At 38.8% G+C, this 138696-nt stretch overlaps 11 protein-coding genes, 1 long non-coding RNA gene and 1 pseudogene across 40 annotated transcripts; 6 read left to right on the top strand and 7 right to left on the bottom strand.

Moving 5' to 3' along the window:
- The first annotated feature begins 2659 nt into the window (after window positions 1–2659).
- On the top strand, window positions 2660–28645 carry LOC103697498 (protein ANTI-SILENCING 1-like). Its single transcript, XM_039132498.1, has 13 exons — window positions 2660–2869; window positions 2979–3082; window positions 8263–8667; window positions 19562–19730; window positions 19820–20436; window positions 23105–23131; window positions 24497–24589; window positions 26009–26087; window positions 26284–26374; window positions 27543–27651; window positions 27754–27870; window positions 27975–28062; window positions 28151–28645. The coding sequence occupies exons 3-12, from the start codon at window positions 8320–8322 to the stop codon at window positions 28023–28025; spliced, it is 1701 nt and encodes a 566-aa protein (XP_038988426.1). The 5' UTR covers window positions 2660–2869; window positions 2979–3082; window positions 8263–8319; the 3' UTR covers window positions 28026–28062; window positions 28151–28645.
- Window positions 15105–18580, bottom strand: LOC120112736. The gene is made up of 2 exons (XM_039132497.1): window positions 16693–18580; window positions 15105–16616 (listed from the first exon to the last, which is right to left on the bottom strand). The coding sequence occupies exons 1-2, from the start codon at window positions 18422–18424 to the stop codon at window positions 16471–16473; spliced, it is 1878 nt and encodes a 625-aa protein (XP_038988425.1). The 5' UTR covers window positions 18425–18580; the 3' UTR covers window positions 15105–16470.
- Window positions 28646–34629: 5984 nt separating the features above from the next.
- Window positions 34630–44700, bottom strand: LOC103697474 (probable pectin methylesterase CGR2). 7 transcript variants are annotated; one of them, XR_003383664.2, is made up of 10 exons: window positions 44543–44695; window positions 43885–44051; window positions 43731–43770; window positions 43524–43565; window positions 40333–40704; window positions 38011–38066; window positions 36334–36561; window positions 35386–35577; window positions 35101–35295; window positions 34630–34974 (listed from the first exon to the last, which is right to left on the bottom strand). XR_003383664.2 is itself a non-coding variant. In XM_008779340.3 (7 exons), exons 2-7 carry the CDS (start codon window positions 44008–44010, stop codon window positions 36415–36417), a joined length of 783 nt encoding a protein of 260 aa, XP_008777562.2. In that variant the 5' UTR covers window positions 44011–44051; window positions 44543–44695; the 3' UTR covers window positions 36106–36414. The 7 variants fall into 7 exon arrangements, 2 of the variants coding, with proteins under 2 accessions (XP_008777562.2, XP_038988424.1); XR_602581.3 differs by having other exon boundaries at window positions 34630–35295; XR_602582.4 differs by lacking the exon at window positions 35386–35577.
- A 1740-nt stretch (window positions 44701–46440) lies between these two features.
- Window positions 46441–59003, top strand: LOC103697462 (transcription initiation factor TFIID subunit 12b-like). Of its 3 annotated transcripts, XM_026801427.2 has the most exons (9): window positions 46441–47265; window positions 47738–47962; window positions 51264–51863; window positions 52655–52729; window positions 55127–55205; window positions 55599–55663; window positions 55865–55876; window positions 58287–58322; window positions 58442–58542. In XM_026801427.2, the coding sequence occupies exons 1-7, from the start codon at window positions 46654–46656 to the stop codon at window positions 55871–55873; spliced, it is 1665 nt and encodes a 554-aa protein (XP_026657228.2). In that variant the 5' UTR covers window positions 46441–46653; the 3' UTR covers window positions 55874–55876; window positions 58287–58322; window positions 58442–58542. The 3 variants fall into 3 exon arrangements, with proteins under 3 accessions (XP_026657228.2, XP_008777554.2, XP_008777545.2); XM_008779323.4 differs by lacking the exon at window positions 55865–55876 and having other exon boundaries at window positions 46442–47265; window positions 58442–59003; XM_008779332.3 differs by lacking the exons at window positions 55865–55876; window positions 58287–58322 and having other exon boundaries at window positions 58442–59003.
- A 3417-nt stretch (window positions 59004–62420) lies between these two features.
- LOC103697434 lies at window positions 62421–69676 on the top strand. Of its 6 annotated transcripts, none has more exons than XR_001878927.3 (7): window positions 62421–62742; window positions 62867–63022; window positions 63330–63623; window positions 64436–64641; window positions 67368–68356; window positions 68465–68611; window positions 69407–69676. It is a non-coding gene; the product is annotated as an uncharacterized LOC103697434 (long non-coding RNA). The 6 variants fall into 6 exon arrangements; XR_005514402.1 differs by having other exon boundaries at window positions 62422–62742; window positions 62867–62988; window positions 67391–68356; XR_602569.4 differs by having other exon boundaries at window positions 62422–62742; window positions 67391–68356.
- Window positions 69576–76365, bottom strand: LOC103697450 (ultraviolet-B receptor UVR8). 3 transcript variants are annotated; one of them, XM_008779305.4, is made up of 11 exons: window positions 75974–76364; window positions 74984–75057; window positions 74799–74883; window positions 74459–74584; window positions 74120–74353; window positions 73743–73988; window positions 72644–72687; window positions 71280–71462; window positions 70866–70956; window positions 70022–70065; window positions 69576–69919 (listed from the first exon to the last, which is right to left on the bottom strand). In XM_008779305.4, exons 1-11 carry the CDS (start codon window positions 76203–76205, stop codon window positions 69797–69799), a joined length of 1482 nt encoding a protein of 493 aa, XP_008777527.2. In that variant the 5' UTR covers window positions 76206–76364; the 3' UTR covers window positions 69576–69796. The 3 variants fall into 3 exon arrangements, with proteins under 3 accessions (XP_008777527.2, XP_008777533.2, XP_026657206.2); XM_008779311.4 differs by having other exon boundaries at window positions 73743–73982; XM_026801405.2 differs by having other exon boundaries at window positions 69583–69919; window positions 74120–74380; window positions 75974–76365.
- Window positions 76366–80959: 4594 nt separating this feature from the next.
- Window positions 80960–91283, top strand: LOC103697429 (probable methyltransferase PMT11). Its single transcript, XM_008779279.4, is given in 10 exon segments — window positions 80960–81785; window positions 82047–82196; window positions 82293–82347; window positions 82350–82562; window positions 84751–84861; window positions 85958–86117; window positions 87197–87454; window positions 89483–89605; window positions 90217–90294; window positions 90755–91283. Coding segments are annotated over 10 exon segments (2043 nt in total). The 5' UTR covers window positions 80960–81098; the 3' UTR covers window positions 90963–91283.
- Window positions 91284–93676: 2393 nt separating this feature from the next.
- LOC120112735 lies at window positions 93677–100926 on the top strand. 2 transcript variants are annotated; one of them, XM_039132494.1, is made up of 3 exons: window positions 93677–93869; window positions 100398–100554; window positions 100636–100926. In XM_039132494.1, exons 2-3 carry the CDS (start codon window positions 100399–100401, stop codon window positions 100681–100683), a joined length of 204 nt encoding a protein of 67 aa, XP_038988422.1. In that variant the 5' UTR covers window positions 93677–93869; window position 100398; the 3' UTR covers window positions 100684–100926. The 2 variants fall into 2 exon arrangements, with proteins under 2 accessions (XP_038988422.1, XP_038988423.1); XM_039132495.1 differs by having other exon boundaries at window positions 93706–93893.
- A 252-nt stretch (window positions 100927–101178) lies between these two features.
- LOC103697384 (protein HESO1) lies at window positions 101179–107430 on the bottom strand. 8 transcript variants are annotated; one of them, XM_039132492.1, is made up of 9 exons: window positions 107154–107291; window positions 105398–105576; window positions 104590–104754; window positions 103435–103613; window positions 103255–103350; window positions 103050–103119; window positions 102712–102842; window positions 102052–102162; window positions 101179–101778 (listed from the first exon to the last, which is right to left on the bottom strand). In XM_039132492.1, the coding sequence occupies exons 2-9, from the start codon at window positions 105558–105560 to the stop codon at window positions 101377–101379; spliced, it is 1317 nt and encodes a 438-aa protein (XP_038988420.1). In that variant the 5' UTR covers window positions 105561–105576; window positions 107154–107291; the 3' UTR covers window positions 101179–101376. The 8 variants fall into 8 exon arrangements, with proteins under 8 accessions (XP_038988420.1, XP_038988421.1, XP_026657195.1 ...); XM_039132493.1 differs by having other exon boundaries at window positions 104590–104751; XM_026801394.2 differs by lacking the exon at window positions 107154–107291 and adding an exon at window positions 107301–107430 and having other exon boundaries at window positions 103255–103613.
- A 4879-nt stretch (window positions 107431–112309) lies between these two features.
- LOC103697377 (very-long-chain aldehyde decarbonylase GL1-11-like) lies at window positions 112310–120832 on the top strand. 6 transcript variants are annotated; one of them, XM_026801376.2, is made up of 9 exons: window positions 112310–112507; window positions 112662–112813; window positions 113855–113992; window positions 116771–116916; window positions 117195–117314; window positions 117385–117597; window positions 117683–117763; window positions 119868–119992; window positions 120231–120832. In XM_026801376.2, exons 2-8 carry the CDS (start codon window positions 112811–112813, stop codon window positions 119977–119979), a joined length of 813 nt encoding a protein of 270 aa, XP_026657177.2. In that variant the 5' UTR covers window positions 112310–112507; window positions 112662–112810; the 3' UTR covers window positions 119980–119992; window positions 120231–120832. The 6 variants fall into 6 exon arrangements, 4 of the variants coding, with proteins under 4 accessions (XP_026657177.2, XP_026657172.2, XP_026657184.2 ...); XM_026801371.2 differs by lacking the exon at window positions 112662–112813; XM_026801383.2 differs by lacking the exons at window positions 112662–112813; window positions 113855–113992 and having other exon boundaries at window positions 112311–112507.
- A 1126-nt stretch (window positions 120833–121958) lies between these two features.
- On the bottom strand, window positions 121959–124017 carry LOC103697366 (probable protein phosphatase 2C 30). Its single transcript, XM_008779209.4, has 4 exons — window positions 123346–124017; window positions 122913–123245; window positions 122696–122801; window positions 121959–122606 (listed from the first exon to the last, which is right to left on the bottom strand). Exons 1-4 carry the CDS (start codon window positions 123880–123882, stop codon window positions 122278–122280), a joined length of 1305 nt encoding a protein of 434 aa, XP_008777431.2. The 5' UTR covers window positions 123883–124017; the 3' UTR covers window positions 121959–122277.
- A 3056-nt stretch (window positions 124018–127073) lies between these two features.
- Window positions 127074–137707, bottom strand: LOC120112734 (noroxomaritidine/norcraugsodine reductase-like). The gene is made up of 6 exons (XM_039132489.1): window positions 137640–137707; window positions 130052–130180; window positions 128845–129052; window positions 128259–128475; window positions 128059–128165; window positions 127074–127439 (listed from the first exon to the last, which is right to left on the bottom strand). The coding sequence occupies exons 2-6, from the start codon at window positions 130168–130170 to the stop codon at window positions 127263–127265; spliced, it is 828 nt and encodes a 275-aa protein (XP_038988417.1). The 5' UTR covers window positions 130171–130180; window positions 137640–137707; the 3' UTR covers window positions 127074–127262.
- On the bottom strand, window positions 133840–137653 carry LOC103697356 (annotated as a pseudogene).
- Window positions 137708–138696: the final 989 nt, after the last annotated feature.

Here is a 138696-nt window from a genome sequence, read left to right as displayed (position 1 = left end):
CAACCATCATCTCATATTTGCTGTCGTTTTACCTTTTGTTCCCTTATACTTACTATAATTTTATTTTTCGCTGTTTATTGAGTTAAAATATTTGTGAATGATGACATAAAATCTATTTTTATATTTAAAAAATTTTATAAAGTTATTTTTTTATCATAGTGATAAATAAATTTTATATATGCCAAACAAGCAAAGAACTTCCTGCAACAAAGAGGAAGGAAAAGACACAATGAAAAAAAAAAAAACAAAAAAAGGCGAATTAATTAGTATTGGATCGTGGATATGAATGATTTACCTTTATCATAAAATCTCCAAATCGATAATTATTAAAATCAGAATTTTAAGAACATTTTATTTCAAAATTAGGACTTGTCTTTGTTTCTCAAGTTAGTTAGTAAAATAGGTAGAAGCAACTTAGCTTGCATTTAGAGGTGGAATAGCTTGCCTAATGTAAATGGGTTAATATGATCCTATTCTTCATTATTCTAGAGTAAATTACTCTACTCTAAATGGTTGAATAATTTATTCCTAAGTTAAATAGAAAAAAAATGATTTGGAAGGTAAAAAGTTGTCTAGGTATTTTTTAAAATGCCTACTTTACCTATTTGAAAAGTGGTTTAGTCCGCATGCTCCAATGATTATTTGGCTTGAAAATGATGGAATAATGGGACTAAAGGACTTTTATTCCCCTTATTGCACTTCAAACGTAGTCTTGATGGTAGAGAAAATTGGCACACAAATTTCATTTTAAGAACTCCATATTTTTCTGAATTTTTATTTAATAAATAAGATCTCCTTTTGCTTGTTCTCTTGTCCCAGAGGATCACGGGAGGAGAACACTGGAGCTATTTATGATGCTTCAAATACATGTCAATACGTGTATTCACTATTCAGAACATAACAACAAGCTCTTGTGAATGCTACGAAGTCAAGCCGATCAAACTATGAAGTACTTTCTCATGTTCACTTCATGCACATTAAGATTTTCCGAATGATTTGAAGAAAAAATATTAGTGGTCTGGTACGGATTAGAATGGAACTCACTATATCACAACCTTTTGCATTGTAATTATCCTTATAAATATTTCCGCGTACTCCTTTTGGACAATCATTGATCCGGCTTACTTTTTGCACAGATATTTCTTAAATTTCACTAATCATGTGCATCTTGCACCCCACAGTATATTGGCTGCAGAATATTACAGGCTCTAAGCTCACTTATTCCAAACATTGATTTATATTTTGAGTCTTAGACTCAAATTAGATAATCCACCCCTTTCATTTTTTCTTCTTTTTTTTTGGGCCTGTTTGTTTGTAAATCCTAGTTATCTAGATAGGTGACCTACGATGAGAGACTAAGATCTTGATTTATTTTTAATGAGAAAGAAATTTTTGAAAGATAATAAAAAGAGCAAGAAGGAAAGATCTAGCATATTTTGATATTGGCTGCGATGGTAAATCCTAATTTGGCTATTGCTTTAAAGATTGACTTCAATATTTTTAAGAACCAAAACATTTTTTTCATTCATATGATGGTGTAATTAATCAATATTTGTTGATATTTTAATATTCTACTTGATTGCTAGAATCAAGAGTAAGCATAAGAGCAGATGATGGAAGTGGAAATAGGTGAGAGAAATCAAATATTTTAGAAACACTTTTATTGCAATTAGGAGGTAGCGCATGAGAATGTAAGGAAGCATCAATATTTTTACAATATTTTTATTGAAAAAGCATGTGTGAGTTCAAGATTGCAAAAAGATTCTAAAACATATCTGTTGCTTAGGTAAAAGATTTATGTATTGAGTGGCTAAGATATCGGTTCCATATAATGGTTGATTCTTGATACCATTGTTTCAATAATGCGCAAAAACTATTTTTAATCATTATAACGATCATAATGACTGTTATCTGCACCAGCTTGCATGTTTCATGCAATCTAAAAAAGATAATAATTATTTTAAGCTATTAGAATGAAAAATAAAAAAAATTAATAACACGATTATTCATATCACTGTATAATAATAATTCTTTTATGCGCTATAAACTCTTTTTAGGAATTTTTGAAAAAAATATTATATTATCAAGGGAATAACGTGAACATCAAATAACATAAATTTTTGTATTATAATAGACTTTTATAGTACTAAATAATCTATTATAATACTATTTTTTTTTTGTCTTTATCTATTGTAATACTTGGATTTATAAGCCTGTGTAGTTCTACATTTCAAATCTTAAAATTTTGGACTGCAAGATGATAGGAAATATCAGGGCTAGCCTAATACTGTAATACATCTAGCCCTCTGGAAGCCATGGAGGGCTACCCTCCTCTCGAGGACATCAGTGGGGCTATTTCGTCATGAGAGCGTTGTGAGATTAGGCTGGGAACAATGAATGAAATGATCCCACATCGAGACTTCGAGTAGGTAGGGGATGCCACTTCCGGTTCCGGGTGGTCCAGCGTGTGCCGCCGGGTTGCAAGTTTTTGGGCCATATATCCACAGCGGTGGGCTTCGAATTGTCCACCCCCGCGCCAAGTGTAACATAACGGAGGGCCTCGCATCTCGCCCGATACGTTTGAGCCATACCGGTACTGATACGAACCGCTGTCTCGGCCCCAGAAAGCCGATAGATGGGCCCCTTTTTGCATTCTTCTCCATAGCCATCTGCCGTCCGCCGTCCGATTCTCCACTCTCTCCCTCTCCGAACTCTCCCGAGTTCTTGAACGACGACGGCGACGAGACGAGGGTTCTGAGCTCTACCGCCCCATCCTCCACTCCCTTCCTTCATCGCCGTCTTTTTTCTAGAATCGAATCGAAGCTGCACACGGTCTCTCTTGGCCTCGCTTTCCCCATTTGTTCTTGTTGTAAGTATTCCAGCTCGAATTTCCCTTCCCCTAGTCGCCACGCTTGATTTTTCTCTCGATCTGTTTACAATGGAAAGAAAACCTGATGCTCGTTTCCTTCTAATCTCAGGGTTTCTCTCTCTCCTTCGGGGGGAAATTACATGTGCCGAATTGTGGTTTTCGTTCGTTCGGGAGTGATTTCTCTGGAGATGGTTCCGTCTATGATCCGGAAAGGTATATCTTCCAATTGATGCTTCTATGGTTCCTTTTTTGTTTCACTTTTCCTTGTATTTGTGGTATTTTGGCACATGGAAAATTTGTAATCTTGTCAGTGTTTCTGTTCTTGGTTTTTGCTTATTGGAATTAGGGTTTGTTTTTGGTTCTTTTTGTTCTTGAACCATTTCGTATATGTTGTATATTGATGCAGTGCACATATTTTAGGGCACGAAAGCAACCATTACCTCGCATTCTTTTCTTTATCATGTTCTTGATGGTTGGTGTTAGGGCTTGTTTATGAGTATCTTGTATTACTTCGCGCTTCTATATAGACTTTCTTTATTTTTTTGGTCATTTGCTTTCCTACTTGCCTTGTGATGTTTTATCGGATGGGCTTATAGTTGTAGGTCAATGCTGTGTCTTTTTTCTTCCATGTTGTTTTGCGGTAGTGATGAAGGTGTTTGAGTCTGCAAAATATAATTTTTGCAAAATATAATTTTGTATGGTTTTTAATGCTGCAGCATGGGACATGCGATTTTGCCTGAGATGGTCTAAAGTCAATAATTTGTAGGTTATCAGGTGTCCCCCACTCACAAAACCCCCTCCCCAGAAAATTAAAGAGAGAGGAAAAGAAGCGTATATCTTTGCAGTTTTGTGGGACATTTGCAGTTAAATGTAAAGAGAAATGGCATAGATAAAAGGTGTTTTGAAGTAATTAATTGGATCAGATAATTGGATCAGAACTTTATTTTTTCCACGAATCAGTCATGTGATTTTATTGCCCCTAGAATTATGAGTTTGTAATTACTGTTCGATTGCTCCATTAATTTTTTAAGGGAATAAAATGTGCTTTTTTCTAATGTTGAGGATGCTAAGTGGTGTTTGACTAGTCTTACATGGAGCACTTCTGATCTAGTTCAGGATATATGGCAAGAAGGAGAATTTTGTTTATGGCACTGGCCATACAATTGCATGATTTTGTATTGTTCAGGTACTTCTTCAATTTGTAAACAATTGTATTTAGGGTGGAGCGAAGCTGTTTATAATGTTGGGGATATGGCGAATGTATTGTAAGTTGAAGCCATCGAAACCTTAGGCTTTTAAGATTCAAAATACAAATTACAACGCATTTCATGACCCTCTAATCTGATTATGGCAAAAGTTTGGGGCCATGTTCTTTTTTCATTTTAGATTTATAATGATTGGTTTACATGTTTGGCAAGAAGATGTTTTCATTAACAAATAGATAATCTTCAACCAAAATGAGCAAAGCGAACAGAAGTAGTTCTTTTAGTTGAGTTTCAAGTAATAATTTGCACATTTCCACATAAACATTGGATCATCCAATTAAGTACTACTCAAACCTTGCCTTCTTTCATTGTCTAAGCTCCCTCTCCCTTTTTTTTTTTTGGTTGGGAGGGTGGGGGGGTAGTCAAGGTAATATGAGTTTGACTAGCCATTCATTTATTGTTTGACTCTTGATGCCCAATCTTAGTCATTGCTGTCTTAACATTTGACTATCTATTTTTTGGCCCAATTGAGTCCACATTCAGAGTCAATTGTTTGACATTTGCATGGAGCCCCTCCACATGAATCAAATGTGGAAGTGGTGTCTTACAACATAGGTATGTGTTCTTCACATGAATTCTTTCAATCCTTCCTCACCACCTTCATCAAAGTAATCTTAGTCCTACCCCTCCTTTGCTTTTCAACCTGCATATGCATGCCCATTCTAGATCTATATGGGGAATGATCTAACTGATTTTTGTGTTTTTTCTTTCAACTTCCTGTATTCCATATCCACCAAACATCATTACTGCAAACACAAATTTTTTTATGCATGCTCTTCTCATTGCCAAGCATTTCAATCAATGGTTGCCATCCCGAACCACTTGGTTTGGGGTGTACTGACCCATACTGAGTCGGAATTGGGGCGAGACAAGGTTTCAGCTCGGTACAGGCCCTGAATCAACCGGAAGCGACCTGCACGGTCCAAACCAAGCAGTACTGCCTCATACCAAGGTGTCTACCATACTGTACGTACATGTATTGCCCAATTTCAAGTGGTACCATGATAAAAAGGGACCATGAGCTATCTCAATAAGGGGGTGGGTATCGTCTTGTACCAAACAGGTAATGTATTGGTATGGTACTTGAAACCGAGATTGTGGACCTAGATTTTAATCCTTGCGACATTGCTAGTGTAAGTACTTTTTAAATCTTTCTTTTTTCAAATTCTCTTGAAGACATAATTAGCATGTTATATTAGAGTCACATCTAATGCTGCTATTGATGCAACAAAATGAAGGGCTCTCACATTCGATCGGCTGAAAGCTATATGCATGATCATGTGCCAAGGAAGCTACGGGAAAAATGATAACAAAATCATATAAGTGTTTGGTCAAGTGGATGATGTTATTGTTCTTTTTTGGCTGAAGGATCATCCAATTGTGTTTTTTGTCATACTAAAAGTTTGGATAAAGGCTAGGATTAATGCGTTAATTTTATGGTCATGCCATTCACTATTTGCCAGTTGATTGTAAGCACTGACATAGGATGATGCACAATTTGTTAGAATATTGCAATTTGCATGTTAAGATATTTTGATCAATTTCGAATTTGTTCACTCCATTGAAGTACTTTATACTAGCTATACACTTGTTGGATAAACAAACTTAGTTGTGAAGAGATACCAAAATCTACCTTCACAGATATTCTGAAGTATCTGCGGTGATTGCTTTTTAACATGTGCCTTGCATAGTTTCAAGTAACTTATCATACAAACTAATGTTATTAAATTATGTTTGATAACATAAATAAGCTTAAACTTATGGTGTAAATACAAACAGACATATAACTGTCTTGTACATCAATGATCCAATTCCTTTTGGACCAGTAGCTTCTAAGTTTGCATTTAAGTGAGTTAAGTCAATGTTCTTTGTTTCTAGTGAGACTCTCTTCCTCTCTGCACTATATGCAATTTTGGCAACTTTGAAGGTGTCTTAAGGTGCTTCTATGTGTATTTATTAGAAAGTTTTCAAAGTGCTGTTCAAGGTGTGCAAATAAAGAAAGTCTTGTTGTCCTTGTGTAAGTACAAGGTCCGCCGAACCGAAATTCGTACCGGTTGGCAGACGGGTTGGTACGGTACCGGTTCGGTACGGTACCGATACATGATACGCTTGGGCATGCCGGTACATCCTTTTTTTTTTGGAGTTTTTCAAGTTAATTTAATTGGTAATCAATCTTTTTGAACTTTTTCAATGATTTTAACTCCAATTTGATATTTTTTGATGTTTCTATGATCCTGGTTTAACCTAAATGATGCATCTTATTGTTTTAAAATGATATAAAATATAAAATAATTAGTGAGATGCTGCATGCTACAAGAAGCAACATGAAATATTCTCAAATCAAGTAATGAGATAAAAAATATAAAATAATATAATCAATTATATATATTTAAAGTACAATATACATACCGATATCTAAAATATCGTCGAGTGGCGATGTGTCTGGTAGATATCCAGATCATTAGTATAGTCTGGAGACACATCAGCTCACCTCTCTGACCAAGCGATGTTGTAGTCTTGTATATTTATCCCAAAAGAAACGCGCTTTCGGTTATAAGCACTCTCGGATCTCTCACTGAAGCTCTGGCTTTGAGAGGTGTCCTTTGACTGATAAACTGGCTTATAAAATGATTATGAAGGGGCCCATCCGAATAAGCTGATAGCAAAATTCGATCCGTAAGATGCTCTGGGCTGCGTAGGATAGTAGCTATCGGAAGATGTCTCAGACGTACCATATTCATATTCGTATCTGTATGGATCATAGGCTGCCTGTGGCCACGAATAATAGGATCTACTATACGACTCAAAATCTGATACATCTATAGATCTTACTCTACGCGCGAGATCATTTGCAGCTGCATCGTATTCTGAATGACCTCGAGAAGCCCGTCTCCTATATGCAATCGAATCTTTGCGGGCTCCACCAGATCGTGCACCATGGCCCCTATTCTTTGTAGCATGTGTGAACTAGGACTCACCGGTGAATCAAAGACCATTCTGCGGCTGTCTCATAAACGGTGGTCTCATGTCCTTTCGAGTTAAGCTTGTATTGAGCCTAGATTGCTCGTGTTCATCTTGTTTACACTTCGAAACCACCATGGTTTTTGACAATATAATGTATATAAGATGATACATTTGGAATGCCATTTGCCGTATAAGGCAGACTTTATTAGAGAGAAGGGTATCAAAAGCATAACTTGGAAGATATCATTTGCTTCTTCAAGGAGTAATGTTGTTTCATTAACATTATCCGCACCTATCTTTTTTCTAGTAGGCATGGTAAAAGGCTATTAGGTAATTATCTCGATCTCATATTGGAGACATAAATAATCTAGATTTTTTATTTATCTTGTAATTATTGCATATCATTTGGACATTATCTACGTTTCTACAAAATCTGCCCAAATTGCTCCTTTTAATTTGTCATTACATATATTGATGTATCCCATTCAAATGGAAATCTCTTCAAGTCAAATACACCTAGCGGTTGCGTGGTGGGTCAAACTAGGTGAATATGAAGTTTACTTATGATTAATTTGAGGGTGAGCGTTGGTGCAACAGTAAGGTTGCTCCATTTTGACTAGGAGGTCTCAAGTTCAAAACACGGAAACAGGCTCTCCGCACATGGCAGTAATGCTGCATGCCATGACCCCCCTTAGATCCAGCAATACTAGGAGCCTCATGCAATGGCTACTCTTTTACCTATGATTGACTCCATTCTATTTTTGGAGTTACAATCATAAATATGCATAGGATAAATGTGATGTTTCCTCCTATAACATCATGTTGCAACAGTTAAGTGGGATCATTGCCTTTATTTATATTTCATCATAGCTCATTGACTATTTCAATATCTCAAAAATTTAATTATCTTTATAGGATGACCATGTTATTGGCTTCTTTTGGTCATTGAACAAATATTCTTTTCACCTTGATAGGCCTTTTCAATGTCTTTTAGGCTTTCTTTGGAAACTTTCGATCTTTTTTCTTTATACAATGCCTTGTTGATGTCACTCGTTGTTTAAACTTCCCTCAAACTAATACAATCTACTTTGCCATTCGATATGTTACTTCATACTTTCTAATTGTTGTTTGACATTGACATGTTTATCTTTCTTTTTATTTTAGGCTCTTAAGGACCACCAGTTTGTGCCTCATTTGCTTCGGTTTGAAGCTAGTCAAGCAATGGCTCATTCAAAGGACCGAAGTAATGATGACATTCAATTTCATTGGGGTAAAAAAAGAGGAATTGGTGGTACAAAAAGGGATTGTCAATTCTATGAGTCATTCACATTTGATAATGTGAACTACTCGTTATATGATTGTGTTTACCTTTCTAAGCACGGTGAGCCCGAGCCGTATATCGGAAAGATATTGAAGATATGGGAACAATCGGGCCATAAGAGAGTTAAGATTTTATGGTTTTTTCGCCCAAATGAAATTCAAAATTATTTGGGAGATCACGCGCCATTGGAGAAGGAGATCTTTATGGCTTCTGGTGAAGGTGTTGGTCTTTCCAATGTCAACGAACTGGTAAATTTGATTCATGTCCCTTCACTTGATAATGTTGGAGTTTGTTACACTTCATAACCTTTTCATAATTGTTTTACTATCAATTCTATAAGATTAGAATTATAAATCTTGACGTTATAAACTACATTTTAAATGAGAAGTATTTGAGACAATGAGAGTACGAGCCTAAATAATTCATTTTTTATTGTAATATAGTTCTAGCATTCCTATTAGATGAAGGTGACATTCTTTTGGATAGTGATGAAATGCGAGCATGGTATAATTAACTATCAATTTTTGTTTTTAATGTATGATACTTTGTCTCCGTTTATATGTTGCGTGATATTTGTTTAGAAGCTAATTGCATGCCTATTTCCACATTCTTGATGCATTGTTTAAAAATGTATATTTGAGGTTGAGTTTGCCTCGTGTCTCAAGGTGAGGCTCTTCAAAAAAAAAGCCTTGAGGATAGTGGGTGTGTACTTATCATGTGAGTCACATCACATGAGGAGGCATGTGCGAGGTGCTCATATTTTGTCTTAGTTACACCTTAAATTGGGAGGCAAAGACATGTGGACTAATATTTCCACAACTAATGAAGAGAGGAAATAACTTTGTTTAATATATTTTGGGAGAAATTTTATGTACGCTTGAATTTCTATCCTAAGTATGGTGAGCTATTTTTATGCTAACCTTAAAGATTTGTGATGATTGCTCCATATTGTTTGATCCCTACAAATTTTTTGTAATCAAGTCCAAGCATGAAGCTAACATCCTTTATATTGCTCATAATCCAATCATACTTTTTTGTATTTTAAACTTTTAGGAAGTCCATGAGGCTTATGCTTGATGTCTTGAAACTTGTAGTTGGGCCTTGTTAAGGCCTAATCACCTCATCTTACTCTTGCGTCTTCTTCAAAACTTGAGTTGGCGAGTGGCATGGATTGCAATAAAATAAGGGCTTGTAAGGAATGGGTTGTGAGAAGAAATGATGATGCATGGTCATATAGAGAAAGAGGTTAGATGTGGACAAAGACCTAACAAAGGAGAGAGAGGTTACATGGAGGCCACTTGTGATGAAGTAAGATTCTTTGACTAGTTGTTTTTTTGTTTCATCAGATTAAGGTTGAAGCAAGGACCACTGTACCGCCCTAATTGTTCGGTTCAAGGTGTACTGGGCTGTATCGAGGGCGGACTGGGGCGGTTCCACCCTTCAATTGGAGGAATTGGCGAGGTAAGGGGAGAGGGAGAAGGAAAGAGAGGGAGAGAGAGGGGGCTCGGAAGCCCTCTCCTCCTCCTCTGCTCATCCTCAGGGGCCGCCTGGGCGGAGCCCCTATTTTAAATGAAATAGGGGCTTGTCCCTATATTTTAATTTTTTTTAATTTTAAGTGAAGTTCAAAATAGGGGCTTTACCTAGTGGCCCTTGCGGACGACTAGAGTAGGAGAGGAGGGCTTCCGAGACCCCTCTCTCCCTCTCTTGACATCTTTCTCTCCCCCTCCCTCCCTCCCTTCCTCCCTCTCTTTTGGCCGAGCCTCTGTTTTGTTCTAAACAAGGTTCCGCCCAGCAGCATTTGCAGATGACCGGAGGAAAGGAGGGCTTTCGAGCCCCCCTCTCTCTCCCTCTCCCATCATCTTTCTCTACCCCCTCCCTCTCCCTATCTCCCTCTCTCCTGCTCTCTCTCTCTTCCTCTCTCTCCTCCCCCTCCTCCCTCTTTGGTTTCCCTTTGTTGGTATGCGTCAGAACGGCATGGCACGGTATCGTCCCATACTGTATCGCTGACCTACCGGCATGGGTGTTGGTTCCGATACTACGGATCTTGGGTTGAAGATAACATACTACACTTATTGTCCCCTAGATATTTCAGCCATTATAAACTTCATAAAACATTGATGTGGCAATAACAACTTGCTAAAGTGACTAGGGGCTTGCCTTAGTTGTGACACTTTGCTTAGCAATCTGAGGTTCTGGGTTAGGGCTTAGGTGGTGCATCCCCAAGCATTTGTTCTTCGGGTAATTAGAGTTCCAGGTAGACCTCCCTCTCTCTCAAAATGACATGCTAAAAAGGACAAGTATAATACTTGACAGAAATACCCAACTTGAGATTTCTTTGGAGGATCTACTCACTTAGGGTACATAGTTTTTATGTTACAGTGGCTCAAGTTATCAACATTACGAATAATACTAGATAATTTCATAATCTTACCAATGAGAGGAATTTATCATGAACACTGGCTATTGGGTGAACAATAAATGTTACTAAAATTAAATCCTTACATATGTTTTATATTTTGCAATCTATAAGTGTTCTAATCTTTGCAATCCATAGAATTGCAAAAATACCTATTGGAAATACATCAACATTTTGAAAAGAAAAGACTAATAACAATCAAGATGATAAAATATCTAGAAAAAACATTAACTCCATTGAGTGATGGCCATGTTAACTCAAGGATTGGATTCTTTAAGGAGGATGATGTAAGTGCATGTGAAGGCCAATAAGCAACAAAGTCATGCATGCAAGCCAAACTTAGGTAGTCTAATAATAATGTTAACTTGGAAGCAATCTTAAAAGATAACTCGTGCCATGTATTTTGACTTCCCTACTATTTGGAAATCTTTTTTTCATTTTTTTTATGTACTCCTCCTCCATTTTACTTTGTTTTAAATAACTAAATTTTCATAATATGTGCTTAACTCTTATTGACATTAAATTTAAGAAACGTTTTCAATCTGCACCCAAGTTATTTGGATTAGACTTGGATTGTTAAATTTGACCTGTTACAAGTTTGGACTGGATCTAAATCACTAAGTTCCAATCGAAAAACAAACCAACCAGAATAGATCCAATTATATAATTTAAAACCCTCTGTAAGTATAATTTTTGTTCTTTCTATTGATAGAATTAACATAGAGTTATTAATTTGTGTTCATGATTGTCGTTTATATGTCATTATCAATCAAATCTTATGTAGAATATGTTTACGGTATCGTTAGGCAATCAATTTATACATCCTTATTGTGGTTTGTGCTTGGATTGTTTTTGACTCGATGTGACCCACAAAAATGTGATGGATTGATTTTTAAATATTAAACCTGAGCAATCTAACTTGGATGGATATGGAAGGCTTGGATAGATTTATTTGACCCAGTTCATATGTGATTTGCATTTAGGCGTGTTAGTCTCTGATCCAACCTGATCAGCTCGCAGCCCTACTTGTCGGTAGGCTAGGAGCAGGAATCCAGACCATGGTTTATAAGCATATGCCAATATTTGTCTATACCATCTGACATATACTATGCTCACCTTGTATCAATAATCCGACATTTGGTTGACATCGCATTTCTTAAGCTATTCTATTTAATTTTTTAGTTAGGAAGGGTTTTGATTTCTTATCACCTTTTCCTTATCATGGCACTGCACAACACAAAACATGTCATGTTAGTTGCTTTCTGGCTAGTGCCAACAACACTTGTATTCTTGAACCAAAATAATCCTTGAAAATTTTGTGCAAAAAATGTCATAATATGTTTCATTTCACAAATTCTTAGGTCATTGTTCCTTGTTTTTCTATTCTGAAAATAAAACATTTGAAGTGGCAATGCAACCAAATGGGCTCAAAATTGTTTCGGTGCCGTTGCCAGTTTGGGGAATAAACCACTTAGGGCCTGTTTGGATGCAAACGACTCCCATGGTATTTCATGGGAATTGAGATTTTCCATAGCAATTTTTAACCACAGAAATTTTAGCCCAAAGGTTGTTTGAAAAAGTTTTTAATGTTTCAAATTACTATAGAAAGTGAGAAATTCAAGGGAAAATAAAAATCTACTATTTTTTGTATATTGACCCGAATTGGATGGTTACTGATACAAAATGGCCCTTCGATTCGGTTTGAGATGGTTTATTTTTTTGGTCTGACTCATCTCCTTACCTGTTCAACTCCTCACTAGCTCACTCTATTTCTCGCCCTCTCTTGAAGCTTCTAGCTCGACTCCACACTCTTGAGCATTCGACTCATCTTCTCGCCATTCTCCTCTCTTGCCTTATCGTCCTCTTCTCCTCCAATGCTTTGATCGTCGCTGTTACCGCTACTCACTTCCACTACTACGGAACCCATGGCGCCTTTGGACCGGGCCTTGTCGATGGTGATATTCCGCCCTCCTAGTTTCTGCCCGTTCATCCCGTCCATGGTGTTGCTCACCGATTGCTCCTTCCTGAAGGTCACGGATCCAAAGCCTCTCGACCTCTCGATCTCCTTATTAATGATGATATGCAATAAAAAGCAACCAAGCCATCATATTTGAGATCAAGAAGCTTAGATTCGAGGACCTTTCTAGGTTGGATTAAGGGATCGAGACTTTGGATTCGAGGGAGGCGCTGTCCATGGCCCAAGTGAGCTGATTTCTCTCTCTCTTTCTCCACTCTTCATCCTTACCACCCCTCCCTCTCCCTCCCCTTGGTTCTGGTAAGCGTCTTTCGTCCACTGCTCGTTCCTGAAGGTTGTGAGTACAAAGCCCCATGACCTTCCTATCTCCCGATTGATGATGATCTGCAGCAAAGAGCAACCAAGCAATCAGATTTGAGATCAAGAAGCTTGGATTCGAGGCTTTCTGGGTTGGATCAAAGGATCGGGGTGTTGGATTCGAGGGAGGCATTATCCACAGCCCAGGTGAGCAGATCACTCTCCTCTCCCTTTTCTTCCTCTCCCCCTCTGTTCCAGTAAGCATTCCTCATCGACTGTACATTCTTGAAGGTCTCGGATTCGAAGCCCCTTGACCTCCCCATCTCTCGATCAATGATAATCAAGAAACCCAAAGTTTGGAATTTGTGGATCTTTGTGGGTTGGATTAAGAGGTCGGGACCTTGGATGAGGATCTTGCCACCCTCTTAAGGGAGGCATCATTCATGGCCCAGGCAACCTGATCTCTCTCTCCTTCTCTCCCCCCTCGCCCTCTCCTTCCCCTGGTTCCAGTATGCATTGGGTTGGTAAGTACGTACCTGTATGTTAATGAATTGCTCGCCAACCGATACGGTCCTAGTACCGGCATCCTCATGTTTCTTTTGCTTCAAAAAAGAATCTCTCTGGCTCCCTCCCCTATCTTTTGATCTTTCACCTTTGTTAGGTTGAAACTCGAGTGATTTGAGAGGAAAGCTGAAGAACCAAAGATTGGTAAAGAGAGAATGGAGATTCAATATATAATCTTTTCTATAAGTCAAGCTAGTTCCATCTATAATGAAATTTTCCTATATATATTTCTACGGTAACAGAAAAGCAATTATAGCCAAAGAGCCAAACAGAAACAGGATAGAAGACAACATCAAGGAACTTAACTGAGATAATTGTTTACCCATTTTCATTTTGTTTATGGAGGGCTTTGCTAGAGTAGTATTATCTTTGGCTGGAGATTTATTGATAGCTCTAGTATTTGTTGAGACATGGACTCATAACTCGTCTTTGTTTTGCCCATGACACTGTTAAGCACAGATTATATGGGATATTTCAGTGTTTTAGTCTTGATCCATTCATATATAAGCCACGTTCATCGATATATAGTTTACGATCTGTCAATCAACTGCTTAAACTCAGTCATGGATTGAAATATTTTCACCTTCATAATTTGTCATAAATTGTGATCATGATACGTCGCAACTTGTATTATCCTTTTGTATTTCCTCTATTCCGTCTTGATGACAATGTGATTTTTCCGTGCATCTTCCACTCTCCTTATGTTCAGTATTTCATTAGATCGATTTGTTTAGCCTAAAATTTGCAGCTAGCTTTATATAAAACCTTTCGAAATCAATCTGTATTAGGTATTGTGATTACCCAATGTACTTGTGCACCCGTATTGGGTTGCTCTAGGATTGATTGCGACGTGTCCATGAGGAATATGAATGGTCACTATATGTGATTCAGCGAGATATATTCCCAAGTTCTCTGTTGTATGTTGTTTGTCTTATGCTGCCATATTTCAACGTTGGCCTGTCATTGTAACTGCCATCCCTCAATGACTGAAAGGTTCTTTTGTCCGATACCATTTTTTTTTATCTGATTGGTCGCTGCCAAGGTTCGCGGTACCGATCGTACCGGTCGGCTCCGGTATCGGTACGGTACCGTTGCCGAACCAAGCCGAACCGATACCGTACCGATAGGGTACATTTAGCGACCCATCGTCGTTTTTTTTTTTTTGGAGTTTTTTGGATGTTTTTATGTTTAGGTTTAAGGTTAAAACTAGATGATGCAACTTATTACTTCCAAATGATTCAAATAATGAGATGAAGAACATAAAAAATTTTCAAATTAAGATACAATCAATTACATACGTTTAAATCACTCTCGAATATCTAAAATCGGGTCGAATGGCGATGCTTCTCGTCAATATCTGGATCATCAGCATAATATGGAGGCAGATCAACCCATCCCTCTAACCAAGCGGCATTGTAGTCTTGTATGCTCAATCCTCGAGGAATGCGCGTTGGATCATAAGAACTCTCGGATCTCTCGCTGAAGCTCTGGCTCTGAGAGGTGTCTTGATAGGGGGCCCATCCGAATATGCCGGCACTAAAATCCGATCCGTAAGATCCTCCGGGCTGCGCAGGATAGTAGCTACCGGAAGATGACTCTGATGCACCATATCCATAGGCTGGCTGAGGCCGCGGATAATAGGAAGACTCGAAACTTGATACATCAATGGATTCGACTCCATATGGAAGGTCATCTGCAGCTGCATCCTGGCCTCTTGAACGACCTCGAGGAGCTCTTCTTCGATATGCAATGGTATCTGACCGGCCTATATCAGACGGCCTACCGTGGTCCGTATCTTGTGTAGCATGTGTAAACTGAGACTCACCGGTGTATCGAAAACCTCCCTCCGGCTGTGTCTCATAACTAGTACCATACTGTCCTCCACTTCCTCCATGGCTAGTAGATCCATCACCACCAGAATCTTCATCGCTGCTGGTCCAAGTCTCCTCCTCGACACTCTCCATTGGGGCCCTTTCCTTTTCTTTTCTTATTTGTTGGGATTGACGCCCTCCTGATCGAGTCGACTGGGTAGTAGAGCGTCCTCGTCCTCGTCCTCGCATGAGAGGATCATCTCTTTGAACGGGAGCATCGGACCAGTCATGCGGTGACTGGCTCCCCACTAGCCACGTCATATCAGCTGTAGGAGTGCGTGGAATGTTACGCTCAGCCCATTGCTGTGGATCGACCATAGCCTCGGTGGCTATGATACTGGCTGGTCGTCGAGGTGATCCCGGCTCATCAAGCTCGGGCTCCTGCTGCTGGGCCGCAAGCCAGTCGAGCATAGGATTATCATCATCATCTGTAAAAGTTCTATAGATGGGATCTGCATACTTGAGCTCCACTTCCTCTTGAATGCATTTTAGCCTCAACCGTAGATTGTAGTGCACATAAACTAAGTCGTTGAGGCGCTTTTGTGTCAAACGGTTCCTTTGTTTGCTGTGGATGAGGCCGAAGGTGGACCAGTTGCGCTCACAGCCAGTCGAGGAGACCGTTTGGGAGAGAATCCGGATAGCTATCCGCTTAAGATTTTTTGCGGATCCGCCAAAATGAATCCACTATTCAGCTGCAAAAATATTGAAGATAATTACATTTTATATATATGATGGCCTCATAGTTGAAGATAATTCAGATGCAAAAATGTCTTGCAGATTTGTATTGTACCTGGATTCATAGTTGTCTTGCTCACGACAGCTGGTCGCTGTCCAAAGCTGTGGCTACCTCTCTAAATAATTTGGTCTGTGGAAAGAAGCTTGTTGTAGTATGTCAATAATATAAGATCTGATATATTTACATATGTTACTAAATCATAGTTACCTCTTCTATACATAACGCGGCGACTTCTGGATCAGGCTCCATCTTATAAATAACATTACGCAGAGCATGAAGAAGTTCATCATCCATACCAATTCCACTCTCGTACTGAAACCGGGGATTCAGATAGTATGCTGCACATAGATGACACCATCTTAGTATAACTATACAAATATATCAATCAGTATAATTATCAATATTATCGCTTACCTGCTAGATGCAATTTCCTACCCATTTGGGCTCCCCACCGCCGCTCAATGATGTCGATGTACTCCTGGGCATGGGCTACATCTGCCTCCATGATCTGAGCCTTTGCCTTCTCCATCATGTGATACAAAAAGCCCATCTGGGGATACCTCTCGCTATCCACGGCCCGCAGCACTTCATATAATGGTTTGATAGCCTTGACTATCGCATTGGCCCGCTGCCAGAATGACTGCCTGCTTACCAAGTCTTCCATCCTGCTTCCTTCAGTGCCGGCCTGGGCATATCTACTTTCCTGCCACTCGGGACTAACAAACATCTGACGTAGGGCTCCTTTCTTCTCGATAAAGCTATCAAGTGCAATGTAATTCGTAGCAAACCGTGTGACTCCTGGTCTAAGAATTTCTCCCCCTGCATACCTTCTCATTAATGAAAGACCCCAAGTATGGCTATAAATATACCTGGTGATGCGTTGGGCTATCTCCACCATATGTTGCACCCTACGGATCTTTCCAATATCCATCAGGATGAGGTCGATGCAATGTGCAGCACATGGGGTCCAGAAAATTTGTGGTCGCCGCTCCATCAAGACCTGCCCGGCCAATTTATATTGCGGTCCGTTATCAGTGACGACCTGCACGATATTCTCCTCTCCAATCTGATCAATCACCTCCTCCATAAGTCTGAGGATGTATGAGGCGTTGTGCACCTTATCCGAAGCATCAACTGACTTGTGGAAGAAGGTCTTCGTATCACAGTATGTCAGAAAGTTGATGATGGCCCGCTTTGTCGGACCGGTCCAACCATCACACATCAGAGTGAGCCCATATGTGGGCCACTTGCTTTTATATGAACCAATCCAATTCTCTAGCTCTTCCTTATTGTTGTCAAGAAGCTCACCGTAGATGTCCCTCGGACCTGGAGGATCAACACCGGGACCGGCAGTCTGTATGGCAGAAATGGCAGACTTGTAGTATGTATTGTCTGCAGCATTTGCTGGAATGTGGCTGAAGTGGAACCAGGATCCAATAGCTCGCCACATATCCTTCTTCTTCTCCTTCTTCCACATTGTGTCTACTCTTTGCTGCTTCGAATCTCTTCTAGGGAAGGCATCCGGATCTACATCATGGATTGACGCACCTAGTGGAATTCCTCCGGAAGACTTCTTTCGGCTACCAAAACCACCCAGGATAGATGCAATCCGGCTACGTCCTCTGCCCTCGCCCTCCCTGACTGATGTTGTCCTTTGAAACTCTGGATCTTGTCTGCTTCCACCAGAACCGGCGCCCGACTCAAAAAACGAGGGCCCAAATCGAGCCCGATACCTCGCCACCTCCTCCTGCTGCCATCGATCATCCAGACTCGCCCGCATGGCAGCCTGGATCTGTGCCTCCTCCTCATCTGGACCCTCGGCCTCCTGTGACTCCATCAAGTGATAGGAAGGTGCTTCTGCAGCTTGGCGTTCCACCTCCGCTTTCTGCTTGGCAGCCCTCTCCTTGGCTGCTTTGATCTCAGCGAGGTTTTTCCTCATCAGCTGACGGATGGTCGGTGGGCACTCCGAGCATGCAGATATCTCACGAGAATTACCGGCTAAGTGCTGCTTTAATCTGGTTACTCCTCCTCCTTTGAAGCACTTGTGGCAATAATTGCACTGAAACTGGTGACGTTCACCGAGCATCTTCCCATGCTCCCAGCCAATATTACGCTCTTGGGGTTGCCCTCTCCTTGATGGCTCCATTCCTACGACCACATTAATTTTTTTCAATTTTTATTTTTTTGTAATTAAAAATTAATTTTTAAATTTATTAATTAAATTATAAATTATATAAATTCTGTAAAAAAAACAGTTAATGTCATTGAATCATTGAATCATTTTCTAATTTTTGGCAATTAAATTAAATTATATATCAACAACATATAAAAATTTCAAAACGAAATGGAATCATTGAATCATTTCCTAATTTTTGGCAATTTTTGACTTAATTTTTTTAAGCAATTTAAATGAAATATTAAAAAAACAATGTAGGGGAATTTTACCTTATTTTGTTTTTGCTGGATTTTTCTTCAAGAAAAACGACGCTCTCCGACCTTTCTAATTTTTTTTCATGCCTTTGTCTTTTCCTTTCTCTTCTTTTCCTCCTCCTTTCTCTTTGCCTTTCCTTCACTTAAGCTGATGCACTTGTGGCTTCAGCCTTCAGCATTCGGTTGGCTTTTATAGCCAACCGTTGGGTCACTGTGGCACTTTGAAAAGTGCCACTGTGAGCCACAGCGCGGCACTTTCAAAGTGCCGCGCGAAGTGCCGCACAAAGCAGCACTTTCGGTCGCATTGCCGCACAAAGCGGCAATTTAAACCTCCCGCTTTCAAAGTGCCGCACAAAACGGAAGCTCAAAGTGCCGCACAAAACGGCACTTTGAAAGTGCCACTGTGGCACTTTCAAAGTGCCTCTGCCAGAGGCACTTTGAACCAGCGCTGTGGCACTATCATAGTGCCACAGCGCTGGCACCTCATTGCCAGCACCGAACCGGTGCGAACCGAGCGGTTCGCACCGGTTCGAGCATGTACCGGTGCGAACCGCCTCGGTTCGCACCGGTATGGTGCTCGAAACCATCGGTTCCGACCCATATTGGGTCGGAACCGATTTACACACTGGAACCGGACCGGTTCCAGTCGGTACCGGTCCGGTTCGGGCTGAACCGACCGGTACAGGTCGGTTCAACAGACCCTGGTCGCTGCACTTTTTCTGTTTTCATTGGATGGAAGCATGTTATTTTACTTATTTTGCTTGGATCCATGGCCGCTTTATTTCTTTTAATGTCCTTGAGAAAATAATTATTTGGCAATATTACCTCAACATTTTGTTTTCAAAAAAATCAGGAAGCTATAGCTGGCAAATGTCGGGTAATCTGCACTTCAAAGGACGAGAAGAATCAACAACCTTCCAGCGAAGAATTGGCTATGGCTGACTACATCTTCTATCGCACATTTGATGTTGGAAGCTATGAAATATCCGAAAAGATAGCAGATAGAATAGCTGGTGTTGAAGGCAAGTACTTCACTGCCATTTGCCTGTTTGTGTTTGTAATATGAACTTGGAACAAGTTTTTCTGATCTGTCTGTTTGAATGTATTTCAGTTAAGTATCTCTTAAATTGGAAAGAGAATCAGAAGCCAAAATTTGAAGCAAATGGTAATGGAGATCACAAGCCAAAGATTGAAGCAACATTTGAAGCAATTGGTGGAGATCAGAATTCAGAAGATAAATTTTCAAGGAAAATGACATTGGCTGATGGCTCAGGAAAACCCTCGGATAGGGTGTCTTCTGAGATGGTGAGGCTTAGTGAGAAGAAAACCAATTCTTTGGATGAATCCTTGAAGAAGGCATTTCCTTCTGTTCCAGCGGACGAAGATAAGAAGGCTGACCCTCAAACATTGGGAGCAACCAGAAGACCAGATCAGAAGCCAAAGACTGAAGCAATATCCGAAGCAATTGGTGATGGAGATCAGAAGCCAGAGTTTGAAGCTATTGGTGATGGAGATCAAAGTTCAGAAGAAAAACCTTCAAAGAAAATGAGATTGACTGATGACCTAGCAAAAAACTTAGATAAGGCATCTTCTGAGAAGGCGAAGCTTAGTGAGAAGAACAGTGAAGCTTTAGATAATTCCTTGAAAAAGGCATCTCCTTCTGTTCCAGCAAACAAAGATAAAAGGGCTGACCCTCAAACATTGGAAGTAACTAGGAGACCAGATGCGGTAATATTTACTACATGCATTGATGCTACATTGTTGTAGGTTGTAATTGATGAGCATGGCTGCATGAGGGGAGCTATCTATACCCCATCATTTATATGTGCCTTTTCAGCTTACTCCTTACGTCCCTCCCACTTTATCATGCCTTCAGTTTGTATATTAGTGGATGGTTTTGGATTGTTATTGTACCTGTCAGGTGAAAATTGTCCTACTATTTTTTCTTGTATCATTCACTTGTGGACTCGATCAACATTGCCTGGTGATAGAACAGGGTACTCATAATATAAGACAAACAATAACATCAAAATTATTGTATGGATCAAACTGTTGGCAGTAACTTAAACACATGGTGAGCATTTAGAGATGAGATTGTTAAGGTGGACGTGCTGTAACCATGACAAGCCTCAGATGGAGAAAACTTACATAGTGCATCTTTTCAAAGATTGGCTGTTTTCAAAATGTAAGGTTTTTGGTATGTCTTGATAGCTTTGTTGGACCTAGGAAAATCTGAAAATTTGCAGGAAGAATTTGAAAAAGCTTGGATTTACCAAAAGGTAGACCTTTTCATCCATAAAGAATTGTAGTACAAAAGCAAGAAAGGCAAAAAATTGATCAAGCTAATTTAGAATAAGAGGCTACAGCTTGCTCGTTATGGTTTACTTACTGGATGGAAAACAACAAACAAGTTATTACCTGGTGAACCATGACAGGTGTATGCACTAAAAAATGAAGTTATCACGTGAAGATTGCAAGATGTGTAATGATGATAAAATGCAACCATTTAGCTTTTGTCTTATTAAACCCTCTCAAGGTGATGTATCATACCAATCATGCTGCATGGTTGTTTGGTATTTCTTCTTTTTCAATCTGCTTTTAAGTTACATCCATGTTGATCACATGTTGGCATGAAAGTGCACTGGTACACATCTGCAAACAGATCCCATGAGCATAGGTTTCTTATCTACTTGGCTGCTTGACAATATATTTTGCCTGGTATGAAATGGCGAATGGACTTGTGACAATGTTAATAATAGACTAATTCATACACAAAGATAAGGAGAATTTTTGTGGTAGGATCTGCAAATGGATATGGTATGGAATGAGTTTCAATTCTGATTATAAAAAATATTCTAATTTAGAGCTTATATCATGCAACTTGATTTTCACTCTATAGTTGAAGATACAAGACTAACAAACATGTAGAATATATTTTAGCTGAGTTAGTTGATATTAAACTGAAATAATGTCGACTTGTGTCCAGTATGGGAGCAGAATAGGTGCTTTCTGGATTTAGAAGTAAAATAAGAGCAAAAAAATACATTATTAAGCTTATCAGCCTATTTGTGTAGCTACAAGATATGATCAAAATTCTATGATGGCATGTAGGTGAATAGCATGGATTGGCTACTTTGAGACATATTCTCAATTATATACATGAGTGAATTCTGATTTCTTGTTCTATTCTTCTAGTGTTTGGGTTTTCTAATTACCTTGCTAACTCTAACTGGCAAAAGGACATCATAATCCTGAACTTATTTAAACCTTCTTACTGGCGATCCTTTGATAACATGATGTAACCTAGCAAACCTAGTATTCTGATATGTGATGAGTATATCATCGCGTATCATGTCTTTTTGGTTTTTTAATATCATGACGTATCATGTTTAGGTTTTCTAATTACCTTGCTGACTCTAACTGCAAAGGACATCATAATCCTGAACCTATTTAAACCTTCCTAGTGGTAACCGTTTGATTGGTTTGATAACTTGACAATAACCTGGCAAATATATTCTCATGATCTGTGATTGTTTCACAAGAATTGACTTAAGCACAAAAATGACCAGAAGTTTCCTATCCGGATCTCTCATCTTTTAAGAACTTTAATGTTTTTTTGGTTTTACTTCTAGTGCTGATCCATTCCATCCTTAGTGTTTCAGGTCATATAAAAAGTCAAAAGGACTTAAAACCGAAACCTTGATATGTGGTTGTGTTGCTACGTGCTTTCTTATAATGTTATCTTGGGCTTTTCAGGTGACTGGATTAGACAGACCTAGAAAAGTCTGGTTGTTTATGTATATTCACTTCTATGCAGCATTGAACTCTGGTTTACAACTTATCAATTGTAAATTTACCCGTTACCTATAAGTTTTTATTGATATCAAATAGCCCATCTGACCTGATAAAATAAATTTAAATTCTATTAGTTATCTGCTTTACTTGCTGGAACAAATTCAATTGACAATTGATGGTTTGTCATTTGATACTGTCGTACTGTATTGGTGTAACTGTTCGACCGAGTGTCTTGTGTCGAATACAGAACTGGTGAGATTGTTGTCCTTGGACTAGTGTTTTTTAAAAAAATCCTGTACCTAGGCAGAATTAAAAGTCTCAGCCTTTTGATGTACATTAAAATATGGCTATAGTGTCCAAATGACTGCATTGGCAAAAGGAAAATCAGGGAATGAATAAAATCAAAGTGTATAACTATGTTATTGAGCACAAGAATTGATCTTATTTAAGTTTCTTCAGCATGTCAGTTGAAGCCCTTTTTTTCCGTGCATCTGGAAATGGTTGTATTTTTTGGACTTTTTATGTTGTGTTAAAAAGTTACTTTTCATGCAAAACCAAGAAAATTTCTACTCTGATCAAATTTTTGTTGTCATGTTAACAGGATAGAAGCAAGTGGTTCAAGGGACTTGTGAGTAGCCTTTGTTTTACTACCATGTTCTTTCTTTTCATTTTTTCATATGATTTCTCCTTAATAAAGTAATCATAGTCATCTGTATTAGTTGTATGCATCTTTTGCTATTAGTTGATTTTCCTTAAAGTTAATCCAGTGCAATTGAGGTAGTCTAATTATCCTTTCCTTGTGCATTGCGACAAATATTTACTATATATGGCCTTTCTTTTGCCTATTCTGTTTTATCTTATTCTGCTTGCTGCAATTATAATTACCCACTTGTCAATAATTACTGTAGCACTGGCACAATTAATGGCACTATCCTTGTTTTAAAGGGCTCACATGAAATATGCAACACAGGACAGTGAGTGTTAGTGTCATGCCAAGTTCATAGTTCATACCAAGTTAAGGGGGCAACTTTTGGACTTTTTTCTTTTTTGAACACATGCTATCTTCATTGTCTATGTTTAATGGAAATAGTAATATCAAAAATCTCAAAAATCTCCTTGGACCTTGCTCTTGAAAGAAGCCTTGCCAGAAGTCTCAACTTATCAGGGCATTGCTAAAGTATAACATAGAAAGCCCAAAAATTGAGTAAATGGGTCTCCTTCCTCTATGAATTTGAATTACATGGGGAACATGTAGGACATGACCAGTACATCATTTATTGGAAATTACAATTGCAAACATTGTGCAGTAAGATCCTCATTTATAGTTTCTGCATCGAAAGTGAACTTAGGATTATCAAGTGTGTGTTCCATAACAACACGGATGTGTGACGTGTTTTTTTAAATATCACTTGGTGGCAGGAAGCTTCTGCTCAGGGTGGCGAACCTGCTTTGAATCTCTCTGGAAACTTATTTACACACCCGCTTGGCTGCTTCTTAAACATTTCATTATTCAAACTATTTTTAAGAGACCCACTTGCTTTTGGTAACTAAGATTTGTCCGGATATTTTTTTAATTATAAAAGAACAGTATGTACAGTCATCTAAGTCAAGAGTCCAACATCGTATCTAACAAAGAGTAAGTTCATTTTATGAGTAATTTTTGTGATTTCAGTTTATTACTGATGCTAGAGGAGTTCAACTTACTTTTTAGTTTGTTAGGGTCTTCAAACAGGCTGTAATATGTTTATTAGGTTAGTAATGCTGTTCACTGTTTTTTGTTTATATCTGCACTACAAATTTAGCTTATGAGGCTAGGTATATTCATGCTCTTGGTACTTTTGGATTCCGACTAATCATCTGCTTTATTTGATAAGCTTTGAAGAAATAAAGCAAGAAATTCAGATCTTGTCTGTCAGTATTTAATGTATGCTAAAAGCATTTTTAATAGTACATAGTTGCTTGATTTATTGGTTTTTCTTATTCAATTATTCAGCCTTGGGAAGTGAGGATGCAGAATGCTGCTGAGCAAGGAACACTTGTGTTTATTGAGAATTTGGACCCGTCGTATACATCATCGGAAGTAGAAGTATGGTCCTTAATTTGGTTGATTTTTGCTTTTGTCAACTAGTTGGTGTTATTTTCCCTTTCTATTATTGCCATTGTTTTTTCTTGTCTTCCCTCCAAGCAAGCAAGATCTAAAATCTTTGTTTCAGATGGCTCCAATTGGTGTGATGGTGTCATTTATTAATTAAAATTAGGTTTTTTTGCATGTATACCCTCCTAAATATATGAAATTGTATGAATACCTCATAAAATTACTATTAGGTTTTTTTGTTCTGTATAGGACCGGTATACCGAGGTGTGTACCAACCCATACCGAGGTGTACGAACCTGTATACTGAGGTGTATAGGACCGTAATACCGAGGTGTACCAAGATAAAAAGGCGAAAAAATGGTTTGAGAACTATTTTGATATGGGATGTATTCCATATCGTACCGACCCGTGTTATATTGAACTAATAACAAACTAGTATAATACTCGGTACCGAGATTGCGGACTTTGGACAAACTAGATAATTTCTAGGAAGGAGTGGCGGTTTGCCCCTCTTTGAGCTCTTTTCCCATGTATAGGGTAATATGAAGGTTGGCCTTGATGTGGTGGTTTGTGCCCTCTAGGTTGATGAAATTTCACATCATGATGGTAGCTCACGGTGCACAAGTTATTGTAGTTCATTAGATAGATTCCCAATATCCTAGCATTTAGGAGGAAGTATGCTTATTTTGACGGTGCCTAGTTAGGGCATGTTTGCATATTCCTATAGGATTGGGCTGAAAATCATGTAGAATCCATGGATTGGGCCATCCATTTAAACATGGCCTGTCTCATCCAAATACCACCTAGCCCAAGTACTATGGAAAGAAAAAAAAACCTATGGAGGTCTTTTTTTTCTTCCTACAACTCAAGGGCTAGGATCTAGGCTGGGTTTGGATAGGCTCTTTGAAAATACAAGCTAGATTAGCCAACAGACCCGATTCCAATAGGATTTTTAACCCAATCTTATAGGAATATCCAAATAGGCCCCTAATGTCTCAAGCGTCCAATAATCATGGTACTTCCTCTCCCACCTTTGCAGGCAGCACTCGATGCTGCGAATTGTGAATGTGAGCTTTGCCTCTGCATCTTCCTTAAAATGATACTGTGAGTTCAAAAGATAATAGTTAACAAACTTAGTTGTCTAGGAATTGCAACAAACTCAAGTGCGCCAAGCCCCAAAGCTGGCCAAGCTACAAAAATTAAGTTTGAGTTGGACTAGTCTGACATGACAAAAGCAAGAACCTTTAATACGCTGTATGTAGATTGATGTTGTACTCTTGTGTTTATGCCTGGCATTTGATCTTTGGTCCGTCTCTTTTCTTTTAATGTTTTGCTTTAAATGAATCAGAATTAGATGCTGTAACTTATAAGGTGCTTAATGGTCTGTTTCTGTGATCTGTCTTGTAATAGGATATCATCTATCTCGCTTTGAAACAAAGTTGCACTGCAAGGGTTATTCAACAGGCTACATTTCAAGATCCTAATTACGGTATGTCATCGCACAAAATCCATCTGGTAGTTGTATTGTAGAAACTTTGAGAAGAAAATGAATAAAATGGGAACTGAGGGTGCGTCGGCATTTGGATTTTTTTTTTTTCCTGATTGCTTTGCTAAATGCACGACAAAGTAAACTGCTTTCCTCTTTCTCTGGTAGCGCAGTAGTGATGAATGTTCTTGTATCGTAGGTCAAGCATATGCGATTTTTAAAACAAAGGAGGCCGCAGATCTGGCTGTTTCAAAGATCAATATGGGATGCTTAATGCTGCCAAAAGGAAGGTATTGATTTTTTTATTGCAATATACATTTGCTAGTGACACAATGTTTGTTAAATATTTGATAGTGGAGATTTTTTATTTTCAGCTGTAGATGTGTGTGAAGCTTGGTGCCTACATTAGTTTAGACTTGTTTCAGCAATTTTACAGCCCCTTCCCATCCCTCTGTCAGGTTACCACCTAGTTCACGGTGGGCACATTCTGGATGCAATTATATGGATGAAAATTGTTTAATCCACTGTCAGAGATTCTACAAGTGTGCAGTTCAATTCTATATGTGGCAAAATATCTGGCAGCATCGATAAGATATAGGACATCATTCACTGTCATTGGTTAAAATCTCTAGCATCTTTGGTATACCTTAAAACATCTTTACGGCAAGTAACTTGAAACTGCAAAATTCAATTTATTGGAAGGCGATTATTCTATAAGCAACTACTTGCTGAATTACTTTCAGAAAGTACACATTGAGAGGCTATTTATCCACTAAAAAACAATACATAGGTTCTGTAGGAGTGCGTGTAATGGAAGATATTTCATATTGTAACTTAGTAGTTGTTATGCTGCTGCTTATGGAGATGCATAGATCCAGTTGGTTTATTAGTGATGCTTATTCCTTCTTGTGGTCTGGTGAACGGGGGCTTACCTCAGACAGCTTTATTAGGTTATGTGCCTGTAAATGTCAGAGTGGAGTGTATTGGTCGTGTTGAAGTTCTTTCGGGGGTCCCATGCAAAAAAATTCATTTTTTCAGCTTAACCAAATGTTGATGCAACTGACTTAGGTAGCAGCAGCATGTGTATCTCAATTCAAGACTTCCTCCTCTGTATATGTGTTCTAGGTTCCTTTTTGTTCCTAATGCATTAGCTCCCTTCGTTTGAGAAAATTGTCAATGCCTTTTCATAATTTTTGATAATTGCAACTTAAAGTTGTTGATCAAATTTTGACTTTTTAATGGATATTAGAATTTTTTAGCTGATACTATTATATGTTCAAGATAACTGAAGTCAAGAAGTCCTTTTTTTTTTTGAATTGAGGTATATTATGTTCTAGATTGCTCAACTCAACCATTCTCTCTCTCTCTCTCACACACACACACACACACATTTGAAGGTATTATAATGACTAGAATCGTTCCTCTTCCCCCTCTGATTTGGTGTATTGGTTTTTGCAGACCCCTTACTTGCAGCAAAGGCATGTTGAAGGTGCCACTGCCAAAATCATCTACATTTACTGGTCATTCGTCTGTCATGCTCAAGTCCCAATTGCAACGAGAGGATATGGTGATTATTGCTTCTTTTCCTGAATTAAACTAGATCAATTATCTCCTTGTATTGGTTTTTTGTTTTTTTCTTTTTCTATGCTTAAGCTGTTTCTGTTTTCAGAAAAAGGCTGTGTCGACGTCACACTGTTCCCAGCCTAATACAATTGAATATGAGATGGCCATGGATTGGATTCTTACACAAGAAAAATCTGTCAGATGGTTCCACCGGTTGTTTAAGGTCTTAACAGAATGATATGTTTATGTTTGATAAAATTTATACTATCATATATCAATTATGTGCTGCCTTCAGCCTCCTTGTATTTAAAGCGTCATTTTTTTCAGCGGCATGGTGATGAGCAGAAACTAGGCCAGAAGAACCTGAAGCACAAGTAAAGGAGTAATCACTGCATCCTTTGGTAGACTGTTCCAGGTCTGACAAATTTATCATTCATCCAGTTTACTTATTTTCAATTCTATAGTAAATTACTCTTCTAAAATTATCAAAAAACAACTTACAGGTGCTTATTTCTCAAGGGTCCGATGGAACATTCAACTTTTGTTCATGGCGAATGTATGTTCCAGGCTGTTTTCGATTCTGGATATGAGCCTGGAAGAGATTGTTGGGATCATCGAGTATAGTGGTAATGATTCTTCAGTTCTGGTCAAAGAATGACATGGCATAAGCAGCTGAAAATTTAATGAACTGAGTAGCCCGAGCCACCAACCTCCAAGACTTCCAAATATCGAGGTTAGCATCCACCATGTGTGGGTTGTAATGTAACATTTTGGTAGACCGGGTTACCCATGGTTGGCCACATCGGCTTTATTTAGATTGTATTATTTGTAATAGTTTGGCGTTCCCATGCCCACCCCAAATGTTATATGAGCAATGAGCTGTAAAATTTGTAGGTCATTAATTATGCTAAGATCGGCATGATGTGGATGATTTAAATTAAACAGAACATATGGTGAATGGCTGGCCAGTAATTATTTGATTAAACAATTTTATTTTTCCTCTGAGGTACAACTTACTTAATTCCCCTGGCACACTTATTTTAGCCTGGTGCTGTACGCGAATTCGTTGTCCCCAGCACGATCTTTGTCCATGAGCTCTTTGCTCCAGGACAGCAAAAGTTTTGTAAAACAAATATTTTACCACGGCGTATATTTCAAGGATCAACTCAATTCCTGCTTGCACAGGCTTTAGCAACGAACTCTTTTCTTGCTTTTTCATGAGCAATTTTTGCGAACTTTGTTGATGTCATGTGTGAACTGTTGTGGGATGGGGTTCCCAGTTTAGTCTCACATCGGGTAATCAGCGGAAAGGTCTGTGCCTTAAATGGGGGGTGCAAACACCTCTTCTCACCGAGGGCCCTTTTATAGGACAAAACCGTGAGGGTAGGGGGCAACCTCCGCGGACCCCCGCGCCGTCAGGGCTCGGGACTGTCATTGGGCTCCGGCCCTGGGCGACCTCCCGCAGACCCGAAGCGGCAATCCCAGAGCGGACAATACCTCGGGAGGGACGCAGATGCTTTCCCTGCTCGGCCGGTGTGCGGGCTGGTGTCGGGGTTCCGACCCCACATCAGATGGCGCTAGAGGAAGGGCCCCGGTCACGCACAGACCTTCCCGCTGGGGGGGCTGTGTTGTGGGATGGGGTTCCCAGTTTAGTCCCACATCGGGTAATCAGCGGAAAGGTCTGTGCCTTAAATGGGGGGTGCAAACACCTCTTCTCACCGAGGGCCCTTTTATAGGACAAAACCGTGAGGGTAGGGGGCAACCTCCGCGGACCCCCGCGCCGTCAGGGCTCGGGACTGTCATTGGGACTGTCATTGGGCTCCGGCCCTGGGCGACCTCCCGCAGACCCGAAGCGGCAATCCCAGAGCGGACAATACCTCGGGAGGGACGCAGATGCTTTCCCTGCTCGGCCGGTGTGCGGGCTGGTGTCGGGGTTCCGACCCCACATCATGAACCATGCACATCAATGCGAACTTTGTATGTGAAAATTACTGCTTGGCAGCATGAGCTATGTGGGCACAGCCTATGCTGCTGCTAAACATGAGCTTTGCATGTGATACTGAAGGTGCCATGCAATGACGTTGTCCACCAACTCCATTATCACGCAGCATAAACCTTGCGAATAAATTCGATCCCGATATTTACATGCATTTCTTGCACGAACTCTGTTGATGCTCTGCACGAATTCTGCGCAGGAACTCGAGTCCCGCCGATGATTTTTCACTAATTTCTATTCCCGGCCTTCGTGAGATTCGGGAACGAACTCTTAAATCTCCTGGAAATAGGGCTTATTTACTTCTATTTCTCTTGGAAATAGAATATCGAAATCGGAATTCCCTCCCTGGTTTCCGTAAGCCGTGCAGGACCCTCGCAAGTCTCAAACCTGCCATTCCTCTCCTCTGTAATCCACCGAGGTGGAGCCTCTCCTTTCGCCACTGCCGCCCAAGAACAACAATCATGGGGAAGAAATAGACTTGAGAGATTCTCTCAGCGGAACTTTCCAAACTAGCGAGCAGTATAGCAAGCAATTCAATCAGTAATATTATTCGTCTTTCGATAAATATGAATAAATATGAATGGTCCGGAAGCCTGCAAAAACTTCCACAAGCTCAGGTAGCTTTTGACTTGCGCTTCTCAGCAACACTCCTAGCAAGTAATGATGGCGATAACATGCTGCGCATCAAGCACAGACGACTCCATCTTTTACCATCTTTCAAGACTATATATAGCTCTGTTAGCGTTCCAATCATGCTAGCATTAGAAACAGTGGATCCCGCATTATAGTTATAGGTTAAAGTGTACGTGGGCTAGATTGAGTAGTAATTAGGACATGCAGCATCCCTCAAGGTCTGCGTCGCGCCTCTATTGTTTCGAAAAGCGGTGAGGCTTCCGACCATCTTCCTGGTGAGTTGTGTGTGGTAGTGGGTGGGTGAGGCGGTGGTGCAATTAAAAGGAAAGAAGAGATCATATACGGAGAGGAAATACCGTAAAGAGAAAAAGCACTCTCTCTGCAGCACACAAACCACAAAACCCCATTTGAGGATCCCACAATTTAAATCCTCGTACACCAAAAATAATTACACAATTTCACACCTACTCATCCACCTACTTCCAACACATTCATGGACACTAAGGGCAAGCGGCATGCCTTTATTTTAATGAGAGAAAGAACACCAATGCGTTTAACCATCCACAAGCTCTAATAGCACCTTTATTTAACGAGGGAACATGAAGACCCAATCGACACCCCACCCCTTGCACTTACGTGACAAAAGAAAGCCAGGGCGCGGGCCTCCATCACCTCGATTCGTGAGCTTCAGGCAAGCCTGCGCGAGGCGGACAGCCGTAGAGGAGAAGGTGTGGTGTTCGGAGCGGACGCGGTGGAGGCCGATGAAGAGAAGAACTGCATCTCCGAGGACTGATATCTACCAGAATCCCCAGGCAACCGCATGTAAGAAGCCGAAGGTGACTCGTCGAACCATGAAGTCCTTGGAGGAGTCTGCCCACCATTCCTGTATTGGACGATGGTCCTATACACAAATGGAATGAGACCTTCCATCCTTAGAGCAGAAGGCTGAGCTTCTTTAGAGAGATAAAAGAAACCTTTTGCCCCTCGTCCTTCTTTGAGAGGAAGGAGCGGTTAGCTGAGAAGTATTTGAGTATGAGAGAGGCTTGTGCTCGTTTGGAGAGGAAAAGGGAGAGATTTTGGTTTAAAAAGAGGAGACTTGAGGTTGGATGACATGGAATTGTGGGGTGTAATCCAAAGCTAGGTAGCTGGTCAGGAATTGTGAGGGCGACGCCAAACTCACTCGGTCTATCCAATGTGCAGTAGCTTTCTGGCTATCAACATTCTCGCCAAATCCAATGATATCGTGTTCATTAGTTTGGTAAATTTTATATATTTAAAGTGGCATCGTTCGTTGGGTTCTCATCCTGCTTCGACTCACTCCCCCCGTGACCGCTCAGGAACTCCTATCGCTGTATTACATCTAATCCAATGTACTCCAATGGTTTGGTTTGGTGAAATGCGGCTTTCAGCAACAACGCAAAAGGGACGGAAGAATCTAATTGGGTCTATACCCTTATGGACAAAACTGAGTTATAAATCTGATAAATTGACGCTTACGGTTTAATTTTATTATGGAGTAAACTGCATCCCATATCTGGTGGCCGAAAAAGACATATAAAATGACACTTTTCTTTTGATTTCCAGGATAATTTAAAAGACGGAAACCAGAATCCGAATTAAACAAATTTAAAAGTTCGATAACCTAATTGTACTAAATTAAAACTCATGAGAAAATTGAAAATCTCCAAATGGTCCGGAATATTTTGCATTATTATTCCTAAAGATAATCACCTCCTAAAAGGGACAAATTAGCTTGGCGTAGTTTAGGAATCCCATATCATATTTAGAAAAGAGTACATGTAAGCGCAAGGTTATCACAAAGTTAACAACTAGTTATTTGAGGCAGGAAATGATTAAAGTAACAATATGTACTGCCACAGATATAGATTGGAGTCTGGAAGGCTCTAATTTAGTTAGTTATTGTAATTCTATATGCTTCTCTCCCTTCTTCTTCTTTTTTTTTTTAATGAAGTTAGAATTCTATGTGCTAATTCTATTATCTAATTCTATGTGCTTCCTTTTCTGAAGGTAGCAATTCTCTGTGCTTCACAGCTTCAGTGGTCAAAAGATATGGCTATAGCCTAAGCTACCCATCTTTATTAAACTCTTTCTATGAACAGCCAAATAACATCTTGCAATGAATGGATTGTTGATACAACGGATAACTAGCAGCCATTTTATACTGTCGCCGATGTGGTCATTATAACTAATCATACCTGCTGTAAGGTCTGGGAAGTACTTGTCATGCAAGCAACACAAAATTTTAGATCAACAAAAAATCTAACGTTGGCTGGAAAAGATTGACTCCGAAGTCAGCTACTGTCCAGATGGTTCTACTGCACATTCTAAATTTCGTCTGTCTATTGTGATTTAACAGCGGATTCTGCAGTCTAAGGGGATCCCAAGTCGTATCCAGAGTTTATTGTTATTATTAATTTAATCATGTCATATCCAAAGGTTCTTTGTACTTCTGAGCTCATATGCAAAGTCTCAACGATGACATGCCACTATTCTTGTAGATTAGACTTATGGGTATTTAGTAGGCTATCTTATTTGCTTATGGGTCATCTACTGTCACTTACAAGAAATTTACAAACAGTTAGAATAACTATCCCTTCTATCATTAGGTCTTTAAATATAACTATCACTCTACTAAAAAAATTACATCCATACATATAGTTATCATAATTTTTGTTGTATGTAATGCAAACTGATTGATATAGTAGAATATTATTATAGAAATTAAAGAAAGGAGTTAATCCTGGCCGGCTCAAACTTAAAATTCAGGTTATAGAGGAAATGATCAGGTTATCCAAAATAATGTCTCACAATATCGGTCTCTGAAACCCTGATTAAGTTATAAAATTATGGCAAGAAAATGGAACTCAAAGCTGGTCGAAGGTCAAATGGGATGATGTTTGCATGTCAATTTGATGGTGCTGACCATGTATATATTATGGGAGGAAGAAAAACAAGTAATACCTGCAGAAACCACTGACAAAAGCCGTTTGCTTTGATGGTTTCGTACGCGTTTCCATAGTGAAGAAATCTGTTGTGAAGTGGTTTCTGGCTTTAATATCATGATGCCTTCTTAGCATCTCCATCTTGCACCTTTCAACTTCTTGTATTCAATGATCTGAGACAGCTCTATACTGGATGGGACCCATGTTAGATTTCACCAAATTAGAGTCTAAAACAAGCTATGCTTTTAATTTAAAACTACATGAGGAAGACAACTTGACAACCAACGATGGTCTCCCATGCATTAGTTTTCATGCTTGTAATATGGTGATATGAAGGATGTGCTATGTAGGTCCAAAAGGCCGATCAGGTGAGACCATTTGGATTGCGAACCTGGGAATGGGAGAAGAGAACGCGGGAAACGCCAATACCATGGGCTTAATACACCCCGTGTGAAGCTTGTTGTCTCCTGGTCATCGGAGTGCAGCTTTATCCCATACAATAAAGCCTAGTGCCATAAAGCTTTATCCTATGCGTTCTACTATTTATAGTTATAGCTTAGTGCTATATACTCTCTCTCTCTCTCTCTCTCTCTCTCTCTCTCACACACACACACACACACACACACAAAAAGCATAGTGCTGTATAGTTCTTGAACTCTTGCTACAGATCATATCTGGTCCTACTCAAATTTGCAAGAAAAGACAGAGATTGGCTCGGCTCGTCAACAAGAATAATCATTTAATGTATCTTTCTTGAGATATATGTTGGATATTGTATATCATCTGTATTCAGTGATCAGCGTGCATCTCAATATCTAACATGCATCTTCAGATAGTCTCAATGGCATCTACAGCTAGCGGACAGACATGCTTCCCAGTTGAGAAGAAGAGCCTCTGGTTTCAGTAGTCGCAATATCTTCCAACGCGGTTACATACTGTTTAGGACAAAATTGTGTCCATTTTTTGACTACTCAATTTTTAACTTGAAATTTTTGAACAAAATTATGGTAACTATGACAGATTAATAAAAACTATCATAGAAAATGATGGATAATGATGGTTAAACATGGAAATTTGAACTCTAAAAATATTTTTTTAATCAGTTGAGCCATCATACACAAGCTATTAGTATAATGCATACATGTATACAAGTGATGTATTATTTAAATGATTATTATTTATCTGTATAATATGACAAGAGCCCTTCACAGCAGTTATAATAGCTATTGCAATTCTACCCCAGCGATCTTTTTAAGCCATGGTCTAAAATGTACTTGCAACAAATTTGGTTCAGGATGGAAGGGTGAAATCTGAAGCATATGAGCACCCCATACTAACCTATATCTTGGCAGAATTTGACCGTCCACCAAAAATCTCAGAAGAACTGGGCTGGATCAAAAATGTAGTTGGACATAGGACTGATGGATACATTCTAAAGAAGCATGCACAATTGGGTATTGCTTCTAGTGAGGAAAGCTAGGATTTAGCAGTTCACTGAATCGAAAGCCACCGGTGGTTCTTATGATATTAGATGGGCAGAGTGGTTATCAACATGCTGTCATTATCATTACAGTAGTAGATTATGAATAAAGATTATGTAAGATGGACGCTGTGCAACCGGCCATTATTGATCCATGGTTATTTATCAACCTCAGCCTCCACAAGGATAAGACTCCTAAGTTGGATTAGCAACTTGGAGGCGGATAGCAGCCTCTTTTCTCAAATCTTTCTTTGACTGGCACATGACATGCACAAAATACTAGTTAGGTTGGCATCTCGAGCTATGTCCGGTTTGCAAATAGCAAAACAAGGTTAACTGGAAGAACTTTAAAGCAAGAATTTGTTGTAAGAGAGAGCAAACCTCTCCCCTTCTGCCACCGATTAAATGGAAAGATTGACCGTTGACAACTTTCTTGTCAGCAAATGATCCTCGACCAGAATAACCAAGATTAAGGGACCCAAAATTTGCCATCTCGGAACTAAATCTCGTACCAGTACCATTTTGATTTTGTTATAGTGTCGGTACGCCCAATGCACCCCTTTGTTCCTTGATAACCTAGAATTGGCAACAGCAATTATAAGAGGAATTCCTCAGCAGAAAAATACAGGAAGGGATTAGAAGCAGGAAACATGAGCACAACCCAACCTTCTTCCCCATATATGAGTCATCATTCTGAATGACTCGTGAACTTCGTGCGAATGCACTGTGATTCTAGACACTACAGATCAGTGACCAGAATAATCCAACTAACTCAACAAATTATGTTTAGCGAGTGAAGGTGCTCAGACATTCTCCGCTGCACTGGTAGGTACCAAATGACCAGATACAGACAGGTTGCTGCAAATACAGAAGTCCACCAGAAAAATGTAAGAACTTGGTTAGGGTCAGCTAGCTGTTTTTAAAAAACAATGCTCGACTACACTTTTTGGTCGCTTAAGGTGTAATCTTTTGATCTTGATTTCGGCATCCAAAGTTCGTTGTCCCTTAACAAATAACTGTGAGCTTTTGTTGAACAGCATAATATCAAGACCCATGTTTTATATCACATTCTAAAATGGCGGAACCAATGAAAGACCAGATTTCTGGAGCAATACGCAGACAGCAGGCTTTAACAGGTGCACGACACTAAAGTTCCACCAGGCAACAGATCACATAAAGAGTATGGCTAAACCTTAAATCTGAAATAAGTGCCAGGACTTATCATTTGTTCACCTCCAATCTAGGAACAATGACAGTCCATTATGGGACTCTGCACCTTCTGTTGCTGGTAGGAGTAATCAAAAAAAGTCTTGGAATATTTATAAATTCAGCGACCGTGGTAGCATAGCCTTGTAAAACGTCAAGCATGAATAAACAAAACAGAAATAAGAGCACCAAAAACAGTTTTTTTTTAACTTAAAACAAGACCAAGACATGACTGAGATGAGTCTTGCGACTACATCGTAGGAGATTCATACACTAGTTACACTAGTACACCATGAAAACCAGAAAATCATAGATTTTCATGATAACTCTATCAATAAGTAGCTGAAATCTTACAAATAGAACATAAAATGAGAACAGGAAGCAGCCCCCTAGACTAAGTGAAAATACCTGACATGGTAGAGGTTTAAAGAGGCCTCGTAGTGCTCTGATTTTTGTGAATTTGTCCCACGAGATATGCCAGGATGAACACTACGACTTGAGATGGAAAATTTGGCAGCCCGGTTTGTATGACCGCTTGGTTGCAGCCTGCTCAAACTTCTTCATGACAGATTCATTCTCCTCCACGCCAGTCTGAACAAAATACCGTATCCACCAGGATGAACTCCGTAATTTCGCCTACATGTAAACTCTCAGAATGTCATCCTCAACTGAATGCAAAGACACAAAAATGGACTTACTGACTCCTTTTGTTGTCAGGGTTTGCAACAGCTCAAAAAGCATGAATGGCATTCTTTGTGTGAAAATAACCAGTCACAGCAGAATGATATCAGCTCACCACTTTGACAACACTTTGGACTTATGCTCTGGCCCTTCTAGAAGATTTGGCGAGAGAGAGTGATAAAAAAACTATGGGGCTCACAACCCATGCGACGGAAGAAGAGGTTGGCAATATTGAATTTCAAGTTCCACAATGAAAGTAATTGTCAGAAGAAAGTGGGGAGTAGATTAACTAGGAAAGGAATGTGCATTAGTAGAAGTTACAAGTCCTTCTCATCAATTGTAAGGGACTAGATGAGCTAAAGAAAGGAGCAGCGAGAGGCAGTCAGCATGGTGTCTCTTGAACATGCAAGTCTGGATCCCCTCTGCCGACCACCCTCCTCGCCACACAAAAAAAAGGCCAAAGAGAAAAGAAGGCAAATAAAAACTATTTCATATATTAATCTACTTTAGTAACGAAATCTATTTAGTCCAAAAGGGAAAAATCAAGAGATCATTTAGTGCCATTAGCTTATACTTTTCTTACGATGATAAAATACCCTGCTAGTATGTGCCAATTTGCAATCACTGTTTCTGACAAGGTCATCAGTAAATACCAGTCATCTTGGAGGGTGACTGATACCAAGATCCCATTTTATCTCAGCCAAGATAGAAAGCCCAGAAAATAGGAAAGAACTAAGTTTTCCAAGATCTCAGCCAAATTACAGGAAACAAGACATCCGAAATCTTGGTTAATATAGTAAACCTAGCTTAACTTCCATGTTAAGAGAGTGATTTGGATAATTAATTATTAGAAATCAATTTAAGATTCTAAAAAGGCAAACCAGGAAATCTTGATCTTATTTTGATATCATATTAGCCAACATATCAGGACATATCAGTTTATATCCTCTGTTATAATAAGGGCTGAGATGTGAGTTACATTGTATTAGGACTACCCAATACTGATAGAAATCTATATCTCAGCAGAGATGTTGACCAAGGTGAAAATTTTGATTTCCGAATAGTTATCACCATCAATTCTATGATGAAATGAATTATGTTACAATATGATATAAGCATAGAGGTAATTATGAAAATAATGTAGCTGGAAGTGACACAGGACCTATAACAACAGAATACATAATGGCATTCTGAAATTCACTTTCAGCAGAGTAGCACATAAGCCCACTGACAAGGAAGTTAAAAAGTGATTAATATGAGACAGGAATTAAAGAAAAGGTTTTATTTAGAAAAATAAACAGAGTTTTAACAGCACCATCACTATATCTATAGGTTCGAACACCTAACTATTATGTTAATCATGCATATTAATAGCAAACAGATGGATTAATTAAAAATACATACCGGCCTCCCAAATTTTGACAGCTCAGAAACCTTAGCTCTCTGCTGACCTGGATAGCCTACAAATGGAATGAAAAGAAATCGGATAAAGGATGAATATCTAATCCTTTCTATTAAAGAAAACCGAAATGGAAACGAGAATGAAGTGAACTCAGAATACTCTGATCCACTGTCAATTTAATAAAAGTATGCTATGCCAACACTTCAAGATATTCATCAAGCTACAGCTCTTAATTATAAGTCACCATGAGTCGATTGAAGCATTTATCTTTCCGTATCCTCTCAAAAGAATGTCAACCCAATTCTCTCAAATGTTCCCAAATATACAGAAAGTACACAATGATAGTTTTACACTAGTTTGCAAATAATGAACCTTGGTGATACGGCCGGACAGGGTTCATGAACTTTTAGACAAAGAGTAGTTACTTTCGAAATGCCAGTGCCAAGTGAAAGGGCCAAATTTTGGATATTTGCATAAAACCTCTCTGATCTTGAAAAATAAGTACACTAATGGAGCTATAACTTAAAATGTTTTAATAAGCTTTTTCTTCTTGAAAAAGGTGATGACCACAAGCATTTGTTTTGATAAATAATATCAAAGTGACAAATCTAGATGGAGAATGATATAAACCTCTTTAAGAAACACAAATGGAAGGAAGGGGAAACATAGAAATCCCAAGCATGGTAACCAATCTCAATATGATCATGTGCAACTAAACAAACTATATGACCATAAACAGAAACCAATATCATGCACTTCAGGATATAAATAGAAAGCCCACGGCAGATCTCAAAGCTCATTTACTCTTTCTATCTAGCAAACTAGCAAATATGCTACTCTTGAGGGAGATGACAGATCCAAGATAACTGCTCACAACAAATACACCAACATAAAGCATGGCTCCACAAATCATGTCCACTTAATGCCACAGCAATATGCACCAAGCTGCTGCATAGGTTGGAAACTCTCAAAAACAATGATTCTTTAGTTTCTACATATTGTAAATATGGTGAATCACATTTTCATGATGTAGATTTTTAATTTAATTGGTGCATCTTATATCCGGACTGACGGTACACATATGTGATATGCACATGCATAAGCGCACCCCAGAAGCATTTAATGCATTTCAAAAATAATAAAAGTCAATCATCACTTTGTCAGTTAAATGACAAAACATGCAGGCACACCCACAAATATGTAGTTTTGAACTGTAGCATGAAAATTAAGGCATATATAAACCTGACAATCATAAAAAGAAACCACCTTTTAACAAAATCCATGCAAGCTAAAGAATCGTATGAACTGTTTGTGTGCATGGCTGGATTTTCAATCTTTGCATACACAAGCACACATGCATACTCACATACACCTGTTTTCGAACTGTAGCGTGAACAACGAGGCATGAATAAGCATGCTATTTAACAAAAGCCACCTTTTAAAATTTCTTCATATGGATGGGTTTTCGATCTACTAACAAAATGTGCATGTGTTTGTGTGAGCATGTCCTTTGGGCCGTTGACCTAAGTATATTGATCATCTTCATCTTCCAAGTGCCAAGGCATTTAAAGAAGCCCTGGAGGTTCCAAAGAGCAAATCATCTAAAAGTGTATAATAGGTCAAAAATCACCCATTCCTTAAGTGTGGGAATTACCATGTGATAAACTGGGTGCTTAAAACCAGAAACATAAAATAAAATCCTTCCATCAGGGATGTGATATTTCCTTTATATGGACCATAACCATAATCAATGGCCAACAAGTAGTAAGGACCATTTATATGGGATCAATTTAATGAATCTTCCTCTGCCCTCATTACTACAACAGGCAAGAAACCTTAGTCAAAGCAACCCTTTTCATGACCATGCATCCTCTACCATGTTAAACTGTGGTGTGAAGGACAACCTAGCAAAGGTTGGTGACCCTACATTGTAAATTTTAGACAGCGGTCCAAACATATTCTACCCCAGTTTAACAATTCAAAAACATGGCAATACAAAGCACCAAAGACAAGTCTATGCTGGTAATAAGAACACTAAATTAGAGTCATAGGAGTTAGATTTGATGCATGAAATATAAAAAGAAAGTTTTTTTTTCAATCAATCTACTTCTGCTTGTTTAATTGATTCAGATTTGCCATCAATTCCCGTCCAAGCCAAATCCTCTAAAATGAACAGGTTTTAGATCTTATTTTAACTTGCTTATCTCAGTTTTATGCTAAAAGGATAATGTTTCATATGTGATTTGCTGTAAATTAACTTTGAAAAACTTGGAGAGATATGAACTGCTCTAATGAATAAAGATTTCAATGGATTGCATACATACCAGCAAATATAACAAGACCATCTGAGGATACCCTTACCAAATCTGGAAGGGTCTTGTTAAGATACCTTGGAGATAAGTAATCCAGTGCATCTGATACAATGACAAGGGAAAATGATTTTGGCCTGTATGGTAGAGGAAACTTGATATCAGCTAGACGGACAAAGCCTTTGTGCACAAGGGTCTTGCAGATACTATCAACATCCTCCAAGTCATAAGGTTCCACACCCCAGGCTTCAATGTCGTCATCTTTCAACAACTTAGCAACCACTTTACAGGTGTCAGGGCCTACATGCAAAACTTTACGCATGCTGTCTCCATATGCTTTCTTTAGAATGGGTATTCCTTGTAGAACGTCTGATGTACAGGAACCTCCTGAAGATAATAGAGAAATTGATTGAAAACTTGTAGGGAAAAGGGGCTAATCTATTTGAAAGGAACTGATGTAGCATAAGAAATAGCATCAAAACATTGTTCCCCTGAGTGCAGCCAGAATATAGAATATTCTGAAATATCCAGGAGCATGCTCATTTACCAGAATTATCCTGATTGTTCACCAAGGAATCTTTAATGGATAATAGTGAATGTTGAAAACTTGGAACAACAGATTGAATCCATAATCCATAGTATCAGGCTTATGTAGCCAGCAGGTGTATGCAACCTTACCCCTGCATACAGAGAATTTTTTTTTTCGTGTTTCGAACCCTGACACCCAGGTAATGGAGCAATCTTACTACGGAATAACAGCATGACAGAATTTACACCAGAATATCTAAATATCAGAAAAAAGTTTGGACAATTTGTAGTAGTTCTGGTATGCTAATATAGACAATTAACTATCCACATGAGACATAAAAAGGGAGCAAGGAACTAGCTCCATCATTTTCTAAATGTTTTAACACCATGTAATAGAAAATTGGAAACAGATAATTATGAATGGCAATCTAGGACCCTGACCTCGTAACCAGGCCATAGGCAAAGACACCTGGAAAGAGGTGTGATGCCAGTTATCATGATACGCCTGACATGCCCTACTAGATAGCTAAACAATTTGCACTATATGTTGCACCTGCATCCATTGTATTATTGATTGCATATTAAACTTTATAAGACTGCATTCAAAAGATTCAACATGTGCACGTGCAGTGAACAAATGTTTATAGCCCTCGCGTAAAAGGCCATCCTTGAAAATGACAATTAAATTCTTTATTGAATGATAAGATATAATCTGCACATACTGACTTCTCCAACAAATTGCTTACAACCATCTGGTCACAACTTAAATCATCAACATGTTCCCATATCTGTCATCAGCTTGTACATATATACATCACTGTATTCGAGTCCTCAAATTTGGAGAATGTCAAATGGCAATTTTGGATATTATAATCGGCATTGCATACCAGAATGTATACAGAATTATCAAAACTCAGTTATACTTCACAGTTTCTCACACCACAAAAATATATCCTGACTCTAAGTACAATGTGCTTGATATTTGTTTATTTCATATGAAAGACTGTTGTATGCAGAGAAGCACTTAAGGCATCAGATTTTTTTAAAAAAATTATTTGACTGAATAAATTGTATTGTTAACATAGTGGTTAGAGTCAAGTTAAAAAAGACATATTTGCTAAAATTGCAATATGCCTATGAGGCTAGATGATATCACAGAACATCCTAAAGTCATAGTACTATGTTCAAAAGTTTCAGCACTTCTTAAAACTTAAAAAATATGAGAAAACACTAAAGAAAACTGTCACACAGAATAAGCCAAAAAAGGATGCAAAGAGCAGGTTGGGTCTACAACACGGAAGGTTATTGTTGAAACAATTTTTCACCAGGATAATATAATTTATAAACAAAATGGAAAGAATGTAGACTGTTTTAAATTGTCAAAATCTTTACAAGAAACAGAATAGGAAATTTTGTAGGCATTGAGGGATAAAAAAGACATCCTAGTATCCTACACAAATTTAGTTGCAGCATCAATGAAACCAAGTTCTGAAATCTTGTGGTACAGGGGCATGTTGGTCAAGTAGCAGTGAGGTAGGTAGAAATGGTATGCCCCTCATATCAATTCATGGTTCCCTGGCACAAATGATAGACTTGTGTTGATGCAGATCAATATGGATCGATACTGCATAGTACATGTGGTATGGGGCAGTATGTTCAGTGTTTCAAAACTTTGACGAAGCATATGCATATTTTCTAGCAAGCTAATATAGCTACTTATGAAGGTCCTCTTGAGTCCATATGATAGTTGGCCTGTAATTTGATCCTTTTAAGTCTATAAATGTTGCTTATACCTTCTAAATGAGATAAATCATAGATAGTCGGCAAGCCAATATTTGGTGCATGCCATTGATTCATAATGCTGGTACTGGTGAGAGTCAAAAAAACAATAATGTGAGTTATCTTAAGCAAGAAAGAGTTGTGCTTTTGCCAAACATGGCAAGTCTTTTACAAGGTGGAAGATGCTTTGAAAGATTTGTATGGTATACACAATTACGGTGCAATTGTATCCTTTTACTGCACATTAGTTTTGGTTGGGGAATCAGAGAGGTTGAATAAGAAGTGTTAAATATACTTGCCATAAGCGACAGCAAATGCAAAGAATATCTATTTACCCAACAAATAGTTTGCCTTTTAAAAGTAGATAATTGTGCATTTATTATTGCAAAGGAGGTTGATTTTCGTAAAATTTGACCCTTGTAAAATGACACTTGATAGAAAAAGAGGTAGAAGCTGCAGAAAGTGGGAGCTGGGCTGGCTTCAAATTTGGCAAATGCACACACACAAGATTGGATATTCCAGCCAACCTAAATAAGCAACATCTAGTGTTGCTTATAATAGGAACATTTTGGCATTACTTTGGAGTATCCAAGGTAAACTTTATAACAGTTGACATCTCTGGCACAAAAGGAAAGTTAAAATTCGGTTTTACCTATAAGCATTATAATTAATGTTGTACTAATCAAAATGGAATGAACTCCAAGATAGCCGGATGAAACAAATTCCATATAACAAGCCAGTTATGTCCAACATAAAGAGATCCCATGAAATGAACAGCATAGAATGGAGACATAGAATACTGTACTAGATAACAATGACACTCTTGAACGCCATTGAACTACCAAATCGTAACTCAATGGACAATAGCCAATGGCTATGAGAAAGGCAAAGACATCTACCTTCATCCCTGCCTATAGCTTCCCTGTCGCTGGCAAATCCACCTGGTCATTGCAAAATTACAACTTCAGCTCACATATAGCAGATTTGAGGCATCAATCTATGCAGAAAAGGCAATTAAATGAGGGAAAAAGCTTTAGCAATATTCTATCGTAAAATAAGTGGATTTCCTTTCTGATATCTATATTTGACAGGGAATCCGTACGGACCTGAGCCTCTATAGGAGTACCCAATGAGAAGAAAAGCACCCTGAAAGCACCAAAACAAACAAGCTAATCAAGTTGCAAGCTTTTAATCCCTTCCCGTTGATGCATTGAGTCCATTCAAAAGCAAAACTTGGTTGTATATCAAAAATTAACATACCACAAGAACCAGCCCAATCGATAGTAAAGGAGACGTTCGTGATTTCTGATGCAGTGAGCTGGCGAGCGGAACGCTTCCACTGTCAGCCAAGCGTCGAGAGGGATTTACTGCTCTTCTTGCCGCCATGGCCTCCGGTCTATGAACCGGCAATATTACGAGCTCTTACGCTGATCGAAACAAAAGAAAACCGCAATAAGCTCATGAACTGCTCTCTGGAACAGATCAATGCCCATAATCGAGCCGAGGTAGCAGTAAAGAAGTAGTATCTAAGGGAAAAAAAGAGACAGTTATCGCGGACAATCTTTAAAAAGTACAAACCAAGACGATCGAAGAATCATACATCCATAAGAAACGTGTAAATGCTTGAAAACTCTAGCAGATAGCAAAATAATACTTCCATTGAGTTCATCAAAAAGCCGTTCCAGGCTCAACAATTAGATCCATTGTAACATTAGACAATCGCGTGACATAAATCAAAGAAAAGGGTGAATTTGCTGTCAATCAAATTCACGGAGCAACCAATCGGCGCGCACGACATGCCACATGCTCAAAAAGACAGGAAAAAAACAAACAAAAAAAAAAATCGAAGCTTGTCGATTTTGCCGGCAAAAGAATCGAGATCGAGGGAGCAGAGTCGGAGGATCGGGCTGAAGAATACCTCCAATCGAGATCTGAGAGGTCTTGTTGCCAGATCTGAGAGAGGGTTTCCTTTCCTCACTCTCAGCTTCACGAGAGCAACCGAGAGGAAGAAGGGCCCGCTAAAAAACTCGAACGCCGTCTTGGCTCCCCAAAACCCAGAGACAGAGCCGTGGGGATGGCGACCCGATACCGAATCGGTGGCGTCACTCATGGGTTGTTATGTCGGCAACCGTGTGATGTTGATTGAATGGACGTGATCTCCCACGCGGAGTCCAATCACGGCTGAGTCCGGATCGAGGCGTGAACACGATCCGACCTGCCTGCAGTAGTTTTTTCATTTTTTTTCTTTTTTTTTTTTTTTGCTCGCGCTACTCCGGCCATCTAATATTGGCGTTTGGGGGCATTTATGTGTGAATCTTGATGCTCATTTATGTGATCAAATAATCCTGATCTAGAAGCATGGTTGCATTTGTGGGCATACATGAAAATAGTGTTTTTGGACTTTAAAACAAGAATCTTCGTTGCCATGTGCATCCAACAATCTTGGCTGTATGTTAGTCTAACTGTTCAATGATAAAAAGATTTGCATGCTTGTCATGCTGGAATCTGGATGCCATACTTCATCCGCCATAATTCAAATTGACAAAAGCAAAATAGGTCCACATTGGATTGGTTTTGCAATGAAAGAGGAGCTTTAAAGAGATCATGCAAGGAATTTCATGTGTGCGCAAAAAAATAATCCACAACCAATGGTTTGTACTTTTTTTTCGCAAAGTAGCTAAAAAAAAGTTTGTCTCGCTCTAATTTCTTGCCCAAATGAAAAACATGGTATATGCAGCTGATGTGATTATAAAAAGATAATAATTGAGCATATTTATATCCATGCTTAGCGTCGAAAGATGTTTGCTATGGAATTTGTTCCCTTGATTCTTGGAAACATCAAGCTTAGATAATTTTATTGACTAACTTTTATAGTGGAGTTGGATAACTAGGTCGTGAGGAACGGCAATTTAGCTTGTGTAATATAGGAATTATGGAATGAGGGAAACCTCCTTTTATCTAGGGGCATTATCTTTATTCCTAGAAGATTTGTCAATTAGCTTCCACACTCATAGAAAAATTTTTATGGTTGCTATTAATAAGAAACATAATTAATAAATGGTTCACCATACCATGTAAGGTACCTTTTCCTTGTTTATGATCAATTGCAACTAGTTAATTGTGTATATCATAATCAGGTGATTGTAATTAAAATTTAATACAATAGATAAATTAAATTAGTACTACTTTTTTTTTGTAATATCATGGACTATCTTGGCAAAATATGGCATTTTCACTTCTCTCCATTCTTTTTCTTGACTTAATTGCAGTTTGGATGGTTTTTGAGGTTGGTCAAAAATATTGAGTTAGACCGTGTTTGGATCAAAAGGAGATTTTGTTGTAATAATTTTCTATATCGAGGACTTAGAAACTCTAGCTCAACACTTATACTTCATATCACCAAACTTTTACTCGGATGAAGCTCTTTCTTGTTCTTTGAATGAGGTATTGGGATTCAATTTCAAGTGCCATCCATCCTCGCTTCGACTTCTGACTAACAAAAGCTTAAGTTTAGCAAGCTCGATTCGATTAAACCTAAAGCTACTACCGGTGCCCATATATTTATTGGTGTTCCTATCATGCTTGGCTTTTCATATTAGCAACACTTTCATATATTTCAAAAGGAAAATCAAACCAGGGATCAGTGCAACCGGAATTGCTTGTGAACTTCTACAACAAAGGATCCATGGAGGCATAGGCGATCGCACGTGGATGTCATGCTTGTCTTTTCAAGCATGTGTGTAAGCAAGCGTGTGTGGTTTGAAGGGCGTTGGTGCACGATCCTTTGGTTTCAAAATATATAGAACCGACAGGAAAGCGGTATCCCAACCAAACCGCGGCGAACAAGTAACTCAGAAACGCCCGACCGAGGTCGCAAACTCCCGAACGGCGTTCGCCTTTCCTTCTATTCCCTCGTACCCGAATTTTCCCCCAGTCTCTCCCTTCCTCTCTCGGCGATGCGCTCCGAGTTCTCCATTGATTGCACTCCGCCTTGACGACCAGTCCAATCCAAGAAAAAAAAACTCCGTGATGGCGGAGAACTCCACTTCCTCCTCCCCTCAGAAGCCCCTCGGCACCCATAGCGGCGGCGGTGGCGACCCCATCCCAACCCTCAACCCCCAAAACCCTAATCTCCCGTCCTCCCAGATCCCCCCATCCCCTTCCATCAGCGACCTCTCCCGGATCTCCTCCCCCCAAATCCCCCAAGCCCAGCCCCAAATCAACCCTGTCGCCCCCCTGGATTACGCTTCGAAGCAGCAACAGCATCCCCAATCCCAGCAACAGCATCAGCTCCAAGCCCAACAACAACAACAGCTACCAAACCGACAGCAGCAGCAGCAGCAGAGCCTGATGTCGCCTTCCACGAGCTTCCAGCTCCAGCAGGGCCTCCTGAGATCGGGTTCGATGCCGAGGATAAGCCAGATACAGCAGCAGTATGGTGCGGCGTTGGCGGCCAACGCGATGCGGCAGCAGCACGCAAGCGTGTACGGCGGGCAGATGAACTTTGGCGGCGCGCAGCAGCAGCAGCAGCTGGCTGCCGGCATGTCGAGGGCGGGGACAATGGGGCAGGCCGGGCAGCTGCCAATGCTGCCTGGGCAGACCGTGTCGCATCTCAATCTGCCGTCCCAGATGCTCGCGCAGGTGATCGGTTGCCCTTGCTCCACGTGCAATTCGCTCATTTGGATTTCTTGAACAACAATTGTTTTATTTTGAGAACTGTATTTGTGATGAATGAATACTTCTTTATGTTACTTATTTTTCTCTAATCATAGTAGATGGGAGATTGGATTTCTGATGCTTTTTTTTTTAATAAATCCTGGTTCTTTTACATGCCAATTAACAGTAGTCTTTATTATAACTGATTTTGTCTTGGAAGGAAAAAGAAATAAGTTGATTGGAGAGCCCAGATTTGCAACTAGAATCTGAAAACTTCTGGTGCATAGCATTGGGACAAAATAAAACCGAATCTTGGGAGGCTTTTAAAATTGTGCATCATTTTCAAATGAACAAACTAAGGGTGAATTTTTTCAAGTTTTTGTCTGCTTGGGGATTTGTTTCGCTAATTGTAGTAGGTGTGGTATGAAGAGCTATTTAACTTCTTATCTACTTACAGCCAAGGCAGAAGATGGGCTTGGCCCAAGGTACACAGTTGCATCCCGGTAATTCATCAGGGCAGGCATTGCAAGGGATGCAGACAGTGGGTGTGATGGGTTCGCTAGGTTTGAATCCACAGCTAAGAGTTAATGGACCTCCGTCATATGGTCAGCAACGTTTTGCCCAGGGGCAAATGAGGCAGAAGCAGCAGCTGTCGCAACAAATGGCTCTCGCATCTTCTCAGGCATGCCTCCAAGCTGACTGCTACTTTTTATGAATCTTTCTGTGTGGTGAAGAAATTATTCCATATGACAGGAGTGATATATGCGATCTTTCTTTTATGACCCACCTACTTAGATTAAAGGAGCAAGTGTAGCTACCTGTGACAGCTTTCAACTTATGCTTTGATTTATTTCCCTATTCAGATCATGCAAGAGTCGTGTATAACCCACCACCAAAAGAAAAGTAGCTGTACTGTAGTTTTTTTTTTTTAATAACGCTGGTGAAAACAAACTCTGATCCTCTAATACAGGGCTCGAGTGAAGTTCAAAACATTTAATCCATAAGTCTTAGTGTACATGGTATCCTATGAAGCACGGGTGCAGATAAGGATATGATATGATATGGATACGCCAATACGACAAATCTTGAAAGAAGTAGAATGCAACAAGTAGGATACGTCAAAGAATATATATATGTATTTTACATCCATGTATGCATAAATATAGAAATATCTACACGTATATGCATATACAAAGTATTCATAAAATATAGTAGGCTATCAAAATAACATAAGACATACTTGATATAGCATCAAATTTTGAAGCTTATAATTTAGTCATTGAAATCTATGGACACCAATCCATACTTCGTATTTCATATTAACATCATGGAATACAAAATTGATCGTTCATGATTTAATGGTCAGCGTTAAAAAGAAAGAAAGAAAATGCCCTTGCGCCTCTTCAGTGGATGCATCTAGGAGGTATCTTGAGTGTATTCATGAAGTATCGGGAGTACTTCTTTTAATTTTAAAAAAATAGATACTTGACATAGCTATCGGATATGTATCTAAGAGGTATCCTACAAGTATTGGTGTTTGATAGGTATCCAATATAAACATGGCATGTAATTTAAAATATTAGTGCTTCCTAGATGGTATCTTCTAATTGATTATGAACTACTCTAGTTGTCAATCTTAAAAGATAACTAAGTAAAAGGTATTGAATAAATGTTAGATGTTTAATGAAAGCTTTGCAAATGCCATGTCACCATTGCTTGATTTTTTTGGTGTTTGACTAACAAAAAAAATGCATGAAATCATTCATGAGTTGTTTCATTTGTCTATTTGTCTATATGTGTGAATTTAAAACATGATAAATAATTGTTGGAACTTTGCCATTTTGCCTTGTCTTCTGTTCCTAATCATTGCTCTCAGGGATAGCAATTTTGATCTAAACCTATTTAACTAGACCTATTGGGTCCATCATTCTTGCTTGGTTTTGGGGTGGATCAAACCAACCTTTTCCCTCACAATAAAAGACATTTAATACTAATATTATATTTATAGTGTATTATATATAAGACAAAATCCTAGTTCCGCTCTCTCTCTCAATTTTCCAAATTACCTCTCCTCTCTAATCCCTTCTCTACTTTATCTTGCAATCTCCCTGATCTCTTTTTCTCTTCTCCCGTCTCTTGCTCTCCTTTCTAATCCCACCCTTTCCTCGCAATCACTGTCCTACCTCTCCTCCTTATCCCCCATTTCTTGCTCTCCTCTCCTCCTCCACGTCTTGATCCTCCTCCTTTCCCCTTCTCCCTTTCTCTCCGTCATCATGGCCCATCAGCCTCGCCTTGTCGCAACCCATCAACCCCACCCCTGCAGCAGTTCATGATCTGCTGGCATCTCCTTGTGGTGGTCCATTGCTTGTTGCCTCACCAAAGGCCCCATTGCTGTGCCACCATCCCTCGTCCATCGTCCAAAACATGCTGCCATAGCTTGCTGCCCCACTTGAAACGGGTATCTTCTTTTTTATTCCTTGGTTATTCACACTGTTGCTAAGATCTTATGATTCATCATGAAGATCTTATGATCAAGATCAAAATGGCCCTAAATGATCTAGATCTCATCCTTGAATTGGGATTAGTTAGGATAATAAGATCTGGATCTATGAGGGCGTGCTTTGGTGCAATGATAAGTTTGCTCCATTATGATCTGGATGTCATAGGTTCATAACATAGAAATAGACTCTTTATATGCAGGGGTAAGGATACAACATCCGATCCTCCTCAGACCTTGCGGTGGTAGGAGCCTTGTGCACTAGGACACCCTTTTTGTAAGATCTAAATCTGTATTATGTATCACATAACCCTTTTTACTTTATTTCCTATAATTTATTGACCTTTTGACTTTTAGAATTACATATTTGTCACTAGCTAGCCTCGAGCATGTGAAATTGGAAAGCCCTTGAGGTTTTCAAACTTTCAAATGGTGAATAAAGAAATGCGGAGTTGATGGAGTTAAAGAAAAGAAGCAAATTTTCATATTTCTACAATTATTTGTTAACATACAATCCTTTTTCCCTAAAATATTTTACCTAAAATGGTAATTGCATTGATGGGTAGTATTTAGACATCTTGGATAACTAATACAAGATGGTCGATTCAATAGACTCCTATTTATGGGCTTATGATGGTGGAAACTAGTCTTTTTCTATATGTGGTTTTTTATTTTCATCCACTTTTGAGTTGACTCTTTTTTTAAGTCTCCATTTTTCTGCTGTATTTTAAAAAAATTTGAAAGAATCGGAATGGATTCTTATGATCCATGATCCAATCTGATCTAACCCCCTTTCTGATTGACAAATTGATCTTATCTTGTCAATGTTGGTTGTTCCTCAATTCCTCTCTTTACTCATCCTAACATTGTTGAGAGAGGAACTGTCACCTGCTGGCAGGTTGAGATAGATTAGGCCTCAGACCAATGGACCTTCGATAGTATAAATTAACCCCACTTGAATCCAAACGAATCTGACCTGCTGCCATCCTTAATCGCTCTTTCATTTGCTGTTGCTCTTGCTTCATATCATTCCATAACAGGCCAGCCCCTTTATCATCATCCTTAAAATATGGACCCCATATATAAGTATGGTGGTTGTGTTGCAACTTTTTCCACATCATCATCAAAATTCATGCTAGAAGTATGGTTTATATTTTAGGCCATCTAACATTTATAATGGAAATTGGAGGCATGAAATGAAGTCAGGGTGAGAGGGGTGGATGGAGTTGAGCATAATTGTAGTAGAGATTGAACAGGATGGTAGCCTTTATTGATGTTAGAAATGAGTGAGTTAATGGAATAGAATGTTCAAAACATAAGCAACTTCATTACCGAGATTTGCAAGGCTATGCAGCACTTTTGAATTCAGGATGACTTGCTTATACCTTTGTTCAGTTTACTTGCCTGGATTTGCAACTATTACGGTCTACTGTCTTGTATTTCTTTGAAATAAACAGTAATATTCATAACTGAATCCATCTAGCAGAAGCTACCTGGTCAAAGCTTACCAAGGGCACCATCGCTTGCAGCAATGAACCCCCAGTTACCTGGTTTAACTCAAAATGGGAAATCGGCACTGGTGCAGACAACTCTCTCTCAGCAGCAGCAGCAGTGGCTGAAGCAAATGCAGCCATCAATGGGTGCACCAGTTTCTCCTTCCTATCACCTTCAACAACAGCAGAGGCAGCAGCAAGCCTTCCTGCCACAACAACTGTCTTCATCTCAGCTGCATCAAAAATCCATGGGCCTGACCCAACAGCAAATCTCTCAACTGGTACAACAGCAGCCGCAGCTGGGTGCTCAGCAACAGCAGCAGCAGCTAGGTGCTCAGCAACAGCAGCAGCAGCTGGGTGCTCAGCAACAGCAACAGCAACAAAAATTGCTTCAGCAACAACAATTGCTTCAGCAACAGCAGCTGCAGCAGCAATCTCCAAGGATGCCAGGGCCTGCACCCCAAAAATCTGTAAGTTTGACTGGATCACAACCGGAAACACCTGCATCTATGACTGGTGGTAGTTCAAGTCAAGGAATGGAAGCAACGAATCAACTTCTTGGAAAGAGAAAGATCCAGGATTTGGTTTCACAGGTGCATCTTCTACTGAGCTTGGTGGTGGTTTAGCTATCTAAATCAGTTCAAGATTCTATTTCTATACTAATGACAGATCAAAGAGTTAAGCGCCTCTTGCACGTCACTTGCATACATGTTTCGTGTTGGGAAAAAGATAAGTCACTTTTTAGGTACAAGTTTTAAAATCACTTAATAGGTGTCCTGCCAACCCAGTGCTTACTGCTGGTGCTTCCTCGACATGGGCGAACAAAGGCTAAAACTTAAAACCATTCAGGAGATTAGTACTTCAGGATAATCATGGTGCAAACTTTTTTTTGACTGTTAATGATTAAGTCAATCAAATGTATCAGCAAATGCAGTTAAAACTACATTGTATTAAATGAACATGGTAAAATTGATGGATGGTGAACTCAGGAAGAACAGCCTTTATTACCAATATGTTAGATGGAATTAGTTTTATCGGTGACTGAATGTTTACGATCATGTGCAAAGATGGAAATAATGCATGTCCATGTGAAGGCATCTAGAGGCAATAACTCTCTTTCTTGTTTTCTATCAAAGCATCTTTCTTAAGTTATCACTTTAATTGCTTCAGGCTTTCATGCTATATATGTTAAATTTATTGTAATTATATAGTTTATTTGTTATCATTTTTTGACGAGTGACTTAATAATTGGGTTGTATAATATATGGGGCAGTCTTTTTCTTGTTTTTCTTTTTTTTAAGTATGTATCTTAAAATGCTTTAGGCATTCATTTATTATATGTTGAATTTATTTAATTTGTAATGTTTATTTGATATTCTTTCAGGTGGATCCCCTATGTAAGCTGGATCCCGAAGTTGAAGACCTCCTTTTGGAGATGGCTGACAACTTCATTAATTCAGTAATGCACATTCCTTCCCCTAATACAGTATACAACCATGCTGTGGTCATCGGTAGTGATATTTAATCACTCCCGATCTTCTATTTTCTTTCCTGTTCTGAGTAATATGTGACCAATTGCATCAGGAGATCCTGTTTTGTTTTGACATATCCATCCAAACTATGCCATAGTTTATGGGGAGATTGGGCAATACCTAACAAGTTCGATAGCTAGAAAAAAAGGGTGGCCTAGTGCATGAGGCTCCTGCAATTATGGGGTTTGGGTAAGGTTAGATGTAACGCAGCCTTGCCTCCGTGCATGGAGAGGCTGTTTCCATGTTTCAAATCTGTTTCCTCCATGTCATAATGGAGTTAAATAAGTTTACGTTTGACAATTAAAAAAAACCAAAATTCAATTATAAGTTAGGACCAGTTTTCACTTAGTCTAAAGAATGCCATAGATGAACCTTATCTAGTCCATTCTCACCTTTCTTGCTCTCAAGGGCACTGCTAGCTAAATAGGTTGGGTTGTGTATGATCTTACTCTCAAGGGCACTGCTAGCTAAATGATTCCGAACTATGGGCCTTGATAGTTTATACAAGGATTTGTTTGACTTTGCAGTATTTTGGGAGCCATTGTCTTTGTATTTTGCTTGCATAGAAAATCCTAAATGTTTTACTTGGCTGTAGTTAAATTACATACAACAAATGACATCTATTATAGATTTGTGCTAATAACTGGAATACTTTATCCATTTTCATGTTATGAACTAACAATGCAATCTTTGAATTTGGCTTATCAATTTTTTTTCCTTTTCTCTTATGTCAACAATTAAATTTTGGTGATTCCTTCTCTTGAGCAATTTTAAGCTTCAACATTCAAAATGCATAGACACGATAACCAAAAAAGAATATGCGCAGGCATGTTGAATCCATAGAGACTCGGGTTAAATGTGCGATTATTACTCAAAATTGAAGGACATAATCTTGTAAATATAAGTAGTGGAATCTGTAAAATGCTTGTTGAAATTGCTTTTGAATGGAAACTAAAATCAAGTATTTAAACTAGTTGTTGTCAGTGCTCAAAAAAGGAACCAGCTTACAACTTAGTCTATGCGGCTGTTCTTCAAAAGTAAATTCTATATTGCCTCTTCAGTTTTTGTGGTGGTTTCACTAGTCAAGTTGTGTCATTGATTTTGTGTTTGCTCGGTGCGTCATGCTTGTGGTGGGTTTTCGGTGAGTGACACAGCATCCACATTTTTTTTGGGGACTAGTGAAATTTTTTTGTCATACAATTCATAAGCAATAATAAATTTAATTCATGTACATCTGATTTTTCTGCCAGCAGAAACTACTTATCCACAGGAAAGAGTTCCATTCATATTCAAAGGAAAATTTTATAATTTTTGTGAATGTCTGTTTTTTATGCTTTGAAAGTTTACCATTAATATTGAGTGGCAACAAATTGGGGGGCCTTAGTGATGATTCCTACATAACCTGAATGCTACAGTCTCTAATGCTTAAACTGAAGTAAGCTAAATATTATTTCTTATATTAACATAATGTTTTCAGAAACATGATCAAACAGGAATGGCACAAGGAAGAAAACTAAAGGATGTACAGGATACACCAGGTCTAAAAGAAAAATATTTTAGATCCTCCAGCCAGAATTTGGAACATAGATATGCAGATCTCATTAGACAGTTTCACTAAAATCACATACATTTTCACTATAATTAGATACAAGATTTTTTATAGCATTCAATTGCTTCATGTCCAAAGAAAAATCAGTTGCCTTCTAGATATATGTCTCTGGATGATACTTGCCAAGTCATTATATATGAGTACACTTTGTGCTGACAGGTATATGAATGTGTCTATTAGTTCTGCCAGAAAGCTGGTTTTGCTTGCTGAACATTGTTTTACTCATGTACTGAAGCTAATGTAAACTTTGCATGCTCTGACTTGGGCTAGTCTTGACCTAATCAATCTAGTTAGAGAGTAGCTATAAGTATTTGTGGACCAAACACTGTCCTTTGTAGATTGGCTAACTTTCAAAATTCATGTCACCTGTTTTAGTCTTTGTTTTTTAACACTTTGAAGAAGTTGTATCATCTTGCACATTCATCACATGTACTTCAGAATTTATGCTATCCTTTTTAGTAATCATTTGTCACTGTTTCATGCTGTGTTACCATGCAATTCAGCTGCACTTTGACCAGCTAATAATAGCTTGGGTTAATGTCCCTGTTATATGCCCCTTCATTCGTATTGCATCATATTATGCAGTATGTTTTCTTGCAGCTTGTGGCCTGTAAACTATTGTCTGGAAACAAGTCCCAGTCATATTGGCTGTTGTCAATTGTCTTATATTGTTTATACTTACTGATTTAATATCAGATGATTTGGCTACTTTCAGGTTACCACATTTGCATGTAGTCTTGCAAAGCATCGTAAATCTTCAATGTTAGAGGCCAAGGATGTATTGCTGCACCTAGGTTTGCAACTCATTCATTACCATTTCTGTCCATTTGGTTTACTTACATATAATAATTATTGAACTCAAATATTAACAGGTGATTTTTGCTTTTATTTTTATTCCTTAAAGCAAACCTTTTTGTACGTTTAATCCTCATTTGTTCATATAAACTTCAAATGCTGGCGATAGCAAATTCTTTTTTTTTCTTTTAATAGTTGGTTTTTTTAATTGAAAATTTGCTGTTTGATGTTGAGTATCAGCTCAGCAAACTCCAAATGTAAGAGGAAAAAACATTGCTTCCCCATTGTCTGTTCCTAATATGTGATTTTTAAATGAAAATTTTAAAACATGCATTTGCTATAAATTAGCTATTTTAATTTCCAGAATCTAATTGATGGAAGATCTTATGCAGAGAAAAACTGGAAGTTGACCATTCCAGGTTATACAAAGGAGGAGCAAAATCACCAAGGAAAATCCGTAAGAAATGTTCTTTATTTTTTTTTTCAATTGTTATTCTTTTTTTTCAAATATTTGCAGTACAAATATACCTACGCATTCTTAATCTGCTTCAAAATCCAAGCCTTTGTATCTAGAATATAAACAAAACCAAAATGTGTTGGGTCAAAGGGAGCTTGGTGGTGTAGAAGCATTATTAGTTCTATTTTTTGACTTGTGCAGGTAAATTAACTGGTAAAGCTACCCTTTTGTGGTTATTACAAAAATAAGGTTCTGGAAGAAATGCTCGATGATCAATGCTTGATGCTGTTTGGTTTGCTTATCTCGTCTGTTGTTTGGGTGCAAGATGCTACTTATTTTTCATCCTATGATATTGTTCAAATGGCATTTTCAATTAAAAGAACAAACCATATGTCTTAAGTTAAAAAGAACAGAAATAAGGATGCTTCGCACATGCTGTATTATTATTTTCTTGATCTCAACATCCACCCCATCTTCTTTCTTAGTGTCAATACTCCTGATGTCTGCCTTGCAATGCAACTGCTTAACTGTGACATTATTTTAGTTAGACAGCTTCTCTAAACCATTCTCCTTTATGTAGGTAAGTCAAATAGAGATTTGAAGTTTTGAATAAGACTGAAACCCTCTCATTTTGTTCTAGGATATCAAGTTAGTATACATCTTTGTTCTATCCTTCTTGCATGTTTTCACATCCTTCCAAGGTTTTTAAAAGCTGAGATATCAGAAATCTCTATAGTTGACTGAGACTGAGATGGGCAGAGATCTCGGTTTATCTCAGCTTAGGTGGAAGTTGAGGAACTCTGGAAAATACTGAGAGTTTCCAAGATCTTGGCTGATATATTGGAACTGAGATATAGAAATCTAGGTTGGTATGGTACAATTGAGAATAACAGCCATTTTTAGGCATTAATAGTTAAAAAAGTCTATTTAAGTATAAAAATGACTGAAAAATATCAGTGCATATATTGATACCATATCAGCCAATATTTCTGAACATATCATTTTATTTGAGCCAAGATAATAATGACCAGAATTTTATATATATCATATCCATGAGTGCTCAGTACTGATACAAACTGAGATCGTGCACAACTTGAAAACCTTTCACCCTTCTTGTCAAAATTCAGCCTCCGCTACGAGCATCATGTGCTGCTTATGTTTGTTAATTAAAGGTACTCTGTGAACTTGTCCAAATAATAATATAATATGCTATATGTGCAGTACATTATATCATTCGAAGTAATGGCCTCAAGTTCTTTAAAATTTTGAAATAATTTTAAAAAATTATCGTAACACACTTGATTTTATGTCGGAATTAATGATTACATAACAAAAAGGAGTTTCTGATATTCAACTTATAAATCATTTTGTAGATATTTGACATTTTATTCAGGTTTAACTAAGGATGAGTAGTAAGGGAGTTCTGAGTTGGTTTGATTCATAAATTGGTCAATTAAGTCGCTGCTAAGGAAATGCTGGATAGTTGATAGAGAAGCTTTGCACTATTAATTGCAAATAATAATTTGTTGTACAATGGAAGACCAACCTCTGTGGAAGAGAAGCAATTGGGCCATTTTTCTTTGATTGTGGAATGGATGTAGAATAAAGATCTGTACGAGTAACAAGGATCTTACAAAACTAATTTGATGTAATTCAAGAAATTGAGCATGAGTGCTATGTACTTCACAGGTAAATTAATTAATTGACTAAGAAAGTAAATGCAGAACATGATGCAGGGTCCATTTTTAAGGCATAGATTATAAGCCAGAGAATCAAAAAGGAATGCAATCCCATCAAAAATTATCCAAAGAATCAGGGCCAAAGATTTCTTCAACTAATATGAAGAATGCAGGAAACTATTTTGGTGATATAATATGTTTGCACATGCACGCATTTGTTTGTGTATGTATGTGCACATGTGTTTTTGTTGCATTGAGTGGTATAATATGAGGAAGCAAACTTTGAATAGATGCATCAATGTGAGAGGATTAGAAGAGCCTCATCAACTTGAAAGATTGGACATGAAAATGCTGCTCTTGTTGACTGTGATACTTTTATGTTTCTATTGTTAACAATTGTTGCTTCAAATGGTATAACATGAAGAGGAAGCAACCTTGGATGATCTGCATCTTCATCCTGGTTGATTTTGACATGAGAGTGCAGCCATTTTTGACAACGATGCTTGTATGTCTTCCATTTTTAATGATTATTGCAAACAAATAATTCTTCAAGCAAGTACCCAACTAGAGAAACTTAGGAACGTGAGGAACAAAACCCTAGAGTTTGGTACTGGATTTCGAGCATGATTCATAAGTATGCTCTAAAAGTAAATGTCTATCTGTTGGTTGCATTGCTAGATCTCCTGCCACTTGCCTGAAAGCACCACGCAGACATACTGCCCATTTTTAACCTTTGTACCTTGAATCCTCCTCCTTTTTCCCCCTCTTCTTCAACTGCAATTTTATTGTTTCTCTCATTTTGTTTTTCCCTTCTAAATCTTCAAATCCTTCAATTTTGATCTGATATTTGTAAATATATCTTAAAAGCAGTAGATTGTTTGTGGACATACTTTCTTTTCTTTGATGATTCCACGAATCCTGATGCATTTCTGTAACAATTGCAGTTACCTGTTGATGTCCACAAGAAACGTCTGGAAATGGTAGTTCTAGAACTTTTTGGTTGTCTCAACTTGATTATGATTTACTTCCATACACACACATTACTGTTAACATGCACAAGGTAAAAGTAGTTAGTGATGATGATAGAAATTTACATCAGGTTCAATCATTGATGGAGTCCCAGCAATCAGACAGAGATACAAGTGTTGCCAAAGGAACGACTAAACAGGTTGCAAGTGATCCAGCTAGTGATCATCCAATAAAAGCTTCACCTAGTTCAGAGCAGTTATCCACTCCAGCAGTTGGCTCCCAAATGTTGCACAAAGTACACCGGTTTTAGCTGTTCTTTTGCACTTCATATGCTCTCTCCCGCCATTGCTTTTTGCTAGCGAGACCTGAAATGTGAGTATCTTCACTAGGTTGAGATCTGTCTCTTTAATGACTAATTTGTGTTGTGCCTGAGCTCTGGTGTCACCATTGTACTCAATCATGGGAGGCTCAGAAAAGAGTTGCTCAAGTAGGTACTGGACTAAGAGCTGCTTCATGTCTTCAGCTCATTTATTTTATCATGTTTGTGTCGTATGTACTTCAAATAATCAAGATAGGAAAACTTTGTATAGCATTTTGTAAATAACCCATGTATAAAATCTTATAATTAGCAAAACAACAGGAGAATTTAGAAAAGGCCATTATGTTGAAAAGCTCTATCAGATTGAATTATATCCATTTTGAGATAAAAACTCGAGCACTGGAATCTGGATGACTACACGCTATACTAGTTTTTTGAAAACAGATAGTTGAGTGCCTGATTGTTTTCAGGTTTATTGGAATATGTTGTGATGATATTCCTACTGTATCGGTGACCCTACTGTATCGGTGATCCTACTTTATCGGTGACCAAAGGACATGACGACTCTGTGTGCAGTGTTGTAAGCGCATGCAGATATTGTAGGGCCTTTACTGTGCACAGATAAGTATATGGGAAGTTAGTGGGGGATGCAGAATTCTTTTAGAGTGGTCTCATGTTGTGGCACTGTATCCCTGTGGAGAATGAGAGGAGCATTTCACAAAATGAGAACGTTAATGTTCGCAGCACATGTTTTCATGTAAAGTACTTAGCATTTATATGTTTCTGGCAATCAATAATGGTTTCCCAACCGCAATTATCTGAGCCAGGAATTCATATGTCACGGAGGAGTTCAGTGGTCCACAATCTGTGAGCAATTGTACTTATGGGCACTATCCAAGTCCAATCTTTACATAATTGTACGTTTTGGATTTGTTTCTTTGTAGCTCCTGGGAAAATATCTGGATATTTAAGGTAAGAACTGCAGCTGGGATGATTGGAACTCGGGCTATTTGTTTGCAATCAGTTTTCTCAGTTTATGCAAAACTTCCTACATGTTGTTTGGTATTGTATAGATCAGAGGAGGATGCTAAATTTTATATCATAATCTGATACTGAGATCAGGCTTGAATTGCACTTCCACCCCCCGCTATAGCCACTCGAAATGTGTTACCATTCATACAGTAATGAGCATTGCTTGATGGAGCATGAATATACTTTGCCTCGATTATAAGGATTTCAACAATGACTTGATTAAGAGTTAAAGAGTTAATGGAAATGTTGCTTAAAAGAAGTTGGATGGCAATGTCAGCCTCAGATTTGCAATCCTTTCCATATGCCAATTTTGCCAATTTTGATGCATGATTCACTATTGTGCAGTATTGCAGTGAATGCGGATTCAGCCAATCCCTGGGTCAGTAACTTTTCAGGTTACTGCCGCCTGTCAAATTCAAAATTCACTCCATCGCCTTGATGCAAATTCAACAGAAACCTACAGATATCAAATTTGCTGCACGTCCTCTAATTGAATGATCCTGGAAACAGGAATCTGAGTTAAATGCAACTCCTGCCATGCACAGATTGTCAAAAGGAGGGAGATGCGTTTGATGTCATCCAAGCTTCATCTACTCCCCAATATCATTAATCTTTTTATCATGGCAGGCATCTTATCGACTGCAATCCCCATAGTGAACTTCTTTTCTAGTGATATCTAAAGAGTGCCTTTCTCTTGTTTGTGGATGGTGGGAGCATGATCTCGTCCTCGTTTTGTTATCATAAACTGAGGAAGTGGACAAAGGTGAAAGAAACCTCCCAGATCGTTCCTATCTCACTGGCCTCAAACAAGAGCCCAGCACAGCAATATATAACCTGGTTCTTTAGAACTGACGCAGGTTAGTCGTTTTCTGTGGTGCAATTAAGGAAAATTCTCTCCGCACCACAAAAGAGGATCCAAGATGGAGAATTAGATATGCCATAATCCATCCTAGATTTTGTTAATCAATATTTGCTATGGTTTACAAATGATGCATTATTTATTAAATGGTCTTGTAACATATCACATGGTCTTCTACAATGCTTTGTCGATGAGCGGAATAGCAGTGATAGCCGTCAGCAAAATACATCCCTGTTATTGTTGATAAGCGATTATATCACTGCTGTCTACCATGTTTGGAACTTATTATGCTGTTGGATCTAATTAGACATAAAATATCTTTGTTTTGTGACCATCAATTGAGTTATCCATCTTTCTAATTGGTGGTTAATTATTTTGAGTTTTGCAAGGGGCAAATTAACTTCCGCACCATTCCTCAAACTTTTCTTCTTTTTTTTTCTATCATGAAACTCTTCATGTTTGTCAATTTTATGCTAGGGCCCCCAAAAGTTTCCAAGATCTAAGTTGCAATATATGATTTGAGCTTACATAACATAATGTTTCACTGAAGCCACTAGTAAGTTTCTTCAAATAAAAGATATTTAGATGTGGAATCCAATCCTCTTGCACCACTCCATAATCAATGTACGTATAAATAAAAATACAGCACAACATACTACAAAGAAGCTTGTTTTCAGACATTTTAGGAAAAGTATGGAACATTGACATGATTTCTTAACAATCAAATATTATAACTGAATATAGATAAATGGACATGATCGTTTTGATGGGCCATGCGTATAATGTCAACATAAATCCCCTCAATAATTGTGTTACTCTTAAATTACTTGTCATGTTGTCTTTTCGGAGTTACTATTTATTTCAACATAAATCCTTTCGATAATTTATATAGGTTTTTTTTTTGGATGGTATATGCGGTGATTGGCAAAAAGCGATCGAAAAAATTAGTTGAAATGAAAAAATTATAAATTTGTTTTTTAAAAAAAAAGCTTTAAGGTGTTAGACCTGCTAATTAACATATAAAATGTCAAGAAATCATATATTAATTGAGTCTCTCTCCCAGTTTTTCCTCCGTGATAAATTACATAATACCATTTAAGATAAACTATTCAGCTACAATCAGCAGCAATTGCACTAATCATCTACAATCAACGGTATTTGAGCTCCAAAACTGCCTTATGCATACTATTTATTTTTTGGTACAACGGTCGTTAATGTGGCGTGAGTGCAACCGAGTCGAGAAACATAACCTGGCATAAAGGTGGGGTACAGTGTCAACCCATGTCAATGAGACATATTTGAAAAGTTCACTTTTCAATATATATGAGCAGTCTGAAGGGAGTTACAGTCTTTCGCCAACCACTGAATATCCCTAAGAAGAGGGTGGTCGTCGCTCTGTCGCTCAGCATCCTGGATACAATTGATTACTATAATAGAATCGCCTTTCACGATGATATCACTAGCCCCTAGAACACTTCTTGCATAGATGATGCCCTTCCATGCCGTCCGAAGTTTTTCTCCAATGACTGTCGTATCACAAGTACGCCGACCACCTGCAACAATTAATCTGGAGTTGTAATCATGGATCACAAAGTCCATCCCTCCTCAGTCTTCTTTTGCTAGCACACTATTGCCGAAGTTCATCTCGAGATGGTGAGGACTTCCGGGTGTCAAAGGTGGCTGTTTCACTTGGAGCCTTTTGAACCTACTAAATTTGTTTATACTAAACGAGCTGTTTAATATAAATGTTTTCCATGATTTGGTTAAATCAGGTCATGAACGAGACTGATCTTTTACGTGTAACGTAATAAATATCTCATAATCTCTGACGTGGCATGAGAGCCCACCACAACAGAGAGCCCTTTTAAAATACGAACAATTGTGTGGCCCATTTAATGTCCGCAAGGCAAGGGAAATAAAGAAAGCCTTTTTGTTCTCGTCCGAGGGGGAGAGAAACTAGTATTAGAGCCCAGTCATCGCCATTCGCTGAAATTAGGGCGAAAACCAGGTCTCACTTCTTGCCTTTCTCTCGTCCAATTTCCTTTCTTTTACTCGACTCTGTTCCAGTGTTCGAATCACGGTGTTCTTCTGGATCTTTAATGCTATTTTCTTAATGAACAATTCGAGATACGGGTTGTAGTGAGGGTTTTTTTTTTTCTTTTCTCTCCCCCTTTTCCCTTGGCGCAAAGATTTTTCTAAGCTCCAGAATGAGTCTTGAAAGGTAAAGAATGGCCATCACTGTGGTTATGCTACTTTCTTGTTTTCTGGATCTTTGATCGATGATAGCACCTGATCTCGGGGATATTCTATCTTTTACTGACGACAATAAATTGCGTAAACTGTAGGTCTCTATATTTCTTTGTCTGAACTAAAAAGATGTTGCTCGGATTGAAATAGCGAGAAAGACATCAAAAGGTCTCAGGGATATTTGATTGCAAACAAGGAAGCGTCAGGATCCCTGAAAAAAGTGCTTTGCGCCTGCTTCTTCATATTTCTTGAAAGTAATTGACTAATAGCTGAGCCGCAAGAATGCTGCGGCTTGAAAAGATAGTGGGGATTTGCTCTAGTTAAAGCTACTAATTTGAAAAGAAAAAAATGATAGAGGAGGATATAAATCCGTTTGACAAGATCCGAGAGGCTTATTTTTAAGTTTTAATTCTTAGTTCTGGTGGATTCTTAGTTTTTCTGTTGGAGAGAGAGTTAAATTTCATGGACGTAGTATCTAACAGCACTATCTGCATTGATCGATTCTTTGTCTTCTCCTCTGTTCGATTGAGAATAGGTCTTTTGTTTTGTTTTGGATCTCAGGGTTCTTAAATGCAAAGAGGCAGCAAAAAGTGATGGATTGTCTGCTGCTTGGTTCAACGGGGCCACCCATCAAACAAGAAGCTGGTCTGCATTGGAAGCAAGCAGGGTAGGGCTCTTACTGGGGCAGTTAGATGCAGGATAGCAGTCTACTGGCTTGGAATCATAAATCTTGGAGCACTGTTTAGTTCTGGCTGTGAGAACTAATACTTAATTAGAACAGTTATTAAGGAATCTTTATGACAACATGCAGTGGAAATATGCAGTGCTCTGGAGGCTCAAGCCAAGAAAACATATGTAAGTTGCTCCATTCCATTCTCCGCTGGTGCAGAGCCCCTTTTATTTAATAGCGCAGCATTGTCTATTTACTGTGAGACTGCTGATTGCATGTGTATTAATGAATTAACCCCATTAGAAGACCACCAAGTTGTGATTCATAATTTGCTCCTAGTTTTTTTTTTAATGTTTATTTACAAGTACCTAGGTTTTTTTTCCTCCTGATGTTTGTTTACCGTGTTCTCTTTCAAAAAAAAATGTTTGTTTACCTAGGCTTATGCTATATTTACTCCATGATGATGGTACCACTAGCATTCAAATTTTACCATATCATCATAATATGTAGATATAGTTTTAGAATGCATTTCTCGTGTATTATCCACCATGAACATGTGTCACTCATAGATGATGCGGACTTTAAGAATGGTTGCCTACCTATGACTAAGGCAACCTCTATTTTCTTAGCGATCTTTCTGTTAAGGTACAAAACTTGGGTTTCTAGATAGAATTGAGGATAAACATTCACATCAAGCTTATGTCTTGTATTTTATATCTATTTTTGGACAAAATTAGGACAAGATTTAAACATTGTAACATATGCTCCTCCTAGAGTTACATAGGCTAGATACAAAGTGTTATTGTGGTTTTCCTGGTCTAGGAGTATCTTGATATATAGACCAACAAATAGTTCTATTCTTGGGAGCATAATTATGCCAACTTCTTTGTTTCGATTATGAAGTTATACGTCATTTATTTGACAGTTTAAAGTTATTTTAGGGTATGAATATAGTTTGGCTTCAAAATTTTCAATCTGATTTTGGTTATGGTTTTAGGATATTGACATGGGATGACGGCTACTTTCACAACACAGAAGCAGATGTTACTTTGGAATCTGCTCCATCTGAATGAATGCCTCTGTGTTAAACCTTGGACCATTTCTTTCACTTACAAGAATGCTCAAGGTGAAAATATTGCAAAGAATCCTGTTGATGTAGCAGCTGCAAACATGCCATTGTCATCGATATAGACTTGGAGAAGGGTATGTAATGATAAATCATCTGCTATGTCAAATCTATCTCCTTCTGTGCACGTTAATGAATACAAGATTATAAACTTCATTGATATGTAAAATTATTTTATGACCATTTTTCTTCAAGCATCTTGCTTTTCTGATGCGGAAATATAATGTCATCCCACTGCTATTCAATTCCTGTTTCATCATGTATCAATATTTTAGGAATATAAAAGAATTCATGAACTGGCAGTGCTGGTATTATAAGTGAAATGGTGTTGTTTTAAAACTGAAAGTTCAGAGAATTTCTGGCCTTTTTTCAGAACCTACAACGGATATGGGTCTTTCTAGATCATTAACAAGGTTTCTTCTGTACATACACCAAAATATAGAAATGATGCATTTGAGTTTATTAACAGGTTCATTGATTTTGAAATGTAATGATGGATATTTTTTTTAAGAAAAAAAACTGAAACTTACTTCGATGTGTATCCGCATATGGTCTTCAACCTACATTACATTCATGATTAGATGCATTCTCCAACTCATGATGCCACAGCTCCTTTCATCATTTTCATTTTTTGAATATTGAAAGTGATATCTGAAAACATATTCAAGCCTTCTGTCAGTTTTGGTGATGGGTTATGCCAATGAGAATCATTATACTCACCAGTGTATTTCTTCACAATACAAAAAATAAAGCACTGTGAAGACACTGTGAGTTGTACATGCATTTGTCAATTCATAATATCATCATCATTCATGAAAGAAGTTTAGGTCTTATAAAGTACTGTACCTAGCGGTAGGGAGCCAATACAGTACAGAGACTCGATATAGTATTGTACCAGTACACAGTCGGGGTGCTATTCTGACTTAACACCTTTATGATGTCTTGGTGCAGGGGCATATACCGTACCATGCTGTATCATATCATTGATGTATTAGCATGGGACCCGGTATCGAGACTGAAAACCTTGCTGTTAATAAGCTTTTAGCTCAATTTTTGTGGGGGTTACCTTGGCAATCAGTGCACTCGAGTTTCAAGGCCACTGATTAGGGATGCCAATGGGGCTATTTATTGGCCTTGTACATTGTTACCAATTGGAAAAAAAATATCAAGACTGAATACATTATGGAGGATATCAAATGAAGCTTGGGTTCACCCTTTAAGAAATGTTCCTGCTTTTGTGACATAAGATTATTGTGGAATGTGATTCCAACAGGTGTTAGTTGGGTGCTAGTGCTAGAATAAAAGATGTCACCTCTAGGTAGGTGGTGCCATGTCTAGTGCTAAAACAGTGGCAGATCAATTTGCCAAGTATGAAGTTGAAAGACATAGTTCTCTAAAATGCTATTACCTTTTGTAATGTAACTTTTGTTATTCACAACTCCTTTTTATAGTTGTAATTCTTCAATTTAATAAACTCAGTGCATCTTAGCCATGAAAGAATATAATCATCATTGTTTTAGAGTGGATTCACATTAAAGTAACATACTGTCAGCAAGTTATGACAATGCAAAGAGTACAACATTAATATTTGTAATGTTCTTCTCTGAAAGGTGCAACCACATCCCTGTAACTTTGTTCTGCAAAACAACAGATCAAACAGTTGTGTTGTTTGGGCCAGTTGAGGTTGGACCAGCCATGTTGAGTTGCATGAGCCGGGAATGTTGAGTTGTTTGGGCTGGTCTTTGTGATTCCAAGTTTGGCCAGGTTTGTTTTGACCGGCAGTTGGTTCTTAAGAAGAAGAAGAAAGAAGCAAACTAGCTTCTTCTTCTGGGTGTCTAGTATGATATTTGGTGGCCTCCTTGAACACTATATAGTTTAGAACTTTGCTAACCTGAGATCTTGCTGTCTGGTATGATATCCATAGCCAAGTCAGTGGCCTCTTTGAATACTATATAGTTTAGAACTTTGCTAACCTGAATGTGGAACATGGTAGCACATCTAGTGCATTAATCATTGACACAATATATATATGTATAGTACTTTTTGTTTATAATTTGATTACCATATGTTAGTCAGAAAAATTTACAGTAAAAACCCGTAAGGCATGTTGTTTATGATTCCATCTTTTCAATGAACGATCGAACCTTAGATTTAATTTCAACTCAATCTTTTTGTTCCCATTGGAATGCCTAAGTAAAGATCTTAATCTAAAGTGTTCCTTTTAACGATGTTATCCAGTGGTACAACATTGAGTCCTACTGTCTTTGGTTCCTTATAATACATATTACTCAATCACTGTTTTTAATATATTCTTGTTATGTGTACTTGGCTGCATTTATGGGTTAGGAGACCATTTATTCTATTACCAGAACAACCATTTATCGTAGAGTAGGGAAGTTTCAAATGCAGCTCCTAAAGTTGCTTAAAAGTTAAAACCCTCTTCTATCCCTGGTTCTTCTGGATTACATAATGACTTGTGTCACTTTATTTCTTGTTTTCAGAACTTAGTAATTTGCATGAATCTTTTCGATCTTGTTCTACAGTCATATTTTCCATGGTATTTGGTTATTAAGACATCCTCTCTAAAAGGTATATTTTGCCTGTTATGCATCATGTCATGGAGGATTTAACGTTGGTGGTTCACATTATAGTTTTGTTTTGCACTCTTTATCATATCTCAAGAACTCACAATTCTCTAGCCCCACCCATTACTTGTTCAATTTCATGTCCATTAGCAACATCTATAATATGGAATCATTCAATTTCTTTTGCATTAAACACTGAGTTTCTTGGTCTGATCCAGTCACGGGAATTGCCTACTGTTAGGTCTCATACTCCAACATCGTTCATGGTTCAAGATGATGTCCAACCCTCACCAGATGTGATGGCCCAAGTATTTGATGCATATATATGACCGCATGCAGATGAAAGTGTAGGGAAAGCGAGATATGATAATGTCGGGATAGATCCTACTGAAGAACCTAGTGTACTGAATTATTCCAACAAGATCCTGCATGTCATATGTCCAATTTCAGCTTCCTTGAGGGTGAAATAAATGTAGTTTCACAACCGAATGCTATTGACCATATATTAATTTCTGCACAATCTATCATGCCAAACTCTTATTTGGAAGATTCAGAATAAGACGGTTCTTATGATCATTGTACTATCAAAGATATGACCCAGGGATTTGGAAAGGGGCTTGCTAGCAAGGCTGCTTATGTGATAGATGAGAGTTTGGAACTTGCCCATTGACTCCGAGCTTGCACAAAGCACATGGGATGGGCTGTATATTGAACACTAGTCTATCAAAAGCTGATGAATTTACCATGTTCGTGGAGGAAACTGATGCATGGTTCATGACAGAAAGTGGTGCAGAGCATCTGTTGGATGCAGCAGCCGGCAATTTTCATCGTGCTTCAAGTGTTGATGCATCTGAGGTATCCAAATATATAAGATCGTGTGGCAACCCTGCAAAAAAAACCTAAGGAGTCTTATCTAACATGGAGAAGAAGTGGTCTCTTAGGCGCAATAAGTTGTAAAAAGTCTGCATCTGTCTCCAAAAGTGAATGCTTCACAAGTCCTGCTTCTGTTTCTTCGTCCAAGAGCATTTGTAGGTCGATCAATGACAAAAGGTGCAGCACCATGTTTATGGACACTGCAGCCAACAGTCAACTCCGAATAAAAACATAAGGGATAAAAGTCACAAAACTCACAGACCAAGAACAAGGGACGGGGTTGATACAAGATCAGGTTAAGGAGTTGCGGGAGCTTATTCTGAGCAGACCAGAGGTCGGTCTTTTGATGCATTTATCACAGTTTTTCCACATTTCTGTGACCAAATTAATTGGATCTAGGCTTTGTTGTAACTGTTGTATTACAAATGGGATATTATGACAGAAGGCTTTTGCACGTGTGCTTGTGAAATCTTCTTCTCTCGTGCAGTGCAGCGTTGATGCATTGTTGGATAGAGCTGTAAAGCACACGTTCCTTCTGTGAAGCATTACCAGTCAAGCTGAAAAATTGAGGCGATAGGCATATCCAAAGGTACATATATTTAAAGTTACATAAACCATTTTGGGCCTACCTTACGGTTTTAAATCATTCTCAGTATTTAGTTGTAGTAGTTATGAGCAGTTGTTTTACTGATTTTGCCAAAATGGTCCTTGTATCAAATCAAAATTGCATGCAATTCTACGAGTTCATAATAGTAGCTATTTCCTGTATAGAGCCCCACGAATGTAATAGCACTGTTTTTTGTAGACTGATAGGCTTTTGTCATTCTCATTTCTTCTTGAAAAGAGGCCATTTTCCATGCAAGGTAGCTTGGCTGAGGAAGATGACAAAGACTACGCTGCTTTGTTGTTTTAAGAACAACTTTTTATTAAAAATCATAAAATATTAAAAACCTTGTAATTTAGATTATTATAACGAGGGGGAATTGCCCACGCTACTGCAGCTACCGTGTATGTTGTGTTGCTGGCAGAGAATTGCCCCTTCCATGATTCCTTAAGCTTGCAGCTGGAATTCCTTGTTTCTATTTCTTATTACTTAGATCATGAGGAAGATGGACTCTTTCTAGCAATAACACATCTCATCAGGAGCATGGAGCTAAAAAATTTAAGGGGAGGTGTTGCAGAGAGCGTTTGGAGTCCATCCATACTCTAATATGAAACAGCAAACATGAGAAAGCCCTCCTGCTGGAGAGCATCCAGTGAAAAATTGTTCAATGCCTAAGAACATTCTGAACAAAGGATAGGAAGTTCAGACAATCTTTGGGCTCATTTACACTAATTCAACATTCTAAGTTGAGGCAAGAATTACATGATATTTGTTTTTCAGGCTTCCAGGAGCTTCCACCGAAAGCAGATTCTCTGCCCGTTAATGCAGCAGCTGCAGCAAAATTACACATACACCCCAGGCAAGTAATGATGATTTATCTGGTGTTGTTTGATTATCGGTTGATCTTTCGGAATTTATCTGTATTTACTTTGAACAGAGGATGCCAAGCTGTATAATTAGCTATTATACAGGAATGACTGCTTCATTGCATAAATGATCATAGATGGGCTGAGTACACACTGCAGCATGTCAAAGACATTAAAAAAAAAAGTAGATACATGCATGCCCATGTGTATGTATCGCTAGAATTTGTACATATAGACGTTGCATTCAGTGAAACCTACTCAACCTAACAAAATTGTGAAGCAGAACAATGTGCAGGAATTATACTCAAGTTGGCGATTCAGCAAGCATCAGTGTATGCCACCAACCACAAGATACATTTGTGGGGATGTAGGCTTCAATCGGAACCCGAGACGGTATGTTTCTGTCTATTGCATCCCCCAAGCCAAGCTGCACATACATGCACATACAAAACACTTGATTTTTGTGCACTAGAAATGAGAAAGTAAAAACAGAGAAAATTTGAAGCGGTCATGATAACAAAAATAATACCTGACCATACTTGTTCCATCCCCAGCTAAAAACCTCTCCGTCTTCTACAGAGATCACAAATAACAATGACATGTCAATTCACATTTGAGAAATATTTGCAAGAAACGAAGTGTAAATTCACATCACTCCAATTTAAGTAACAGGAATAATAATAGCACTCAAACACTTGCCTACGCCTTGTTCACAAAAGACGGGTCATTAGTTTTCTCAAGTAATTCCAATTAAGAAATACTAAGTTATATCCACTTTAGTGCTACATCTATCAAAAAAGAGATGCACAAATTAAGGATACCTACTATCTCAGTTAATAAGTTATTACATGCTGGATACCAATATCTGGATCAAAATCCTGTCTCCAATTTTGGCCAGGTTTTCTTCCATCCTATGGTAAGTAAACTAGCTTGAGAGCTAAGAGAGCCTTAATACTAACATTGCTATTGCATTGCTTGCTAAATCCATCCTACTATTTTTTTAAAAAAAATTAAACTAACTTGAGAGATGATAGTCCTGAAGTGGCGACAACAGCAGCATCATATGGCAAGTTCTTGTCAGCCTTCAGTATTGCAATAATTGAAAAAAAATAAAATAGCAGTATGTGCCAAAAACGAAAACCCGGAGTATTTGCATAGCAGTTACGGCTAGTTCCCAAGGGCTTAGCAGTCAATTTATGCACGACCTGGAGGCAGTCTGCGTGCCAGATATCCTCATACCGACAAAAAGTCACTCCAGTACCAGCACGCATTTGCAACTTAGAATAAAACAGCAAATTATTTTCCGATAGGGAAGCATCAATATTTTACTAAATCTGCCGATGAATGATTAAGAAGATCATTTGGACTAATACCTGTAAGCATGGCGCTGTGACGTGCCCCACAAGAGACCGTTTTGGCATTCTTGTTTTCCAAACATGCAGCATCCAATAGCTTAGGAAGAGTCTGCAAACAGGAGCATTTTGGATACAGCTGCATTAGTATCTTCACTAGAAAGTCTTGCTTTAATATCCATGTTCTGGGACAAGAAAAGAAAGCAGCAATTTATTTTCTCCGTAATCTCATTTCTACGACACTGGAGATACAGGATGATTAGATACATCATCTGGTACTCATAAATTTCCAGATGAGGCCTGAAATTTTCCATGCGATATTCAATTCTCTTCTCGTATTCATTAGTGGCACCCAGGGACGAGTTGCACCCCACCATTGTGCAAGAGAAAAATAATTAGCTTGGTTTGCAGATGAAGTTGTGACGAGGACCATACCTCAGCCTGATCAGAGCCAGTTCCCAGCTGCCCGAACTGATTCCCACCAAAAGAATACACACCACCATCAACTGATGTGCAGACAGTATGCCACAGACCGGCGGCAATACCTCGTATCTCGATGCCCAACAAAGATGACACACAAGTTGGACTCAGTTCATCATTTGTGCTTCCCTGCCCGCACTGGACCAAAATAACCAATAAGAGGGAAAAAGGGCAGAAAAGAAGATGAAAGCTTATTAGTCTTTTTCCTGAAACTTGCAATCAAAAATCCACAACAGAGAGCGAAATATAAAAAAAGGCTGTTTCCATATTACAGTGGACCTCATCTTCAACATTATACTTTGCTTTTCTCCATCTTTTCTACAATGCCTACATGTTAATCCTGGAGAGCAGTTAGAGCATGTTGCTGGATATATATAATCGAACCATATGCCCACAAACCAGTAATTTCATTGATGTGCATCATACAGTAAATGACATCCACAAACATCTCATGGACTTATATAAAAAGATATAGAGCTACAGTATTCTTGGCTGAGCCCAACAAATAGCACAGACTACTTAAAAACAGCAAGAAATAATAATTAAAGATCAGAGGTCACCAATCATTTGCTCGATGCCTAGGTGCTTCTGCTATCTCTATTCATGCTCAGCAGACTATAATTCACCCCAGGATTTATATTGTTGGATATAGAACAGCATAGTTTAATAAATTAAATCTTATGCCTTGAGGTACTGGCATGCCAATCATCTGTGTGTGTGAAGAGTTTCACGGTATCATAGATTCCACAAGAACCTTATGCCAGAATCACGTCGATGAACTGAAACATTTTCTGCATGACGCCCCCAACTAGAGAGAGCCAAACAGTTATATCTAGAAGGCACTGACAGTTCATGCGTGGTTCCTTTTTTCTTAAGCAAGCATGTAACAGAACATTTATCAAGACACCAGCTTCTTACTCCACCTGTATGAAAATGGATAAGCGACTATCATGTTAAATATAGTTAATGTGGCACCAATACTTACATCACGACCAAACCTAAGTGAAGCCAATGTATAATCACAGCACAAATCACAAATAGGGTAACTGGCAGTACATGATGGTGGGAATTGGAATGTCAACTGCTCAGACTGAGCGTTGTAAAAGAACTACTTGACCGATAATTTGAGCATGCTGTAGCCCATTTACCATTCATGCCCCTTTTAAGATAAAATGGTGGCAGCTCACCATTTCTTTCTAATAATAGTATAATACATATTATGTTACAGAAGAACATGTACAGCCATGGAGAGTAGTGTTGATATTGTTAGTTAATAAATGCATATGCATGGATGCAGATGAAATATGATAGAAACTAACCTGCCCATAGAGTCCCCAACCAAAAGTTAGCAGTGCTCCAGTATCTGCAGAAGCACAAAAATAATTATTACAATTCATTAAGAATATATACATTACCTAAAATGTGAGGATGTCAATTAAGTATAGTGTTCACATGCATGATGGAGAGAGATGGGAGGAAGATCACAAAAACAAGGTATTTATCGCTTTCTTATGAGCTGCTAGATCGTAATTAGATTATACATTTTGTCAAATGTTTGTTCATGACCTTAAAAAAAAAAGAGCAAGTCTGTCTAGTCGTGAAAGCAAATGGTAAGGCTTTTTTTTTCAAAGAAAAAAAAAATCAAACTACTAAATTTGATAACCAGAACTTCTGAAAAAAAGATTGTGTTACCTGGGTGAGAGATGCGATGAATGAGGATGCAAGCCAGAAGAAATAGCAAAAATTGATGGACAAGAACATAAACTAACATTCAAAGGGACAGCAGTGTTTAAAAACAAGATACAGCAAAGTTTTTAAGGATAACAAATATTGTCATAACCTTCTAATGTTCTTGCCCCATCTTTTTGCTGAACTTTCAGATCCACTTACAGTGAGCTACTGAGCTCTGCTAATGTTTCATGTTATATTTCATAAATCACTTGTGTGCAGCTATTGCATAATACTTGAAAGACACACATCTCAACTTCATTAGCCCCCATTTGAATCTACTACAAATGGCTGATCCTTCCCAAGATGCTTCTGAATAAGTTTTCCAGGAAAACAAAGACAATAACTCTGTCAAACTTTATTGATTCTAATGTTGACCTTAACCTGACTCATCCAGAACCACCTTAAACATGCAACAAAGTTTATGATTAACAAACACAAATTCACATAATAAGCAAATTAGAATTACAAATATTAACATGTTCCTCAATTACCGTTACCATCATTTCTACTAAACAAAAAAAAACATGTTAATGGCATAAAGACAGTACAAGACGCCATGTCAATTCATTAAAAATAATATTATTTGGATTTACTATTCATGTATAAGAGTAACCTGCAAACAAACAAAATCCCATAGTAATGTATATTGTGCAAAAAGTTAACAGAAGCAAGGCCAGCGGTTGGTACCAGTGACAACAGCACTATGACGACCTCCACAAGCAATGGCCTTTACGCAGCTTCCTGTGACTTTATAAGTTTGCCCTTCTGAAATCTTATTCCCCATGGTAACTGCAGGTGGTCGGTCCTTGCCATAAGCAGCTGACTCAATGCAAGGTATAGGGTGAGGAGAAGACACAGAGCGGATACGAGAACCCAACCCAAGCTGACCTTCCCCTCCATATCCCCAACCCCACACCTGACCGACGTCTGAAACTTTTTAGAAAACAGAATGCATCAGCATTTCCTGGCTCCTTAATGGGGATACCTCCCTCAAACACAACAAACCACTAAAATATACAGCAGAAATCCACAGTGACATCTAATTCATCAAAAAGGGGAATTACCTGACAGTGCCAGCGTATGACGTCCACCAGCAGCTACTGTAGCAATCCTTACTCCCGTGTTAAGTGTCACTAGACATGGGGGAGCTGAAAGATTTTCATCACCAGATGTTGAGCTTTCATGTCCTAGCTTAGCTGAAGATAACCTTCTACGCTTTGCGCTCTCCTCCCCACCTCTACTCTCAGAACCAGATACAGTTCCACTACTTGTTCTTGACATCTGTGACCTGGGGCTCACTGTAATCAATTTCCCATTCATTATATCTGTAAACAGTTGAGCTAAGGCAGCTTATGTTTTCATTTTAAAAAAAAGGTCACAGCCAAGTAAGAAACTAAAGTCACCTTGATTGTTCAATGATGCATTATGCCTTTCATCTTTTTCAGATGCCCCTCCTAAAGTCTGGTCTCCTACAAACCTCCCAGTTGGAACACATTCTTTCCAGCCCCATGTGTAGACATCTCCATCAGCTGGTTAAAAGAAACATTTTAAGCTACTAAAAACCATTCCTGGAAAGCTAATGCATTTACAAGACATTCTGCCATTTCTATCAAATGTAAAACGCTTTTTTTTCAAGCAACATCAACATGCAGAAACACCTCATCTCTCATGTTACTTCAATCAAATCATGAAAAAGTACCAATGATCATTCATCAATAAAACTTATATAAATTGGCGTAGCACCTGTAACTGCAACACAGTGAGCCCACCCTGCTGCTGCATTGACAATGGCTGCCTCAGTTGGAACAGGAAATGGCTCAGGAGTCTCCTGAGTGGATTCAAAAAAAAAAAAAAAACATTTATCTAAGAAAGTTCCGAAAAGAAAAAAACTGCTGGGCAAGATCATTGAGCACCAAAGAGTCAAGTACCTCATGCTTCCCAGAAGTCACATAGCTTTGACCCATATCATCTGTTGAACCCCATGTAAGCAGTTTGCCCGATACTGATACAACAAAGAAGGCAATGTGAACCCCCAATTACAGAATCAACATTCAATATTTAAGCAAGAAAGCTATAAACTAATGAAAAGTAGCTTTCCATACTACTAGTACTGGACAGGGACTAAAATTTGTGTAGCTGTGTTGTAAAGGCATCAAAGACTAACACATCACAATAACCAAAAAAACATATCAAAGGGCCTAAAAACCTTAGGTACAACAAACATGCTTATTCCACTAGATATGGTCGTTACTAGGAATTGTTCTCCAAAATTAATCCTATTGAAAGCTATTTCATCTTTCTCTGCACTCTTGTCCGTATTGTGCATCAATGGGGAAACTAAAATATTCAGAACGGCATTAGCTTTTGTTTATATCGTAAGGAATTCCGAAAGTATCTGTTCATGAAAAAACAAGACCATTTAATCAAGTTCATACTCATCTTAAACTAAATCTCGGTTGCATCAATCAAAAGCCACATTATTTTAATCAAAAACATTTTGTCTTCCGACAAACATGCATACAGAAAGCATAAAAACTACTTATCCATCCAAGTATGCCAGGAAATACCCAAGAAAAGGACCGCGGGGGGCGTGGAGGGGAGGGGGTGTGGGACGCAGTAATCGACATCAAAGACTAGGCACATCTCTGAAATCATCAGAATAAAAAAACCCTTTAAACTATCCTCAAGTCTCCAAAATTAAAAAGTTCCCCTCTGCTGTCCACAAATTCTCAAATTCCAAAAAAATGCAAACAAGAAAAAACCCATCGGTCCCGACAGTAAAGTGTCTACAGATCAAGAAACGGTCTCTTATCTTATATTTTCAAAAATCAAAATGGGAAAAAAAAACAAATAAAGAAAAGAAGGCAAAAGGGAAACCAAGAAAGCAAAATAGAAGAAGAGAGATCCGAAAGGAATACCAGAGATGGACATGGCGAAGCCACATCCGCCTCCACAGACATCCATCCAGCCATCTCCGGCGGAGGATTCCGGCATCCGGACGGCCACCGGGTACAGCAGCGGCGATCTCTGAGACGAGACCCCCGGCAGGTACCCCCACATCAGCACCGCCTTCTCCCTCTCCCTCCCCTTCCCCTTCTCCTCCTTCTCGTCCTCCTCCATCTCCTCTCCCCCCTCTCCTCCACCATTCATCTCCTCCCTATAACCCTTCTCCTCGCCCTCTTCTTTCTTTCCCGAAATCCAAAAAAATCGCTTCGAATTTTTTGTCGACTCCGACTCTCTGCGTCCGTCTGCTCTGAGCTTTTGGTTAGAAGAGAAGAGAGAGAAAGAGAGGGGGATTGGACTTAGAAAACTAAAGGCGGAGCCCTAATTCGCCCCGTATCATTTCCTTGGGGACGGCGGACGCCACGTCGGATACCCACGTGGTAGTTTTCTACACGTGGCGTAACCAGGATCGCTGGATCCGCGCGGGCGTTCCTGGCCAGGAATTCGCCGGAAGCTTCTGGAAGGCTCCCAGGCCCACTAACTCAAGGCTGGCGTGTCGACCACTCATCACGCCACGTTCTTTAACCAGCTCCCGAGAGAGAGAGGAAGAGACCACGCTGCCGCGTGGCGGCACCGCAAGGCCGAGCGTTATTTATTAGCTTATCATTGTTTATTAATTTACGTATCTGACGTCCGCGGGAGGTTCTACTGGTGAGGTACCAAAGCTTCCAGAAAACGTTGGAATAATCCGACCACGCTCGAAGACCTGCAATGCCGCAGGAAACTCGCAGTGAAAGGTCTGCGTGGCATCTTATTTGGTGTTCTTCACCCGAGCGTCCCACCTCTGGGCTTTCTCAAGATTAACTTTAATGGATCGGTACAGAATGGTAAATGTAGAGAAGGTGCTGGGTTTGTTATTAGGAACCCGTGCTCTTGTGTAGTAGCGGTCGGTGGCTGTCAGCTAGCAGAGACCTTGGTTCCCAGCGCCGAGCTGATGGCTGTATGGAAGAGCCTTCGATATGCACGACGAGTATTGTAGGCCCGCTCTATTATTATGGAGGGCGACTTAACCACTATTATAGGGTGGATCCAGGAAGGTCCGAAAGTGTCGGGGTGGGATCATCCCTACTCGGAGATATTTGGGCTATGGGTAGAGATGAGGACGTCTTCCTAACTAAACATGTTTATAGGAAGGCTAATGGGGCCACTGATTGGGTGGCCTTTTACATGGTGCGGCACTATGTGGATGCGCGGGGAGAGTTGCCTATGGCTCTCCGTGATATAGTATTTTCTGATTTTATTGGTATCTCAGCGGCCTCTTATGTGGCGCGGCACTGTGTGGATGCACGGAAGAGAGTTGTCTATGGCTCTCCATGATAAAGTGTTATCTGCTTTTATTGGACGTCTTCGTACTCGCGTACTGTGGAATGCCTGTCTAAAAAAAAACAAAATGTGAAGAAAAATCTGTGGAAATTATTTTTTTTGTAAAATTTTAAGTTCTCGTTTGTTTGTTATATAAAAAGGAAAAAACACAGAGGGCGGGGCGTTTGCTCACTACCGTAGATGGAAGTGGAAGGCTTTGTCATTGTAGATTGTGAGTGATCGGGGAGGCGGTTTTGCGAAGGAAACGTTTGGTGGTTTTCCTGAAATTAATATCCCGGGAACAAATAATGGAAGGGCCACCAAGATGGTAGCCTAGTAGTACTGGACCGGGATTCTAACATCATGGTTCCAAATTTGAGTCGCTGCGACGACGATTAAAATGTGGCTTCAGCCACTGCTTGGATATGAAGTATAGAACCGCTCTTGGACTGCTAGTAGCCGGGGTGGTGCCAGGTGTGACGTACTCACACTTGGAACTCGAGCCAGAGACCAGAAGGGTAGCTGAGCCGGACCCATGGGTGGGGAAGGCATGAGTAAAACTGGTCGGGATGCCCAACACACGGCCATTTCTACCCGCATCGAACATTCTCCTGGCAGGACGGGGGCCCAGTGGAGGCTGCTATGCGGGGGTAGGCTTGTCCCTTCCTCCCCTACCCCTTTTCATTAGAAAAAAAAATAATGGAAGGACGATGATGGTACGTATTATTTAGCTGGACACACGTGTAATCTGAATTGAGAAATGGCACCGTTTAGAGGAATTCAGAGACACGTTTCATTCCAAAGTTAGCTTTCAGCTCCTCTTTTTAACTAAAATAAAAAAATAAAATCAGAGACACGTTAAAGAATAAAGTTTTGGGATCGTTATGGCCGGAGGGACAAGGGCTGCCTGAGTTGGCATCCATTCTGAGGCCAATCTGGCAACATGGCCGCTTATAATTTATAAAAGGCCTAGAAGGTTCGCGATATCAAATTTAACTATCGGCAAAGCGGCCCAGCGTTGACCAGATCGGGAAGCGTGTGAAGACGACTCCAGAACTGACCTTTTTCTAACCCATTTTACCCATCGTTTTTCTGACACTGTTTTCGGTCACCCGTTTAGTCCTGGGCGATCCTAGGAACTGCAAATGGGTTAGGCCACCTAATTCATTTTTGATGATCCGTGAGCTGAATGGAGATAAAAATTGCAACCCGATTTTGAAATCGAGTTAGTTTTAGCTAGGTTTTATTGTTTCCAATGTGAACCCAAATTAGTCCGGGCTGAATGTCATTTGCATCTATTTTGGGTCAACAAAAAGCCGACCCAATTAATTCCAGACCACATTCGGCCGAGCTAAGAACTTGGACCATGTAATATTCTTCTCTTCTTCACCCTAAATATATTTTTCAATTTATTGAACGAACCATCATTTAGAATAGTAATCTACAGTCATCCCAACGCCCCATCTCCTCTCAGCACACTTTCGCTTAATTATATTTAACATTCGTTATTTATTTCAATAGATTCTTGTTTATAATATTTTGAATTCTATCAACATCTTGGATCAAATTTAAAAAATAAATAAAAATTTATGTTTAAGTTGGCTTTTTTAGTTTTTATTATTCTTCTAATAATTTTATTTTTTCTTTCAACAAATAGCTAAATGCTCGTTGTGTGTTACAAACCGTATTTAAAACAGTCCCAACCCAAATCCCAATTTTTTGGCTTAGGTCCAATCATACTTGACCATGATCTATCTTAATAACTTGCTGGATCTTAAAAAACCAAATCTTTTCCGTGGCTCAACTCAACTCAATCCAATCACTTAATAGATCTAGTTCAGGTCCAAAATCAAGACCCGAGTATGAAATGATGATAGGTTATGGTCAAGCATGTTTTGATCCAATGAAACATGTTTCCAGCCCCTAGTGATACGAGAAGGTTTATATCTACTAGCTCGTTTTACATCATGCCAAAGATTGATCTACAGTGTTCCATATAACATCTAGCTTTTATTACCTATGGTTATTGAGGAGAGAACAAAATAGGTATCTTCTATCTCGCACATCTATAGTTCTTCTATTTCTCCCTACTTTTTACATTCTATATTTATCCTTCCAACTACAATATATTCTTTTGTTGAATTCTCCGTACGCCCACCCTAATTCTTTTCATTTCCTAATCAAAGCAGTCTTAGGTCTTTCCAATCATCATCAAAACCTCACCATCCTTTTGATCTTGAAAGAATCGTAACTGCTCTTATCTAGATTATTTATATTTTTTGTTTTTTTCTTCATATTTACTTCTATCATTTCATTCCACCAATTACTTTAACCATCCCTCACAGTGATTCCTTCCCTTCCTACCTTCCCTCTCATTTCCTAACCACCATTTTATCTCTCTTTTGTTTATGCTCTATCTCAACTATCAGTAAATCAAAATAGCATACCATCTTTTTAACTACAGAGTATCATGGACCTTTCTTTCATGTACATGATATACACCTTCACCCTTCGAAGAGGGAAAAGGGAAGGGGAAGTGAGGATTTCAGGATGGTCAGTTTCTGAATGGAATGGAGAATTTGATGATGTTCTTCATTGAACAAGAGGACGTGGTGTCCATATTGAAGGTTAAGAACGGGGCTTAGAATTGGTGGTGTGGAGAGTAGTAGAAAAGGACGACCGCAGGTCCACAGGGAGGGAAAAGGGGAGAAGTGTAGGTGAGTTCGAAGGATTTTCATTGCAAAAAGGGGGGAGAGCGGACGTGTGCGGACTATACATGGAAATATCAATGTATTTGTTATAATCATAGCTATTATCATGGCAAAGAGTTGCTATCTGACTTGAAAGGTTTTAATCATAGCTAAGTTTTTGGCAGAAATCTCAGTTGTTTGTATCAGGATGATGTATGTGACAATGTCAACTCTATTATCTTGGTCCATATAAGTCAATAATATTTTATATACTAGTCAATATAATATATTTATATAGACCGATACTTTTTTTATTTATATATGATGTGTGTGTGTATATATATATGATAAAAAAATGAGAGTCATAGAAACATATTTTGCAGATATTTAAAAAAATCTATTTATATATAAATTAATTTTTTGCATAAAATTTTTCATTGAAAAAAATATACGTAGTTATCTTCCTACATATGGTTACTATTTTAACCCTCTGACATTCCAACTTAAAATCTTCATAAAACCTCATTCTTCAACTCTGTTTTTGCCCCCTTTAGGTTCTTTTACTGTAAGTTTTTGAAGCCTCTAAAGCTTCATAGTTTATATCCGACTTCAAATTCTTAAGCTTTCTGGTCTCTAAACCAAATATTTATTTTAAAAGTTCAATGGCCTTTATTGATATGAATATTATAAGTATGGAAGATTTATCAATAAATAGAGTTTTCAGATTTTGAGATACCCAAAAAAAAAATTGATAAAAAAGAATTGAAACGATTTTAAAAATAATTTTTAGTTATTAGATCATCTATGGCGAATGATCATCCATGCGCGCGTGTGTATATGCATGCATGCATGTATGGATGGATATATATTAAATACGAAACCGAAAAGCAAGTAGCAATTTCAGGCTAATGCTACTTGACAGGAGAGCGGGCGAAAAACAAGGTCGAGCTTCACCGACATCTCGCTTCCCTTAACTAGCAAGCAAACAAAAAGGCCTCTCCTCTCCCGCCGGTGAAGTTCCCTGCCGGGAATAGTGCAATAAAGAAGCATGAAAGCTCTCGGCTACGGCGATCTCCTCAAGAGCCCGCTCTTTTTTAGGATCTCCGTCATCGTCGTCGCCTGCGTCGCCTTCTTCTACCTCGGCAAGCACTGGTCCGACGGCTACCCCCAGCTCGTCTTCTACACCAACACCAACACGGATGGCAGCGCTCGCCGCCCTTTCGCCCCCTTCGTCGCCGTCTCCCCCAACAGCAACCTCACCGTCGACCTCGCCGCTCTCATCTCCGCCGCCCAGACAGTCCCGCCTCATGCGACTCCGGCCCCTGCTTTCCACTCCCCTCCTCCGCCTCCTCCGCCACCGCCGCCGCCTCCGCCTCCGCCGCCGGAGAGGTTCGGGATCGTGGACAAGAACGGGGCTATGAGGGACGACTTCGAGGTCGGGGAGTTCGATCCGGATCTGGTGGAGAGATGGGACGATGGGGCGGCGAGGAACGAGATGAGCGAGGGGAGTGGCGGGGCTAGGGTCGGGGTCAAGAAGTTTCGTCTATGTCCGGCTACCATGAGGGAGTACATTCCTTGCATGGATAACGAGGAGGCGATCAAGAAGCTGAAGTCGATCGAGAGGGGGGAGACGTTTGAGCGGCATTGTCCTGAGAAGGGGAAGGGTTTGAATTGTTTGGTTCCGGCGCTCAGGAAATACAAGACTCCAATTCCGTGGCCAAGAAGCAGAGATGAGGTTTTCCTTTCTTGAATCACTATTTTATTTCTTAATTTTCAAACTTCTCGTTCTAAGTATTGCCCGTCTAGATTCCTTTTTTGCCTCTTCTTTCAAGAAAAAATCTCTTTTGGTCACTCATTGTGAATATCTACTGAAGTTGTTGTTTTTGAGTAACTTTACCGCATCTAGATAACACCAGTTACATGGCATGGCATCAAAGCGATGACGAGGTCTTGTTCAGAGGGAGATTCTTATGTTGCTGGTGATATATTATTACAGGTATGGTATAGCAATGTACCACATACACGCTTGGTGGAAGATAAGGGAGGGCAAAATTGGATTACAAGGGTTAAAGATAAATTCAGATTTCCTGGCGGTGGAACCCAGTTTATACATGGAGCAAATCAATATTTGGATCAAATTTCTAAGGTTTCTTGATTTTCTTAGACATCAAATCTCGGACATGTGCATATCTCAGCTTGCACTGTCCATCCAACCGTGGCGTCTTACTTCCTATTTGTGCAGATGATTCCAGATATTGCATTTGGTTACCATACAAGAGTTGCCCTCGATGTTGGATGTGCGTGGCAAGTTTTGGTGCATTTCTGCTTTCACGAAATGTGATTACCTTGTCAGTAGCTCCAAAAGATGTTCATGAAAATCAGATACAATTTGCTCTTGAACGTGGTGTACCTGCAATGATAGCTGCTTTTGCGACACATCGGCTGTTGTATCCAAGCCAGGCATTTGATCTAATACACTGTTCAAGATGTCGAATAAATTGGACCCGTGATGGTAATGTCATTCACTATTTTCCACTCAACTGACCTTCTGGTATTCTTGAATATATCATGAATGGATCATCAAACACAAGTAACAATGTAATTATTGTCCTTATTCTTCACATATTCACTGTGTTCTTTGAATTTGTTTATGCACTCTGCCAGACACTCCAGAATTGCTTCATTTTCTTTGCAATTTTTCAGGAAATATTCCATTGCATTTCTCATCAAGTTCCATGATGTCCGCAATTCTTCTTGTGATGAGCATACAACTTTCCTTTCCTGCTTAACCACATAATATTAAATAATGCATTAGGTCCTTAGATGTTTCTAAAATGATTGTTCAAGAATTGCATTGTGAGGATAATGCCGTATTTGGTTTGCACCCTGCACTTTTTAGTGGCATTTATTTTGGATGAATAACTAAATATACTTGTTTTTGCAAGTACATAACCTTCTTAAGCGACAGTGTTTAATATAATCTCTCTGTGTGTGTGAGAGAGATTATTGATCATGTAAGGACAAGCAAATGCTTCAAATTGCATATCTATATGACTGCTCATTTTCTAAAGATCCAGAGGTAAGAACATCTATTAAGAGTAACTCTTGATTTCTTTTTTCCCTCTTAAACAGGATTGAAGCCACTGGGAAACAATGCCCAAAACTTAGATCATGTTGAAACAACTATAAAGGAAGCAAGTGTGTAGAACATCAAGACAAATTCTAGGCTATACATGTAATAAGCCAAGTATATGATTAATAATCAGATCATATCAATTATGATCTATGAACATCTAGCATAAATATTAATGAGGATAAGAGAAAGGCACAAAGATTTAAACTATTACAGGAAAAGTTGTTAACTGATTGATTAAAACAATAGATAAGATGGATAAAAAGGAATAATCATGAAGCTTTCCTGGTTGCACCTTGTATTTGAAAGTGGATCTGAGTAGATGGAAGAAGGCTATCAAAACCCCTATTATGAAGACATGAGTTGATCAAGGTTGGTTGCTCTGATGTAGAAGAAACTTAAAAGAGAGGAAAAACTATAATCTGGGGGATGAGGGGATGATAGAAAGCACGAGACGAGATGTGTGAATAATACATAGCTTAGCATGGTGGTACAGCAGGGTTAAATTTTTATAGAAGCAGGAAGGAATTTAAATAAGCTTATAAAAGGAAAATGCATACTCAAATGGAGTATAGTTGAGTAAATTAAGAAATTTAATGTCAGAATATCATACTTTTTTATTAAAATATTAGTAAGACTGATTAAACTTGATAGGAGATTGCAGAATTTTTAATGGTTTTGATTAAGACTCAGCCAAAAATTTACAACCCAATTTTGTAATTTGAAATAAGGTTGACTGGATCTTTTTAATTTAGAATAAGATTGATAAGGAAGTGGTTGAGGTAGATTTAAGGTTTCAGTCTTGACTAGAGGTTTTATAGAAAAAGAAAAAAATAAGAGTAAATTGTATAATGTGGAGTACTAATAATACTACTATTGGGACTGTTGGGCTTTCTGCAGGGACCTTAAATTATTATAGGACATCTAATAAAGTATAAAACCTGCTACCTGCCACCCTATTCTACCATATTAAATTTTACTAATCCTTTCCTTACCAGGAAAAAAAACTTTAATATTTCTTTGAGATCGAAAAAGCTTTCTTGACCTATTAGAGTACTTAGCCCAGGAAATGCTATCTGAGTAAATTGGGTCCAATATGCTTTAGTCTCTGTAAGGTCCCTTGGAACTCAAGTTCAACAGGTCTGTGGTATCATAATTCACCATGTTCTTCTTGCTTATTTAGGATAGTCCATTTTCTGATAGATTGTGTGCTCCGAAACCATTCATAGTACATTTGAGATGAGTCATCTGAAAAGCTTGTGATTTATGGGATCAAAATGCATTTGTTCTTTTCGGTTGGTGTGCTTGAATGTTGTGAGATTTCTCCATTGATTAGGATTTATGGAACTTCTATAGTGAAGCATTTTTAGCATTTAAGAATCCTCATTGCTCCAGCAGAAGCCCATCTTATACACAAATGAATGTATGTGTGTATATTATATGTGTGTGTATATATGTACACGCACAAACACTGCAATATATTGTATGTGATCACAATCTTATTGTCTGAATTGTCGATGTTCACTTTAACTTCACCATACTGATCAGTTGCCCACTTGTGGTGAAGATGGAATCTTGCTTCTTGAGGTTAACAGGATGCTCAGAGCTGGAGGATATTTTGCCTGGGCAGCACAACCAGTTTATAAACATGAAGAGAGCCAACACGAGGCATGGAAAGGTATTCTTTTCCAGAATTGTTGACTAAGGGAAATCCATTTATGGGTTCTGGCACATCTTTAGTGTTCTATGTGGATTACAAGCTGATTTGGAAGTTTTTGCACTTATTTCTTTGCTTATGCTTGCAAGCTCTTACATGTCATCTTTAATTATGAATTAGAGTTGATCTTCACCATATCTAGTTAAACTGACTTATTATCTCATTCTATTTGCATGCATAGCAGAAGCTAAACACTTCGAAGTTCGAACTGTTTTTATTGTCAATTTGATCAAAAGTATGAATCATTGCTATATAGCGTGAGAAATGATTTTTTTAAATTAATTTTTTTTCGTTTTTTGTTTTATTTTTTTCTTTCCAATGCACTTACTTTCTAAAAGGTTGTGTTTAACTGTGAAAGCATCATTGCATATTTTAAATCAGTCCATTACTTTCCTATCATTCGTGATCCAGTGTGCCTTAGAACAGTTTGTGGTGCTTATACCATTTTCTTGCTCAAATTAATGTGGATATGTCTGAAAAAAGAAGAATTAAATGGAGATAATCTGAATATCATGAGTTCAGAAGAGTGGAGAATTAAATGGAGATCATCTGAATATCATGCTGTTGAACTCGTTATGACTCTCAGAAATTTCACTTTAAGTGTTTTTGAGTAATAACTTGACTTGAATTTGTAGTGTGCTAATTATTGTTTTTGATATACTTACAACTCTTCTATTTAGAGATGAAAATATTTTCCAGCGTGATTTGATTATTGCTCCAAATTTCATAGCAAACTAATGTATCCATCTTTTGGCTCCTTAAAAGTCTTATTTCTAGCTTTTCTTATGAACAACCGTAGAAAGTTACTCTCTCAGGGTTTTGAAAAGGATATCAATAAGATACTGCAATTTCAAAGTTAATTGTCATAACAATACAATTATGTTACTAAATTTCCCATTTGTAAATTGTCATAACCAGCATTTTGCCATATATACCTTGAGAACCAGTAATTTCCATTTGCTCATTTATTTTTTTGTCCTGCATAAACCTTCCCCACCCCACCCTTTTTCCCCCTTTCCCTCTTGCCTGCAATGCTGACATTTGGATCCATATACAGAGATGGAGGATCTTACAGCTCGGATTTGTTGGGAGCTTGTGAAGAAGGAGGGATATATTGCTATATGGCGGAAGCCTTTAAATAACACATGCTATAACAAGCGAGATTCTGGAGTTCAACCTCCACTATGCAATGCAGAGGATGACCCAGATAATGTTTGGTATCTCCGATACTCTTCAGTTTATATTGTTGCTTAATGAGAGGTTCAAAAAGCAACATCGCTATGAATGCTTGGCTGCCACAAGCCAGCGCTCATTAAAAAAAAATGAAAAAGAAAAAGAGGAAAAAGTTCAAGAATAATCAACCATTCTGTTTATAGATCCTCTTTTTTGTTGAAAATTCCTAAAAGGGTATTATAAAAGCTTCTTCGTGTGTATTCCTAGCTTCTATGGCATTTATGTGCAACGTGCCATGCGATATCCCTCTTGAGCATTCCTATAAAACTCAATTATTACCCTGTTCTTCTGTGGAGTATACATTTTATTTACTGTTAATAGATACCTGTCTTGTTAAAAGGCTGTTATTTCCTGTGGTTGATTAGGATTATGGCTGGTTTTCTTAACTATACTATGTTTAAATGATGTGCTGTGAGAATCTTCAAATAAAGATGTAAATGATGGTGGTTGTGTTGGGTGCATTTGCATGTGATAGAAGATCATCATTTTTTGTGATTTTTTATGTTTTTCTTCTATAATGAAACTTATAATTTTACAGAAAATAGTTTTGAGAACATTATGAAAATTGAAAAAGTACCTCAATCATAGAACCAAATTTTTTATTATAATTTCTCCAAGTCCACGAATCATTCTTTCCCTCTTTCTCATCTTATTTGTTACTTTTGAAGTTTTAACCTCTCGCTTTTTTTTTGGCTAACTAAATACCACTTGCTCCTAAAAGTTTCAATTTTGTTTACATTAAATTATATATGAAAGCAGGAAAAGATATACACAAATTAAATATTAGTGTAATTTAATGCATGCAAAAAACTTCGGAATGTAGCCATAGATCTTAGTGCAACATTCTATGCTTCCTGAGGTATTTGATAGTTGTAGTGATTCTTCAAAGCTCTTGGAGAAAAACATCTTGGCATTTATAGGACTGCTTGACAGCCCTTAATTTAACTAGAGACTTCAGTTTGTTCATTTTTGTTAAACTTGTCTTGTGCATATCCTTTTCAATGCATTTATTTATCTTCAAGTTAGTTTGCTTGGTCTGTAAGTGGTTCCATGCTCGCTGCAGGTATGTTAACTTAAAAACATGTATCAGCCGACTTCCTGAGAATGGCTATGGAGCGAATATTCCACCATGGCCTGCTCGCCTGCATGAGCCACCACAAAGGCTTCGAGCTGTTCAAATGGATGCTGATGAAGCAAAAAATGAACTCTTCATGGCAGAATCTAGGTTCTGGAATGACATCGTTGCAAGCTATGTCCGTGCTTTCCACTGGAAAAAATTAAAGTTCCGAAATGTGATGGACATGAGAGCTGGATTTGGAGGGTAAGTATTTTTACACCTTTCATCCTTCTTTCTAGAAGCATTATTTGGACTCCTTGTTTTAGGTATCTTCAGGCGTTGCTCAGCAACTTATATAAAAACTAATACAGGGACACATTCATATTGAAGATTATAACTGATAAAAAGGAAGTATTTATCCAGAAGGAATTATATATGTAATTTATTAAAATATCATGCCTATTATACATTCTTTTCTAAATACAGCTGAAGATACACATGAATTAACATTAAAACTGAGATGAAACATGTTTAAATATTTGATGACATATAGGCCAAGGTAAGATGTTTAAGGAGATCGTGTAGGCTACATCTTGGATAGGAATCAAATCCAAAATTTGATCCATCTAGCCAACTTCTAACTGATAGAATGAGGCTTACTGTCTATGCTATGTTTATGACGTTGGAAATATTCTAGATCATGGAATCTGGTTTCTGTTACTGTGCATGGTACAGTGTCTATAGAACAAATTAATTTTAATATTTTAAAACATGTAGGAGACAGTATCAATTGTAAGAACTACTTCTGACAAATCCGACTTGCAGCAAAGTTGCATTAGGGGTCAGCTATTGAGTTTAGACTTTACAGGTCATGGATGCTGAGCTATTGTTTACCAAGTTGTGATCTCTTTCACTATGTTTTTGGCAAATCATTACCTGTTGTTTGATGGCACTAGACAAGGGTTGATATGGTTTGAAATTATGAAGTGATGTTCTCTGGGACAAAGGTCCAAAACTTAGTTGGGTCAACATAAGACACATCGATTGCTACTTTTGTGGAAATACATAAACTATGAAGGATGCCATCAGAGTTAAGCAATCGAAGATTCATAATTGTATTTTTTTTATCTTGTTTCTATTATAAAAATGGAACTAGAAATAGATAAGGATATTTCTGCAAGGATTAAAGCAAGCTGCATTAAGCGCAGATGCTTCATCCAAGTTGCTACATATAGTTGAATGCAATTGTTACTTAAGGAGAATCTAATCAAACCATTTCTAAAACTAACCATTTTCCATTGGCCATAATGCTGGATGGGAAGAAAAGTAGAAAATACAAGTATCAGCTTAACATAGTTGTGGTGCTCTGTTATATGGTTGGTAATGTTAGCAAGAGAGTTGCGGTGTTGGTCCAATTTTAGGTTTCTGCTTATTTTTCCTCTGTTCTTTACATTTGCCTATATTTGAAGGTTACAGTTTATGCTTGACATATAGTATATTTACTCATCCCAAAATTTCTACCTGTGCGCTTTCAGTTGTAATTACAAATAGAATACTTCTAACTAAAACTGACATGGTGCTTAGTTAAGCAACTCTGGTTTGTATTATTATATTAAGATCTTTCATTGTCTGGGAATGTGATCTTCTATATCAACTGATTTGAATTGATCTTGCATATAGAGAAGTTTATCTTTTGCAATGATCTATCTGATGGTTGATTTGGTACTTTTGTTATGAACCTGGATCATGTGGTAGGTCTGAAACCTCTTATTTGAGTAATATTGAAAAGATTCAATTAGATGGCAATATGGCATGTTTATTTGAAAAAAGGTTAATTATAATGGACTACTCATTTGAAATAAAAAATTAATTTATGAGCACTATGGCCACAAGTGAAATCATTTGTTGATATGTTGAGATGCATATTGTTAGCAGGGGGTGAACTTGGTTCATCATCTGCGGTTTTGTGAATATATTCTGATGAGGGCGGAGCTTTTCTTTGTTATATTATGACCTGAAGCAGACCTCTATATTTTTCTTTCTTCCTCTTTTCTTTGGTTTGTATGGTAGATTTCTTCCTTATAGTTGCTTCTCTATGTTCTTCTTTTGTCTTTTGTTCCACATCTTATCTTACTATTTGGAGAACTACATTACTTTTCGCTTTACCAATAAGAGAAAAATGGGAAACTATTTTTTCTTTTGCTTATGTATACCTCACAATTCTTTTCCAGTCATATGATGCTGCTAGTTTTGGCATTCCTTTGTTATGACCATCCATTATTTATATGGCAGGTTTGCATCTGCGCTAATTGATCAACAGATTGATAGCTGGGTGATGAATGTTGTCCCTATTAGCGAACCGAATACATTGCCTGTAATATACGATCGTGGACTTATAGGAGTGACCCATGACTGGTATGTTCTGTTAACCATTTTATCTATAATATTGAGAGTTAGTTGCTGAGGGATTTTAGTTTTGCATGTTAAATATTAGAAACTTCAAACTGTTGCTTTATGTGGCTGTATTTGGAAGCATTTATTAGCTTGTAATTTAATGTATGAGTTGTATTACTGCTCCATTTCCATTATTTAGCTGGGCATGCTAGCATTACTTTTACCTCAATGAAATATCTCCACTTGCCCTGGATCTCAGCTATTATCAAATTATTTAATCGGTCTATACCTTGATTATGTGGTTACGAAAGTTAATCTAGTCATTTAGGCAACTAGCATAAATACCCACCACCCCTGATTCAGCATTTTCTTGTGTTAAAAAGAATATACTTACCTATGCAAGTGTTCTATCCAATATTGATTTGAACAGCTATAGGTGTTTTTGCAGTTCAAACAGCTCATGAGAAGAGCTGTTGCTTCTTCACTAATGATTTTAGCCATTTTTTTCTTTTGCTCTGCTGTAACACCTATCAATGCCAATCATTATTCAATTGCAAAATTATTATTGTAGTCTTCTTAACTCCACCCCGCGTGCTGCTTCCCCCAAAGTATACTAAGACTTTCTTCTACAGGTGTGAACCATTTGATACATATCCAAGAACTTATGATCTATTGCATGCATTTGGCCTGTTCTCAAAAGAGCAGAAAAGGTAATCTGTCCTTTCACAGCAAGAAAGTTTAATTTATATGATCATAGAGTGATTTTCATGTTACTTTTGGGTTGTGTTCCCTTGCACTATTTTGTTTACTTATTTTGTCTGCTTCTATCTGCATCAAAATCTTATTAGTTCAGAGCTAAAACTTTCCGAGCAATTAAAAAAAAAAAAACCCAGTTCAGTGTATTCTAGCTGAAAATGCGGTGATCCATGGTTGGCAACTGTTGTCATAATAGGTATTCCATGGACCTCTAGATTTGGTCAAAATCATGTCGTTGCAAATTAGTTTGTCTGATCAGTGGTATGGAGCTGGTCCTGGTGAATATGGATTGCTCTAGAGACTTGAGAGCACAGAAGATAACCTTTTACCGTAGTAGAGGATTAGGTAACATGGCGGTCTTTTTCAGTTGAGAAATCCTGCTCATAACTGTACTAATCCCTCTTCTACTCGCAGGTGTAATATATCTGTCATCTTGCTGGAGATGGATCGCATACTGAGGCCTGGTGGGCATGCTTATCTTCGAGATTCAAAATTCATCATTGTTGAGATTCAAGAAATCACAGAGGCCATGGGATGGAGAACTCGGCTGTGGGACACAGCTGAAGGACCACATGCAAGTAGGAAAATACTGATATGCCAGAAAAGGTTGTTGCGATCTTAAATCTCACGCAGCTTGTACTGATCAGCTCTAGGCCCGGACTGGCGCCTCATTGAGGACATCCACTCGGTATGTGGGCTAACTGGATGTAGAGCATGCAGTTTATTGGCCTGGAAGGGGTTGATGTTGTTGTATATAGCAATTATAAATTCATTACTGCTGGATTCCAAGTAGGATCATCACCAGATCTTTTTTGTTTGTTTCATCAAATTCACGGTCTCAATTGTAATAAATTGAGATGAGTCGGTTGCAAGGAATAATTTTGATGCAGATTTGTTTTCAGAGTGAATTCCCTACAGGTATTTTGGCTTTTCTCAAATTATATATTCAAGAGCCAAGTTAGTGTTTGTGAGCGTGATGCGGATAACATCAATAACTTGTGGGAATTAGTTGGCAGTGAGAACAAAAGGTACAGGTGATGAACTGGGTTTTGTGTTAGCTTCATCTGTTGTATTGGTCTAGGCTGTAACCTGCTTATTTGCATGATAGGTAGAGCTGTATTGTCTGCACAGCTCTGCCACTAGCATCATGCAGTCACAATATGTGATTTTAATATTCGAATTTAAATTTTAAAAAGTGATTTTTTTTTGCATGAATACCCTCCTAAATATCGAATTTTGTATGAATATTCTTCCAAAATTGATATTTACATGTATACTTTCATAAAATACTTGTTTTTGCTATTCTATCTTTTTTTTATCTATGTTTTTGCATATGTACCTATGCTATCTAACACTATTAAAAATTATAGTTTCAAATTAAAATGATTAAAATATCTTTAATGGGTAAATGTGTAAAAAGAGATATTTATAAGGCGAGCATGATGGGAGATGAAAAAATAATTTTAAAATTTTATTTTATTTTTAATTAAAATAAATATGGTTTTTATTAACCGTGTTAAAAGAACTGTTATATTAGAGGCATTTATGTAAAAATAATATTTTATGAGAATAAAGAAATATTATAAATTTTAAGAGGGATTCACGTAAATAGCTTTTATTGGCGGTTCTCATGTAAGCAAGTTGTGGCCAATAAATAAACTAAAAAAATTATTGATTAAATTATTTATTTAAAATATTATTAAAAATTTGACAATATTTTTAATATTACTTCTAATTGAATATAACAATTTTTTTGCTATCGTTTTTCAAAATAATTTTTCCATCAATCAAACATGATAAAATTTATTTGCAATTATTTTTTTGGATATATGATTTACAGAAATCGTTAAGTTATCTCGTAATATAACATACACCAATCAAATAAACTTTTAGGTATTATCCACTGAGCTTTTGGTAGTTACATCACAATAAATTAAAAATTATGTCATTCCATAGTTATAGAAAATTTTTGAATAAACAATAAATTCATTCATCTCCAAAATAGGTTTTTCTCCTTACTATGTCTATATGTACCTCATATTTACCAACTGTTTTCAAAGCTTTTTCTGTAGTATATTTGGCTTTTTCTTCCTTTTTCTTTCATCCCTTAGCAAGAAACTTGAAGATCAATCATAAGCTATGGTCAAAGACCTCAACTATCATTATTAATTATATCATTAGGACCGAAAAGGGTGAACTTACCATGCCACTGCTAGATAAATATTTTTGAAATGAGAGACTTAATCTGTGAAGAAAGACACATGGTGCATCCCTTTTAATGCAACCCCTCAATCTATAGCGGCTCCGGAAGCAAGAAAGACAACCACGCTGCTCTGAAGAAAGCCTTAAAGCATTTGATTCTTGGAATCCTAATTCGCCGTCGATCCGACGATTCATGAACACTAAATCAAGAAAATAAAGAAGCAAGTGAGAAAGATCAAAAATTTACATAAGCTGTCTTGAGATATGATGGGAAAATAGAACCGATCGCTTCTCTCTCTCCCTCTCCCTCTCTCCCAACTCTCTCTAAATAGCAAATATGTAGTTCTAAGATTTTGGAGGAGGGTTCACCTTGAGAGTCGGAATGAAGTACGCCAAAGTCGCCAGACATTGAAGAGATGCATGATCTAGGGTTTTGCACAACCAAAGGGTGAGACTGATTGCGATTTGCAATGGCCAAGAAAAACTGGCAAATCTACTGCAACTAAGTCTGCTGTCTGGGAGAGAGAGTAATGGCCGACGGAAATTTGCCGATTTTGGATGGTCAGATGGGTTGGGACTCGAGATGGTTGGAGAGAAAAGGGGAAGAGTCAAAGAGATGAAGCTTAGTAGAAAATAATCGAAATGGTGGAGATCAGAGAGTGGAGACCGAATACCTAAGAGTTAATACTCGACTCTTAACTCATAAGAGTCACATATGGGCCACGGCTTAAGGACCTAGCTGGCTTGTTAGGCTTGCACACCTGTGGCCCGCGAGTGCAAAGAGTTTAACAGGTTTGGATCAATCGGGTCTGAACGGGTCGTAGGGTTGGAAATCCAAAATTATTCAAATTTTAAATAGATCGAGTCGGCTTGGGTCCGCCAGAATTTAGAAAATTTAGACTCGGCCCAAAAATAGAATGGATCTAATTTTAAAACCCAACCTAATCCACGGGTCCTTTAAATCAGGTTGGAGCGAATTGAATCGGATTGGGTCACGGGCCAATCCAAGCTATTTGCGCGCTAGTTAGCGCCGGTAGAGTGGACTCGCTTTTCCGTGCCCCGCCCAAACCGAGTTATTAAATCTTTGACTAGTTTCAACGTGATTTTGTATATCGCCAAACCAACGGTCACGACACCGTTCATCGAGAATAATCTCGGAGTCGGTCCAGATGATATGTTCTTGAGAGCCTTAGGATGGCCGGTAATAAAACAAAGAGAGGACTGGCGAGTGGTGGAGGAATGCCATCAATCCAACTATCCAAGTCTCAAGGGTTCTCCTCTCTCTCTCTCTCTCTCTCTGGTCGTAAGGGTCGTCTCCGCTCTCCAAGTAAACTTCTTACTCCAAACGCCAGTAAGCTAGGGTTTCGAGATCCATAGATCTGGGCGCTTTTTGGGCTTTTACTTACTTTTTGTAATTTCTTTTCACATGGCTTATGAATTCTGTTATTTCCTTCCTCTTTGATGCCGTTGATACCTATGAATTTATTAAGGTCGGCGATCTGTCTCATGGCGAATGATTGATTTGTTTGGACTCCAAATTAGGGGTTGAGGACCAAGGAGAATACAAACAAACTTTAGGGTTCTATTTTGCTCTGTGATGTATTCCTGTGATATGATATGCGATATTGTATATCTCGCCTAAACTAGAAAGATGAAAGTTGGACAGATTCCAACCTTGCATGGCCTTAATCTGGAGGACTCTAGACTCTTATGGACGCTTCCTCCTTCCTTTGCTAATTACATGATTAAATAAATACCTCCTGGTGATCGAAGAAGTAGTTAAATAGGCATGCTATGCAAACTGTTGAGTCAGTCATGAATTTTCTTGGGTACGATCCAAACTTATACTTAGCTTTGACAAGCGCAGCTGTTTATGTTAACAATATCATCTGTACTGCTAGTAGTTTGACAGTATGGGATTACAATTGTTTTCTGCTGATAGACTGACATCCCTGCCCTTTTAATTTGTTCTCTAATTTAAAGGGAGTAACATCCCTTGTATGATAGAATGCATGCTAATTTGCAAAATTTTTTTTTGGTCACTGTGTTTGGTGAGTTTTGCTTGTTGAACTCATTTTCTTCTGTTTTCAGATAATCAGAATTCTGCACAAAGAAGGACTTATCTCTAGTGCTTCGTTGTCTCTAAAGTTTAAAGTGGCACTTCTTGTATTCCATGAACAGCAGAGAAAAAAACTAGTTTTCCCTATCGTGCATTTATTGCATGTATTGAGTTACCAGTTTGCACATTCCAAGATTATGTTGAAATAGCGGTCATCTTTGTGCTCTCAGTCAAGTTCATTTTTGACTTTATGATGCCATTAGTTGCCTTTCCATGGAACATATTCACGATCACATGTACAAGTGCATTACCTGATCTCTCCTTAACCTCTGCATCTTTTTTGAGGATTTTCACTTTTTTTTTTTAAATTCCTCATCTTAGCTTCCTTAGAATTTCTATTCCCTGTTGATGCTAGCTGCCAGCCTTGTTTTGGAATGCATCTTGGTTGATACCTGTGACGGTTTGCTATATACCCGCCAAACTCGCCATTGGTTTCTTTTGAGCCTCCATCTTCCATGCATACTTCCTGATGCCAGCTGTCTACCTACATGCTCATCATTTTCTAAATAGAAAAGGAAAGGGCAATTAATGGAGTCTATGCTTTGTCATCATATAAATTTAGTTATTTGGACTTCTATTTTTAGGTTATTCAGGTACATGTTATAGTATAGTGTTAGTTGTATAGCCAAGGCAATCATCTCTTTACTGTTAAGAGACGTATTTCAGTAAAATGAGGATATGTTTAACTCCTAGACTAGAGGTGGCAATGCACCACACAAACTAGCTAAAAGAGCTAGTTACTATTGGAGAGCTATTGGCTAGCTAGGACATCTTCTTGTAATAATTTTTCTTATAATTGACTGATAGGTTAGCAGATAATTCACCAGGAGTTGGGCAGGCAAGCAAGCTTTGCATATTGGTTCTAGTCATGTAGTTATTGTTTTTAGGCTTCGAATTTTAACAGTTAGGTATTAGCAATTTGAGAACACAAATCCTACTTAAGAGTCCAATGCTTTAAAAAATCAGACTGTTCATTGAACTGGAAAGATGATAGGGTCATGGGCCACTGGTTCGACCATTGGATCAACAGAATTAGATTGTGACGTCATCATCATATAATGAATTTATGAACTTTAATATAAAAATATTTTATAACTATACATATATAATGCTATATGATAAAATTATATGGTGCTGCAACAATGCATGTTGTGTTTATTATTCGAATACTCTTTCAAAATTTGAATTTTGCATGAATACTCTTTCAAAATTAATATTTGCATGTACACTCTCATAAAATACTTATTTTGCTATTCTATCCTTTTTTATTCTTATTTTTGCATATGTACTTACGCCACTAAATGTCGTTAAAAAATTAATGGTTTCAAATTAAAATAACTAAAATACCCTTAATGAGTAGATGTGCAAAAAAATATTTATAAAGCGATTGCGATGGGGGGCAAAAAAATAATTTTAAAATTCCATCTGGTTTTTAATTAAAATAAATATGGTTTTTATTAATGGTGTTAGAAAAACCATTATATTAGGGACATTTGTGTAAAAACAATATTTTATGAGGATAGAGAAATAAATATAAATTTTAAGAGGGTATTTACATAAATTTAAATTTTAGAAGGATATTTATGCAAAAAAAAATCCTATTCAAAATAGCTTATATTGGGGGTTCTCATGTAAGTAGGGCGTGGCCAATAAATAAACTAAAAAAATTCATTGATTAAATTATTTATTTAAAAATATTATTAAAAATTTGACATTTATTTAAAGATTACTTTCAGCTGAATATAACAATTTTCTTTTGGTATCATTTTTCAAAATAAGTTTTCCATCAATCAAACATGATAAAATTTATTTACAATTATTTTTTTGGATATATGATTTACAATAATCATTAGATTATCTCGTAATATGACGTACACCAATCAAATAAACTTTTAGGTATTATCCACTGAATTATATGGATATTATATGTTGAAATGTTGAACCTTATCTTGCTTTTAATCCCGCCCCCGCCCCCAACAAAAAAAAGAAAAGAAAAAACCCTATGGTGGCTAGACCATACTCTTTTAGCTCTACAAAGCCCATGGCGATCCAGTTCCTCCGTCCCTTCTCTATTCCACAGCCTGCCAAACGACACTTTCCTTTATCTTTTGAGAGTGAGAGAGAGAGAGAAACCATTTGCAGCAAATTTAGTCCCACACTTCATAGGCCAAAATCAGTCGGGAGTTAGAAGCCACATAAAATGGGTCCCCCGCGGGTACTGTTGAATCATGCTTACTTGGACGGGGTTGTTAGGTGAGCAGGTGGTTCGTGGCCCAGGTCTAGGCCTTTGTTAGCGCTAGGGGTGCAAATGAGTCGAATCAGACTGGATTATGAGTGATCCTGATCTAATCCTTTTTTTTTGGGTTTTAATTTTAGACCTAGATCTAATCTAATAGAAGATTGGGTCGGTTCCACGGCCACAATTTTTGACCCAACGGGACATTTGGGTTGGATCGGATCTATGTATAACCTGAACCTAACCCAAAAATTTGGATCTTTGGGTCTGGATCTGTTTGTTCAACAACTACATCTTGAAAATTCTCAAAACATTTAAAAATAATTATTAAACAAAAATCTTATTTTATTGGAGCGAGAGGGAATACAAGAATCTTCTGTTTTCGGATAATCAGGATTCTGCACAAAGAAGGACTTATCTCTAGTGCTTCGTTGTCTCTAAAGTTTAAAGTGGCACTTCTTGTATTCCATGAACAGCAGAGAAAAAAACTATTTTTCCCTATCGTGCATTTATTGCATGTATTGAGTTACCAGTTTGCACATTCCAAGATTATGTTGAAATAGTGGTCATCTTTGTGCTCTCAGTCAAGTTCATTTTTGACTTTATGATGCCATTAGTTGTCTTTCCATGGAACATATTCACGATCACATGTACAGGTGCATTACCTGATCTCTCTTTAATTTCTGCATCTTTTTTGAGGATTTTCACATTTTTTTTTTTTAAATTCCTCATCTTAGCTTCCATAGTATTTCTATCCCCTGTTGATGCCAGCTGCCAGCCTTGTTTTGGAATGCATCTTGGTTGATACCTGTGACTGTTTGCTATATACCCCCCAAACTCGCCATTGGTTTCTTTTGAGCCTCCCTCTTCCATGCATACTTCCTGATGCCAGCTGTCTACCTACATGCTTATCCTATTCTATTTTTTGAATAGGAAAGGAAAGGGCAATTAATGGAGTCTATGCTTCGTCATCATATAAATTTAGTTATTTGGACTTCTATTTTTAGGTTATTCAGGTACATGTTATACTATAGTGTTAGTTGTATAGCCAAGGAAATCATCTCTTTACTGTTAAGAGACCTATTTCAGTAAAATAAGGATATGTTTAACATGACTCCTAGACTAGAAGTGGCAATGCACCACAGAGACTAGCTAAAAGAGCTAGTTACTATTGGAGAGCTATTGGCTAGCTAGGACATCTTCTTGTAATAATTTTTCTTATAATTGATTGATAAGCTCGCGGATAATTCACCAGGAGTTGGGCAGGCAAGCAAGCTTTGCATATTGGCTCTAGTCATGTAGTTATTGTTTTTAGGCTTAGAATTTTAACAGTTAGGTATTAGCAATTTGAGAACACAAATCCTACTTAAGAGTCCAATGCTTTAAAAAATCAGACTGTTCATTGAACTGGAAAGATGATAGGGTCATGGGCCACTGGTTCGACCATTGGATCAACAGAATTAGATTGTGACGTCATCATCATATAATAAATTTATGAACTATAATATAAAAATATTTTATAACTATACATATATAATTCTATATTATAAAATATATGGTACTGCAACAATACATGTTGCGTCTATTATTCGAATATTCATCACTTAAAAATCTAAGAAAGAAATCAAAAGTTATAATTTTATGTATTTTACAAATAAGGGTATCATATTATCGATGAAGAAACCTATGCCCTAAATGCAAAACTCTTGAGGTTGGCAGGAGAAGAAAGGTTGGGTTGTTGCATAGCCAACAGACCACTGTCCTAGGCTCAAGGTTGAGGCTGTAAGGGTTGAGAGTAGATAGAGAGAGAAAGGGCTCCCAGAGGTCGCCTCCTCTCGCTAGAGTTATCGAGGAAGAAACCTATGCCCTAAACGCAAAACTCCTGATTTCATGAACCCATGTTAGTGTGAATTAAAAAACGCCTGGTTCATCTGAACCTGAAGTGATTTGAACAGATTGTTGGTTCAACCAGTGATGTGCACGGTTTTAACAAAATATTCCGGTTTTATAAATCAAACGGTTCAAATGCTCTATCTAGACCATAGGCGTGGTCAGTTGATGGTTCAACTGGTTCAATCGGCCGGTCCTGTTGGGTTTTTAAAACATGGGTTTTTAAAACTGCTGCATTTACAATTTCTGATCAGAGGCAACACATACTATGAAGTATGAACACATTCACTATACTTTGCTCCTGGAGTATGTGTCTATTTGTGCTTTTATCACGTTCCAGTTTTCAGTTTGCGTCATCAGATCTCAACATACAGTAGCATAAAATGGTCAAAAATAAAGTTAAAACACATCCGCTAGAAGCATGCGGATGCACTTGCACGTACTCTTGTTCTCTCCCCGCAAGAATATGTAAGCTAGCCTTGTCTCGATTGCTTTGTGGGCAAGAACATCTACAAGAATTTCTGTGATTATGCTTCTGAGCCATCTCTATAACATGAAGTTACATAATTCAAATTCCAGTTTGCTTATACACACAACATGCATGCATATATGCATTCATACATATGTATGCATGTGCATCTAGGTGTGTGCATGTGTTTGTGTATGTGCAAGCATACACACAGCAGACTGTGCGGAGTATTTCCTTTTCCACATTGATAACCAACAAGCAACCTTTTTTTCTTATTGGACCTTGGTTGTTTGCATTTGAAGAGATGTTTTGTGCTTGCTGCGGCCTGTGGGTCTCTGACCATATTCTTTTATTAAATACGTTGATCGAGGTCTCAATAGTTTAGGGGCCATTTTTAGATTAAATACAGGCGGGACATATAAGTAAATACTTGTCTGTATTGCAATAATACTGCTCCCTTGTCGATCTGCTTTCTTTACAATCCTAAAACTAGTTTATTATCTCTCATACAGCCCCTTTGGTTAATTGATATATTTTCAACACTTTCACAGCCTTTCTTTTCATTCATATTACTAACGGCAGCTGATGTTAATCCTACATCGTCACATATTTATCCTGGCCACTTTTCCTCAATCAGATTATTCCAACATTTAGTTTATTATTGTGTAGATGCTGACTGGTTCAATGCTCTAGGTTTATGATGTAGCTCCATTTTTTTTTGTTCTTTAAGTACCTAAAATTTACTGCGAAGAGTGATGGTAACACATTTTCAAAATTCTGTTATGAAGCTGAATTTTGATTTATGTAGCTGCATGCTGAAAAATTATGAACAGCGTCATGGCCTTTTTCGGTGTTGGTACAAACTTAAAGTATGAGCAGTTTCATGGATTAATTGAGGTTCTGGAGTAATATTAAACGTGTGCTTCTTTTTTATCCAACGATTTTTTTTTTTTCTTTCTTCTTTTTTTTTGGGGGGTGGGGGGTGCTTTTGGCAGTACACCTAGGTGCATAATTCCGAGATAAAGCTTTATTTATTATTTAGATTCATATCCCCCGAGGCCTATGAAATAAGAACTACATATGCAGAAGGATGGTATTTTGATTTAGGAAATATCTCATCTTTTTGTCCCTTGAGATGCAGGATGACAGAACCACCTTTTGTATCTAGGGAGAGGCTCAAGAAGCATCAGCAATACTTTCAGAACATTCACAAACATACTTACCTGAAAGGACGTTATGATAAAATTACCTCGGTTGCTATCCCCCTTACACCGGCGGCCTCTAGCATATTTCTCATTGTGAGTAAACGTCCGGGCATTGACCTTTTGTTTTATGGTCTCTCATTGTCCTCGTGACCTACTGTTATTTTTAATAAGCAGGGTCGTGGCGTCTACAACATGTCTCTGGGGATAGGGAAGAAAGAATGATCTCTTCTCCATCTTGTTGCGTGACATGGGATAAAGGTTGGGCTTTTAGTTTGTTTCTGGTAATGTTGTCGACAAAGTATAACTTGTTTGGACTTGTTTGCTTGTATTTTTTTTTCTCGAAACCAGCAACAGTTTGAATGAACGTTTCGAATAAGAGTGATGTTGGTGGGCTGTACTGCTACTTTACAAACTTATTTCTGTCAATAGTAGTGTTGTGAAACTTATGTTGGGCCTTTTGTATTATTGGTCAATTGTATTCAAATCTAGGTTTGCAAGTGATTGGCTGCGTTTTCACCAAGAAGATCATATATTCATTCATACACCGTTTTGCTCGAATGAACATATCTACCCGGATGACGAGGCTAGGAGGCGTCTTCACATGTTTCCTTATCCACCCAGGCTACAACGCTACTAACTACGATCAGGCTTTTTCTTTTCTTTTTTGTGTGTGTGTGTGTGTGTGTGTGTGTGTGTGTGTTGGGGGGGGGGGGGGGGGGGGTTAACTTTCCAGCAATAATTAAGAAACCATGCGTACCACAAAAAAATAAGGTGCAATCCCTATAAGTGCATCCAGTACATAATCAAAGCTAATCGAAGCCAAAAAGAAAATGACAGCCAATCAGGGTGATCTTATGCCCGTACGATGCAGGGTGACAGCTTCCAGAACTTCAACCAAGTTCCAAAGTTGCCCCATTATCTGTTTGGATGCCGTCGCCTCCAATTCCGCTGGACTTGGACATTGAGAGCTCCTTGCCCTTGCAATGGAACAGTGGAAGATGATGGCGCGTATCTATCCAGTCTCAGAACATTCTGAAATTGATCATGGATTGGCTCACGTGTTGCATAGCCTGAGTATCCAATCCCAGGTTGGTGACTGCGAACGCCATTGGCTGTATGTTGAACATATGTTCTTACCCCTAGCTGTGAACTGATGTGAGGCCTTGTCAAACTAGCAATGAGAGAGTGCCGGTTCGAGATCGTTGGACCAGACGAAAGTTTATGATAAGCATCCATGAATGCATTTGATATTATTCTCAGCTTGTTCGAGCCAACAGCTCTAGCGGCATTATCTGGTTGCTCAAAAGGATCTTCTATCTGACAAAATGACATTTTCTAGTGTTAGTAACCACAAGTAACCGGCAAACCACAAAACACAGATCTTAAATGTTAATTGCCGGTAGGAGCAGATGAGGGAGTGGATTCAGGTGCAGGTATAAGGGAAAGGCGTGTGCACACAAGCATGCATGGCAGCATGTAGGGTGCAAGTTTCTGGCTACTACAGTGAAAATATTTTTGATGCCATGATATATCAGCAGCAACAACTGATACTGGTAGTGCGTGAACGTTTGTCCAAGGAGAGTGTCTTACAAAAATGCTATGGGATTTCCCCATCCATTTGGGATTGCTCCTGATTCTTTCCCATCGGCCTGTATACGCGCAGATGGCATACTCTGATGACAAAGTTTCAATTCTAGAGAACTGCATAAAGAATAACATTGTTAAATTGGTACCCTCATAAGCATGTTCATGGTAGAAAATACAATAATCATGACATAAACAGCACAATGCTACATTTTTTATGCTTCAAAGTACAACACCGCCAAAGGGCATGTAGCCACAGATCCAGCATACAAAGGCATGGAGTGAGCTTTTCTTTTTGTGTGTGTGTAAAATGTTTGATGCAACTCTTTTCATCTAGTTTGATGATCACTGGAAAGTAATCGCAACTTTGGTTGGAAATTATGATTCCTGACACGTAAACTTGGGCATGCATAAAAGTTTCACCCCGCATCTCCAAAGCATAATCTTTAGCTCATGGGGAAAGTGTCCTACTTCTCCCTTACCTCAAGAAAAAAAAAAGAAGAAGAAAAACCTTTGGATAAATCTAATTCAAACAAACATGCGTGGCGAAGAAGTTACAGAAATCCAACAGGCTAGCAGGCTACAGTAAATGTAGCTTATTTAGTTACACCAATCCGCGCCAAGATCATATTAAACTTATATTTGCATATAATATGATGAGGTTACCTTTTCAAAAAAAGAAACGAGGAGTTCAGAAAGTGAGCTTTGGTTTCTCTGTCTGAAACTTTGGGACCTAAACCTTGTTATGTTTGTAGCACACACATCTTCAATGCCTCTCTCGGTAAGGAACCTCATTCCTACATACAAATAGCCATAAACTAATCAACTACTACTTATATGACTTGAACAACCCAACATCAATATTCTGCCTCCCTAGTATTGATGGACATGCAGGACAGTTCCATTCCACAAGCTTAATTCAGACTAAGCTAGCAACCAAGCAACAACAATGTAGAACTTGAATAAGTATAATATGACATGGTGAAACATAATATAATGTGTACCTGAAATATCATCAACAATATTCCCTGCATATATCTCCTTGAGAGGTGGCAAAATTGCAGGCTCACATGTCTGGAAAAAAGAGGCAGCAACACATGTAAGAAATGAAATCTCTGAAATACCTGAAGTCAACAGCAAAACAATTGATGCGAAATTATAAGGCAAAAAAAAATAGAAGGTTCATGGCTGAACAAATGGAAACAAAACCTGAAAATGGAAGATAACCAGCAAACAGAGCGAGAATGAATTTAAAGTTCCTAACTTCGGGTCATTGATATTTTGTGCTTTGGCCCATTCCTTGGTCTGCATGGAATACAATAAAATATTAATTGGAAAGAACAAAGCCAAACAAATCAGAAAGTTGCCTGATGTATAACCAGTGCAGACCAATAAAACCATGTCACGGAAACGCTCATCCATATTGGCAATCCAGAGGAGAATTTTGGACTTGATTTGACCCATATGGTTATCAATGGAGACATCACAAGAAATGCCATGCTTCTTGCTTTCATATATAAGCAGAGGAACTCTAGCATTGGGTATGAACTGCAAATTATGAACAACACCTGTAACAAAGAATGGAAATGAGAAATAACCATCTTCTAGTGGCCGCTTTCTGATAACAAAAGGAGCCAAGTGCAGGATACATATTAGAGCAGCAAGAGGCATGAAAGAGCAAATTCCAAAACTTTAGATTGAAAACAAAATTGCTGCAACATTTTTTAACACTGTTAAAATTAAAAGCTCATAGTGCATAGCCTATACAAATCAACCAAATCTAAGAACTATGATTTAGACACAGGATTGTATTAAAAGAAGACATGAAATTCTCCTCTTCAGCAAGTAAACAACATAACCAAGGACAATATAGTAGCAGAACGTAGCAGCATAATCTTTAGGCCTCGCTACTTCCTTCATGCATGATAGCCTCATATCAGGTGTGACTCAAAAGATATTTGCCTGAATTTACATCTACTTTTTTCCCATTTTATCTTTCTGATATTGCATGAAGCTCATGGATGATGTGACTGAAGAAGTATGAGTGCAAAACAAATACCTTAAACCTTGAGTATGGAGGAGATTAAGTGGGAAGCATGAATCCAAGATCATTCAGAACTTTGGGTTGGATAACGGACCAAAACACTGGCAAAACAGGTTGAGATTGACCTTGCTGTAAACCATAGTTAACTAGGATGGGTTAAACGAGTGATGGCTTGAGAAAGGATCTTACTGGTGGTCAATTATTGATCTCAATTTTGCCTAAATCAGCCCATCAACAGCTCTTATATGGTGCTGATGAAACAGATATAACTCTAAGTCACACGGAACCCATGTGAGCAAATCGTACAAATACAAAATATATTTTTCCTTTTTGTTCTAAGGTACCTTTCTCATTTGCAAAATTAAAGTATTACTTACTGTTATCAACAAAACAAGATATTTTCCAGAACTTGACAAGAACAAGATGGGCAGAATTTAATGGAAAAAAATTAAAGCATCAGTGGAAAAACATAAACAGAAGCAAGAAGTACAAGAAAATACCATTCCTACGCAGAGCTCTCATTATGTCCCGTAGTATATCTTTTTTACGATTTTTACCAGTAGAAATACGGAAATTACTGGACAGTTGAACAGATAAATCCAGATCACCCCATTTTGAATAAAGGTTTGAAGTAAAAGATCCAAACGGCTTCACAACAGCACCTGCTTCAGTGATTAGAAGTTCTCATCAATATAAACCATAAAAATGTATAGCAATATCTCCATTCCTGTATAGCATTTCCAATGATGCAAAATCTAATTCATGATATTACAAAAACTTGAACTTGCAAAGTTCTTTTGAACCACAATATACTGTTGACATAATTAGATGGAAAATAAATTATTTAAACAAAACGGAAAACAAACCACCAACATCATTAGCACTGGGTTTTAATTCACTTTAAGGCCTGTTTGGATAATCTTGCTGGATTCTTAGGATTGGAAATAGGATTTCTAATATAGTTGAATATGAGGCTTGGTCCGGCTCATGTCTCCAGACCTCTCCCAGCCTATTCCCACGGGAGGAAAGAAAAAGACATGCCGAGGTCTTTTTTTCTTCCCTATGGGATTCCGGATAGCCCACTCTCAAGGCATTTCTGTGAATCCTATGAATATAGGCCTGGCATGGCCTATGACTACTTTTTTCCTCCTTGTGGTCCTGTGAATCCTGCTGGATTGCACACAATTATCCAAGCAGGGCCTTAGTGATGTGAAAACAAATGGAGTTAAGGCCAGTAGTAAGCATGAAATGCCTCCTGGTGGCAGAAGAAAATTATGAAAAAAGTATCACAAATTAAGATTCAGTTACCTTCCAAGCTTTCTAGGGATCCAACAAAGGTTGCAAGCTCACGAATGGTATTTAGCCGACTTATTCGATCAGTTTCTGAGGGTTTGATTAAAGAAAGGATGTCTATGAGACAACGCTCCAATACACCATTTTTATCACCATGGCTGAGGTAATAATAAGTCATGGCCGCCACAGCTTAGCTGCTCAAGATAGATAATCCAAACAGGTTAGTAATAAATGGAACCAAGCCTTGATGTGAAAGCCACTTCAATTTTCTAATACTATGCTAGACAAATCAAGATGCATGGCTTGGATGAAAATAATATTGCTAATATAGCCTGTTGCCACTTACATGCAGGAACTACCACATAAAGAAAGCCTGAGTCTAAAAACTTGTTTTAAGCACCAACATAGCCAATTTTTGAGTTGAGTTTAGCATGCAATACTTGGAGAGACATTTGTAAGCATTAATTATAGCCTCAGCTTCTAAGGGACTAAATGGGGTTAAAGGAGGTGATGAACAACATACATGCTCTTATCTCTAGAACAACTCGATGTGATCATAAATAATCTGAATAACATTAATAAATACGATACCAATTACAAGGAGAGATTGCTCTTTTTGCAAAAGTTAGGTTTAATATCTACAAGACTTGATGGCTATTTCCTCTATGACCTTATTCACATGTATTGTGCTCGAACTCTACGCTTTTCATTTCAGAAAACAAGATGTTAGTAAAAGGAGGGGGGATTCCTGACAGATTACAGCCTACAAGTTTCAACAGATTATGGCTAATAAAATTCAATACAGAATAGACATTGCCTTATACCATTGCCTCGAATCACTCATTCATGTTACATGCATAAGCATCATGATGCAATCATCATAATCTTCACCAAAGGACGAAGGAAGAAGAGAAGTGATCCCATGTGAAGAGACTTGCTCCAACAGAGGTCAAGGAACACCCATCTATCACATTAGCTGCGAACAAATAGCTTAATGGGGTGCCATAAACCATTATTCCAGCCACCGACGAGAATTGGTGACGAAGAAGGAAGCATTGCAGAGGAACTTAAAAGAGATTTTGCATTGCCCCAGAGCAATCAATTGCAAATTACAAGTTAGAACAGATTACAAAGGCCCATCTCTCTGCATCCCAAAAAAGTTTAACACGAAGGCGTACACATGCAAACTACCGGTATATGAAGTCATGAGTCTTGGACAGGGCAAACTGGGAGGCACAAACATGGGGGTGGATAGGAAAAAATGTGGCTCTACGTGAGCAAATGCAGCAAGACAGATCGCCACGGTAACTTGATCAAACCACCGCCATCATCCTAATTTCTTCTCTTTCTCAATTGTCGGATTTCAAGAAGATCCCGAAGCAAAGAACAGCTTCGTATTTCTAAATGGGAAGGTGTAAGTAGCCACTGAGTGCTGGAACCAAGAAGCAATAAACCATCACAAGATCCTCTCAAGAATCCAAAAAGACCAACCTAATTACCAAGAATCCAACCCTTTTTACCTTTTTCTGATGAAAAATTAAGAATTCAACAGCTAAAGATAGGAAACCGGATAGAAGAAAGAAGAAGAAAACAGAAACATATAGCCAACAGAGGTTAATTACTTGTATTTAGATCTAATATCGCATAAACCCTAGCTTTTTCAGAGCGTCGCGGATCATCCACTCAAAGTAGTTAATCCAAATCCTCTGGCGAAGAAAGACATCAAGAAAGAGATTAGAATTTAGAAGAGGGGAAAGAAGAGGGAGATTACGATTTCGGGAGAGCTGGTCGGGATCGGTCATATAGTCTTCTCCGCTCCCCCGTCCCTTTCCATCTCTCTCCCTCTTTACCGTACTCTCTCCCTCTCCTTTTTACCCTTTTTTTTCTTTTTTTAATGAGTAGGAGCGTCGGGAATCACCGAGGATCAGCGAATGAGCGAAGGTTGCTTAGTCGAGGAGACTTCCGCCTTTATATCCTTTCCGAGATGCGAGACGCGGGAAAGTAGCCGCCAGTACGAATTGCGCGTCGGGAAGGCAATAAACTGCTTACGTTGACGCCATTGTGGAGAGTCTACTTTCTTGTGCTGTTGCTTGCCCGGCAGCCCTAGAGCGTGAAAAAAAAAAAAAAAACCCTAAGGCCCGTTTGGAAAATCTTTTGGAGCATCAAAAAATAAATTAAAAAATATTTTTATATAGAATAAAAATATTTGATAAGAATTTTAAAAAAATATTTTATTTTTTTAAAAAAACTAAAAATAATATTTTGAGAGAAGTTTTATTTGGAATTTTGTAGAAAAATATTTTTAGACCTGATCGAAAAGCTATTTTTTAATCAAAATATCCATAATAAAATATAACAATTACACAAAATATCCTTTTTAATAATTATTTAACCAATTTTATCGGTTATATTTTATTATTTTTATTATACTATAAATACAATATTATATTACATTATATCATAATATATTGATATATTATTCAAATAATTTAATATTATATTAAATTATTATGCTATAGTATATAATATTATATTACTATATTATAATAATATTATATTATATTATAGTAATATTATGCTATATCATATATTTATGTATTAATACATATTATATTTTATTGTGTTATGTTGTATAATACTATGTAATATTTTTTATGGTCATTTTATCATGTCTAAAGTATCTCGATTTGTTTATCAGATACATGTTAAAGGGATACAGTATTCTAGAAATATAATTAATAAACAACAAACAGTTTTTTATAAAAGCTTTACTTTTAAAAGCTCTGCTGTCAATGGCTTTTCTAAATGGGGCCTAAATTTGCAAAAATCAATGGTAGTGATCAGCTGTATGCATGGTTTTGCAGTTCAGGGGTAGGCAATAATTTCTAAGCAAACATTGTAACATAAGATGAATAAGACAGGCATGAGTCAAGAGGCAGTGCACGGAAAGGTACTACTGTGGAGGACGCGGTCTGTCTGCTCTGCCTTTAAACCTGCAGTTTTTTTTTTTTTACTAAAGCAAATGGATCATATTTGAGCACTTAATAAAATTAAAAAATAAAATATTTCGGAGTGCCATTTAGAACACCCTTACGGTTTTCAACTATGCAACAGACAGCAGTGGCTTTTGGGCCCAATTTGGATGCTGCAAGGGAAAGACGGGGATTTAACAATTATTTTCCTTTGCTGCAAGAAAAAAAGATAAAGTTTTTTTATCTAATGATTGCGGGAACCGATTGAATGTAGACTAGAAATAATATAATATTATTTGGATATTGTTTAACAATAAAAGTGATTCTTGGAAGCAAGATAAGATTATCCTTCCAATCCCTACCATACTAGGTTCATTATACAAAGGAAAATGTTTGAATAATTTTGTAGGTGCAACGACTCACAAGCATGTTTTTAATCCTACACATGTTATTCATTGGATAGATCTTGAGTATTTATATAAAATTAAAAAATTTACTTAATATCTTTCGACTAGTATTTTTAGGTGAGATTCTGTATTGTGACAAATGAAATCAGAGTCGACCCAGCTCATGATCTATATAGACTAAAGGAGCAGTATGTGTATATATAAGCGACCATGAGTTGATCATAGTATTTATAATTAGATTTGAATGAATTTGGATCATTAGCCTGATGAAGACGCCAGGGCTTAAAGAGGGAGTATGTGAGAACCATGCGAGCGTACGTTTATTTTCACATCGGTTATTTGCTGGATCGATCTTAAGTATTTATACTAGATCAAAGAATCCAAATAATATCTTTTAGATATTTTTTTTATAGATGAAATTCTGAATCGTGACAATAAAATGATGAATTTTTTTCATATTATTAATTATAACTAAATTATAGTAACACATTCTTACGTCGTACAAGTATGATAGGATGAGTCAACGATGGCATAAGAATTTTATAATTTATTATAATGGTGGATGAGTTATTTTTATATTATTAAAATATGTCACATTGTATTATTGATTACAAATATAATGTTTGTATAATACAATATAATATTAAAACATAAAATGCAATCTATTTGGCCACGTATGAATGATAATATCATATTTTTTTTCAATCAGTATCCCTAATTAAAATATGATAATATATTATATTATAATATTAATATTAAAAAAATATTTAGGTAGTAAAAGGTGAGAAATGATATATGATAGTAAAGCCCATTTGTCTATTTAAATGCATGGGTATAGAACTAGTTTTATATTGTTTACACCTGAATTTAAACGGGATCTTAGATTTAGGTTGTATTTGTTGTCATCAAAACCTGCTCTAAATTGTAGAGGTCGGATGGAATTCGAGGTGAAACAGCGAGGTCAGTTTTGAGTTGAGGAGTTCGATTAAAAGAGCTCTTTCAGTATCTCTAGTCCAACCTAAAATTAAAAAAGAAAATCCACCGCCAAAGTTCGTCCAGTTGAAAATCCTCCGATACTTTGATCAACTGGATTTTGGCTTGACCAGAGGAGAGTTGAAAGAGTTGCATAATACGAGAAGATGTGAGAGCTTAAAAATGCATACTTGGAGATCCTTGTATCACTCCTTATATAGAAAAAGAGCTGGCGTCCGTTATCCAGTAAGGTAAAAGTGGGCCTTAGCTGCTCGGTAATGGTTCACATACTGCGCATGCGAAGAGTTTTAACCGTATTGATCACACAATATTAGCATATCTGCTTGGAATGAGCCGTAGGATTGTGCTTGTGCCTTTAATAACAATTATTTATCTTAAATACGCTTGAATCGAAAACATGTATCTCATGGCCAGTTCTCTTTGGCTAGCTTATCCAAAAAAGGTCATCATCTTGGTTTATACCAAACTTAGCAGCTCGATAATCTCCGAGTATAGTGGTTCGATCGACTCCTAAGACTAGCAGCTCGGTTAATGCCGAGATCAGCACTTTAATTAGTTGCCGAGATCAAATTGACGAATATATACCATATCAGGATCCTTCGTGCCGAAATTCGTGTAGGTGGATGATTGATGACGTTTGAAATGTTTTGAGATCTGCAATGTGGGTGATCCAATGGTGGATGGGCAGCAATGAAGGATAGACTGCGATCCCTATTCCAAAGGGATCGAAGGTTAACTCCTCGACTTGAAGACCGCTTAATATGTTTCCAAATGGGAAGTACGCTGAGAGTTTCTAAGTGGTTAATATCCTCCACATGGGTGTCATAGGAGCCGGAAGGGTCCCCAGTATGAAATTATGAAACCGGTCTGCTTAGAGCCAGCCACTGATGAAATTTCGAAGGGGCAATGGCATATCGGCATCATCACCCAAACAATCCACCGTTCATTCATCAGCAGTGAACCCCACGTACGGTCGCAATCGTTCCAAACGAGTGCCGCTTGTAGCTCCACTTGCCCGTCCAGCGTCCGCAAGCTCACCGGAAAGAGCCGCCGCTACGCACCCACAAATCGTAGCATTGGGCCCCATTCTCCAGTCCACCCCCAGGCGAGCCCAATAGCCCAAGGGTAGCATCGGAAGAAGGCATAGAAAGAAACGGCTCTCGACGCCCACCGAGACCAGAACCGGCGAACCGCGAGGCCCGAACCGCAAGGCCGTGCACCTCAAAAAGCCCCCCCAATGAAGATTCCCTCACTATTTGTGATGCTACGGTTACCCGAAAACGTCCCCGACCGGTTCTCCGTTCGCTTCGTGGTGTGGTCGGGGCGCTGATTCACGGCCGGAAACAAGGTTTTAATTGTTGAAGGTTGGGCGATTGCCTTGTTGCAACGGATCCTTCGGTGAAACCTTTTAACTGCCGTTATATTTAGTATTAAAATAATAATTACTAATTTGGCTGTTACTACACCGTTGTTGTTCATATATTATTTAGTTTATTTCATTGAGCGCAGTATCCTTTAAAACTTGGCAATTTTTTTTCTCAAAAATCTACGGGGTTGGAACTAATATCAAATAGCAACTGTTGTTTTTATCGTAGAGTAAGATAATAGTTAAATAATATTATTTAACTATTTATTATTAATATGCACTAGCATCAGAGCATGTATTATGTATAGTTTCAGAGAGAAAAAAAAAGAGTCCTTCAATGTTACACCTGAAAATTGATGTAAATAAAAAAATGATGCTGTGTTTTTCAAAATAACATTCAAATTATAGAATTTGATTTGGAAGAAATGTTTTCATATCCTTATCATATTAGATTCTCAAAAATAGTCCAATTATTTATATATTTTTATCACATAATTTTTTCGAATCAATTCCAAATAATTTTTTTTAAAAAAAAATTATAAATTTATTTTGAAAAAAACTTTCCATATTCATATCAAGTAGGATTATTGTCTAAATCAATCCAAAATCTTTCCTTTATATTATCATGTATATATATATAACAGTTGGAATTAATAAGAGGGTATAAGTTATGTATTATAGATGCAACTAAGAGGATTTTTTTGTATAAAAATAAAATCCAATAAAAATATTTTTGATTTGAAAATTATTGTTTTTTAACACAATATAAATTGCGCTACAAACAAGCTTCTTCCAAAATTATTAATGATAAATTTAAATCATGAATAAAAAAAAACTAATTTTGCTTTAGAAAGTCATGATTTATAGTTTTTGAGAGCATGTTTGGTTGGAGGGAGTTGGACTCTCAAATAAAAATAGAAATAAATGATTTCATTCAACTTATCTCTCTATTTCTAAAATTCAATTCCTACTATTTTTTACTTTTTTAAATTTTATCTTGATTCTAATTTTAGTCACGAAAAAAATAAGGGGATGTAATTATTCTGATTTATATAACAATCTATTATGATCACCTTTCTGATATTTCGATTTCACTGGTTCTAATTTCTATTGAAGAAGACAACACACCTTGGGTATATTTCGGGGACGCGTAGCCTAATCTTTTTCTTGGCTCCATGATATACCACCACGTGGATGATCTGTCCTCCCACGAGGCCTCGTCGTTTCCGACTCGGAAGCTTTCCCTTCTTCATCCAAGCTGTGTGTCCCATCCTTCTCCAGTCTTCCCTCTATCATCTCGCTATCGGGACATCAACAAGTGATCGAACCGGGTCCCGTCACCGCCCCCATTTCCATGGCGTCGTCTCTCCTCGAATCCGGATGGCTGGTACCAATCTCTACTCTCCTACATTCCTTGATTCCACTTCACAAACCGTGGGGCTCGATTTGATACTCCCCCTCTCATTTTTGCTTGAGTTATAGTGTTTCTCCGTGTTTTCTTATGTGGCGGCTTACATTTTGATCTCGGACTCCTGGATTAGCCTTCAGGGTCATGCAATGCTCGTTAGGAATCCTCCGATTCCGGCCGGCGCTAGTAGTTTCGATCTTGTTCGGTACAATCCTGCGTTCGTCTTGATTGGCCATTAGGGTTATGGAATGCTTGTCAGGAATCTTTTGATTCCTGTCGGTGATGGTAGGTTGGATCTGGTTCAGTCAAAATTCTAGTTGATAATTTTGGGGGTTCTTCTTCTTGATTTGAAGGCTTGATGGGCGGATGGAGTGACTGATTTTTTGTGTACCGATACATTGAAACATTATGTTATTAGTCACACATGCCTAATGGTACCCGTGCGTTAAGTTTCGGTTTGCAATTGCATGCATCTTCGGTAATTTTTGAAAAAGAGAGAAATAGTATTAATATAAGTCTCAGTCGCAATTTTGGTGATCCCTTTTAGACAAGCAATTACTTCTGGCATCTATCTCTGATATGTCTGTGTTATGTTTCAATCTTATAGTTGTGCTTGTGACACTGTTATATAACTTATAAGTTAATGTACCGCGAGGCCCTTCTAGAAATGGAAACATGTCTCTGCAGATTGGTAACTCAGGATTTTAGATATTCATGTTATTTTGGTTCCCAGATTATTAGCGGTTTTTGCCAATCAGCACATAAATTTATAGGTTTTCCCACATAATAATGTTATGCAGGACTGATCCCCCGAATACATCTAAACATTAGGAATGGTTACCAAATCGAATTTTATTTGTAATCTTTTGATGATCCAGGTAAGTTTCATTAACCACTTACAAGGGTTCGGATGTGGCAGAAAGGTCTAGGAGCATGCCAGTCTTCTGGCAAATAGTAAGAAATTTTGTAGTGACTGACGGGACTTCATGACTAAGAGATACACCAGTCTGATAACCTAGTATCACCTACAGTATGTAGATGAACTTGTTTTCCTCAACCCAGTGCCCCCACGGGCCTCCCTACTGTGAGACATGACAATGCCGAGCTGATATATAGGTGCGCCAGCAAGCAAACTGCATCACAATGCCCTATGAAGTAGTTGCCTTACTTGGATCAAGTTATATCATGTATAGTAGATTCATTTTTTTCAACAATTTCATCAAGAATTTTGCAATCTGTTTGAGTTCCCATATTCTGTTCTTTTGATGGAATGCTACGTGCTATTCATTTGGGTAATTTGTTAATATTCCTTTCTTGATGGTGCAGTATCTAATCACCAAGTTCAGTGAATTTCAATTGGCTACTCTATGCACTTTCTTAATTCATGAAAGTGTCTTTTTCTTGTCTGGAATTCCATCTATATATTTTGAGAGGTCAGGACTTTTCAGCAAATACAAGATTCAGGTTTGCTCAGCTGAATTACCCAACTTAAATGTGGATAGTTGTCTAAAATACATTCTGATTTAAGAATTAGATATATTTTCTCTAAATTAACTCAGTTTTATCTGCATGGCTAGCTGCATGGTAACTTTTGATATGGAATTAATCTTTCCCTGTATTTGGTTCTCATTGGAACAATACTTCTAAGAAGTTCTTAGTTCTTCCCAGTCTTTTTTTCTCATTTTAGAATTATTAGGATGCCAATGTATTCTTTCCTTTTCTGAAAATTGAAAATAAAGACTAGATGGGACAGGGTCTGTTGTCATCAAGTTGTTGTCTTTTGCTTTGACTAGGACCGTTAGCACTTGTGACAATTCATGGATGAAATGTTGTTTTTTAGGTTATTGGATATCATCTTGTTGATATCCTGTTCTGCTACTAGAAAACTTCATTTTTTGGGAAAAGCATCCTATATTCCTCATTTGTAGAATAACCCTCATACTGGAGTTAACATGGATTTATTTCTGGTTTCATAATGAATTCTGCATAACGGATCTCTATTTGCACTGTAAGTGTGTTATAAACTTTCCATTTCTTTAATCAGCTGCAATAGTTTTGGCTTGGAGACCTGGTAATTGTTATGAGCCTGCACTTCAGTTAGTGATGCATAGATTTATGGAGGTCTCTGTTCCTGAATTTAGCTTCTTGAACTGCACTGTTCTTTTTCCCTTTCATTTTTAGTTTTCTTGTTCTTCTTTTGGCTGATTATTTCAAATTTTCTTGAATACTATTCATTTGAAAGTCATGAGTGATGCTGCTGAGGTAGGAGGAGATCCAAAATATTCAGGCTTGGAAGAAAAAGAAAGACTTAAGATTGAATGTTGACTGATGCTGAAAAGAAGAAACACGGTCTATTGGCATATTAAATAGTTTCAAGATATCACTTTAAAAATTCTTAATTATTTAAACCAAGCAATAGGGGTGCACATGGGGTTGGGTTGGTTCGGTTTAGAGGCTAACCTAGAACTGACCCAATACTAATTGGTTCCCAAATTTTGGAACCGGAACAAAACCAATCGTTATCATAACCTATGCAACCTGACACAATCAAGATCGGGTTGGAATGGGTCAGTTCTAGGGTTACCAAAAAATTTTAAAGAAATCAGTAGATAAATAATTAGTCTTATTCAAAAAATAAATCAATTATGGAAACTACATTGCAAAAAGCAATATATAATATATTCAAAGGCATCTAAAATAACAAAATCAAAAATATGTATAAATCTAGAATATAATATGTTACACATTGCCCTTGCAATAGGGCGAGCAATAGCTAACCAAAATCATGAGTGAGAACTCTATAAAAATTATATATTGCTATATATTATATAATTAGTATGATATAGAGAGTGAGCTTTGGCGCAAGAGTAAGGTTGCTCCATTATGACTTGAAGGTTATATGTTCGAAACATGGAAATAGCCTTTCCGCACGTGCGGATACGGCTAAGTATATTTATCCCTCCCCAAACGTCACAATAGCAGGAGCCTTATGCATTAGCGCATCCTTTTATATAATTAATATATTATAAATCATTTTTTGATATACATATATATGTATATATAGGGATCTAGTCAGTTTGGGTCTGGGTTATCCACCCTCTAACCCAAATCCAAACATATTCAATCAGGTTTCCAAATATTGAAACTAGAACCAACCCAATATTATTTTGAACCTGAACCAAACCAATCCTCCATGTCCAATTTGGTTTGATTTATGGGTTGATCCAAAACTGTATGCACCCCTATGTAGTAGCAAACTACTATGGAAAACCTGATGAGAATTTTCAGTGTTCAGTTAAGGAAACTACTTATATGACATCTAGTGGAATGCTTTGTTTTACTTTTAGTAGCACCCGGATCTTCATTTGAGTGGCTTATAACTTTTATTTACTAAAATTTTGATTATAGACGTATAAATTCGCTACTAGATGATGACATTTCTCCTTCTCTGATCATCCATGTAGGTTATACTTCACCGTACCTGTCACAGTTACCAGCAGATTTGGTCGCACCAATCACCCCATATATAACTGGCATCTGGAAACTCAAGATTTATAGGCCTTGCAGAAACCTTGATATCCATTTAATAAACACACACTTCAAAGGCACATGTCCACTTTGTTCACCTTGCGTTTGTACTACTGCTGACATCCTCACTCCATCCTAAGGCTTCTTAAACTGTGGTATCAAAAGCATTTTTAAAGTTCTTGTTCCTCTACATATGTGTTAACGTTAAACTTAAGCTTTTCTTCCATGGATGTATGTGCTTTGATGTTTTGGTTGTGAACAATTTGCATTTTCTTATTCAAAGGTATGCTTTCTTTAATCATAATCTAATTTAGATGGTTTTTATATTGAATATGCTACTAAATCACTGACTACTGGTCAGTATTGTGATTGGAATGCTTTATACATATAGCAGTCTGCGGCCTGAAAAGCATGAATCTTAGCTTAGCTTTATCTTTTCTAACATGCTGACATACATCTGCTTATCGCAACTTGATCTGTATCAGAATGTATCTATACATTATTAGCACTACTGGGCATGACACAGCTTTTTGAGGATTGAGCTTCTAATTTTTGACATAGAATCATCTATTTCTTCTTCTGCATCAGTTATTAGCTATAGATTAAAGGCAAGTTTCATTTCAATCAGCATCATGTTAACTTTTTTAACGATGAATTATTTTTTTGCTTGGGAGATGTATCTCAAAGAATGATATAAACTGTTTCTTTTTGCAGAAGAAAAATAACACTCCGGTTGCGCAGGAGAAATGTATTTTGCGACTAATCTTGTACCATGTCTGTGTGAACTTACCAGTTATGATTGTTTCCTATCCCACTTTCAGATACATGGGCCTGAAAAGCAGTCTTCCATTGCCGCCCTGGTATTCACAGATTTCCCTAGACATCAAGCTTTGGGACTGAGTTGTTCCCTATTTAGCTTCATATGCTTTTTTGCAAATTCTCAAGCAATTTTTAATAAAATCAACCCGAAAGGATTTGAGGAATTCATGAAGTTCTGATTATATGCCTATATATGTGAATGGATCTCGAAGTTATAAGATGGAAAGGCAGCAGATTAGATGGAACATGACTTGTCAATTATGATTATCATTTCGTGCTATCTATTTGAAGTGATTGTCAATAATCTTTTTTTCTGTAGGAGGGTCGTCCTCTCTCAGATACTCTTCTACTTCATCTTGGAGGATTTTGTGTTCTATTGGGGGCACAGGCTACTGCATACAAAATGGCTGTACAAGCATGTTCACAGTGTTCATCATGAGTAAGTATCATTCCTCCCATTTATTGATCTTTTGGTGCTTCTTTCCTTTTATGGGATGAATTATGTGCAGATATGCGACACCATTTGGATTGACTTCTGAGTACGCCCATCCTGTTGAAATTTTGTTCCTTGGCTTTGCTACCATTATTGGTCCTGCTTTCACTGGTCCTCACCTATTTACCCTCTGGTTATGGATGGTATTGAGAGTCTTAGAGACAGTTGAAGCTCATAGTGGGTATCACTTCCCATGGAGCCCCTCGAATTTCTTACCATTGTATGGAGGGTGAGTAACAGACTTTCACTGATCGCAGTAGTCTCTAGGGTTGTATGGTGTTCATCACTTTGATACATGATGGTTTCTTTTTCAGTGCAGAATTTCATGACTACCACCATCGTGTGCTTTATACCAAGTCTGGGAATTACTCATCGACTTTTATCTACATGGACTGGTGAGTTTTTTTTTGTTTTTTATTTTTTTATAAATATAAATGCTAAATGATTATAAGAAACATTTTCAGTAGCCATTAGAGCTTTCACTGCAAATAACGCATGATAAGATTATGCAGCAAAGTACTTATTTGTTGGCTCTTGGCCCTGCCCAGTTGGGGGTTTGTCAATGAGGATGGGCTACCCCCATTGTGTAGCCGAGTTAAACCTACAGGCTGAACTATCTAGAAAAAAGGGGTGGTGCGGGAGAAGGAGAAGAAGAAGAAGATCGTGACAGTGATACTAAATACTAAAAATATAACCTTTTTATCTATTGACAAGTTTTGGCCCACTTATTTGCCTTGTTGTGCTGACGTGATAAATGTGATTTTTTTCAAATATCTTTTAGCCTCTATTTTCCAGATTTATTGAGTATAATTGATAAAAGTCTCTAATTCCTAAATAAGAATAGGGCCTAGTGTTGGAACTCGATCTGTTTCTTTGACAATTAAACCATACTAAAAAGATGAGTTACATAGGATCTGTTAAAAGAATTTGCAAGGTATGTATTAACCCTAGTGTTTCAGATCCTAAACCTGCTATTACTGGCTAAAGAAGACCGTAGTAACATACATCAGTGAGAACTCCTTGGGTGTTGGTCATTCTGGGAAAAGAGAGTGCAAGGTATGTATAAACCTAGTGTCTCAAATCCTAAATCTTCTGTTTTTTTTTTTTTTTTTTTTTTTAAACCTTAGTGGTATACATCAGTGAGAACTCCTTGGAGTGTCGTCATTCAGGAAAAAGAGAGTGCAACCTATGTGTAAACCCTAGTTTTTCAAATACTATTCTTTTGTTTTTTCCTTTTCTTGAAGACCTTAGTAATATACATCAGCAAGAACTCTTCGGAGTGTTGGTCATGATCCACAGATAACAGAAATATCTGTCAGTTACTCAGTTATCTTCGGAGTCTTATTTGTAAGTCCTTGCACTGGAGGCCTTTCTTTGAATAAAACAGGTTGTCATTTTTTAGGTTGGCCAATGATTATATTTCTTTAAATTAAGAGTCAATAAAATTTAGAAACATATGGACTGAACATGAGTCAAATTAGATTTCTTTTAGGGTCCAGAAACCTGTATAGTGATTTTTGATAGTTTTTTTGGCAACACTATTGCATTGTGGTGTGATAACTAATTTCAACAATGGAAATTTAGAATTAAATAACTATCTTGGACATGTATATTTCTCCTGAACTACATTATTGAGGCTACTCAAAAGAATAACTTAATAAGCATGCTTTTGTAGCTCCTCTTGAATGTTTTTTTTTTCTTATTGCCAGTCAGACATTTATTCTAGGTGGATGTCAGACTCTACTCATGCTGCTTAGGATTTATCATAGAACTTACAGATAAGATGCAAGGAGTAGTCTATTTCTTTATTATTATGATGTTAACAGGAGTACTGCCTTTTTTGATTTTTAAGAGATCATGTTGACTGTATTTTCTTTGCAAATTCGATCCATCAATTCTTCGCATCCTGTAGTCCAAGGGTAGCCAAGCACTGCCTTGTCCAGTTGTAAGACACCTCCACTCACAAGAAATGAATGGGTGAACCTCATGGAGGAAGGGGGCAAACTTTTGAATGGGTAGGGACAGGAACCTGCCCTGTAATGGGTGAAAAATTTAATAGGAGAAACTGTCAACTTTCGTGCATGCAGAGTTTTTGATGACCAAGTATGCACTGACTCAATAATGCTATTGGTTCTTTTGTATCATGTTGCCTGTGCAAGTTTATGATGAATGTGTATATCACGAAACCTTTATCAGATGGCAGTGAACTGTGCTCATTTGAATTCTCAAAGTTTACCTGGGTAGACAGATCTATCCTACTTAATGCCTATGCATTTCTAGTCTCTCCTGCATCTCACTCTGCAAGTTTTTTTCCATGGAAACCTTTTGGTGATTCTCACACTATAATTTTTGGGTTTCTGAAATATCCAGCTCATACCTGTCATCCTGCTGAACAAAAGTTTGTTTCTTCAAATTTCCGCTGATTTCAAGAAAGCAAACTAATTTGAACAAGAGTACTAGCAAGCTTTATTAACATGAATCATTTTCTTTATCCATTAGGAAGTATTCTTCCAAGTACAATGAAAGGAAACTGATGTTCCTGATCGTTGCATACGCACTTTGCCGATGTCATATTACATGTGTAGGCCATTCCAAGTGCTGCCACATCTAATGAGACACTGGAAGTAATTCCTGGTCTTATGCCGGTAGAGAACATGGTTTACGTACACAGCATGTTTTATTAATTCCAACATCTTTTGAGTTATTCTGATTCTCATTTCTATATAAACCCAATCTATGACGTGGCTCGAGAAGCTAGCATTTCGGATATGTTTTCTGGGAACCAGCACGCTCTATTTGCAGGATTCTGATTCTTATAATCATTCCTTATGACTAATACAACTTTTATTCATTTTGTATCAGGTTATTCGGTACAGATAAAGGTTATCGAGAGCTGAAGTCCCTTGAGGAGGAAGGCAAACAATTATAAGTTTCATGAGGTATGTTCTTCCTAGCCTCTGCACTAGTCCTGATAGCATCTGCAGATGCTCGTTATTGTGTCTTCTAGAACATCCGAATGGCACGAGGATGAGCACAAAATTGTAAGGTGGAAAGTGAAACGCTCTTGGAGACTATGCTGCAAGTGTTCATATGCTGTTACCACCTTAAGGAATGGAAGCTTCTAATGGAATTGATGAAGGAATGTAGCAACTCTTTTTTGTCGGTGATGTTATCTGAGGAGTTTCTTGGTTTGCTTAAGAACCTGAGCAAATATTGCTGTTCCTGAAGCAGCATTAGATAACTGACATTTCTAAAATCTTGCTTATGTTAAACTGCTTAGAAATAACTGTGAAAATGCTGGTCAACATTCATCTGTGGAGAACTGGCTATTTGGTGTTAACGGCCATCTGGTGAATGTGCCAAGGAGGCGTTATGGATGGCATGGGGATTTGCTAGAACTTTTTCAAATACTTCCTCTAGCATGTGGAGTCTTATAAATCTGTTCTCATATGGTTCAAACGTTTCCCTCTGTTTCTTTGGTTACTGGCTTGAGACCTTTGCTCTTGTTGTGTTCCCATTAGCTCTTCCAGCTGACTTAGCTGCGTCTTACTTTATGTTGTTCAGTTAGATATCTAAATGGATGGTATTTTATGGACCTACAAGATAAGGCATCACATTTTTTTCAGGTTCATTAAAATGGATGTGTCCAAGGAGCCAACATTGATTGTGAGTTTCCACGTCACACGTGCGTTCTCAACCACATCTTATGCTTTAGTCTCGAATCGTATCAATTAGCATCCAGAAATTGAATTTGTCGCATAGCATCAAAATTATTCCATGTTAAGTGGCCGGAAAGATATTTGATGGTTTCATCTACACAGTAGCAAGATATGCTTTGAACTACCAAGAATTCTTCGGTCGTCCTAACTTTTACTCAATTCTTCCCTATATTATCTTCAATAAACAAATTAATGCAACAAATGTTAATTATTCATATATGCTCATACATTGTCGTTTATTTAAAAAATATTGTTGACAACTAATTCAAGAAAAAGTTTGTGGAATACAAGTCAAAGCATAGATTTTTAACAGTTACCGCTCATTCTGCTTCGCACTTGAAATAATTGTTTTCAAATAAATGGTACACACGCAAGGACTGTAATAATCTTAATTTTTTGTGATTTTAATAAAATCTATTTTGATACTGATTTTGCAATAGCATAACACTATTTCTAGTAGAAACATTTAGAAATGTCAGATAATTTTTTCCCAGGATCTGAGTAATGCCAGGATGATTGTCCCTGAAATTAAACAAGGCAGGTGATACGTTACTAAACGATCGATTCATATTTACCAAACACATTTAAAAAACACTTAACAAATTTACCAAACACCTGATCCATATTTTTTTTAATGTCTATACATATTTGTTCATATGACCAACCCATCTCACACGTAGATCAAGTAGAGAAATTGTCCGGAAAGCCTTGGTGTTTGTTTTGCCAAAGAAAAAAAAATCAGCCATTTTTTACAAAATCGATGATGAAGTAATTTTTTTATACAAAACTCACTATATTTTAATGAATATTAGTTATTTCAATTTTGTCATTTTTCAAACAAATTTATAAACTTTACATCTAGACAAATTGCTCACTTGTTGAACCTGTGACCAGGTTCCTTTCTATGCCAAAATAATTTTGTTTTAAAAAAAAGCATTACTCGAAGAAATTGGATTTCACTTCATTATCCAACACTCCATAACACAGGGCGCTACCTATTCTTCTCCTCCACCTCCGAAATCTCTCTGCATTCATCATCTTTCTTTTCGTTTCGCTTTCCCTCTCCCCATCGATTCGTCAACTTTCAAACGAATCCAGTGGAGACAATATTAACATCTAAAACAGTTAAAAAAAAAAAACGCAAAATCTAAAATATTCGTATTCTTCGCCCCCCAACCGAAGAATACCGTCTAGTACGAGCTCCTCCTGAGATCAATCACGACGACGCTGATATTATCCGCGCTCTGCCTCGCCAGCGCCAGCCTCGTCAGCAGCATCGCCGCGTCGGAGCACGCCTTATCCTTGAAACGTCTTCTCTCCTCCTCCTCCTCCTCCTCCGCCGCCGCCGCCGCCGGTGCGCCGCTCCGCAGGCACATCCGGGCGATGTCGCACGCTGTCTCGTTGGTGACCACGTCCCACAGCCCGTCGCTCGCCAGGATCAGGCACTCGTCCCCCTCCTCCCTCTCGGTCACGCTCACCTCCGGTTCCGATACCACGTACGGCTTCAGGTAGCTATCTCCTGTATACGGTATACCATGCACCAAAGGATATCAAATCAGCAAGCAAAGTGATGGAAAGTACATCGCGGAGGACTAGCTAGGGACTGACCGATGGCTCGGGACATGGCGAGCACCCCGAGAACCCTCGCCCCTTCCCAATAGATCACCCGCCCGCCCGCCGCCTGGATCCGCTCCAGCTCGTCCGGCCGATCCGGCTGCGGACAAAACCGTCAATCCACAGCACAACTCGATGCCCGATCCGGATCGTCAGATCCGTTCCGGATGGCTCAAAAGGTTCAGGAGAAACGAGATGCTGCTGCGATTACCTTGTGGTCGGAGGAGAGGGGGATGGGGACGCCGTTGCGGCAGAGGACGGCGCGTGAGTCGCCGCAGTTGGCGACGACGATGCGGGCGGGGCCCACGACGGCCACGACGGCGGTTGACCCCACGTGGTCGCACCTCGGGGTCTGCAGCTCGCACCGGCAGCTGGCCGGATCCCGCGGGCCGCTGCCGCACCACGCCACCGCCTCCGCGTCCATCCGCGCGAAGCTCCGCTCCATCACCTCCCTCCACTCCTCTGCCGGCGGAGGACCCGATCTCATGCTCCCTGCTTCCTCCGCTATTATCTCGTGCATCCGATCTTTGCACGACACCGCCACCTAGAAACGGCAAGAAACGGAAACGTCAGAGAGAGAGAGAGAGAGAGAGAGAGGGAGGGAGGGAGGGAGGGAGGGGGGGGAGGGGAGAGAGGTATCTTACGTGCGAGCATCCGTGGCCATCGTAGACACCGAAGAAATGGTGTCTACCGTAAGGTTCACGGCATCGCCGGAGGAAATCAGGGCGCATGGATGCGGCGTCCTCCATTTCTCTCCTCCGGCCGCGAACGGAGGTCATCCCATACCTCGGGCACAGATCGGATGGCCCCGTTCCGGCGGCAACGTACCTCAGGCCCAGATCGGACGGCCCCGATCCCACCGCTCTCGCCTGAGGAGCCTCCGGTCCAGAGCTCGCGTCCGCGTCCGAACTCAACGTGTTCTCGGTTCCGTTACCGCGGTCCACTGGCTCCTCCGCGGCGTCCTCGGCGGGATCCTTCCGCGAAGCCTTCGGCCAGGCGAAGCAGTGCAGCCTCCGCCTCTTGCGGCTCAGCTCCTCGTCCGCCGGCGCCACCTCCTCCGAGCTGGCGATGAACCTGAAACGCCGGATCTCCATCCTTCGCCGCCTCGCGGCGCGGGACCTCGGCTCGCAGGCGGCGTCGGCGGCTGCCATCGCCTCCGTCTCACAGCAAATCTCCGCCATCACAGATCTCCGAGATCCTATTATCCCTAACAACAAACAAATTCAGATATTTTTCCCTTCTCACGTCTTCGCCTTCTAATCTTCGTGAAAAGAAAGCTAAAAGGAGGGCGAGAGAGGCGCCTTCGCGGGCCGGCCCCCCCTTTTTCCAGTAACTAAAAGGGCATCCATCGGGCAGCTGCCCGTCACCGTCACGGGCAGAGCTCAAGAGGCACATTTGGTGTGCCGTCGTGCTCAGTCGCATCTCGGCCGTCCATCTAGCTGATTGGTCTCCTCTCTCTTCTCTGTTTCACAACGCGTGGACGGGCTAAAAGGACACGTGTACCTCAGTACTGTTTTTGCTGACACGTATGTGGTCCCGCTTAAATGGCAGGATTAAGTTAATCCATCATTCCATCCTGAACCTAATAGAGATTATTGGTTAATAATGGCTGTTAATTTGGACTGTGATAATCTCCCTGCTGGTACCGACACGTGGCGACCTCGTTGCCGCATGAGATTCTTTTCTGGTGCGGGGATTAGTTTAGTTGTTAGATATATATATATATACACACACCTGCCCTAAGGACGGAGATGTAGACACGTGTCAGGAGGTGGTCGACGTCGGCGATGCTTGCGGGATATAGGACAGGTAGGCAGCGGCGTATGGCGACACGTGTTCGTTGCTGGCGTGTCCTCGAGTCGGATTATTCTGCCTGCCGAGGAGGACACGATTTCTGTTGCAAGCTCATTTCTATACTTTATTTTCGCAATCATTTATTTCCTCTGTCCTTATAATCTTCCCTTTTTAATGTTACCTGTCAAATACTTGTTATTTTGATAAAGGTAATTTATGCAAATTTCTTTTTTTTTTTCTTGTTAACGTAATTTAGTACCTTTAGCAAAAGATGAGCAGGCATCCCATCTTCACCGGGAATCTGATCAGCTCGCCAACCATATATATCATATGCTTAAAATGAATCGTGAAGCTGATCAGTGCAGCATCCACGTGTGGAAAGAACGCCAAGATTAAATCAGATGAAAAATGTATCTGCTGATTTTTGGATCATTAATGTGGGTTGCCTCCGTCAACCTGCAAAACATCAACGGATCAGAAAATTTGCCATAGCTGGCTTCAGCCGAGCCCTCTGATGCTTAAGTTAAAGAAAGAGAGAGTTCAATAGTGCGGAAAAGAAAAGAAATCTGATACCATAATTGGAGAGGTGAGAGTTTTGCTGATGTTCCAGACCTATTTATAGCCATAAAATTTGGAGTTCCCTAGGAGTCGCTCTCCAAAGCTTGAGATTGTACTATAACTGATCGAGATTGTCAATAACTATCAAGGGATGTGCTATAATCATTCGAGATCGTACTGTAACGACTCTGGGTCATTATTGTAAGCTTTAACTCTTGGCGTATGTATGAAGCGACAAGGCTGCTGCCTAAGGGAAAAGGGATCGGGTCAGCTTGGGATGGTTGCCGAGTTGAATAGTTATCTGGCCATGCTGCAAGATTTCATTTGGCGATATGTGATCTTAAAGGTCGATTACTTTTGGTTCGCTCGGCTGGTTTTTTAGATCGGTTGGAGTTGACTTGCTCTGATTATCAAGGAGTTGCAGAGTGCACCCTAGTTGCGATGTCAGCTGTGAACTTGAAGAATCCAATTATGCCATATCATCAAGCTTATTTTTTTCGTAACATATCTCATTTGACTATTTATCGGGAGAATTATACTTATATTCACGACCTAGCAGTATATTTACTAGGAGGAGGTGATGTCATCTTTCTTTGATCTATCAAAGCATCCATGTGTTGCTTGGATTTGAGCGCTATGACATGTAAGCTGCCTTTGTGGGCGAAAGAGGGAGAGAGCGAGAGAAGAGAGTAGGGGACAAGATGGAGAAATTATATCCTACACCGAATGTACCAGCTCATTGGTACATCCGGCCAATAATATGCCGCCACATGTACTATTTCGGCCTCATAGTGATAGGAATAAAGGACAATGAGTGCCGCTTATCTCTGCCCTCGGTCGCGACTGCCACCTCTCGAGTGCCTCTCTGCTCTACGCCTGATCATGAGCGTTGCTCTGCCCACTCGACCCCTCCCGCTCTTCACTTGACGGCAGTCGTGGCCTTCAAGGCCCAGATCTCCGCCCCACACACGTTCTTCGCCCCAGCCCGTCCCCCTTCCCTCCTTCCCCCCCACCCTTACGATCGCTTCCTCATCAAAACCTTCCTTTCCTTCTCCTTTGATGACTTCGATGCCACCACACCACCCGCCTCAAGGTCGCCTATGTTGGCCCTTCCTCCTCCACCATGCCACCATCCTTGGCGATGTTGCTGCCATCCACCGTCACCTCTGATACTAGCCCGGCCTCCCTCCTCCCTCACCTCCTCTCTCCCAACCTCTGCCGACTCCGCCATCGTCCTTTGCTCTGCCGCCCCCTTCCTCCTCAACTCTGGCCTCCACCTCCCCCCTCTCTCTCTTCCAAGCCTCTTAAAGAGAAGCCCAAGGGGGAGACGGTGGTGGTGACATCGAGAGTTTGGATGGTGGTCCATGCGGCGGAAGCAGTGGGGGAGTACGAGGAGCTCTTGAGGGCAATGAAGGAGTGGGGAGTGGTTGTGAGGGACGGGGAGGGGAGCATGGTGCTGCAAGTTGCGGCGGAGAGGGGGCAAGTGAGATGTGCAAGGTGTTGGTGGAAAAGGGAGCCGAGAAGAATGCGAGGAGCGAAGACTGGCGTTGTATTAGGCAGTGATGAACGAGGATGCGGAGATGGTGGCGAATCCATTTCCTTTTTTTTTTTTGCTTTTGTTGAGATGGTTAGAATGGTACATGTGGCGGTATATTATTGGCTCAAAATCAAAATAAAAGACATACTTCACATCTACCATTACATTAATTTTAAATCTTATTTAAAAAACTAAAAGAAATTACTATTCGACTACCTATTAATTTGTCACATATGAATATAGTTTATATAGGTAAGAATGTACGTGAGCAATCAGATTGTATCTCATCATGAGAACAAGCTTCCATTTTTAGAAACAGGCTTGACTGGTGCAGTAGACCCAAAACGGAGAATCCATTACTTCCACTCTTTGAAACAACTGGAGCCCCGGCCGTCAATGCAGCGGGTCGCCCCCGGTTTGTACACTGCAAAAACAATGGGGACTTACAACCTGCCTTCGGAGGCCGAAGCCAAATAAAGCCAATATCACAACTCAAATATGAGCATTTTGGCCCGGGCCATCAATGCTCTAATTTATTTGAATCCATCAATCCATAACAAGAAGCAAACGTAGTCACTCCTAACTCTTATTATTCCCAAGGCTCTAGTAATTGCCTTGGCTCTCCATGACTGAAAACCACCATAACTAAAGAAAGCTTTCTGATAACCTATCCTAAGCATCACCACACACAGTCCGACCGCCATCAACACAAATAACCTGACCCGTGATATAGGAAGCGGCAGGTAGGCATAGGAACGACACGAGAGATGCCACCTCCTCTGGTTCTCCCACACGCCTCATAGGTATGCGGGAGAGCTCTTTTGCTGTGGCTTCCTTGTCTTCAAGTACCTGCACAAATGCGAAGGATGAGAGATTCCAGCAGAAATTTAGCCCAACGACTTACCACATGTATTTGCCTTGGCGAAAGATACAGCGCAAATGACATGAGGTTTGATTGCAACAACTGTGGCCACCACTAATTTCCTATCCATTTTTAGTTGCCAAAAAGAAAAAAAAGTGCAGCCCTGTAGGGCCACCTTGATGTATGGTACCCACTGCAAAATTCTTCTTCTAGGATACATAAACCAAACTTACGAATCATTGTATGGTACCCACCGCAAAATTCTTAAAATGATCAATATATCTTAATGCAATGCAATGCAAATGACATAGACAAGACATAAACAAGGAACTTAATTTCTACTGTTGTTATAAAAATGCCTACACAAGTAGCCAGTGATAGTTATACTTTCTTTTCGTTTTCTTGATAAACATGACGATCTTCTCCAATATATAGCATGGATTTGCTCGGCTTAGGGGTCTTCTAAACCCCCCATCCGATCCTCTCTGGATGGCTTGGTAGATATGCAGAAAATGCAATGCTATAATTAACTAGGTATGCTACACTAGGATATCTTTTTCTTTTTTCGAAGAAAAGGTTCAGGCAACAATGAGAAAGGCCCCTTACAAACTTTACGAGTGGGGTCCGGATGAACCCTGGAACAACACAGTTGACTCGGATATTGTCTTCTATCCACTCACAAGCCAGGTTCTTCGTGAGCTGATTTATTGCTCCTGAACAACATAGCAGATAAGAAAGCCATGAAGAGTGGGGGATCCACAGTTACTGATAAGAAAGTCATAAGAAGGGCCTTATCTTAGGTTTACCTTTAGTTGCTGCATAAATGGATAAGTTTCCTATGGCTACAACCCCTGCAATTGAGGAGATGAACACGATGCTGCCTGCCCCCGATGCCTTCAGAAGAGGGTGAGCTAGTTGGCTCAGATGGAAAGCTGATTCCAAGTTGGTAGCCATCAGAAAGGAATACTCTTCAGCAGTGAAATCCACGGCTGGCTTCCCAATGCTCGCCCCTGCATTGTTAACCTGCGTGCGGGCACCACAACTTCGTTATGTGGATGGAATGGATTCATACTTCAGTAAATTGCACTCTGGAGTCAGCTATGGGAATGCTAAACAAGAGATCATCTCAAGAGAAAATTTACGGGTACAGAAACAATTAACGCTAGAAGACTCCTTATCAGAGCCGTGGCCTACCTACATGAAAGAGGAACAAGCTCATACAGGATGTGGAACAACCTGGATGGCCTCATAACTACATCAAATGCTGCAGCCGTTTAATATGACACAAGTTTGACGAGCATTAATGGTGTCATAAGAGATTTGTTGCAAGTTTTAGAGATTTAATTTTGTTGTTGTTTTTTTTTTCACAGTTCCATCATTCATTGAACTTACAAGGATATTGAGCTTTCCCTGGAAAATGGAACGGACGTCCTCCATTAGTTTCTCTCTTTCTGCTCGAGAAGAGACATCGCAAACCGATCCGGTAACATGAATGTTCAGACTTTTCCATCGTTCCAGGCATTTGTTGAGCTCTGCTTCAGTCCTGGAACACGTATGTACAGTTGCTCCAAATCCAGCTAATTCTTCAACTATGGCATGCCTGGAATGTCATCAGAAGATCACATTTACATCGGTTGCAGTGGTTAAACAATGTCAGGAAACTTGATGAACTCTCTAGGATCTTCTTTGATAAGCAATCAAGGAGGTGTAAACCACTATCAGGTGCACTGGTTATAAATGAGCATAAATTTTATAGTGGCAATCCTAAGTTCCTAATATATTCTTCTCTCGAAACCACTTGCAAACTGGAGAAATCTCTATCACCATGGGAGTTTAAAGAGACTAGGCTTTATTCTCTTATCATTTTTGATCGCAGCACCCACACCCGTTGTGTGTGAATCGCCGTTGTACAAAAAAAAAAAAAAAAAAGGGGATTTATGATGTGAACCATAATTTCAAGCAGGGGATTTCTGATATTAAAAAAAGGGGATAATCTGAATGTGATCATTGACAAAGAGACAAGCTTCTTGATCAGGCTGATAAGAGATGGCAGCAGCAAGAGAATAGAAGGGAGCCGTCTTACACATAGCGATGGACTTTCAAGCCCACTTCAATGGATGTTGGCAATTTATTTTATCTGTTCACTCTCATTTTTCTGTTCATTTTTTATTGACGAGCAGAACATACATGCTCTGTGTCCTCATGTATCTCTGAGTTTTACCCACTCTAGCATTAAGCTTTCTTTAACTAAGAAAGCAATCATACTATAAACCTTTTAAAAATCTAAAAATGCTTCTTCTAATGAGAAAGCAGCTTCTAATGAGAAGGCAGCGTGATAAATCATCAGGCAATGAACAAGAAAATTATAGAATCTACCCATTTATGTATCATTTACAACCTCTGTTTTTCTTAACTTCATGATCTACAGATTTAAACTGAATCGAGGGCACCGATTGGACAAGTTGGTAACAAGCAGACAAACACATGATAAGGTCATCGGCAAAGATCATACAGTTCGGAGATTTGGACGAAAACCGAAGGAAAACTACTTGGGCGGCCGACGATGTGGGATAGGAGGATAAGGCAGCAGATTCGTTACCCGATTCCTTTGGTGCCCCCAGTGACCAAAGCTGTGGTTCCATCGAGGGACCATTTCTTCACTCTGTTGCTGGCCCTGCTACTCTCTGCGTCCTCCATGGCTGTCTTCTCTCCCTCCATCAGAAGAAACCCGTTCTTCCTCCGCTACTTTGAGCCCAAACACCATCCACAACACCGTCAATTTATATCCGAAAATAATGTAAAAGGCTATCATTGATGGGACTCCAAAGTCAAAAGTAAGACGGATGGTCAATGGTGGCGGCATGTTTTCCTGGAGAGAATTAGACAAAATGAAGCTTTCTTTTCTATTTTCGGTGAGCAAGTGTAGCTTTTCAACATGCGTATCGTTGGTCCATTCCTCCCCCATACCCCTTTTGCCTAAGCGAAAAAAAAAACACGTGTATCGTTGGGAAAAAAAAAACAAAAAACAAAAATAGGCGACCAAATGTCCAAAGTGGCCCATTCTGAACGTAATTTTCCACTCAGACACCAGTATCAATCTAATGTGTTTGGCAATTAGTCAATGATAGTCCCATATAATCAAGTAGGAATGGATTACTGCCCCAGCAGTCATAGTTATCAGTTAGTAGCCAATTTTGATTTGATCAGGAAGAAGCAAGATTTCTTTCGACCCACGTAATTCGAATCTTTCAAAAGATATCTAAAAAAATGTAGAAGATTTTCGAAAGTAAGTCTTAACTCTCTTTTTCTTTTATTAATGATTAAAAAATGATGTACATCATCTCTATATTATAACACGAGGTCCATCTTTACACAATTTGGGTTGGATTCCTCTTCCTAATCCTTGTAGAATTTTTTTTCTAAAATAGATATCCCCAGTACAAATCTTTTAGAAAAGGTTAAAAATTTTAAGGAGGTATATTTCGACTTTTATATTAACTTTGTCTTTTGTTGCTCTGTCTGATTCTTCTTGGATAAAAAGCTACGGCTCATCGAAATCTTACCTAAAAAGAAAACTTTCAATTTGACCGACCCGTTTCAGACCCCAAAAGATGGAATTTGAGCTCCATCGCTAGGGGCTCGGTCCAGTCCTGCTCGTAGTAGCCAAAGTAGTTCATATCCATCTAGGGATTCTTCTAGATCAAATTCCTTTGGTAGCTTGGTGGCTTGCAGCATCAATGTAAAAGCTTCATGTGACAACTGAGTACCCGATTGCATCAAGCGATTGGTGAATGATTTAAGTATGTCCACTAGCTACATCAGAACAAGTAGATCCCCCAAGAAGGAGGTTGCCCTCTCCATTGGAACTGTGAAGTCACGGGGCCAATCCCAGCCTACTCTTTGGAAGAAAATTATGAGGAAAAAGAATGCCCATTTGTGGAGCCATGTTTGCTAGGTTGATACGTGACGCTTACCTCTTCTCCTTCGTTACTTCTATTCGATTGCTGGTTGTCCCAGTAGCTATCAGTATCAAAGCATCACATCTTCAACAAGGGCTGAAATTGGACTCTTTCTAGCTGTGGTTATAATAAAAATGGCTGTTCTTTTCGAGCAGGAGATCAGACTCATAAGAAGACAAGCAAGTTTAGATCCGTCATGAGGAAATTCTTCAGAGGAAATTTGAAGGCTCACTCTCCAACCGTTTGAGATTATACTATAACTGATCGAGATCGTAAACAACCATCAAGGAATGTGCTATAATCGTCCAGGAACGTGCTGTAACCGCCCTGGGTCATTATTATAAGTTTTAACTCTCGGCGTATGTATGAAGCGATGGGGCAGCCACCGTCTAAGATAAAAGGGATCGGGTCGGCTTGGGATGGTTGCCGAGTTGAATAGTTATGTGGCCGTGCCGCAAGATTTCATTTGGCGATGTGTGATCTCGAAAGTCGGTTGCTTTTGGTTTGCTCAGCCGGCTAGGCTTTTAGATCGGTTGGAGTTGACTTGTTTTGATGGTCAAGGGGTTGTAAAATGTACCTAGTTGCCAAGTCATTCTTTACCCCAGCCCCCCCACCCCCCCCCCCCCCCCCCCCCCCCCGAAGCCTTACGATTGCTTCCTCATCAAAGCCTCCCTCTTCGCCTCCTTTGATGACTTCGATGCCACCACACCACCCGCAAGAAGGTCGGCTATGTTGGCCCCTTCCTCCTTCACCATGCCACACCATGCTCGGCGATGTTGCCGCCATCCACCGCCTCCTCTCCCCGCACCTCTGTCGACTTTACGATCGTCCTTTGCTTTGCCGCCCCCTTCCTCCTCCCCCTCCTCAACTCTGGCCTCCACCTCCCCCCTCCCCTCTTCCAAGCCTCTTAAAGAGAAGCCCTAGGGGGAGGCGGTGGCGGCGACGTCAAGAGTATGGATGGTGGTCCATGCGGCGGCAGCGGTGGGGGAGTACAAGGAGCTCTTGAGGGCAATGAAGGATTGGGGGAGAATGGTTGTGAGAACCCGTGCGGGCGTGTGTTTAGTCCTACATCGGTTATTCGCTAGGTAGATCTTGGGTACTTATACAGGATCAAGGCATCCAAATAATAACTTCCGGCTAGACATTTTGGGTGAGGTCCTGGGTTGTTACAAATGGTATCAGAGCAGACCCGGCCCATAACCTATGTAGACTAGGGGACACTGCAGCACAGATCCATTGAGACTGACCACGGGCCAATCGTGGTGTTTGTGATTAGATTTGAATAGATATGAATTCTTAGTCTGATGAGGGACGTTAGGGCTTGAACGGGAAGAGTATGTAAAAACCCGTGTGGGCGTATATTTAGTCCCACAGCGGTTATTTGCTGGGTAGATCTTGGGTACTTATACAGGATCAAGGAACTCAAATAATAACTTCCGGCTAGCCATTTTGGGTAAGGTCCTGGGTTGTTACAATGGTGCTGCAAGTGGCGGCGGAGAGGGAGCATGTGAGACGTGCAAGACGTTGGTGGAGAAGGGGGCCGAGAAGAATGCGAGGAGCGAAGACTGGCGTTGTATTAGGCAGCAATGAACGAGGATGCAGAGATGGTGGCGAATCCATTTCCTTTTTTTTTCTGAGATAGTTAGATGGTACATGTGGCGGTATATTATTGGTCCTGAACTGGTACATCAAGTGTGGGATATAATTTCTCATAATAAGCCGAGTAGCCGATCAACAAGAAAGAGAAAGACTAGATGTCAAGCAGGCAAGCAGCACAACCCTGGACCAACGAGAGGAGAGGGCAATTGGGACGCTCTCGGCATGCCGATTTGAACACCACGGTTGTCAGAACCAGATTTACATGTACATTCAGACCGAGATAGCGAGTTCGGATCTTATCCTTCCACTCTAAAACTATGGACTTTCAGTAGTGGCCGTCTGGGAGCAACTTCTATTGTGTCCCAACTCCCAAAGTAGTAGATAGAGCCATCCATGCAAGCTTGAGATTTGCCTAGCTGAATCGAACTTAGGCTCATTTAATTTGGCTCAAAATCAAAATAAAAATACATGCTTCACATCTACTATTACAAAAATTTTAAATCTTATTTAAAAAACTAAAAAAAAATTACTACTCGACTACCTATTAATTTGTCACATATGAATATAGTTTATATAGGTAAGAATGTACGCCAGCGATCAGATTGTATCTCATCATGAGAACAAGCTAGTTTGAAGTATATGGATGGGCCTTTAACAAAACAGACTTGACTGGTGCAGTGGACCCAAAACGGAGAATCCACTACTACCATTCTTCGAAACAATTGGAGCCCCGGCCGTCAATGCAGCGGGTCGCCCCCGGTTCATACTCTGCAAAAACAGTGGGGACTTAAAACCTGCCTTCGGAGGCCGAAGCCAAATAAAGCCAATATCACAACTCAAATATGAGCATTTTGGCCCGGGCCATCAATGCTCTAATTTATTTGAATCCATCAATTCATAACAACAACCAAACGTAGTCACTCTTAACTCTTATTGTCCTCAAGGCTCTAGTAATTGCCTTGGTTCTCCATGACTGAAAACCACCATAACTAAAGAAAGCTTTCTGATATCCTATCCTAAGCAATAAGCATCACCACTCACAGTCCAACCGCCGTCAACACAAATAACCTGACCCGTGATATAGGAAGCGGCAGGTAGGCATAGGAACGACACGAGAGATGCCACCTCCTCTGGTTCTCCCACACGCCTCATAGGTGTGCGGGAGAGCTGTCTTGCTGTGGCTTCCTTGTCTTCAAGTATCTGCACAAATGCGAAGGATGAGAGATTCCAGCAGAAATTTAGCCCAACGACTTACCACATGTATTTGTCTTTGCGAAAGATGCAGCGCCAATGACATGAGGTTTGATTGCAACAACTGTGGCCACCACTAATTTCCTATCCATTTTTAGTTGCCAAAAAGAAAAAAAAGTGCAGCCCTGTAGGGCCACCTTGATGTATGGTACCCACTGCAAAAGTCTTCTTCTAGGATGCATAAACCAAACTTACAAATCATTGTATGGTACCCACCGCAAAATTCTTAAAATGATCAATATATCTTAATGTAATGCAATGCAAATGACATAGACAAGACATAAACAAGGAACTTAATTTCTACTGTTGTTATAAAAATGCCTACAAAAGTAGCCAGTGATAGTTATACTTTCTTTTCGTTTCCTTGATAAACATGACGATCTTCTCCAATATATAGCATGGATTTGCTCGGCTTAGGGGTCTTCTAAACCCCCCATCCGATCCTCTCTGGATGGCTTGGTAGATATACAGAACATGCAATGCTATAATTAACTAGGTATGCTACACTAGAATATCTTTTTTTTTTGGAAGAAAAGGTTCAGGCAACAATGAGAAAGGCCCCTTACAGACTTTACGAGTGGGGTCCGGATGAACCCTGGAGCAACACAGTTGACTCGGATATTGTCTTCTATCCACTCACAAGCCAGGTTCTTCGTGAGCTGATTCATTGCTCCTGAACAACATAGAAGATAAGAAAGCCATGAAGAGTGGGGGATCCACAGTTACTGATAAGAAAGTCATAAGATGGGCCTTGTCTTAGATTTACCTTTAGTTGCTGCATAAATGGATATCTTTCGTAGGGCTACAACGCCTGCAATTGAGGAGATGAACACGATGCTGCCTGCCCCCGATGCCTTCAGAAGAGGGTGAGCTAGTTGGCTCAGATGGAAAGCTGATTCCAAGTTGGTAGCCATGAGAAAGGAATACTCTTCAGCAGTGAAATCCTGGGCTGGCTTCCAAATGTACGTCCCTGCATTGTTAACCTGGTGCGGGCACCACAACTTCGTTATATGGATGGAATGGATTCATACTTCAGTTTATTGTACTCAGAGAGTCAGCTATGGGAATGCTAAACAAGAGATCATCTCAAGAGAAAATTTACGGGTACAGAAACAATAAACGCTAGAAGACTCCTTATCAGAGCCGTGGACTACCTACATGAAAGAGGAACAAGCTCATACAGGATGTGGAACAACCTGGATATGGGCCATATGGCCTCATAACTACATCAAATGCTGCAGCCGTTTAGTATGAAACAAGTTTGACCAGCATTAATGGTGTAATAAGAGATTTGTTGCAAGTTTTAGAGATTTACTTTTGTTGTTCTTTTTTTTTTTCACAGTTCCATCATTCATTGAACTTACAAGGATATTGAGCTTCCCCTGGAAAATGGAACGGACGTCCTCCATTAGTTTCTCTCTTCCGATCCGGTAACATGAATGTTCAGACTTTTCCATCGTTCCAGGCATTTGTTGAGCTCTGCTTCAGTCCTGGAACACGTATGTACAGTTGCTCCAAATCCAGCTAATTCTTCAACTATGGCATGCCTGGAATGTCATCAGAAGATCACATTTACATCGGTTGCAGTGGCTAAACAATGTCAGGAAACTTGATGAACTCTCTAGGATCTTCTTTGATAAGCAATCAAGGAGGTGTAAACCACTATCAGGTGCAGCATAAATTTTATAGTGGCAATCCTAAGCAGGGGCGGCCCAATACAATTGGGGGCCTAAGGCAAATCCAATAAATGAGACCTCTTTTTTTTTAATAATAATTTTTTAATAAGTATAAAATATTTAAAAAAATGATATGAAAATAAATAGCTATCAAGTACACTATTTCAACAAAGATACATGAATCTAACAAAGATAGACAAGAAGTCTTTTCAATTTAATATAATTTTTGAATAGGAGCACAGAAAAGTAATTACCCTAAAAAAAGGGCCATAAAACTGATTAAATAACTGAGATAATGCTTGATGATACTTTTACCCTGTCAAGCAAGAGCAGAATAGGAAAAGGTCATCCCATGGCACTTCATGGCCAAAGTAAAGAAAAAAATTTGTCCAAAAGGGAGTCTCCCTATAAGAGAAAGTAGGGGTATTATGGGAAATTCACTCAATCTAATTAACAAAAGTTCCATCCCACCATCTCCCCTTCAAGTGAGTACCCAAGCAGCAACTGCAACATCACAGCACAGCAGCCATTCAACCCCCTCCCTCCTTTTCTCTCTCTACCACCCAAGAGGGGAGAAGAAACCGAGAGGAGAAAATTAAAAGAATCTCCACCCTCCAAGAAGTCCATTTCCTATCCCCCTTTCTTCCGGATGGCCCAGCTGGATCAGGAGTAATGTGAGGGAAGGAAAACCAAGACCAAAACCAAAAAAGAGAAGGGATGAAAGATAAGAGTGGCTTCAGGCGTGTATCAAGCCAACCAAATCCCTCCTCTCTATCTCTCTCTCTCTCTCTCTCCCCCCCCCCAAAACAAAACTACTGTCCCCAACTTTCCAAATTGCCCCTCTGCAGGCCAGAAAACTCTCCACCTCCCTTCCATCAAGGGGGAAGACTCGTAGCCGGCTCCTGTTCCCATTTTATATGGGGCCTTTGCTTCCTTTTGGTCAGCCTCCCGGGGGCCTTCCATTGGCCCGAGGCCTTAGGCGACCGCCTCGATCGCCTAAGGCTCGGGCCGGCTCTGATCCTAAGTTCCTAATATATTCTTCTCTAGAAACCACTTGTAAACTGGAGAAATCTCTATCACCATGGGAGTTTAAAGAGACTAGGCTTTATTCTATCATCCTTTTTGATCGCTGCACCCGTGTGAATCACCGTTGTGCAAAAAAAAAAAAAAAAAAGTTTCCAAAAATTAAGAAAAAAAGAGACTAAGTTTAAAACATTAGAATTTCAAGTAGTTCAAATTTCAGAAAAGTGTAGAAATTATGATGATAGAGATTCTTCAAACTACTTATGAGATTGTTCAGCTTGTTGAATAGTTTAATTGGTTTATTTACAAACTGCTATCTTTTATAAAAAAAATTTATTGCTTTTCCGTGTTTTTATTTCTTACAATTTTTTTATAAATAATTTCTGTAAACCTTCTTTCTCTAGTAAAGACCAGGTGTCTTCATATATATATATATATATATATATATATATATATATATATATATATATATATATATATATATATATATATATATATATATATATATATATAAATGTGGGATAGGAGGACAGGGCAGCAGATGCCTTACCCGATTCCTTTGGTGCCCCCAGTGACCAAAGCTGTGGTTCCATCGAGGGACCATTTCTTCACTCTGTTGCTGGCCTTGCTACTCTCTGCGTCCTCCATGGCTGTCTTCTCTCTTTCCATCAGAAGAAACCCGTTCCTCCTCCGTTACTTTGAGCCCACGCAGGGCTTCATATCTAAAAGGAGCTAGCCGCAGAACTCGGTGTGGTAGATAGAGCCCAAAACACCATCCACAAAACACCATCAATTAATATCCGCGAATAATGTAAGGCTATTATTGATGGGACTCCAAATATCCAGTGAAGCTTTCTTTTTTATTTTCGATGAGCAAGTGTAGCTTTCGAACGAGTACTGTATCCATTCTGAACATAGATTTCCACTCAGACAACAGTATTAATTATTGCAGGCTCTACCATCGTCAAAGCGGCTACCAATGCCAAACTTTTTCGGAATATAATAAAAGAGCCGTCTGTCGGACTCTGGGTGGTGACGCTTAGGATAGGTTATCAGAAAGCTTTCATTAGTTATGGTGGCCATCACCATGAGTGCGTAATCTGTAGTAACGACCCTATGTGTTATTTGAAACCTTGCTCTAAACCGACCAAGCATTATCGTTGGTGCAGAGTTTCAAGTTGCTTTGTGATCTGTGCTTGCTCATAATGCGAAAGGCATCGGATGAATTTGCACGTCATGTTGGAATAGCAGTGGACCAAACTTGGGATCTAGTTCCATTCTTGCTTGATAAGCGCTCATGAAGCGCTCTGAACCCGTCACTTAGGTCGACTATATGACATAGCCGCATGATCTCTAGAGCAATGCCCTAGAGATCATGCAAGGCTAAAAATGAACAAATATCCATTAACTCAACGGTAAATAGGCGAATAATCCAAATAAATAAATACATCATATTCAAATAATCCAACTAGTTTAGTTATATAATCTTCGAATGTTCATCAATATCAAAAAACAAACTAACTAATAACTCTAATGCTCGAACTCAATGCCCAACTCATCTGAAACTACGCATTCTGCGACCCTAAAAAAAGAAGAAAAGAAGTAGTATCATAGCATAGGTTTATCTTGGTTTGCCACCATAGGCAGAAATGTAGATACTCTGGTTTGTCACTGCGGGCCGAAACATAATTATCATGGTTTGCCACCACGGGCCGAAGCGCGGATATTCTGATTTG

Source organism: Phoenix dactylifera, chromosome 12 (assembly GCF_009389715.1).
Source record: "Phoenix dactylifera cultivar Barhee BC4 chromosome 12, palm_55x_up_171113_PBpolish2nd_filt_p, whole genome shotgun sequence".
Lineage (NCBI taxonomy): Eukaryota > Viridiplantae > Streptophyta > Magnoliopsida > Arecales > Arecaceae > Phoenix > Phoenix dactylifera.
The sequence above is the reverse complement of the archived record's forward strand: the minus strand, read 5'-3'. Positions and strand labels throughout refer to the sequence as shown.

Excerpts from the sequence above, each read along its gene's own strand:
- LOC103697366 (XM_008779209.4), bottom strand. The coding sequence starts at position 123,882 with ATGGCGGAGATTTGCTGTGAGACGGAGGCGATGGCAGCCGCCGACGCC. Across the intron at positions 123,246-123,345 it reads ATGGCCACGGATGCTCGCAC|GTGGCGGTGTCGTGCAAAGA; the intron begins GTAAGATACCTC and ends TGCCGTTTCTAG. Across the intron at positions 122,607-122,695 it reads CGCCATGTCCCGAGCCATCG|GAGATAGCTACCTGAAGCCG; the intron begins GTCAGTCCCTAG and ends TACCGTATACAG.
- LOC103697474 (XM_008779340.3), bottom strand. The coding sequence starts at position 44,010 with ATGGCGGCAAGAAGAGCAGTAAATCCCTCTCGACGCTTGGCTGACAGT. Across the intron at positions 43,771-43,884 it reads CGATTGGGCTGGTTCTTGTG|GGTGCTTTTCTTCTCATTGG; the intron begins GTATGTTAATTT and ends TGGTGCTTTCAG. Across the intron at positions 40,705-43,523 it reads AGCTATAGGCAGGGATGAAG|GAGGTTCCTGTACATCAGAC; the intron begins GTAGATGTCTTT and ends TATTATCTTCAG.
- LOC103697384 (XM_026801394.2), bottom strand. The coding sequence starts at position 105,560 with ATGACTTATTATTACCTCAGCCATGGTGATAAAAATGGTGTATTGGAG. Across the intron at positions 103,120-103,254 it reads TGGTTATCTTCCATTTTCAG|ACATGTGAGCCTGCAATTTT; the intron begins GTTTTGTTTCCA and ends TCTTTTTTCCAG. Across the intron at positions 102,843-103,049 it reads TATTGTTGATGATATTTCAG|GAATGAGGTTCCTTACCGAG; the intron begins GTACACATTATA and ends ATTTGTATGTAG.
- LOC103697377 (XM_026801371.2), top strand. The coding sequence starts at position 112,475 with ATGGCGTCGTCTCTCCTCGAATCCGGATGGCTG. Across the intron at positions 117,315-117,384 it reads GTTCACAGTGTTCATCATGA|ATATGCGACACCATTTGGAT; the intron begins GTAAGTATCATT and ends AATTATGTGCAG. Across the intron at positions 117,764-119,867 it reads ACTTTTATCTACATGGACTG|GAAGTATTCTTCCAAGTACA; the intron begins GTGAGTTTTTTT and ends TTTATCCATTAG.
- LOC103697498 (XM_039132498.1), top strand. The coding sequence starts at position 8,320 with ATGGCTCATTCAAAGGACCGAAGTAATGATGACATTCAATTTCATTGG. Across the intron at positions 24,590-26,008 it reads ATACATCATCGGAAGTAGAA|GATATCATCTATCTCGCTTT; the intron begins GTATGGTCCTTA and ends GTCTTGTAATAG. Across the intron at positions 27,871-27,974 it reads GGTTCCACCGGTTGTTTAAG|CGGCATGGTGATGAGCAGAA; the intron begins GTCTTAACAGAA and ends CATTTTTTTCAG.
- LOC120112735 (XM_039132494.1), top strand. The coding sequence starts at position 100,399 with ATGACAGAACCACCTTTTGTATCTAGGGAGAGGCTCAAGAAGCATCAG. Across the intron at positions 100,555-100,635 it reads CCTCTAGCATATTTCTCATT|GGTCGTGGCGTCTACAACAT; the intron begins GTGAGTAAACGT and ends TTTAATAAGCAG.
- LOC103697462 (XM_008779323.4), top strand. The coding sequence starts at position 46,654 with ATGGCGGAGAACTCCACTTCCTCCTCCCCTCAGAAGCCCCTCGGCACC. Across the intron at positions 51,864-52,654 it reads TCCAGGATTTGGTTTCACAG|GTGGATCCCCTATGTAAGCT; the intron begins GTGCATCTTCTA and ends ATATTCTTTCAG. Across the intron at positions 52,730-55,126 it reads CTGACAACTTCATTAATTCA|GTTACCACATTTGCATGTAG; the intron begins GTAATGCACATT and ends GGCTACTTTCAG.
- LOC120112736 (XM_039132497.1), bottom strand. The coding sequence starts at position 18,424 with ATGGAGCCATCAAGGAGAGGGCAACCCCAAGAGCGTAATATTGGCTGG. Across the intron at positions 16,617-16,692 it reads TAGGAAATTGCATCTAGCAG|CATACTATCTGAATCCCCGG; the intron begins GTAAGCGATAAT and ends ATCTATGTGCAG.
- LOC103697450 (XM_026801405.2), bottom strand. The coding sequence starts at position 76,205 with ATGAATGGTGGAGGAGAGGGGGGAGAGGAGATGGAGGAGGACGAGAAG. Across the intron at positions 75,058-75,973 it reads CTTCGCCATGTCCATCTCTG|TATCGGGCAAACTGCTTACA; the intron begins GTATTCCTTTCG and ends TTGTTGTATCAG. Across the intron at positions 70,957-71,279 it reads CTGGCTCTGATCAGGCTGAG|ACTCTTCCTAAGCTATTGGA; the intron begins GTATGGTCCTCG and ends TCCTGTTTGCAG.
- LOC120112734 (XM_039132489.1), bottom strand. The coding sequence starts at position 130,170 with ATGGAGGGAGAGAAGACAGCCATGGAGGACGCAGAGAGTAGCAGGGCC. Across the intron at positions 129,053-130,051 it reads GGGGGCACCAAAGGAATCGG|GCATGCCATAGTTGAAGAAT; the intron begins GTAACGAATCTG and ends ATGACATTCCAG. Across the intron at positions 127,440-128,058 it reads GGACCCCACTCGTAAAGTTT|GTACTTGAAGACAAGGAAGC; the intron begins GTAAGGGGCCTT and ends GCATTTGTGCAG.